This window comes from Meles meles, chromosome 1 (genome assembly GCF_922984935.1).
Source record: "Meles meles chromosome 1, mMelMel3.1 paternal haplotype, whole genome shotgun sequence".
NCBI lineage: Eukaryota > Metazoa > Chordata > Mammalia > Carnivora > Mustelidae > Meles > Meles meles.
In genome coordinates, this window is record NC_060066.1 from 131,017,543 (window position 1) to 131,161,721 (window position 144,179).

At 37.4% G+C, this 144,179-nt stretch overlaps 2 protein-coding genes across 3 annotated transcripts; both read right to left on the bottom strand.

The window, feature by feature from the left end:
- Nucleotides 1-1,858: 1,858 nt before the first annotated feature.
- Nucleotides 1,859-86,570, bottom strand: AGL (amylo-alpha-1, 6-glucosidase, 4-alpha-glucanotransferase). Of its 2 annotated transcripts, none has more exons than XM_046008695.1 (34): nucleotides 86,226-86,570; nucleotides 85,525-85,671; nucleotides 71,722-71,932; nucleotides 70,999-71,165; nucleotides 69,936-70,139; nucleotides 61,542-61,723; nucleotides 61,264-61,375; nucleotides 57,895-58,021; nucleotides 57,445-57,547; nucleotides 57,257-57,354; nucleotides 56,472-56,611; nucleotides 55,009-55,196; nucleotides 53,071-53,194; nucleotides 52,325-52,488; nucleotides 51,675-51,776; nucleotides 51,404-51,559; nucleotides 51,157-51,307; nucleotides 48,584-48,708; nucleotides 48,382-48,494; nucleotides 48,136-48,270; nucleotides 45,835-45,965; nucleotides 42,481-42,617; nucleotides 41,381-41,514; nucleotides 40,136-40,311; nucleotides 36,161-36,263; nucleotides 32,623-32,848; nucleotides 31,313-31,424; nucleotides 22,593-22,728; nucleotides 18,144-18,256; nucleotides 17,074-17,285; nucleotides 15,757-15,854; nucleotides 12,943-13,030; nucleotides 12,699-12,832; nucleotides 1,859-4,363 (listed from the first exon to the last, which is right to left on the bottom strand). In XM_046008695.1, the coding sequence occupies exons 2-34, from the start codon at nucleotides 85,604-85,606 to the stop codon at nucleotides 4,246-4,248; spliced, it is 4,602 nt and encodes a 1,533-aa protein (XP_045864651.1). In that variant the 5' UTR covers nucleotides 85,607-85,671; nucleotides 86,226-86,570; the 3' UTR covers nucleotides 1,859-4,245. The 2 variants fall into 2 exon arrangements, with proteins under 2 accessions (XP_045864651.1, XP_045864660.1); XM_046008704.1 differs by lacking the exon at nucleotides 86,226-86,570 and adding an exon at nucleotides 86,024-86,128.
- Nucleotides 86,571-93,713: 7,143 nt separating this feature from the next.
- Nucleotides 93,714-94,655, bottom strand: LOC123941441 (40S ribosomal protein S2-like). Its single transcript, XM_046004634.1, has one exon. It carries the CDS (start codon nucleotides 94,641-94,643, stop codon nucleotides 93,762-93,764), a length of 882 nt encoding a protein of 293 aa, XP_045860590.1. The 5' UTR covers nucleotides 94,644-94,655; the 3' UTR covers nucleotides 93,714-93,761.
- Nucleotides 94,656-144,179: the final 49,524 nt, after the last annotated feature.

Genomic DNA, 144,179 nt, shown 5'->3' on the forward strand with positions numbered 1-144,179 from the left:
CGTTTATAAAATGGGTATAAACATTTGGTGTAAAATTGACTTACATGGTAGGGGCTCATAAATATTTATTAAGTCTGAATTTTTTTATTCCAACTAATTGGCTATTAAGTTGGACCAAAATGGAGTATATACATAATAGCAACCAAAAACATAAGAATTAGGAAGAATTTCAGCAAGCTAAAAACTTTAAATAAATTGAGACAGCCTACATTCCTAGATGAGATTAAATATGGTTAATGTCAGTTCTTACACATTAACTTACAGTGTGAATAAAAGTTTAGTAAAAACGGTTAAGGGAATACTTTTTGGATATGTAAAAGTACTTAAGAAGAACAAAGGGGGGATATATAAAACAGGATTCCAAAGAAGGAGAGTAGGACATTGGTAAGAAATAGCTCCAGGGACACCTGGGTGGCTCAGTGGGTTAAAGCCTCTGCCTTCGGCTCGGGTCGTGGTCCCAGGGTCCTGGGATGGAGCCCCGCATCGGGCTCTCTGCTTGGTGGGGAGCCTGCTTCCTCCTCTCTCTCTGCCTGCCTCTCTGCCTACTTGTGACCTTTGTCGGTCAAATAAATAAATAAAATCTTAAAAAAAAAAGAAATAGCTCCGAAAATATTGAAACAAAATATTATAATGGTTAAATGAGTAACTTCAACAGTATAGCACGGAAATTAGATAATTAAAAAATGTAATCACTATAAGTCATATTCAGTTCATGGGTTTTGAATGTAACAGTTTAGAAAAAACCTAAGTAATATCTCACCTCATTGCTGGATACTGCTATAAAAAACAACAATTAAATCAGAAAAAAAATTTTATTAAGTTATTGAATGAGGTTGATTAAATTTTGAGGAGATAGAAGAGTTCACAAAGATAAACATGAACAGATTTGATTGAAGAAAAATTAAAAGCTTTTGTAAGCTAAAAAAAAAAGCCTCTGACCAAAATAACAAGGCAAATATTAGGGGAAAAACAGTAGCCAAAAGGCTATAGTATCAGTATTAATAATTCAAGGCCTGTACAAATGGAAAAAACAAACAATTTGCTTGACTTTATTATTTTGGCACATTGAGGATCTATATAAATAAGTTTGTCAAGTTTAACAAATAAAAACTGATAAAAGTTTGGATTTCTAGGTAATTCTTATCTGAAGATAGAGATAATTATCTGCAGTAAAAATGAACGAACAGTAATTAAAGGCAAAGACAAAATGGATTAACTTTGGTCATTTGATGTTATTTTATTCTATATTATAATTGAAAACAATAACAAAGAAAGTGGAATGGAGCATGTGGGTGGCTTAGTCAGTTAAGCATCCAGCTCAGGACATGATCTCAGGGTCCTGGGATCAACCCCCACTTTGGGCTCCATGTTCAGTGGGACATCTGCTTGAATTTTCTCTCTCCCTCTCCCTTTGCCCTTCCCCCAGCTCACTCACACTCAAGTAAATAAATGTTCTTTCAAAAAAAAAAAAAAAAAAAAGACACATGAAACAATCTTTATGGCCACTTTTAGGAGGTACACATCTATATTATATCTGTTCTGGCCTCGAGTATTAGCCTTTAGCAAGTTGATAAAAGGCAAAGGAAAAATTTATGGAGGAGTAAAAGGTTTCAAGAAATACTAGCGGAATGTATACTTGCTAACAGAGCTAATAATATAGCAAAAGTTTATTTTGCTCCTAATTTCAATATGGCTATTAAATAAATTACCAAACAGCCTAAAATTCTTCCTTTTCTTTTTGCCCTCCCACATCCCACAAAAAAAAAAAAATAAGTACTCCAAATAAACAAGCCCTAAATAAATGGTGGTGATCAACAGATTAGTTAATTGTTAAATAATGGAATTAAATAAAATATGGTCCTTTAGAAAAGATTTTTATTTTCTTGGCACACAGACATAAAAATGACATTTTTTTTTTACTAGATATAGCAGTTGAAGACATATTGGAAATGAATGACAATTCACTAGGTTATAATGTCCACAGATATGATGACAGGTCTCATGTTTCCTCAAATATCTTTGAAACTTATTAAATTATCACAGCATACTGGTTATACCGGTAAACTTACTTCTCATGTTAAAGAGTAAGGTTGATCTGGATTATTGAAAAACCAAGGCACAGAACCATCACCAAAATGTAATATAATGGTACCTCATCCAACATCACTCAGGAATGAAGCATTTTATTTAGGTGTTCTTCAAATGACATTTACCCCTCTAAAGTCTAAAACTGTTATTTTAACTACTTTTGATGAAATAATGTCTAACATGCTTTCTTAAACTTTAAAATAGACCATGCACAATGTTCTTTCCCTAATAGTCCTTATTGGAGTATCAACCACTTAATTTTCTAGTACAACATGATACCCTTAAAAATTACTGAGGTGGGTAATTGCCCTTCAACCCAATATGGCTATATTTTAGAAATTATCAACTTTTTATCTATCTCTCTGTTTATCTATCCATCCATCCATCCATCCCATTTAACTATCAGCTATTACTTAATTTCATTAAATACATTGGTTTTCAGTTATTTTTCTTACCACCTTTAATATAAGAGGTTAAGGTAGAGCAACATAACTGCAAAAAACCTTTGATGACTAATGGTTCACTCTCTCAAGGTAGGTCATTCCTTGTAACTGCAAAGCTTAGAAAATTTATACATTGAACAATGAAGAAGGAAGGGACATTTGGAAACTGATGCGTTTATAGATAGTGACCAGATGACTAAATTTGTAGGATTTAATCTGCTTTAGGTTGGGAAACCAAAAAAGTAAGCTGTTAAAACTATTTCTAAAGTAGGGTCAGCTTTGAAGAAGGGTGTGCAGGACACATTAAGTTGCAAGAGCTTTTGAATGTGGGAATTTGACATCTTAAAATATTCATATATTTTTGCTACCTAGAAGTTTAAGTTACTTGCTTTTCTTATTTTTATTTCTTAGTCATACTGACAATGGTTGGGTATGTGACCTTTATCTGAGAAAAGTGTTACAGTACCATTATTTTATTAACTATAAATATACCACTGAATAATATTAAATACAGTAATGAAAGGATTTTTGCAACTATTTTCTTTCAACTAAAAGTACAGTGGTCTTATTTAACTGTTTTCTTGAGACAAAAACAGTAAAACGATAAAAATTCCATCTGGAGAATAAAGTATTATTCAAAAATATCAACTCATATAAATGTTAAAAACCTATTTCCTTCTATGACTTCAGAATTATGGTCATGAAAACTTTTTAAATGATTCTACTGAATTCAAGATAACTACTAAATTCATATATTTTTACTGTATTAAGATTGTTCTCAATGCTAAGCTTGTCAATGTAGCTTTCAGTTAATAGGAAACTAGCATCTACTCTGACCCATCAATACACTTTTACACACAAACCAAAAATAAGTTTTAGAAAAATTAATTTAGCATGTTTTTCTTTAAAGTTCTCATAAATATGACCAACAAATGCATTTTGAGAATGTAAACCATTTCATAGTAGGAAACAGGAACTCAAGATTAATTTTATAAAACTTTTTGGGAAATAAATTCTTAAATGTTTGTTTTTTTCCATACGTCCTGTGTATGCATCATTAACATAAAATTATGGCATTCATTATATTAAAAACATATTAATATATTAGTGAAATAAAAGCACACAGTGAACAACTGTGCTCCATTTCTGAATATAACATTGTAGACAGATACTTTCGTGATTCAATATTTGGTTACTATTTATCAAATGCAGTGTGGAAGGTGCTAGGAATAATACAGTAAAAGGTGAGAGAACATTAGTTAACTATAGCATATTCTGCATGAATTATTACTAAAGAAAATATAATACCACAGTTTGAAGATACTTTTCCATTTTTTTCATTATTACATTCTCATATTTCATTTTTACTTATGTACAGTAAATTACATGATTTTTCTTTTTCAAACTCTGGATCAAACTCTTTATTCCTAGGCATTTCAAGAATTCTTTCTGAATTCAAAAGAAAAACATCCTTTTGGTTATGACAGTTTTTGTTTCTGACTCAAATCAAAAGCTACCTCTGTACATTAAAAAACAAAACAAAACAAAAGAAAGACCAATGCTTTTGAAGTCTTACCTAACTGGGTATCAATATCCTGTGAATAAGATTTTTTAAAATGATTCAAGCCTGTGCATATAAAACATTTACATTGTATTTTGACCTTGCACTCCATGATATAAATGATTGTATATTTAATACATATCCATGAAGCAACTATAAGTCATAAAGTGTTTCAAGAACAGTAGCAATTGACCAGGCTTGTGTTTCACAGCTGAACGGACAGTACTGGCCGTTCTCATTGGTCAGTTCAGGAAGTCCTTTCCAAGGGGATCTTAAAAAAAGAAAAGACATTTCATAAGATATAATGTAACACATAAATTGTTTATATTAACGAAATAGGCAATACACTTGGTGCTTTTTCCTTCTAGTATAGTGAAAAAATCATATATAGTCATTTGCTACAAAATAAAACAGATATCCTTACAGTCTATGTATAAAGAATTTAGATTGAAATTATTCTTTGAAGGATACCTGAGTGGTTCAGTCACCTAAGCATATGCCTTTGGCTCAGGTCATGATCCTAGGACTGACTCCCACATCAGGCTCCCTGCTCAGCAGGAAGTCTGCTTCTCCTTCTCCCTCTGCCTGTCACTCCCCTTGCTTGTGATCTCTCTCTGGCTATCTCTCTCTCTGTGTCAAATTAAAAAAAAAATAAAATAAAAAATATTATTTTTTTTAAAGTAATCTCTATATCCAGTGTGGGGCTTAGACTCAACCCCAAGATTAACTCTATGGACCGAGCCAGCCAAGTGCCCCTGGATCTGGGCTTTTAAATAACATTCTTCATAAACACAACAAACAAATAAGTCAACAAACCAAGGATAGAGAATTGCCCAACTAGGCTGGGGCAGGGAAAGTAAAAGATGAGCTTAAAACATTTTATTGGGCCAGAAAGCAAAGGTCTTCTACTTCTGACAAACAGGGAATAGCACAGACAGTATTTCCCTCCTGCCTGAAACAATCAAAATACTGGACAAGGAATATGAAGCAATAATCTTCAAGATACTGGATTTTAGGCAACAAAGAACAGTGATCCCTAAGAAATGAGAAAAAAAATGAAGGAAGCCCTATGACTACCATACCTTATAGCCTGGAGGGAGTTTCCAGGACTTGGCAAAGGGAAGGGAACACAGGTAGAGCCTGGCAGACTCCTTGAGTTGAAATGGAATTGACAGTCCAGGAAAAACACTAGAATTTTCAGGGCAGAGTACTAAAAATGAGAGAACTCTGGAGATATGTAGAGGATCCCACTCAAGTATTCACCTACCAATTAGTCAACACACATGAGGAAACTAATGAAAGACGGGGAAGGAAACTAACAAAAGATGGGGAAAGAACTTCCTTAAAGAATTAAAGTAGTACCTGACATTTACACAGGGTCAGCAACAGTGCTTATTTCCACCAGCCAGGTTTGAAAACTTAATAATTTTAGGGATATGGTATAGAGAACTCAGATGGGCCATGACTCATTAGTGGAGAATAATTAGCCCTCGACTAAATGCTGCTCTAGCCAGGCCCAACAAAGCTTAAAATCAGGGGTGCCTGGGTGGTTCAGTCAGTCATGCATCTGCCCTTGGCTCAGGTCATGATCCCAGATTCCTGGGATAAGGCCCTGCATGGGGCTTCCTACTAAGCTGAGAGCTGCTTCTTCCTCTCCCTTTGCCACTGCCCCTGCTTGTGTGCTCTTTCTCTCCCTCTGTTGAATAAATGAAATTAAAAAAAAAAAAAAAGTTTAAAAAAAGCTTAAAATCAAAACCTGAAAGGATCAAACTGTTCCCAAATAATTTAATTGTATTCCAAAACAAAGTTAAGATTATTTATAGAAATACAAAAAAATCTAATACCAAGCAAGATAAAATTCATCACTGGAATCCAATAAAACACCAGCAGGTGATAAGTAGGATAATACAACCCATAAGAAGAGAATAATCATAAGTGAAACTAACCCAGATATCAATTAGCAGACAAAGACATTAAAATAGTTATTGGAACTGTATTCTATATGTTAAAAATATTCAGCAGAGACATGGAAGATATAAAAAAGACTAAAATCAAACTTCAAAAGATAAAACTACAATGTATAAAATAAAAAATATACTTAATGGAAATAGTGGCAGATTATATATAAGGATGATAGTAGATTACCAGTCAAAACAATGCAAGACTTCAATGCACTGAAAGAAAAAAAAACTTGTCAACCTTTAATTCTAAGCACAACAAAAATATCTTTCAAAAATAAAGGCAAGGGGCGCCCGGGTGGCTCAGTGGGTTAAAGCCTCTGCCTTTCGCTCAGGTCATGATCCCGGGGTCCTGGGATTGAGCCCCACATCGGGCTCTCTGCTTGGCAGGGAGCCTGCTTCCTCCTCTCTCTCTCTCTCTCTGCCTGCCTCTCTGCCTACTTGTGATCTCTGTCTGTCAAATGTATAAATAAAAATCTTAAAAAAAAAAAATAAAGGCAAGGGGTGCCCGGGTGGTTCAGTGGGTTAAAGCCTCTGCCTTCAGCTCGGTTCATGATGCCAGGGTCCTGGGATCAAGCCCCACATCAGACTCTGTACTCGGTAGAGAGACTGCTTCCTCCTCTCTCTCTCTCTCTCTCTGCTTACTTGTGATCTCTATCGTTGAATAAATAAATAAATAAATAATCTTTAAAAAATAAAGACATTTCTGGCAATATAAGAGCTTAAAGAATTTATCATGAGCAGGCTTGCACTATAAGACATGACAGAGGAATTCCTTAGGCAAAAGAAAATTATACCAGATGGAAACAGAGATATTCACAAATAGATGAACACTGGAAATGGCAACTATGTGAGTAGTTGTATAAGATCTTTTTCTGTGTTATTTAAAGATCTTTAAAAAATAACTGATGGCGGGGCGCCTGGGTGGCTCAGTGGGTTAAGCCTCTGCCTTCGGCTCAGGTCATGATCTCAGGGTTCTGGGATCGAGCCCTGCATCAGGCTCTCTGCTCAGCAGGGAGCCTGCTTCCTCCTCTCTCTCTTTGCCTGCCTCTCTGCTGCTTGTGATCTGTCAAATAAATAAATAAAATCTTAAAAAAAAAATAACTGATGGCATAAACAAAAAGTAGTAACATTGTTGTGGGGGAACTATAACATATGCAAAGCAAAATAGATTACAATAATAGCACACACACACACACACACAAACAATAATAGCACAAAAGCCTGAAAGGGAGAAGTGAAACTATACTATTTTAAGATTCTTATACTATACCTGAAGATAAACCATGATAAGTTAAAGATGTATATATAAACCTAAAGCAACCATTTAAAAAAGTAGCAAATTAGCCAACAAAGGAGATAAAATAGAATAAATATATACTGAATAATAAGTATCCAGTCCAAAAGAAGCAGAAAAGAGGAAAAAGCTAACAAAAACGAAAATAAACAGAAAAAAATAGATTTATACTTAACCATATAAATAATCACATTAAGTGTAAAGGGTCTAAACTTTCCAACTAAAAGTCAGAGATTATCAAGCTGCATTAAAAAAAGCAAGACTGCCATTATATGCTGTTATGTACAAGGAACCTACCTTAAACATAAAGACACAAATAGGTCAAAGTAAAGAATGAAAAAATATATATCATGGTAACAATCAAAAGAAATCTGAAGTGCTTATATTAATATCAAACAAAGTAAATTCTTTTTTTTTTTTTAAGATTTTATTTATTTATTTGACAGACAGAGATCACAAGTAGACAGAGAGGCAGGCAGAGAGAGAGAGGAGGAAGAAGGCTGTCCGCAGAGCAGAGAGTCCGATGTGGGGCTCGATCTCAGAACCCTGGTATCAAGACCTGAGCCAAAGGTAGAGGCTTTAACCCACTGAGCCACCCAGGCGCCCCCAAACAAAGTAAATTCTGAAGCAAAGATATATTGCCAGTGATAAAGATGGTCATTTCATAATAAGAAGGTCAACTCATGAAAAGAACAAAATAATCCTAAACACTTACGCATCTAATAATAAGTTTTCAAAATACATGAAGCAAAATATGATACAGCTGCAAGGAGAAACAGACATCTGTAATTATAGTAGGAGATGTCAATACTATTCTCTAGGTAATTCATAGAACAAGTAGATGGAAATTCATAAGTATATTGTACAACACTATCAAACAACTTGACCTAGTTGACATTTATAGAACATTCCACCCAAGGACAGCAGAATACACAGCCTTCCCCCTCACCCACTGGAAATGGATTGTAACCTAGACAGAACATATTCTGAGCCTTAGAACAAGTATCAGTAAGTTTAGAAGGATTAGCATCATATAAAGTATATACTCTGACTACAATGGAATTAACATTGAAACCAGTAACAGAAACATCTCTGGAAAATTCCTTAATATTTGAGAGCTAAATAACACCATTCTAAATACCTGTGAGTCAAAGAAGAATCAAAGGGGAAAGTAGAAAGTATTTTCAACTGAATGAAAATAAAAACAGACCAAACCAGAATTTGTGGGATACTGTTGATTTAGTATTTAATGGGAAATTTATAGCATTAAGTCCCTTATTAGATAAGAAGAAAGGTCTTTAAGTCAATGACCTCAACTTTTACCTTACATTAGAGAAAGACAAACAAATTAAACTTAAAGTAAGCAGAAGAAGAGAATAATAAACAGCAGGGTAGAAATCAATAAAACAAAACCCAGAAACATTGAAAAAAATCAATAAAGCCAAAAATGTTCTGTTCTGCCTGGCTAGAAGAGCAATAAAATGGATAAACTTTCTAGCCAGGCAGAACAGGAGAAAAAGAGAGAAAATACAACTTACCAGTATCAAGAATGAGAATGTTGACATTGCTACAGATTCCATAGATAATTAAAACAGTAATAATTCACTTTAGATAAAACCATTTCTTAAATTGTAACAAGTATTTTTGAACTATCTTTTTGAACTATCTATTTAATCATGACAGCAAATAATGAGATATTACCATAATACAGAGGGAGAAATTTATTTCAGAGTAGTTAAGTAATTCTCTCCAAGCTATATATAAAATAAGTAACAAGGACAAATTTGAAATCCAGTCTGGACCCAAAGCTCACACCTGAAGCTAGTATGCTATCAAAAGTAGCTATTAGGAAATGGTAAGATATAAAAAAGCAAAGGTAGTTTGAGAAAAAACTGTAGAAAGTAAGGAATTTGCATTTCATTTTGTAGGCAATAGGGAATTACTGAATAAACATAAGACTAAAATTGTGAGAGTTATATTTCAAGCAAATTAATCTTGTTTGAGGTAATATGACACGAAGAAGAAAGGGGAGACCGGAAGTATGGAGGCTATTGCCTAGTTCAGAGAAAAGGTTCTGAGTTACAAGTTAGGCAGCAGCAAGAGCAAAGAAGATGGGCTGTTAGAAGGCAGTATACAGCAGAATCAAGTCTTGGCAACTAACTGGATGTTCTGGAGAAATAATGAGGTAAAATTCAAAAGTAACTGGGATGTTTGAGCTTGCAGAGCATGCACAATGGTAATACTGTAACACAGTGGGAAGAAAATCATGTGTGTGGGAGAAGATGAGTGAGGGCAGAAAGACATCCAAGGTAAGAAGTGTATCAGGTAGTTTAAAAGTAGTCGTGAACCTTATGAGTGAATTCAAAATTTGCTAAAGAATGAAGACATGGGATAGATGAAATATAACAGGAAAAAATGTATATTAAAAAAAAGGAAGATTAAGGACAGATTTTTGGAGAGTGATAGGTGCCAGGAAGAAAAGCCAAAACAGTAAATCGAGATAATAGTGTAGTAGTTAAGGGCACAGCCTATGAAGCAGGTTGCTTAGAGTTTAGTAACAGCTCTAGCAGATTACTTGCCATTTGACTTTGTAGAAATTATTTAACTTTCTTATCTTCATTTATAAAATGGAGATAACTAATAATAGCTCATAGCTAAGTTAGTATCCTGTCCACATGACATGTACTAACTAACATATTAATCCTCAAAACAATCATGATACATCCATTATATGAGAAGTCAGGCCCAGAGAAGTCAAGTAACCTTCCCACGGTGACACACCTAGAGAGTGGAGAAGTGAATAATAATAATAATAATAATAGGATAATCATAATGATAATAGCTATTTTGTATAGTTTCTGGATTAAATGAGTGGTGTCATATAAATGCATTTAGAACAATGCCTGGAACACAGTAAGTACTCAATAAGTATTATTTCCTATTATTATAATTGTTATTAGCGTAAGGTAAACAAGGGAAACCTAATACGGATGCATAAGGTTTTTTATGAAAAGAAGAAAGCAACAACTTCAATACTATAGGCAGGTCAAAGAAGAGAACTGAAAGGAAGTCATGGGATATGGGAACAAGAAAGGATCTTGTTGAAGGGGCGCCTTCACGGCTCAGTCCGTTAAGCATCCATTAAGTATCTAACTCATGGTTTTGGCTCAGGTCAAGATCCTAGAGTTGTGAGATCGAGGCCCGCTTTGAGCTCTGGGGAGTCTGCTTGTCACTCTCTGACCCCCCCACTCTTCCCCTACCTAATATAAATAGAATCTTTAAAAAAAAAAAAAAACAAGAAGAAGAAAAGCAAAGGAAGGTTCTTGTTGAGTGGTCGGAAAGCAAAAGGAATGAGGCTACTCCTGTAGGAAGTGTGCTGAGAAGAAAACAGAATGCTAGGGCACAGCTACAGGTAGGAACGGTATATATGGACTTTATTTTAGGATGGGCTGACAAATTTCTTTCTAGCTTAAGAAGATAGAATCAAGGGAATACCAAGAAAGGATAATTAGTAGAGCAAGATAATGGAACAGGTGGGAGGGATGGGATCATGGGTAAAGTAGAAGAGTGATCCCTGTAGTGTAAGATGTTTTTACTTCTCACGGACAAAAGAAAGAGAAAATAAATGCAAATAATGATAAATACTGTGGGGAAATAAAGGATAGGATATAAGAATGCTCACATCACACACAATCAGACTCAATTTCTAGATGAGGAACAAGAATTATGGAATGGGGGCGCCTGGGTGGCTCGTGGGTTAAAGCCTCTGCTTTCAGCTCAGGTCATGATCCCAGGTTCTGGGATTGAGCCCCGCATCTGGCTCTCTGCTCGGTGGGGAGCCTGCTTCCTCCTCTCTCTCTCTGCCTGCCTCTCTGCCTACTTGTGATCTCTGTCTGTCAAATAAATAAATAAAATCTTTAAAAAAAAAAAAGAATTATGGAATGGTTGGGTTTTCTGTGACTACATTCAAGTGAATAAAATCAAATTTTGAAAAAAAAAAGAAAACAATATTCATGGTGATAGATGGCAGCCCTTTGTGTTCGTATAATCAAGGAGATAAAATTTATGCTGTTTATGCATAATTATTCTGAGCAATAAGCTGTACATATACAGGCATACCTTGTTTTATTGTGCTTTACTTTACCGCACTTTGTAGACACTGTGTTTTTTACAAACTAAAGGTCTGTGGCAACCCAGCATCAAGCAAGTCTATTATAGGCACCATTTTTCCAACAGCATTTGCTCACTTTGTGTCTATTTAATATTTTGGTATTCTCACAGTATTTCAAACTTCATTATTATTATATTTGTTATGGTGATCTGTGGTCAGTGATTATGATTTGTTGAAAGCTCAGATGATAGCAGTTTTTAGCAATAAAACACTTTTAAATTAAGGTATATACATTGGTTTCCTTAGACATAATGCTATGGCATATTAAATAGACCACAGTACAGTGTTAATGTAATTTTGACATGCACTGGGAAACCGAATAGTTTATTTGACTCACTTTACTGTGATTTTTGCTATACTGTGGTGGTCCGGAACTGAACCACACTATCTCCAAGGCATGCCTATTTTTAGGTTTAATCTAGAATTTGGGAAATTAGGATAGCTTTATATAAATATATATATAATATATATATATATTATATATATATATAATCTTACAAACACACACAACTCTGACACTATCTCTAATAATTATGACAAGGGAGATGACAAATGGGTTTGCAATAATAGTAAAAACCAATCCTGATATTTTAATTGTAGTAAAACATTTCTAAAAATTATTCATTGATATATCTTTATTTTTAATTTATTTTTAAATTAGTCTAAATAAAAAATTAACATACAGTATTATATTAGTTTCAGTTATACAATAGAATGATCCAGCAATTCTATACATTACTCAGTGCTTATTAAAGTAAGTGTATTTCTAATCCTTTACACCTATTTCACTCATCCTTCCCCTACACCTCACCCCTGATGACCACATATGTCTTTAAATCATTTAACTCAAAGGGCCAGGCCTGAATACTTTTAGTTTTTGTACTTATTCTGTTTTAGTCATACCCCCAAATATCCACTGTATTTAAAAAATCAGACTATTCCACATTTATAAATCATGCAATATCATCTTCAAATTAAAATAAATAGCAACCTAAAATAATTAAAGGAAGGTGACAATTATATCATTGAACTTGTCATACTAAATAAGAGTAAAGTTTTCAAATTTCACTGGAATACCTAGAGTATACAGAAATGAATTTTAAGGAGTTGTTATTTACCTAATATCTAATAAACTGACTAAACATTAGTTATGGAAATTACATGACCCCTGATGACTTACCTCTCAAGATGAACGTAGTGTCGGGAAAGAATGTTTTTAACCAAAAACACAGTCTTGGCATTAGCCTCAGGACCCATCAATTTGGAAAAATATAATTTTGCACGAAGAAAATACCCAACGGGCCACAGCCACTCCTAAAAAAGGATGATTTAAAAGTAAAGAAAAAAAAGAGCTGTGAATACCTTTAAAGCTATTTGAAAAATAACTTCAACTGAAAACTCTGAAAAGAGAATGAAATTCTTACAGGTCCTTGGTGATAATTGAAACCTTTAGCAAGATTGTAGTTGTCATTGTCTAAGGCATTGTCATAAATTCCACAGTAAACCATATCACTGAAAAATGATTGAAATTTAGGTTAGAAAAAGATCAGCTATTACATAAGAAGCATTAGAAAGATTTTTCAATAGCAAAAGAGAAATGATAAAATTATTTTGTCTTCCAAATCTATAGAATAAGCTAGCTCATCATCTATCTAACCTTAAATTAGTATATACTGGGTTTAGAATACTTTGGTTTTTTATTTACGACCCATTTTAAAAGTAATTAATTAGCTAATTAACTAATTTCTAAGTAAGCTCTACACCCAATGTGGGGCTTAAACTCATGACCCTGAAATCAAGAGTCACATGCCCTACTGACTGAGCCAGCCCAGCACCTCTAGAATACTTTAACAATGTGTTAGGAAATGATTAACAAATAGTTACTGGCTAATAAAAAAAAGATATATATATATAAAATAAAATTTAAAAAATATAAATTATATATAGTATTCAGGTATCTTGCCTTCAAGGAGTTAGTCTGACACTAAATATTGGTTAAAGTCAATTATTTTACTAAGCTTCTCATATACTGATGATGACTAAAATACACACAAAATAATTTGAATTAGTAAACATTAAAGATACAGTTTCATTAATTATTATATATAAGAAAGGTTTTCTGGGGGGGGCGGCGCCTGGGTGGCTCAGTGGGTTAAAGCCTCTGCTTTCAGCTCAGGTCATGATCCCAGGGTCCTGGGATCCAGCCCTGCATCGGGCTCTCTGCTCAGCAGGAGGCCTGCTTCTCTTCCTTTCTCTCACTGCCTGCCTCTCTGCCTACGTGTGATCTCTGTCTGTCAAATAAATAAATAAAATCTTAAAAAAAAAAACAACTTAAAAAAAGTTGTTTTTTTTTTTTTAAAGATTTTATTTATTTATTTGATAGAGAAAGAGAGATCACACGTAGGCAGAGAGGCAGGCAGAGAGAGGGAAGCGGGCTCCCCACTAAGCAGAGAGCCTGATGTGGAACTCAATCCCAGAACCCTAAGATCACGACCTGAGTCGAAGGCTGAGGCTTAATCCACTGAGCCACCCAGATGCCCAGAAATGTTGTTTTTTAAACTTGTCCATGAAGTTATTTTTAAAAACCTAATTAAAATCGATACTTATCAAATTACAAATAGCAACCAAATAGAAATAGAAAATTTATATACTTACAAACTTAAACTATTACAAACTTACAAAGACACAAAATACAGATATGTTTTTGTAGACATAAAGACAGATAATACAAGATAGTTATCTGTAGTCAGTTTAATAAATTATAATTTATATTTAAATCATTTATTTATATATTTATATATATTTAAATTATTTATTTATATATTTAAATATTTAAAAATTAAATATTTAATAAATTTTTTTCTTTTAGTGAGAGGCAGAACTTATTACATGAGTAAGTTTTAACTGTGGGTTCCAGTGATTCCTAACACCCCTGAAATTATGAAGAACACCTCAGAATGTAGATACACACAAAAAGTTTGCATCTCAAGACTGAAATGAGTACACAGTAAATTAGGAAAATTCTACAAAGGTAAAGATACTATATAGAAAAGGGGCTCTGTCATATATTGATACAGAAAGCAAATTAATGTTGGGTATCACGCTTTAAAGTAAAACAACAAAAGACAAACAGGAAGGTCATTAGAAACTCAAGAAAAAACAAAAGTTGGAAAAGAAAAGAAATATAAAATGGCATAAACACATAATCAAAATAAAAACAAAGTCAGTTAATGGTTTAAATAAAAACAGTGGGGTAACTATATGGAAAGGATGGAAATGGTTGGTAGTAAGGTGAGGAGAGAGTTACACCTTCATCTGTCATCATAAGAAGTAATCAATTAATGTCTAATATTTTTTAAAAACTCAAGAAACATCTGTACACACATAGTATTTAGAAATATGGAGGGAACTTCTGGGAGTTAACAACTTGGAAAATAAAGACTGTCTCTAAGGAGACAATATGTCTATACTTCCAATGTCCATAATAATCATGTATTACTTTTACAACCAGAAAACAATAGGTATTAGGAAATATTCATAATGTATTAGTTTTATAAGCTTAAAACTCTTATTGATTACTCAATATAGGACAAGCATTATGAACACTGATATTTAATGAAGATATAGCTGGTATTTTTAAAAACTCTGTTTGAACACAATTTTAGAGAGTGTACTGACAACCAAAAAAATTAGGGCTGACGCAATATAATATCAACAACATTCTTAATACTTATACTCCAATTTACTCTGGGTCAAAAGTTTTCATGCCAAGATTAATATAATTATATAATTAAATACATAATTAAATACAATCATTAATTAATTATATAATTAATTAAATATATTAATATAATTAAATATATAATTAATTAAATATAACGATTTATATAATTAAGCTAAATTAATTTAATATAATTATAATTAAATATAATTAATTTAATTATAATTAATTAATTAAATATAATTATTATATGCCATATGAACATTCTTTCTTTCTTTCTTTCTTTCTTTCTTTATTTTTAAAGATTTTATTTATTTATTTGACAGAGATCACAAGTAGGCAGAGAGGCAGGCAGAGAGAGGGGGAAGCAGGCTCCCCACTGAGCAGGGAGCCCGATGTGGTGATTGATCCCAGGATCCCGGGATCATGACCTGAGCTGAAGGCAGAGGCTTCAGCCCACTGAGCCACCCAGGTGCCCCGCCATATGAACATTCTTAAGACTTATATTTTAACTTACTCTGGATCCAAAGTTTTCATGCCAAGGGGACCAAGCAATTTTTTTTCTGCAATCTCCAGAGCTTTCCATGCTTTTTCTGCAGTAAAGAGCTCAGGGGCCTAATGAATGTCAAAAACAAATATTCAGACTTTCGAAGCTCACAAAAGAATTAGTTTTCACCCACAGTGGAACATAAACTATTCATAAACTTGGAAGTGAAAACTATTTAAAAATTTAGTGTGGGTCGAATTGGTTTCGAGCACAGATGCCTAACCAGATCTAATGCTATGGGGCTGACCCAGAAGCACTGTTCTTGGCCTTAGAAGGTAGGAAAGCTGTTAGAGGTGATTATTTCCTTGTGTCATTTTAAGAAAGCATAGAAGCTCCAAAAGCAAGTTGCCACGGCTACAATGAAGGCAGAGCACACTTAAAAGCATCTAATTCATTTTTCAGATTTATAATAGCTTCCTTTAAGTGTATCTGGTAATTGTTTTTGCTTTTGGGGTTATAGTGAAATTCAGAATGACTTGCATTCTAACAGCATGAGTGAATTTACTTGTGATACAGAGAAGGAGAGAAAGCACTGGTGGCTAAGAAGGTGCGTTAATTTTAATGGTTAAGTGAAATCAAATGCATACCAAACAGAAGCTAACTTTACGTACCTTTGGATTTTTTATTCTACTATAATTTATAGCGCCATATTTAGTACTCTTTTCGATAAGGTAGAAACAGCTAAGCAGGCACAGAAGGGCACACACCTTCTCTATTTTACTGTCCTTATAGTTTATTTTTAGACTAAGTAGAGATAAAATAAAGGGAGTCTAGAATTCCTGGCTAGATAGAACACATTACAGCAATACAATGAAGGAAACAGAGTACGAGTTGAAGCTACTCACATTAGTTCACCAGTCTAGAGCTTCCCAACTAGGTGTTGAGGTGCTGGTCATTGCACAGGTGTGCTGAAATACCCAGGCCTTTGGCTTTCCAGGCAGGGGGTGGGCCTGTGGCTAATTGAAGCAGTTGGACCTGGCACAACTAACCTAATCCATTTTGCCCAGTATTTGCTGTACAAATACCATTATTTTCTATGTGTGCTATCATACGAAAAACACTGGGAAGCACTTTATTGTTGTCATTTGTTATTTTCTGTTTTTTAATGCCAGATGTAGGTTAAGTGTGGTATGCATAATGCTTTGTTAATTTAGAAAGATTGTATTGAACTAGCTAGTAAACAGTATGCTTTTTGGCAAGTAAATGAATTTGAAAACAAATAGGAATAAAAAACTAAATATACTCCATCACAACATTTCTGAAATTTGAAAGTAACAATTCACTTACTACAACCATTGCTATGGTAAAATTAGGCCTGAGCTGATAGTCACACCAAGGGCTTGAAGCTCCATAACTATCTTTGTATATGCCACGTTTGTGAACCAGATTAGGATGCTTTTCATTAGAATCTGAAGGGTCTTCTGACACATGAAACAGCTTTTCGAAGTTGGCTTGTATTTTTCTGTTCCACTCTTCATATGGGACTGTCACAACCTTTCCTGGACATGAGAAAAGACTTGGCAGTTTTAAGCATTCAAAGAAAGCCATGTATTTAGTTACAGCCGAAGAGTAATATTTAGGCAATAAATTATCCATTTTTTAAAAGTATCAGGGTCTTTTGAAGGACACTAGCCTGAAATTAAAAATTATCTTTTATTGTATTACCAGAAAGGATTAGACTCCGTCAAATGAACCCTGATTTGTCTTCGCATCATTCTTAACATGTTTGATAAAGTTACGTGTGTTGTGCACTTGAAATGAGGCTAGTCTAGATTGAGAAGTGCCAGAAGTGTAAAATATACACTGGACTTCAAAGAAAACACTCCCACAAAAGAATGTAAAGCAGCTCATGAATAATTTCATGCTGATTAAATGCTGAAATAACATTTAGCATATACTGAATAAATAAAATATATTATCATAATTGATCTCACCTATTTCTGTCTACTTTTTAAAATGAGAGTACTAGAAAATTTAAAATTATATATGTGGCTGAAAAAGATCATATATATGGCTCAAATTATATTTCTATTACATAGCACAGTTCTATTAAAAGAGATGTAAAGATTTCATAAGTGTTCACAAAAATGCAACTTGCTCACAGTCACATTAAGGAAAAGAAAAACACAATAAGGCAATAACTATGATGCTTTTCATATCTCAAGTCAAAGCTGCTGCAAAAATATGGTTAGTCACCAGGGTTGTTACAATTTTATACTAGTAAGTTAACATTTTTTTCTTTCTTCTTAATCTTAAGGGTTTCTAATATTAGTTCATAGACTCAAATGATGATTACACAGATTAAGAGTACAGACAGTATATTCAAAGTTTCTTTTTAAATAAAATAAACAGCTTACCATGTTTTTTTACTGTGACTTCATGATAAGGGAAAATTCTTTTTTTGGATAATTCCAGCAACCAACGGACAGCAGATTTACTCAGGCCCACAATTTCCACAGCAGACCCATCTCTAAAATTAAAATAAATTTTTTTCCTGTGACTTGGAGTCATTTAAGCACTACTTAAAGGGCATTCAATAAACAATTTTGATGAATTATATACTATAAAAATAATTATAAAAAAACCTCACTTTATTGAAATGTGTACTACATATATAAGAAATCACTCCTCTTACTATTTTGCCATTGCTTACCTTCTTAACAATTAAAAAAATTTCTATGAAGTGGAATGGTGATTATGGAGTTAAAGGAGATGGCAGCTGGAAAAGGTAGGGGTAAGGAACCAGTGAATACTGAAATACAGCACCAGAGAAAAGACAGCAAACATGGGATATAGGACTAGATAAAGCCAGGGAAGATACACATAATAATCTGAAAGTACATTTTTAAGAAAAATGAAAGGAATTATAAAGAAGATCTAATAATGTACCAAAATAAACATGTTTTAAAAACAGTTTGCAAAGCATGTAATGACACCTAAAATTAAATGATTTTTTTTAAATATTTTATTTATTTGACAGAGGGAAATCACAAGTAGGCAGAGGCAGGCAGAGAGAGGAGGAAGCAGGCTCCCCGCGGAGCAGAGAGCCCAATGCGGGGCTCGATCCCAGGACCCTGAGCCGAAGGCAGAGGCTTTAACCCACTGAGCCACCCAGGCGCCCCAAATTAAATGACTTTTTTCACAATTCTGCCTGCAGATAAAATTTGGAACAAGAGAATAGTTTCTCAGACTTGATGCTTTTTTTTTTTACTTAATGAATTTTTTAAAAGTAGGCTCCACGCTAGGCATGGAGCCCAACAAAGGGCTTAAACTCATGATCCTGAGATCAAGACCTGAGCTAATATCAAGAGCCAAATCCTTAACCAACTGAGCCCTCTGGGCACCCCTAGTATGTAGTATTAAGCATTTGAAACCATAAAAAGAAATGATGGGATACAAGATAAAAAAAAATTAGGGGGGGAAGTTTCAGAAATTAAAAGTATTTCATAAAGAACAGGATAATTGGGCATTTTCTACATTTATAAAAGATGGGCATAATGAAATATTTACAATGAAAGCAGTTCAGGTTAAGATAAGATCTTAATGACAGTGATAATGAATCACAAAACTTTCCTTTGAGGTGCTGGTAGAGAATTACCCATGAGAACTTCCAGAAAAGAACAAACAGCTTTACTTGATGACTTGTAACAAGAGAGTTACATTGTAGGAGAGGAAGGAGTGAGTGGAAGAGGAAGTAGGAGGGAGGAAGGGAGATTTTGACTGATTGACTTTTTATAAAGATCATTTATTTATTTATTTATTTGAGAGAGAGAGAGAGCGCGAGAGCGAGAGCATACACTTGTGTGTGAGTCCATGAGTGGTGGAGGAGAGACAGAATCTCAAGCAGACTGTGCACTGAGTGCAGGGCCCAGCGTGGTGGTGGTGGGGGGCAATGCGGGGCTTGATCCCACAACCCATGAGATCATAACCTGAGCCGAAACCAAGAGTTGGACGTTTAACGTACTGAACAACTCAGGTGCCCCACATTTTGACTGATTTAATATGAAGACTTCATGGTTAATAGAATAAAAGACTCCACAAGTAAGTGGTTTAAAAAAGGCTTTTATTCATCCATTTGGAGTCTATTTTCGTGTGTGGTGTAAGGAAGTGGTCCAATTTCATTTTTCTGCATGTGGCTGTCCAATTTTCCCAGCACCATTTATTGAAGAGGCTGTCTTTTTTCCATTGGACATTCTTTCCTGCTTTGTCAAAGATGAGTTGACCATAGAGTTGAGGGTCGATTTCTGGGCTCTCTATTCTGTTCCACTGGTCTATGTGTCTGTTTTTGTGCCAGTACCATGCTGTCTTGATGATGACAGCTTTGTAATAGAGCTTGAAGTCCGGAATTGTGATGCCACCAACTTTGACTTTGTTCTTCAATATTCCTTTGGCTATTCGAGGTCTTTTCTGGTTCCATATAAATTTTAGGATTATTTGTTCCATTTCTTTGAAAAAAATGGATGGTATTTTGATAGGGATTGCATTAAATGTGTAGATTGCTTTAGGTAGCATAGACATTTTCACAATATTTATTCTTCCAATCCAGGAGCATGGAACATTTTTCCATTTTTTTGTGTCTTCCTCAATTTCTTTCATGAGTACTTTATAATTTTCTGTGTATAGATTCTTCGTCTCTTTGGTTAGGTTTATTCCTAGGTATCTTATAGTTTTGGGTACAATTGTAAATGGGATTGACTCCTTAATTTCTCTTTCTTCAGTCTTGTTGTTGGTGTACAGAAATGCAACTGATTTCTGTGCATTGATTTTATATCCTGACACTTTACTGAATTCCTGTACAAGTTCTAGCAGTTTTGGAGTGGAGTCTTTTGGGTTTTCCACATATAGTATCATATCATCTGCGAAGAGTGATAGTTTGACTTCTTCTTTACCAATTTGGATGCCTTTAATTTCTTTTTGTTGTCTGATTGCTGAGGCTAGGACTTCTAGTACTATGTTGAATAGCAGTGGTGATAATGGACATCCCTGCCGTGTTCCTGACCTTAACGGAAAAGCTTTCAGTTTTTCTCCATTGAGAATGATATTTGCGGTGGGTTTTTCATAGATGGCTTTGATAATATTGAGGTATGTGCCCTCTATCCCCACACTTTGAAGAGTTTTGATCAGGAAGGGATGCTGTACTTTGTCAAATGCTTTTTCAGCATCTATTGAGAGTATCATATGGTTCTTGTTCTTTCTTTTATTAATGTGTTGTATCACATTGATTGATTTGCGGATGTTGAACCAACCCTGCAGCCCTGGAATAAATCCCACTTGATCGTGGTGAATAATCCTTTTAATGTACTGTTGAATCCTATTGGCTAGTATTTTGGTGAGAATTTTTGCGTCTGTGTTCATCAAGGATATTGGTCTGTAGTTCTCTTTTTTGGTGGGATTCTTGTCTGGTTTTGGGATCAAGGTGATGCTGGCCTCATAAAATGAGTTTGGAAGTTTTCCTTCCGTTTCTATTTTTTGGAACATCAAAATCCTTGAGGAGAATGCAGGCAGCAACCTCTTCGACCTCAGCCGCAGCAACATCTTCCTAGGAACAACGGCAAAGGCAAGGGAAGCAAGGGCAAAAATGAACTATTGGGATTTCATCAAGATCAAAAGCTTTTGCACAGCAAAGGAAACAGTTAACAAAACCAAAAGACAGCTGACAGAATGGGAGAAGATATTTGCAAACGACATATCAGATAAAGGGCTAGTATCCAAAATCTATAAGGAACTTAGCAAACTCAACACCCAAAGAACAAACAATCCAATCAAGAAATGGGCAGAGGACATGAACAGACATTTCTGCAAAGAAGACATCCAGATGGCCAACAGACACATGAAAAAGTGCTCCACGTCACTCGGCATCAGGGAAATACAAATCAAAACCACAATGAGATATCACCTCACACCAGTCAGAATGGCTAAAATTAACAAGTCAGGAAATGACAGATGCTGGCGAGGATGTGGAGAAAGGGGAACCCTCCTCCACTGTTGGTGGGAATGCAAGCTGGTGCAACCACTCTGGAAAACAGCATGGAGGTTCCTCAAAATGTTGAAAATAGAACTACCCTATGACCCAGCAATTGCACTACTGGGTATTTACCCTAAAGATACAAACATAGTGATCCGAAGGGGCACGTGTACCCGAATGTTTATAGCAGCAATGTCTACAATAGCCAGACTATGGAAAGAACCTAGATGTCCATCAACAGATGAATGGATCAAGAAGATGTGGTATATATACACAATGGAATACTATGCAGCCATCAAAAGAAATGAAATCTTGCCATTTGCGACGACGTGGATGGAACTAGAGCGTATCATGCTTAGTGAAATAAGTCAATCGGAGAAAGACAACTATCATATGATCTCCCTGATATGAGGACATGGAGAAGCAACATGGGGGGGTAGGGGGATAGGAGAAGAATAAATGAAACAAGATGGGATTGGGAGGGAGACAAACCATAAATGACTCTTAATCTCACAAAACAAACTGGGGGTTGCTGGGGGGAGGTGGGATTGGGAGAGGGGGAGGGGGCTATGGACATTGGGGAGGGGAGGCGAACCATAAGAGACTATGGACTCTGAAAAACAACCTGAGGGTTTTGAAGGGTCAGGGGTGGGAGGTTGGGGGAACAGGTGGTGGGTGATGGGGAGGGCACGTTTTGCATGGAGCACTGGGTGTTGTGCAAAAAGAATGAATACTGTTACGCTGAAAAAAAAATAAATAAATAGAAAACATAAACTAAAAAAAAAAAAAAAAAAAAAAAAAAAGGCTTTTATTATACAATTACCATACAAATAAATACTACCTTGGAGTGGCAGGGATTCCTCTGTTTCTAGCTCTGTCACTTTCTCCCATTTTATCCATCCAGGTGCCACAATTTAAGCGATTTCCTCCATAAACAAATCCTGTTTCTTCGTCAACCCCTGCGGTTATATTAAAGCCTGAAAAAGCAAAATAGAACATTTATAAAATCTTATAGGGAAATAATAAACTAGGAATACTACTCTGGAGAGCAATGTGGTAATAGCTTAAAAGTTGAAGATGCGCATATTCTAAGTACTTTCATTTCTAGATATGTACTTTAGAGAAATCCTTACCTGTGTGCATATGAAGATATGTACATGGATATCCAATGCAATGTGTTTGTATTACCAAGAAAATAATCACTGAGCAGAGGAGTGAATAAACACCGTGGTTTATTCATATGTGGAAAACTCACTATACCATTTAAAATTAATGAACTGGATTTACAGTGCATCATAACAGATAAGACCCCAAAATAAAATGATCAAGCAAACAAGTTGCAAAAGGATATGCATAATAAGATATCTTTTCTTAAATGTTTAAGATATAGATAATACTTATACAACCATGTATGTTGATATGACTATGTCTAATATGATAATACTTGATAAAATTTAAAAACATAAAAGTTATAGTATATATTATAGTGTACTTATAATATACTGGCTACATACTATATAATATACTGAATAAATACTACATGATACAAATCATATGTAATTTACACATACTAAAACACAAACTCATAAAATACAAACACATACATGGCAAAAAAACCCTGATTATAGCATAGTCATTAATTCTAGAGAGGGAGGAAAGAGAGAAAGATAAAGATGAAGCTTCAGATACATCTAGATCTGAAGAAAATATGACCAAATGTTAAATATCTGTCTAATTTTATTTCTAGGCTTAAAGGTGTAATTTATATTATTATTTTCTCTTACTGAAATGTTTCAGTAAAACCTACAATCTTAGTATATGTGCTGCCGAAGCGAGCACTCAGTAAAACCTACAATCTTATTTAAAAACTACAATTATTCACAGATATCACAAAAATGTTCTTTTAAGTATAAAATCAATTTCTATTTCGTTCCCTAAGTGAAGGATAAAAAAAGTATCAGTGATTCCGACTAATTCAATCATGTACACAATTTGTATGTTACCACTACAAACACTAAATTAAATAAATGAGGCTAACTACTGTTTAAAATATAATTTAGAACATGTAAGAAGGAATTTAAGTTCTTTTTTTTTTTTTTTAAGATTTTATTTATTTATCAGGGAGACAGAGTGAGAGAGAGCCCAAGCAACAGGGAGAGGGAGAAGCAGGTTACTTACTGAGCAGGGGAGCCTGAAGCTGGGCTCAATCTCAGGACCCCAGGATCATGACCTGAGCTGAAGGCAGATGATTAACCAACTGAGCCACCCAGGCACCCTAGAATTTAAGTTCTTCAGTCTAACATCAAAAATTGCCAATAAGGTGGCGCCTGGGTGGCTCAGTGGGTTAAAGCCTCTGCCTTTCGCTCAGGTCATGATCCTAGAGTCCTGGGATCGTGCCCCCCATCAGGCTCTCTGCTTGGCAGGGAGCCTGCTTCCTCCTCTCTCTCTCTCTGCCTGCCTCTCTCCCTACGTGTGATTTCTATCTGTCAAATAAATAAATAAAATCTTTAAAAAAAAATTGCCAATGAGTTATGAGTTATGTGAAATATCTGAAATAGATCACTTAAAATGATTATCATTTTACATTAAAACCAATCGTGTTTACAAAAAAAAGTCCACGATCCTATTACCCTAACAAAACTATTACATTTATGTCTTCCTTTCTAGCCTTTTCACATAATAATATTTTCATAAATATTTCATACCCAACTATTTTTCATGTATTACATTCAACACCTAAAAGTCCTTAATATTTTATAGTCCTTAATATTTACATTATATTATTATACAAATTATAAAAATTATGATTTGTAGGAATTACAGAATTTTTCATTCAAGTCAATGTAAACATTTCCTGTTTAACATAAAGACTGTTCATCCTTTTATGTGATTATAAACAATGTTATGATCAATATCATGTAATATCACTTTTTTGTGTATTTTAGATTACTTCATGGACTAAAGTCCCAGGAGTGGAATAAATTCATGAACAAAAACATGAATATTTTATATCTCATAAAACATATTTGGGTATCTATCTATCTATCTATCTATCTCCAAGTTGCTTTCCAAGAAGAATGAGTCAATTTATAATGTCATCAGTAGTATCTGAATACCTCTCAAAACTAAAAACAGTTATTTGTTACTGTTTGTTATGGACTGAATTGTGTAAACACCCAAATTCATAGCCGAAGTCCTAAATCCAGTATATAAGAATGTGACTTTATTTGAAGATAGTAATCTAAAAAGTTAATCACATTAAAATAAGGTCATCAGCCTGGGCTCTAATCCAATTTACTGGTATCCTTATAAGATAAGGAAATTTGGGCACCGACAATGCACAGAAGGAAGCTGATGTGACGATACAGGGAGAACACCATGTGAACATGAACATGGCCATCTACCAGCCTGGGAGAGGGACCTGGAAGAGATCTTTCTCTCACAGCCCTAGGGCCGAATCAACCCTGCCAAGACTTTAATTTTGGACCCCTCACCTCCAGAACTGACAGACCATATATTTCTGTCATTTAAACCACCCAGTGTGTGGTACTTTGTTACAGCAGTCCCAGCAAACGAATACATTGTTTTTTGCTAATAGCAGACTTACAGCACTATGTGCCATGCACTGTACTAAGTGCTTTAACATACATATATCATTGAATCCTCATGTCAACCTTAGGAGGTAGGTGCTATTATTATCTTTCTTTCACAAATACATATGAGAGAGGCAAAGAGAAGTTAAAACTTATGCAACAGAACACAGCTAGAAAATGAGTGGAGGGGAATTTTAAGATAGCAAGTCTGCATATGTTGGTAAAAAAAAAAAACGATAGCAAGTCGACTTCTAGCATTGGTGCTTTCATTTTATGCTATGCTGTCTCTTATTATAATTTAGTGGGGGAAAATGGTGACCCACTTTAATATTAATTTGTTTGAGTACTGGTAAGATTGAATGCCTCTCTTGTGTTTATCCCAGGACCCTGGGATCATGGCCTGAGCCGGAGGCAGATGCTTAATGACTGAGCCACCCAGGCACCCCAGGTCCAAATTTTTTAGTAGCTGAAATAAAGAAAACAATAAAGGGACTAAATTGTAGATGGATATGGCTGAAGAATGAATTACTGAGATGGAAGATCAGACTAAAAAATTTCCAGATGCAGCAGGAATGGATAAGAAAAAAATAGATAGAAAAAATATGTATATTTTTTCTTAAAAACATAAGAGAGGAGCTAAAAGCTGTGTGGATAGACACAAACAAGAAGCTATCCAAATAATAGCACTCCCAGAAAGCATAAAGAGAAGAAATACCTGAAGAAATAAAATGACAACTATTCCAGAAATAAGAGAAGATATCATATTGAAAGGGCTCATAGAATGCCAAATGAAACAGATAAGAAAAGTTAGAATAAAATCCTGAATGAAAACAAAGAGATGGTTCTGAAAGCTTCAAGAAAGAAAGAGTAGATCACTACTAATGGAACAAGATAAAGGTCAACAGAAAATAATTGGATGCAAGAAGGCAATGGAATAATACTTTTAAAATATTGAAGGAAAAGAACTTAAACTCAAGTGTATTATGTCATTTAAATGTGAGAACATAACAAAAAAATTTCCAGTCATACAAGGCCTCAGAAGGTCTGACACATAAATTCCAACTTTAAAAACACTTGGGAAGCCTGGGTGGTTCAGTTGTTAGGTGTCTGCCTTCAGCTCAGATCACGATCCCAGTGTCCTGGGATGGAGCCCTCCATCGGGCTCCCATCCACTCCCCCTGCTTATGTTCCCTCTCTCACTCTCTCTGTGAAATAAATAGATAAAATCTTAAAAAAAAAGTAAAAATACTTTTTCATGTGTCTGTTGGCCATCTGGATGTCTTCTTTGCAGAAATGTCTGTTCATGTCCTCTGCCCATTTCTTGAGATTGTTTGTTCTTTGGGTGTTGAGTTTGCTAAGTTCCTTATAGATTTTGGATACTAGCCCTTTGTCTGATATGTCGTTTGCAAATATCTTCTCCCATTCTGTCAGTTGTCTTTTGGTTTTGTGAACTGTTTCCTTTGCTGTGCAAAAGCTTTTGATCTTGATGAAATCCCAATAGTTCATTTTTGCCCTTGCTTCCCTTGCCTTTGCCGTTGTTCCTAGGAAGATGTTGCTACGGCTGAGGTCGAAGAGGTTGCTGCCTGCATTCTCCTCAAGGATTTTGATGGATTCCTTTTTCACATTGAGGTCCTTCATCCATTTGGAGTCTATTTTCGTGTGTGGTGTAAGGAAGTGGTCCAATTTCATTTTTCTGCATGTGGCTGTCCAATTTTCCCAGCACCATTTATTGAAGAGGCTGTCTTTTTTTTTTTAAATGATTTTAGATTTTTTTAATTTGATATATAGAGATAGATCACAAGTAGATAGAGAGGCAAGTAGAGAGAGAGGGGGAAGCAGGCTCCCCGCTGAGCAGAGAGCCCGATGTGGGGCTCGATCCCAGGACCCTGAGATCATGACCTGAGCTGAAGGCAGAGGTTTAACCCACTGAGCCACCCAGGCACCCCAAGGCTGTCTTTTTTCCATTGGACATTCTTTCCTGCTTTGTCGAAGATTAGTTGACCATAGAGTTGAGGGTCGATTTCTGGGCTCTCTATTCTGTTCCACTGATCTATGTGTCTGTTTTTGTGCCAGTACCATGTTGTCTTGATGATGACAGCTTTGTAATAGAGCTTGAAGTCCGGAATTGTGATGCCACCAACTTTGGCTTTCTTTTTCAATATTCCTTTGGCTATTCGAGGTCTTTTCTGGTTCCATATAAATTTTAGGACTCTTAATCTCACAAAACAAACTGGGGGTTGCTGGGGGGAGGTGGGATTGGGAGAGGGGGAGGGGGCTATGGACATTGTGGAGGGGAGGCGAACCATAAGAGACTATGGACTCTGAAAAACAACCTGAGGGTTTTGAAGGGTCAGGGGTGGAAGGTTGGGGGAACAGGTGGTGGGTAATAGGGAGGGCACGTTTTGCATGGAGCACTGGGTGTTGTGCAAAAACAATGAATACTGTTATGCTGAAAAAAATAAATAAAATGGGAAAAAAAAAGTAAAAATAAAAACCCTCTTGAAGATAGTGCTCGTAACACAACAATAGAAACAACTATAGCACCTTAGAGATCACATGCTTTTTTACTGGGCACCGTTCTGAGAGGTTTCATAAGTAACAAATAAATGAGATTAATTCATTGAATTAACCCAAATAAATAAATCTTGGAGGATGTTGTAAGAGAGATGGAAAGAAAAAATGATCAAAGTACACATAAAAGTTTATTGCTACCTAAAAAAAGAAATAACAAAAGAAAAGAGAAAGAAAAAGTCGAGTCAAAAACAATTCATTAAAATACAGATGGGGCACATGCTAAATTACTTGTTTTGTTAGGAATCAGTCGGTATAGTTATATAGATATAGGTCTTAGGAACAAAAATCACAAGGACAAGATGAGTGGATTAAAATGGAATGTGTTGGTTCTTCTTTATTTGTAAAAGGCAAGCCTACAAAGTTAATAAATGTGAGACATTATCTTTGTGACATGAGGGTGGGGTAGGATTTCTGAAATAAATTACGGTGAAGGACATCATAGATAAGGTTAATTTGGCTTTTAGTGGGAATATAGACTAGTGTAATCATTACGGAAAGAAATTTGGTAGTGTTTAATCAAAGAGCATATGAATATAGATATGAGCTCTGATACACTAATACCAAGTGAAAGAAGCCAAACACAAAGTACAAATACTGTATGATTTCGTGTATATGAGGTACATAGAACAACAGTTAAATCTTTAGAGGCAGAAAATAGAATAGTGGTTACTAGAGGTTAGGGGATGAGAGAATGGGAGTTATTGTTTACTGGGCACAGAATTTCAGTGTGGGATGATGAAAAATTTTGGAGATGGATAGCACTGATGGTTATGCAACAATGTACTTAAAGCCCCTGTGTACTTAAAATGGTTAAAATGGGGGCACTTGGGTGGCTCAGTGGGTTAAGCCACTGCCTTCGGCTCAGGTCATGATCCCAGGGTCCTGGGATCAGCCCCACATCCGGCTCTTTGCTCAGCGGGGAGCCTGCTTCTCTTTCTCTCTCTGCCTGCCTCTCTGCCTACTTGTGATATTTCTGTCAAATAAATAAATAAAATCTTTGAAAAAAATGGTTAAAACGATATATTTTATGGTAAAATTATAAATGTGCATTTTGCCTCACACATAACAAACATCAATAGTTAAAAAAAAAACAAAACCAATAATCCAATTAGAAAATGGGTAAAAGACACAGACATTTCATCAAAAAGAGATGCAGATGACAAATAAGCACATGACTAGATAGATGTTCAATACCATTAGTCATTAGGGAAATGCAACTTAAAACCACAACATATAGTGGTGTACCCAACCACAAGAACAGCTTAAAAAATGATTAACATCAAATGCTGCTGCGGATGTGGAGAAGGTGGGTCTCTTCAGTTTGTTTGTGGGAATGTAAAAAGATACAGCTACTTTGGAAAAAGGTTCAGCAGTTTCTTATAAAACAGAATCCATACTTACCATATGACCCAGTCACATTCCTGGGCATTTGTCCCAGAGAAATAAAAATTTATGTTCACACAAACACCTGTATATAAATGTTTATATTAGCCTTATTTATATTAACCAAAAATTGGAAAAAACTAAAATGTCCTTCAACAGATGAATGTTACATCCATGAAAGAGAATACTGCAGAGCAATACAATGGAATAAACTATTGATACATGCAACAGCTTGGAGGCATCTCAAAGGGAATTATGCTTAGTGAAAGAATCAATATCAAAAGGTGTATACTATATAATTCAATTTATATATATTCTTTTTTTTAAAGATTTATTTATTTATTTATTTATTTATTTGACAGGGAGAGAAATCACAAGTAGGGAGAGAGGCAGACAGAGAAAGACAGGGAAGCAGGCTCCCCCTGCTGAGCAGAGAGCCCAGGACCCTGAGACCATGACCTGAGCTGAAGGCAGAGGCTTAACTCACTGAGCTACCCAGGCACCCCTCATTTATATATATTCTTAAAATGATAAAACCATAGAGATACAGAACAGACTAGCAGTTTCCGAAGACCAGGGGTTGTTGGTGTGACTCTAAAGGGGTAGCACAAGGAAGACCTCTGTGCTGATGTAACAGTTTGGTATCTTGACTGTGCTAGTGGTTACATGAATTTATACACAGGGCAAAATTACACAGAACCACATACACATATGCTCACACACAAATGAATAATATAAAAATAGTTAAAACTGAATATGGTCTAAAGTCTACTTAACTAATGTCAGTTTCCTGATTTTGATATTGTACTACAGTAAGATATACAGTAAGGTAAGATATCCTCATTGGGGAAGCTAGATGAAGGCTTCAGAATACTCTTATCTATAATTTTTGCAACTTTTTTCTCTTTTATTTCTTTTTTTCTAACTAGGCTCCACACCCAACCTGGAGCCCAAATTCATGACCTTGAGATGAAGACCTGAGCTGAGATCAAGAGTCAGGCACTTAACTGACGAGCCACCCAGGTGCCCCATTTTTTTGCAACGTTCTATCAGTCTCCAATTCTTTCAACATTAAGAAGTTAAAAAAAATCTACATGCATATAAAACAGTATATGTTTTGCAGAACATAAGTAAATACACAAAAATGTATATGTACTGTATGCTCTGCATATGTCTGTGCATTACTTCCTGTCTCTAAAGGATAATAAAATAAATTATCATTAGCCTTGCACTGGCTGGTGATGATAGTATGCCATAAAAATAAGAATATGATGAACTTCTAAGAGGTTAAAAAAGTGTATCTATTTTATTTTTATTTATTTATTTATTTTAAAAGATTTATTTATTTATTTGACAGACAGAGATTACAAGTAGGCAGAGAGGCAGGCAGAGAGAGAGGAGGAAGCAGGCTCCCTGCCGAGCAGAGAGCCCGATGTGGGGCTCGATCCCAGAACCCTGGGATCATGACCTGAGCCGAAGGCAGAGGCATTAACCCACTGAGCCACCCAGGCGCCCCAAAAGTGTATCTATTTTAACTCTGTAAATGAAACTTTTTACAAAAAGAATTTTCTAACAGCCCAAATTAGGGAGATTGTAGATGAAATCTTAGCTCTGCCACTTAGTACCTGTGTGACTCTAGGCAAGCTCCCTGCGTCAGTCATCTCATCAGTACAAATGGGAACACTACAACCCACCCCCAATGTTCTTGGGAGTGTAAATGGGAATAACAGAGGTAAAGAAGTTAGCATAATGCCTAGCACATAGTAAGCACTTATTATTATAATTATAAATGCAACCACAAATTGCCTTTCAAATTAGCTGACAAAATATATCAAATTTTATTTTTCCTCTAGAAGCTCAAACTAAACCGGTGATATCAGGACTGTGTTAATCTTTCTCACTGTTATATTCTGAAGTTTTATACACAAATAAAATATTAGTCAAATATACGAACAATTAGAGGGTTTAATTCCACCTCATCAGTAAATCTTTACTATGTAAAGTTATGTACCTTCATCCTTCATGTTTCGATCTATCTGTGGACCAGCATTCCTTTCTCGGAATTGTATGCCCTGCATGTGTCTCTGCATTACTTCCTGTATTACTTCAAACAATGGTTGATCCTGTTTGAGACATAATGGATATTAATTCTGTTAGAAATTACATTTTTCTTACCTTCTCTCAAATCCCACAACTGATTTTCTGAAACATATATTGTCTTTTGGGGAAGAAATGGGGATCACGGGCAAGACTGGGGAAAGAAGGAGCTCTTACACACCAAATTGTAGAGTCAGCCTTTGGCATATGAATATTTAACATATTGTAGTTTTGACTATTCATGTCTGTGACATGAAATAGTTTGTAATTTTGCTGACACACAAAAATGATTCTTGTGTATTTGTATAATTTCTATTAGAGTGAATTGTGTAGCTAATAAATGTATCTATCTTATAGAGATCTAAACTTTAAATCAGCATCGCTGTTCTTACTCATTCATATATATAGTAATGGGGATAAATTACACACTAAAGTGATACTTTAGATAAAAACTTTTTTTGAAAAATGTTCTTTGAATATTTCATGGTAGAAACATCATGGGGACACAGACCTCTGCTAACTCTAAGGTGGTTTAGAAGTCCTCCACAGTCACATACCAAACTATAATATAAAGGTAGATCAGAAGTGGCAAAAGTATAGTATCATTGTACATTATTGACTGGGAAGAAAACCACTCAAAATGTTTATTTATTCTGCACTGTTCATAACATAACCTCTGGACTCCCTGGATTGGTGATCAGGCTCTCCACAATTTGGTTCACCCTTTCCCACCTACTCTTACTACCCAGAAGGTACCCTCCATAAAAAGCCAAATTAGACCAAGTAGTATGTCCTAAACTGTGCTTCGGTCCACCCTGCTCTTTATCTTTCCTTTCATCTCTGAAGTCTTCCCACACCTTCCCTCATTTCTGCTGAAATCCCACTTACCTTTTAAGGTTCAGTTTAGGTGAAATTCTAGCTACTTAATGAAGTCCTCCCTGAGAACCACCTACTAATTACCTCTCTCCCTTTTATGCACAGCATTTCCCATGCACTTCCTTTTATAATGGCCATATTAGGTACATATCATATCTTTTACCATGTTGCAAGTTCTTTAAGCAAGAAGGAAGTCTTATCTCTGCAACTGCTCAGAGAACTAGCAGGTGCTAAACATATACCAATGCTTGAAGAATTTTTCAGATTTGGATTCGTTATTACATACATTTTTATATTAGAGGCTAAGTTATTTTTCAGGAAAAAAAATTGTTTGAAGAGGATTTTTACCAGTGTGCCGGCAGACAAAGGAACAGAATCATCTGTAGGATACATTCTGGAAACTGGGCACTTGAGAATGTCTAGGCCATTTGGAACCATTTTACAGTAATCCTGAATACACTGTAGCCACCACCACACAGCATCCCGGCAATTGTATCTGGCATAAGTTCCTTCACCCAGGAGATTAGGAATGAGACCGTGTCTCAGGGTACCAGCAAATGCTAAAATAATATTCCTAAAACAACAGAATTAAGTGGGTCATTTGACATGAAAACAATCACTTAAAAGATTTAAGTCCCTTTTTGTGACTATTATTTCAGATGCATTTTCTCTCTTGTCCTTATTTCTTTGAATTTTCATGTAGAAAGCGGTCATAAAGGAGAGATTAAGCACTGAATTAAAAGCCTGAAACCTTGATCCTAGCCCTGGCTTTTTCTCTGACAATCTGTGTGGCTTACCCTCTCTGGGATAGTTTTTTCATCTGTGGATTTAGGTATTAGACTGGGTGGCTTTTAGGGTCAATTACAGCTCTAGAGTCTACTTCTGAAATCTGTGGTATTTCAAAATCAAAGTAAATGCAACATGAACTGTATTATTTTAAATACCAAAGTAAATACATAAGAAAATAAATGGGTAAAAGCTGACCTTGGAAACCATGATTTATTTTCAAAAACTGGTAGAGAATACTTAATCTTTTAAAGTATTATTGTACCATCCTATACCAAATGACAACTTCATAAGATGGAACAGCATTTCTAAAAGGGGCATGAAAGTAAGTAAGACAAGGGTTTAAAACCTAGCATTGCCATCTGTATGATCTAGGAAAAGTCATTTAAAATGTCTAGGCTTCAGTGCTTTTTGGTTAAACCATTTAGAAATTTAATTAATTTTGTGTCTCAGTTTAATGCCCATCTCTTCAGTAACAGTGTGGTTATTTGTATTCTGCAGTACAAGTGTTAATAAGGATAGTGACACTTCAATTAAGAAAAGGTCACAATGCAGCAATCGTAACCCTCCAGAACAATGTCATATGTTTGAAACTTGAATAAAAAAATAAACTCTGTCCATGAATATCTTTGTAGAAGGAGGAAGTAGAACTCTCTGTGGTACAGATAGCCCTGTGCCCACCAAAAATGGCTTTCCTACGTGCTTCAACCTACTTTTTAGGTGGCTGTGGCCAGATTACTAGATTCTAAGGCAAGAAGGTGAATGGAACTGATGTATGTTAAGCGCATGAAACAGGTGTATTTCCCCCACTCTCTTTCCCTCTCTGCCAGCTGGCTGGAGAGTAGTACTCAGAAATCCTAGGAGATATTTGATTCCCAAGAAGAAGGAGCCTATATCCTTGAATCATTATGTGGAAGTCGGCTCCTGAACACCCACATTGAACCAGAAGCAAGAAATAAATTTCATTTGTGAAAAACCATTGAAATGTAAGAATTTATAATTTATAAATTGTAAGAATTTATATTTTATAAATTTATATTTTTTAAATTATATATTTTATAAATTTATAATTTATAAAATGTAAGAATTTATCATTTATAGCACCTAGCACTACCTTAACAAATACATTATCCTCTCAGAATCATCCAAGTCGGGTTGGCAAACTCTTTCTGCAAAGGACCAGACAGTAAATATTTTAGGCTTTGTTGGCCATATATACGGTCCCAGTCATGCATCCTTATTCTTTTTAAATGACTCTTTAAAATGTTAAAAACTGTTCTTTGCTCCCAGGTCATACAAAATAGGTGATAGGCCATATTCCTCTGATCCCTGATCTAGATAGTTATATGTAAAATTAAAAAGCAGAAATTGTTGATGGTATACAGAAGTGATAATTGGGAGCCAAGATAACAAGGAAAATAATAATAATGATTTACATTATTATGATTTACATTGATTACATATGATTACATATGATGATTTATACATAATTTATATATAATGATTTACATTTATGTAATGCTTAGCATGTGACAGACGTTGTTCTAGACAACATAACTGTATTAGTTCATTTAATCCTCACTAGGGATGCCTGGCTGACTCAGTTTGTGGAGCATGTGACTCTTGATCTCAGAGAGGTAGATTTGAGCCCCACGTTGGGTGAAGAGATTACTTAAAAAAATAAAATCTTTTCTTAGAAAAGATTTTATTTATTTTATTTATTTGAGAGAGACAGCACACATACATTTGTGAGTGAGCATAAACAGGGGAGGGGCAGAGGGATAAGAAAACTCCCCACTGAGCATGAAGCCCTACACAGGGCTTGATCCCAGGACTAAATGGACTGAGCCACCCAGGCATCACCCAAAAATAAAATCTTAAAAGAAATCCTTAGAAAAACCCTGTAATTTAAGTACTATCACCATTTTACAGAGTACAAAGAGGATAAATAATGTATCAGTTGGTAGTTTGGAACCAGGATTAGAATGTGGCAGTGCCCAAACCCAAGTTCTTAACCACTATACTGTGCTGAATCCTGATGTTCCATGTTCTACTTCTTAATCATAGTTATTTGGGAACATTTAAGGAAGAAGCAAACAGCCTCCCAAATTTCTATAACCCCACAATGGTCTCTTAAGTGAATAAGAAAAGATCTTATTATATTAGGTAATAGGGAAGAATATAATATATTTCAGACGTCCACTTAGAAATCTTCAATCTAAAAAAGAAATTTTCAATTTTAAAAAGACCCAAACCAGAACTTTTGTCATTTGAAGAGGCAAACTTCAGGTTTTTCGAATGACATCAAAACAAGTATCATTTAAATGCTTTTCTGCTGAAAGTTTTAACTTGTAGAGCAGTGCTGTCAAACTTTTACCTTGGGCTGCTGAAGATCACCTGAAGCCCTTGTAGAAACACAAATTTCCATCTGCTATTCTACCCTCCCCATCCCCACATTCAGAGCTCCACCATAAGGACCAAAAATTTGCATTTCTAGCAAGTTCTCAGGTGATGGTGACTGCTGCTCTGTGGTACTGATTTGTGCTGATTTGAGTGGCACTGCTGTACAGCCTCTCTTTTCTACCTTTGACAATTTCAGTTATATTACTGTGACATAAGAAAACATTATTTTAAGACTAAAAGACACAACTGGAGGTTACAAGGCCTGACAACATATAGAGGAAAACCTGATACTATAATTCTTTCTACAGGACCCAGCCTTCATTAGAGAAGAAAAAAATGATAGAATTCAAATTTTACCCAAAAGTTCATCTGAGTTCTTATACTTAATTCGGGCATAGAAATTTAACTCTTTTGTTAATAACATGATTACACATTTTTTATTTTTACTGAGATCAATTAGCAAATGCTGAAGATAATCTGACCCATAAATGAAGGACTAGAACTTAATAACATCAAAGATATCCACTCGTTTGAAATTCTACGATCTTATTAAATAAACATGTTAAAAAAAAAAAAACTACTTAAGGAAAACATACCTCCTAAATGTTATGAATAGATGGCAAGAAGGAAAGTTTGAAGAGCATGTGAAAAACGTTTAGACATAAACTTGCTTTTCAACTTTTTAGAGATCTCCTACCTGGCCTCTACATAGCGTCCAGTAATCAGCAGTAGACCTCTCAGTGCAATGAAAGTATCCCTTCCCCAGCAGCGGAAAATACCAGAAGAAAAATGAGGTAAGCCTAATAGAAAATACAACAAAGTAATACATTAATCTTAATAATACACACAGGCCTATGAACTCCATTACTGTAGGCCAGTCCCCCTAAGGCAGGGGGACAAGAATGAGGGAGTCTGCACGGCCTCTAAAATTATCTGTAAAATGTATGACTATATCTATGTCAACATTTCTGTGATGAGTTTCCATGTTCTTTTTTTTTTTTTTTTAAGATTTTATGTCTTTATTTTTGAGAGAGAGAGAGAGCAAGAGCAGAGGGGATGGGCAGAGTGAAAGGGAAAAGCAGACTCCCTGTTGAGGAGGAAGCCAGAGGCAGGGCTTGATCCAAGGACCCCCCAGGATCATGACCTGAGCAGAAGCCAGATGCTTAGCCCACTGAGCCACCCAGGCGCCCAGAGGTTCCTTATTCTTATTTTTTTTCTTTTTATTCTTATTACATTCTTAAAGGAATCTGTGACCTCAAAGAAATTAAGAGTCAGGGGCAGAGAGGGGTCCTTATCTAAACTGATTAGAATGTGAGTCTTTAAACACAGATAAACTTTCTTTTGATAAATTAAGGGTTGAAATCAGAGATCTAATATTTAACATATAAACAAACACTTAATACAATATTAATGGTATATATATTTTTAGTAACACAAGTGGGAACAGTTACTAAAGCATAAAGTACACTCTCCAGATATGAGAGTGGAAGAGCTCAAGAGAGAGAGAGCTGTGCCATGTAATACTAATGATATATTTGAAAAGATTCTACCTGCAATTAGAGGCAACAAATTAAATTTGAAATGATGATCTTAATGATATATAACTGAACATGTTTATTAATTTATCAGTCTAGATTCAAACTTTAATACCAAATTTCTCATTAATTCAAAACTACTTAAACGTGTTACAGGGGTGCCTGGGTGGTTCAGTCAGTGAAGCATTTGCCTTTGGCTCAGGTCATAATCTTGGGGTCCTAGGATTGGGCCCCCATCAGGCTCCTTACTCAGTGGGGCATCTGTTTCTCCCTCTCCCTCTGCCCTGCCCCCTACTTGTGCTCACGCTCTCTCCCTCACTCTCTCTCAAAAAAAAAAAAAGTGTTACAGTTTGTTGGCCAGGTTTTACAAAAGAAAATAGAGATTTCAGGTACCAAATAACTTGAACATTCTACGTAAATGTAGCCATTATGCACAAGATCAAATAGGGTGATTGATGGATAAAATCTAAAATTTTTATTTATTTATTTATTTATTTATTTATTTATTTGACAGAGAGAGATCAGAAGTAGACAGAGAGGCAGGCAGAGACAGAGAGAGGGAAGCAGGATCGCTGCTGAGCAGAGAGCCCCATGCGGGACTTGATCCCAGGACTCTGAGATCATGACCTGAGCCGAAGGCAGCGGCCCAACCCACTGAGCCACCCAGGCGCCCCAAAAATCTAAAATTTTTTTATTAACATATACTATATTATTTGCTTCAGGGGTGCAAGTCTGTGAATCATCAGTCTTACACAATTCATAGCACTCACCATAGCATATACCTTCCCCAATGTCTATAACCCAGCCACCCTATCCTTTTCCCTCCATTCCCTCAGCAACCCTGTTTGTTTCCTGAGATTAAGAGTCTCTTATGGTTGTCTCCCTCTCCAGCCCCATCTTGTTTCATAAAATCTAAAATTTTACTTCTATACTGAGTTTAGTTTCTTATAAAACATGTCAAGAATACACTGTTACCCTTATTTGTACTAAAAACAATAATCAGTAGGAAAGTAAAGGAAATCAGCGTTCTACTCAAAAAAGAAATATGCAAAAGCAAAAATATAACACATATTTCAGGAAGGGAAAACTAAGGTCTTAAGTAAAACGTATACAGTATCCATTCATAACTATCTTCTAAGCATTTAACACTATCTGACATTATCTTGTTTGCTTGTTTTCTGGTTTGTTGCATGAGTAACTGTCTTTCCCTAGAAGAAAATAGGATTCACAGTTACAGAAACCTTATCTGGCTTGTTTACTAATCTATCACTGACAATTGTAACTGGTATATAATATATATATAAATTTACTGAATGAATGAAATAAAAGGCTAATTATAAAAGGTAAATTGAGAGGCAAAAGAATTTGACTACGACAAAAGAAAATTTTGGCCATTTAAGTTTCTGCTAATTGGGTCTTTACCTTTTTTGGAGCAGACATTTTTTCTAAGAAGGATCAGAATTAAAGGTAACATCAGACACTTCTTTCCTAAACTGTCTCCAAAATAACGGTATAAAACTTCCCTAAACACTTTGTGTATTATTTACACATGGTTGATTATTGATAAATGGTTTATATATGGTTGATGGTTATAACTTTGATGACGATGAGGACAGCAGTTGACATATACACGACTCTATGCCATGCAGACTTCCTAGTACTTTAACCCATTTAACACCTTGTATGAAATATGAGTATAGATAGATATAAGGGCAATTTTGAGTTGGTATATCCCAAAGTACAGTCAGTTTGTCTTTGTTAAAATTTCAAAACTATAAAATCTCTAGCACTGGTATGTGGAAATGTTTGCATTAACTTTTGACCTCTAAGAGTATATGACTTACAGATCACATATTTTGTGAGTGATTTTTACCTTGTCATTTATTATATAAGTTTATAATTATAATTTTTTATGCTACTATTACCAAAGGCTTGGTATTCATTTTAAAATGAACCCCCAAAAACCTGTCTGCAAATATGTGCAGTTTTATACTTTGTTGGTATGGAGTGTACAGAACACTCCCTTGGGATACTGGAAGAAAATATAAAAACTTCTATTTATATTTATCAATTTATCCTTATAGTTTCTATTTTTGTTTTAGACTGTACCTGATTATAAGCATATTGAGTATCATATCTTCTATCAGTATATCATTTATGATATCAGTATATTTATTTTGGGAGTGCTTAACAATAGCAGTGAATAATCAAGAATGTTGAGATCACTATTTTGTATAATAGGCTTCTAAGCAGCAGGCTTTAAAACCAAATTCTGCACATCAATTTTTTTTCCACAATGACCCAGTTCAGTTTCATGAGAATCTTCATGGATTCATAGGCGAAATATAAATACCAGGAGAAGATGAATAGTTGAATGAAAATCTAAAACATAATTATGTAATGAAATATAATCATTCTAAATGAAAAGTTAATTTCTTTTTTAATTGTCAGATCTGACTAAGTCTTTTTTCTTGATATGGGTAGATGCAAATTTAAGAGGAAATCACATAAATACTATTACTTTCATCTTGCAATTTGGTAATTTTCAGTTTAGTTTGGAAAGTTCTAAATTCAGTGGCCTTAAATGTCAAGGAATTTATGAAATCTAAGGAATGCTAAGAAATCTATTCTTAGATTTGTTACCTGATTCAAGTTTTAACATTACTTGCAGGAAAGGATGCCAAAAAATATAGTTGAAAGCATTTGACTGCAATTAGACACTAAAAAATTATTTGACACTTGTTTTGTGTTTCGTAACTTCAGAGGATCTTTCTCTTATCTCTTGGTAATTTACAAGTTTGAGTTCATTTTTTAAATTGGGAAAAAAGTATAATATAATAGGGTAGTAAAACAAATCTGATAAAAAAATACAAAATGTCAAGAGTCAGAAAACAAAAATGTGCAGAAGGATTGACCAGCCACAGTGAAAAACACACATAAATAAATACCTGTTGTACAGTATTAATTAAATAGTAAGCACAAATATTAGTTCTACAAGTGGATATGAAATTTTATTAAGCAGTCACATAAAATCTTGGATAACATCATGCCTTTTTCTAAAAATAGTGATTTCCCCATAACTTTTCCTCCTTGAATAATACTGACTGACACATTTTAACCTGTATGTAATTTCTTACCTGCAGCTAGAGACACACAACACTGCTCCTTTTCTTTTGTGATCTCATTTAGCCTGTATGGTACATCAGTAAGTGAAGGTGAAAGAAGTGGCAGAGAAGGGCACTTTCCTACTCCACACATCTGCACTGATCCCAGTGAAAGGTGTTTCACAAAGGTAGAGCCATTCTGAACAAAGCTGTAACAAAGTGACTGAATTTAAAATATAATTTGTAAAAATACAAAATTTTTTATTATTTATTTACTTTAAAAGTTTTATTGTGGTAAGAACACTTAACTTGAAATCTACTCTCTTAATAGATTTTTAATTGCACAGTTCAATAATGATACTGTTATTTACAAGCACAATGTTACACAGCAGATCTCTAGAACTTACTCATCTTGCACACCCATTGTTTCAAAAATTTTTAGTAGTATCATTTTAATTTGATTCTTTCCTTCAACTAGCCTCTCTATCAGATGTGTAACAATGGTAATACTGGATGAAAATATTTCGGTTTGGTTAGATTTCAGAACTGCTTTCATTTCACCCAATGTTATGGCTCATTTTAAGTCCAAGGCCTATTGTGCAACAAATGGAAGGGCTGAAACTTTTTTTCAAATATTTTATTTATTTATCTGGGAGAGAAAGAAAACACAAGCTGGGTGAGAGGCAGAGGGAGAAGCAGACTTCCTGCCAAACAGGGAGCTCGATTTGGGGCTAGATCCTGGGACTTGGGGATCATGACCTGAGCCAAAGGCAGACATTTAACTGACTGAGCCACCCAGGCACCCTTGAAGTTTTGTTCTTTCTGAAATTATTCCCAAATCAGTTTAGTGGCTCTTCAGCGGTACATTCTGATCTGTAATTTCATTTTAGGGAAATTTATCACTAAAGGCAAATTTCACTCATAGTAATAGCAGAATAATTTTTCTCTTAATGAAAAATTAGGAAAAATCTGTACGCATAGTCTAAAAATTATATCTGTTAACAAATCAAAGAATAAATAGAAGCAAATAATATGAAACAATTAAATTTTCCCAAGAACATGAGTTCTTAGCTTTACTGAACAGATTTTAATACCTATGTTTGTTTCTGTATGCTCCAAATAAAAGGATGCAAATACATATACTATCCACTTACAAACTTTCTCAACTCTATGAATCTATAACAGTTCTTTATGTTTTGGTCTTTAAAGAGTATATGAACTGACTATATATGGTTTCTACACAAACATGCCTATTTACTCCAGCTTTGTTGGATATACCTTGACATCTGCTTCCATGCTATATCCAGAAGAGTGGTATATGCACCAATTAATATAGCATCGAAGTAACATGGGATGAGATAACGTGGGATCTGCTTCAGGTAGAAGAACATAGCCTGCAACCATTTACCAACCTATTGTAAAAATAATTTTAAAAGTTATTTTGGTGTGAATAGCCAAACTATGAAAAGAACCTAGATGTCCATGAACAGATGAATGGATAAAGAAGAGGTGGTATATATATATACAATGGAATACTATGCAGTCATCAAAACCCCCGAAATCTTGTCATTTGCAATAACATGGGTGGAACTAGAGGGTATTATGTTAAGCGAAATAAGTCAATCAGAGAAAGACAATTATCATATGATCTCTCTGATATGAGGAATTTGCGAGGCAGGGTTGGGGGGTTGTAGGGGCAGGGAGGGAAAAAAATGAAACAAGATGGGATTGGGAGGGAGATAAACCATAAAAGACTCTATCTCAGGAAACAAACTGAGGGTTGCTGGGGGGTTGGTGGGGAGGGATAGGGTGGCTGGGTTATGGACATTGGGGAAGGTATGTGCTATGGTGAAGTGCTGTGAATTGTGTAAGACTGATGATTCACAGACCTGTAGCCCTGAAGCAAATAATACACTACATGTTAATTTAAAAAAAAGTTAATTTGGTGTGTTTACAGGCTAGGTGCATTTTTTTTTTTAAAGATTTTATTTATTTATTTGACAGATAGAGATCACAAGTAGGGAGAGAGGCAGGCATAGAGAGAGAGAGAGAGAGGAGGAAGCAGGCTCCCTGCCAAGCAGAGAGCCCGATGCGGTGCTTGATCCCAGGACGCTGGGATCATGACCTGAGCGAAAGGCAGAGGCTTAACCCACTGAGCCACCCAGGTGCCCCAGGCTAGGTGCATTTTAAGAGGTAAATCCAAACATGCAGTTCTACTATTTAGTAATCTATCAACCAGATTTCCATTTGTTAAAATGGGAAGATGATGAAGAAAGGAGGAGTTTTCAGGTTAAAAAACGACGTTAATTTTATATACACCATAGTAATTAGTTTTTATTGTTTCCTTGTTTTATGAAGTAGAGTAGACTTTTACTTACTTCAGCAATAGTTCCTGATCGTGAAATAAGTCGGTTACTGACATAATCAATCATCCAATCTCCAGATCTCAAATTATCACAAAAGGGATGTCCCAAGTCATTCTTTGGTCTTATTTCTGCCAAGACGGACATTAATCCTGAAAATTCATAGAAATATGTTATTGGCAGAGGCAATTTATTCCCATAGCCTGGGCTACTGTTGTCTCTTAGTGATAGGGGGTGAACACATATAGAGGTAGACACAAGGGCTGCAAAGACCACAGTCGCATTTCCTATGATTGGAGATATGTGTGGCCACACTGGCTTGCCCTGAGATATAAAGACATACTGAAGGAGACTACTGTCGCAGGAGCTATGTAGAGCTTTCCAAGATTCCTAACTTCTGAGACTTGTCTTGTTCTTCTGAATTTAAATATTATAATATTCAAAGGCAACTAACTGGCATAGTTTCCCTGCCCTAAGGCATTGGGGGGAAATTGATTAAGTCTGTATCTTCTCATGTTAAAAAGTGGTGGAATCATTAATATTCAGGCAATCACAGGAATGGTTTCAGAGAGCGCAAGAGCATCTCTAGTGATAATAGGCCTGCTTTGGAAAGGATCTTTGAATTATAACAAGAGGGAGTTGGAACTAAACAAGCTACCAAGGTGAAATATATGAGCATATCCTTAAGTAATACTCAAGCAGAAACATTAGAATTTTGGGGCGCCTGGGTGGCTCAGTGGGTTAAAGCCTCTGCCTTTGGCTCAGGTCATGATCCCAGAGTCCTGGGATCGAGCCCCGCATCGGGCTCTCTGCTCAGTGGGGAGCCTGCTTCCTCCTCTCTCTCTCTGCCTACTGTGATATCTGTCTGTCAAATAAATAAATAAAATCTTAAAAAAAAGAAACATTAGAATTTCTATGCATACACATCAGCTTCTGTTATTTCAATGACAGAACAATAGTACTTCTTTCATTACCCAATAATGTAATAATTTCCATATTAAAAATATTATATTAATAGCCTCACCAAGTTCATTTTGACTAAATTAATTTATATATTTAGGATTTAATTTTACTTCGTATATAGCATGTCTTGAGAAATAATAAATACATAAATTTAAGATGTAGTTCTTTCTCTCAAGGGGCTTACAACCTTCTTTGGGAAACAAAGCATAAAACATAAAAAAAACTAGAAACAAGACAGTATAAAAAATAATGCTCCACTTTTGCTCTAGCATTTTTTTCTAACTTATAAAAAAATATTTTATTTATTTATTTGACAGGTGGAAATCACAAGTAGGAGATCACAAGTAGACAGATGGAGATCAGAAGCAGGCAGAGAAAGGGTGGAAGCAGGCTCCCTGCTGAGCAGAGAGCCCGACGTGGGGCTTGATCCCAGGACCCAGGGATCATGACCTGAGCCAAAGGCAGAGGCTTTAACCCACTGAGCCATCCAGGCACCCCTGCTCTAGCATTTTTTAAGAAGGCAAATATTGCTCAGTAAATATAAGTTTCACTTGTTGAATAATGGTGACATGATGAAGAAGCATTTTAGAAAAAGAGATCTGATCAATGGAATGGAATGTTCTGTGGAAGAGGTAACAAGAAATTTGAAAACTGGTTACTTGGTTTTGCAGACAGGACTTAGTCTTTGAATAGGGTGTTAACTACGAAAATAAAAGAATATGGTATACTATAGAGAACACAGAAAAAATTCAGTCACAATCACTGACTGAATACAGAAGATAAAAGGGACAGATCCAAAAACAGATTCTTGGATTCCAACATGACTTATTATTATAAAAAGTAGAGAAGAAGAGAAGGGGGATTTTGTTTAGGGGAGAGAAAGTTAATGAAGTTAAGTCTGACTTAATTGGATGTTGCTGTTAAGAGTCTGCTAGAAATATCCAGTGGAATACTGGGAATACTAAACTGTCAGAGAAAAAAAGGGATTGATACAAAGTAAAAAGTAGATCAGGAGAGAGTTAGTAAAGAACTAGACTTAACTTTAAGAAAGAAAAAGGCCAGAAAAGAAGTTCAGAATAGAAGGAATTCAACAGCTCAGGGTGAAAATGGAGTAAGCAGCTGTCTAGGACTGGTAACATATACACTTCTCTATTTCGCACACCACAAAACATTTTTTATTGAAAATGAGACTGTTTTAGAAAAAAAATGTCAAAAGCACCAAAGTCTAGAAGAAAGTTACTGGGAGCTTTCTTACGTGCTTGGTTTTGTAGAAAGTACAAAAGCTAAAAAATAAGAATGCAAAAAAGGCAAACAGTGTTCTTTCTCAAGGTACAATCTAGTTAGTGGAGTCTTAAGGCTAACAATTATCAAGTACTAACTATGAACTGAGCATTGTCTAAATGCTTTGCATGTATTAATAACTTAGTCCTTGTGGTAGGCACTATTACTGTTTCCCTTTTACAGATGAGAAAATTGGGCCATGTAGAGTTTACTCCAAGCTTATAAAGCTAGTGAGTGTAACTCAGGGAATCCAGAGCCCATTCTTAACCACAACAATAAATATTCACAAAACACTGTACTAGTTAGTAAAATATCTTCCAAGTAAGATGGTATAGCAAGTAAGAGGCATAGTAAATTAATGCAATGGGTATCCAGGGGACAAAGATCTTACCGTGAAAAATAATAGTTAAGGAATGCTTTGTGGAAGATGTAAGAGTCAAACTCATCCTTAAAGATGGGTTAGATGGACAAAGAAAATAAGTTGCAAAGGAGGCATGATATGTGGAATACTACATGAACTAGGAATACATGTGTGATCAGCCACATTTCCTAGATAAAAATCCAAGAAAATATTTCCAACTAGGTAAGTTAAACTGATAATTAAATATTTAGATCCTATGTCCTGCCTCACAACTACTCTAAATACATGTTTTACTGTAAGTTCTCTTTTTGGATAAAACAAATACACAATGAACCAAGTTTTTGATTAGATGAAAAAGGAAGATGAATGTATTATATTTACAACCTGTACCATTTGGGGCCCAAATAAATTTTCTCATTTAGTCTTCAAAAAAGCCTATGTGAGGTTCATTTTGTATTTCATTACTGAATACAAATCAACAAATTCACTATTTCTATAAACCAAATAAAAATACATCTCTTAAGCCTAAAAAAAAAAGCCTATGAATTACACAATACTATTCACATTTTATAAAGGCAGAAATGGGCACAGAGAGGTTAAGTTACTGGCTGGAGGTCAATGAATGAGTGGGTGGCAGGGCCACAATCTGAACCCAAGCCAGTTGGATTCTAAGCCCAAACTTTAATTCCATAAAGAAGATACCATATGACCCTAAAAACCACCCACCCAAATCCAAAGGCTTAACTATCCTTGTATTTGCTTACCTTGAAGACCTGCATATTTAAGAGATGACCAGTTTGGTATGTCATAACAGCCTCCACCATCCTCTTGTTCTTCGGCTTCACATCGGTAAAGTACCTGATTCAGCTCAGCCAAAGTTAATTTTGAGGCAATGCTAAGAAGTAGAAAATAAAGAGAACAGGTAAATACAGTAAAATGTTGTCAATAAAGAAGAAAATCTGAATCATAACCATAAAATACCTTAACAATATATGTTTTAGTACCTCAGCACTATAATATACATTACAAACAATATATGTTATAAATAATAATTGAAGGATAAAACATGCTAAAGATTCAGTTAGAAGTAACATTTCTTCCAAGCCAAGAAAAACAAATCAATTGACAAATTTTATTACTTGCAAGTATCCTGGAAAAATATTTTGGTTGCTACAACCTTTTTCTCACAAATTTTCTTTTTCTTTTTTTTTTTTTTTAAGGATTTTATTTATTTATTTGACAGAGAGAGAGATCACAAGTAGGCAGAGAGGTGGGCAGAGAGAGGGGGAAAGCAGGCTCTCTGCTGAGCAGAGAGCCCGATGCAGGGCTTGATCCCAGGACCCTGAGATCATGACCTGAGCCGAAGGCAGAGGCTTAACACACTGAGCCACCCAGGCACCCCACAAATTTGCTTTTTTATTCTTTCTTGATGGGCTTGGTTTTTTCCTCTTCTTTATATCCTCTTAAGTAGGACATCAATAACATTTTTTATGCTAATTATTCTAAAATTGAAATACTTGTCAAGGACCAGCAAAGGGATAATAAAAATTCATAGTTAATCACCTTAGAAATCATGTAGTATTTCTCTCCTCTCTTAAGGTGGCACTGCCCTTTAGCTGGGTTATTCAAGAAACCAAGATTTTCTTAGCTAAGGATGCTTCTTGATAATAGTCAGAAGGAGGTGTCTGTTATGGCCTTGGTTTCCTCTTGGTCCAGGTAGCAGTGAGACTGCATAACTGACCACACTTGAATACAATAAATCCTACTTTTTTTTTTTTTTTTTTTAATAATTCTAACTGTTCCGGTCATTTCATTCTACGGAACTGAATACATATTCTCTTGAATTTTATGTGAAAATATAACCTCTTAAATGTACTTCCTTCTTTCTCTTTTAGTTCTGTCTCAACAGAGAAAATTATGGTTGGCTGGGCTTTGTTCCCTGTTTCTGCCAGACTCTGTCCTCATAGTTGGGACCGACTTTTCCTTCACCCACTGTTTGTGAGTCAAGTTTGATCAAATCAGTCAGCAATCTCAGTACCAACTCCATTCTAGGCAAATGCTTTCTGACACATAGCCAGTGAACTTGCATACGAATTACCTGGGGACCTTATTAAGATACAGATTTCTTGGTCTTACCCCGATAATCTGAGTAGGTCCGAGGATGAATATGCATTTTATAAGCATGCCTCAGAAACATAAAACAGCTTCATCATGGATATTTTTATTTTCATTTCATTGCATTTTATTTTTTTGAAGATTTTATTTATTGATTTGACAGAGAGAGACACAGCAAGAGAGGGAATACGAGCAGGAGGAGTGGGAGAAGTAGACTCCCTGCTGAGCAGGACCGGATGTGGGGCTCCATCCCAGGACCCTGGGATCAGGGCTTGAGCCAAAGACAGACGCTTAATGACTGAGCCACCCAGGCGCCCCACCACAGATATTTTTAGAATGCAAATACTTTTCTAATAGCTTGAGTTGAGCTGATATCCTTAATGATAAAAGCTCTTATAAAAACAAAAAGTTGAACACAATAAAAAAATGGGTCAGTACATAAACTGCTATTTCACTGTATAAATACACAGCCAATGAACCACAAAAAATTTAGATTGGGGCACCTGGCTGGCTCAGTGGGAAGAATATGTGACTCATGACTTCAGAGTCATGAGTTTAGGCCCCACGTTGGGTGTGCAGCTTACTTCAAAAAAATAAATATTTAAAAAATGATGTGGAAGGAATATGGTGTATGCAACTTAGCCTCAGATAGTTCAGAAAAATTGTGTGCACCTGTGTGTATAGAGATGCATGTGTGCATGTGTGTGTTTGCTCGTATCTATAGCTACATATAGAGAGTGCATGAGTGTGAGAGTGCACATGCAAGCACACATACAAATGATAAAGCAATAGGCCATATGAACAATAGATGATGCTAATATGACTACTGGTTCTTGGACCACTGTCTGAGTAGCATGGACATGGAAGACCCTTAAAACTGTTTAAATCAGGCTTGCAGTAACTTATCAGTTATTAAATTGGCAAATCTCCATAAACTAAGGCCTACTTACAAAGCAAAAGGAGTTTTTAATATAGGATCTGAGTTGTCAACAGCAAGGCTCCCAGATTTAAAGTGAGGACTGAATTGCGTCAGATGATTTCGAAGAATTCCAACAGCAACTTGTGCATGTGGATCAAGACTAACTCTGAAAATATTAATTTAAAAAATGGTTACTTTTTAGGAATGATTCATTCAAAATTAACAGAATATGTCATCTATTTTACAAGCAAAGTCATCAGTTTGAACTCCAACATACCTGAATATAATAACACTTCCTGGAGACAAGTTTTCAAATTCTATTTCTTGAATAAATTCATTGGGTCCTTTTGTGGCAACTCCAGCTTGTTTAACAATTTTACTTTCACTAAGCTTGAAAAAAAATGTATAAAACCATTCAATCAATAATTCTAATGTCCTTAAGATGTTAAACATGGTAGTAAGATGAGAGTCCCAAATACCTGAATATGTTCTCTAATTTCTACTGTGATGTTTGGCATTCCATTGATCGCATGCTCATCCTTCTGATAAGGTTTCGTATTTCTCTCAACAGTTCTGGCTTCAAGAACTACTTCTTCAATTTTGCCTATGAATAAGTAAAAATATTAATGAAATTTCATATTAAACCATCTGGAATTAGGAAGTGCCAATTCAATTTAATTCATTAAACTTAGAGTTGAATATGAAATAGCAGTCTGAGAGTAGATCATTCTACCCAAGATGCATTTTTCACTCAATGCTTTGTTTTTAAAATTATAAATTAACAAAGACCTATCTGAAAAAAGATCTTATCAAGTAATAATGGCTTAGCTCTTAGGAACAATATATAACCTTCCTAACTTTGAGCAGAGAGAAAATAAATCCCTTGAAAATTTTATTTAAAAAAATGAAAAATTTCAGAAATACAAAAAGTAGGGAAAAATTTTAAAAAGCCAGATCCTACTTCCTAGCTGAAGAAAACATTACAAATGTGCACCCTTTCTTTCCCTTCAGAGGTAACTGTCACCTGCAATTTGGCATTCCTAAATCCTGTGCATTTTACTACATATATCTATTTCCCAAAACAATATATATTGTTTTCCATATTTCCAAGTTTTATTAGAGTAGATCCAAATTATATATATATATATTTCTGCAACTTGCTTTCTATTAAACAACACTATTTTTTAGATTTGTTCACATTGCTACATAAGCTGCAGCTCACGCTGCAGCTCATTTTTTTCAAATGCCAAATAGTATTCCATTGTGTGAATATACCAAATATATTCTTGTTTTCCTGTCTTCTAACGGAACATATGAGAGTTTTTCAAAGATATACCTAGGAGTAGAACTGCTGAGTCAAAGGATATATAAAACTTGAACTTTACTATTTATGTAATTTGAGCCATTAATCTGACAATAAGTAATAGTACCTTTTGATCTAGAAATTCTACTTCTCAAAATAATTACTAAGAAATTATTCGAAAGAAAAAATTATTCCTAGTGTATATTCACTGTTAAACATACTAAAGAATATTAAAGATGGGATACTAACATAATAAAACATGAAATATTTAACATAATGAAAATCACAATTTTGTTACAAAATGGAAATGTTTTAATAAAGACCAATGACCAAAACAAAACCCGAGATAATATTGTTCACAATGATTGCAACCATGTGAAACTGTACACATACATTAGCAATAATCAGACAAGACAAGATTACTGACTATACACTTGCAAGCAGTTAAAAATAACTAATGAACATTTAACCTTAAAACTATTCAAGTTGAGGGGCGTCTGGGTGGCTCAGTGGGTTAAAGCCTCTGCCTTCGGCTCAGGTCATGATTTCAGGGTCCTGGGATTGAGCCCCGCATCGGGCTCTCTGCTCAGCAGGGAGCCTGCTTCCTCCTCTCTCTCTGCTTGCCTCTCTACCTATTTGTGGTCTCTGTCAAATAAATAAATAAAATCTTAAAAAAAAAAACTATGCAAGTTGATAATCTTTAAAAACTGGAGTTTATATATTTAATAACTAGCAACCAATATAGAATATGATGATTTTTATGGGAATCTTCATCTCCTCTTATTTAAAGATTTTATTTATTTATTTGAGACAGAGACAGAGATAATGAGAGAGAGCAGAGAGGGAGCACAAGCAAGGAGAGGGAGAAGCAGACTCCCCACTGAGCAGGGAGCCTGATGCAGGGCTTCCCAGGACCATGGGGAATTAATTTGGAGTAACTTACATTTTTACTACAAGGACAATACCTGTTATGGAAATATACTCAAATATTAACATTCTCTGAGTTGTGAAATAGCTTTATTTTCCTCTTAATTTATTCCCTATTTCCCATTTTGTATAAAACAATCATGTATTTCCTTTATACCCGGGAAATATGTATGTATAGTCATGTGTTTATATATATGTATACGTATGTATATTTATAGTGTGTCTAACTATGTACTTGTGTATGAACATGTACACACACACACACATACACACACAGACACACATATAAATCAAAGTAGAATATAGTTTAATATTTAAGGCTTTTCATAATCCATCCTCAACTACCTTCCTAGCCCTCTGTCACTCCACTATTTTAACCAAATAGATATTTTCACTAGTCCCCAGATAGTCTTACTAACACCTATTAATATGAATTTTCTTTTTTACATCTTTCAAAAACTAAAATTCCTTTTCTAAATACTCAGTGATTTCTCTCTTTTGTGAACATAAAGCAATTATAGTCTCTCCATATCTCTTCTTTGACAATTATAAAACACATCCCAGAGTGCCTGGCTGGCTCAGTTGCTTGAGTATCTGCCTTCAGCTCAGGTTGTCATCCCAGTCTTAATTTCTTTCTTTCTTTAAAGTACACTCTATACCCAACATGGGGCTTGAACTCATGACCCCAAGATCAAGAGTCACATGCTCTACTAACTGAGCAGGCTGGGTGCCCCAAGTTATGCAAAATTTTGAACTCTTTTTCTCAACTACAACCACACCAGTACTGTGTATAATCACAGTAACATTTTTAGGTTGCATTACCAGGGATGCACATCTGAGGCACTTCCTTGCTGTAAAATGAAGTCTTAGGATTCCTGAAAGCAGTTCTAGACACAGACACAACAGACTGATGAATGCTGGGTGAATGTCTTGTTACTGCCACTATGTCTTCATCAACCTGATCCACATACACCTGAGAAACAGAAAGAGAAAGCACATTAGCGCTCAAACCGGAAAAACTTACTCTGAAACTGAACCTTAAGAAACTTACAAAAAGTTCGTTTCTTGCCTGAATGAAACCCTTGGCCCCAAGTTCTTGATGAAGTTTATTGATAGCACATCTGGCTGCAATAATTCCACTTTGGAAATTAACTTCACCTTTATCTGATGGAGATGCTCCAGGATTCCACTTAGTATAAAATCGTTCTTCAGAAACCACTGAAATCTGAACAAAGTTAAAACTCAGCCATATGTACATTTTAATTATAATAAGATCTTTTAGTAAAAATGCTCAAAGTTGTTGGCCATGTGGATTTAAAAAAAACACCACCAAGACATACCTGATGAGGCACTAATTCATCATAGCCTTTAGTACTTCCACTAGCACAACACGCCATGGAAACAATCGTGGTACTTGGCAGAGCATCATATTCTGACCTATGCTAGAAAACAATTTAAAAAACCCCAGGTTTATTTTCTTTCAAATGCAAAGTGCCATCCTATTGCATAATGAAGTCATTAATTGGCTTTATTTCATTATTTTTGACATTAATTTGTTTTAGAATTTAACAAAACATTCAAAAACTATGTACCACAATCACGTATAAATCTAAGACATGGTTCTGAAGCATGTGGATATTGTCACTAAATATCAGATAAAAACATTTATTTTTTTCCTTTTTCAAGTTTTATTTAAATTTCAGTCAGTTAACATAGAGCGTAATATTAGTTTCCGGTGTAGAAATTGCGTGATTCATCACTTACATACCACACCTAATGCTCACAAGTGCCCTCCTTAATCCGCCTCACTCATTTAGCCCATCCCCTGCCCTCCTCGCCTCCAGCAACCCTCAGTTTGTTCTCTTTAGTTGAGTCTGTTTTATTGTTTGCCTCTCTTTTTTTCTCCACTATGTTCATCTGTTATGTTTCTTAAATTCCACATATGAGTTTAGCAAAATAAGTAAATACAAGAAACAGAATAGATGCTTACCACAATGGGACACTCATTATCGTGGGTAATATCCATAAACAGGGCATGTGCAATCGCTGGCATTAACGGCCTCAAACAGGGCTGAACAAAGGATCCAACAGGTTCTCCTCCGTATCTGTAAACCAGTCTGCCCTCTTCATGGCTATTATATGCACTCATTGCCTCTGCAAAGCATTACAGAATATTTTAACTATCTTCGTTATTCTGGTCAAGAAGAGGTTAGGTTTCTTATCATGACTGAGTTTCCAAAAAAAGACCATAAAATATTATCAAAAATAAAACTGCTTTAAACATTTAAACAAATGTCTATTAGTTTAAGTGACCAAAATTTCTTCTCTATAATTGGCCACAGAAATGGCTCATGTAGGTAAAAGGGAACATACGCTGTTTATTAGGATGTTAGCTATATAGGATCTATGGGAAATAATCTAAGATTCTATCATCTATCCAAGTAGGAGATGAAAACTAGATTTGTATATTTTCAAAAACAAAAAAAATGCTGTTGTTCATGAGTCATCAATTCATCCTACTCATCTTTCAATTTAAGAGCAGATGTTTTACCCCAAAGTGGAAACTTTTCCTGATAAAAACAGACTGAGATAGAGAAAAGTTGGTGTAGAGTATTTAAGAGAACATTAACGGTGTTGAAAATTATTAAACATTATATATAATGCTATTAAATGCCTTTTAATCTACTTAAACAAAAACTAAAGTTTTATATGGGAAATACACATCAACAAGCCTACCTCTTATTAGGGAACTAATGCCCAGTCTAGTAACAAAGATATTGTCCACGTCTTCGCTTCCTGTGAACAGTTCGGCTACTACATACAAATTGGGTTGCAATTTCCTAGCAGCATCCAACATGTACTGCAAAAAGCACAGTCACAAATGTAACACAAAGAAAAAGCAAGTGGGGGGTAGGAAAGGAGACAAGACTAGGCACGGATTCAACATAGGAAAATGTCAAGGAACAAGACAAAATGGAAATCCAAGAAGAATTTCCAAATAAGTTTAATTGTGCATATGTAAAAAAACATAAAAGAGATCAATACACAGGCAGGAAACAAGAGAATTTATAAAGAGATTAAAACAGTTAAAAAGGAAGATTAGATTTTGCAAAGATACAGATACGCAAAGGGGAAAAAAGGAAGAAGAAAATGTTAGTGTCACATTAAAAAATGTAAACCATAACACTGTGATTCTGCTAGGCTTTCACCCTGTTTTATGTGTGTTTGTTTTTAATAACCTCTAACCACACTATTAATTTGCAGGCTTTTGACCAGGCCATTATTGGTAAATTCCTGCTGGTGAATCATTTAGCTAGTGCAAAGATTAGGTCTAACTACACTAAAAGCCAGATTTTCCTACAAATGGTAATCAGCTCTTAATCACAAACCAAATTGGTTCCAATTTTCTTAATATAATGTTTGCACAAAGGTTAATAAAATAATTGAAATTCTGTCAGCTAACAAGTAGAGTCCTAGAAGATTTTGTAACTTAAAAATAAACAAATCGAGTTTTAATTTTCTGTTTTGCTATAATGTTGCAATAGTCATATATATATATATATATGTATATATATATATATATATATATCTGTTGCTAAGAGCACAATAAGGAAAAACCTCTGCTAGTTTTTGGAACTAAAAAATATTCTACCGGGCGCCTGGGTGGCTCAGTGGGTTAAACCGCTGCCTTCCGCTCAGGTCATGATCTCGGGGTCCTGGGATCGAGTCCCGTATCGGGCTCTCTGCTCAGCAGGGAGCCTGCTTCCCTCTCTCTCTCTCTCTCTCTGCGTGCCTCTCTATCTACTTGTGATCTCTCTCTGTCAAATAAATAAATAAATCTTAAAAAAAAATATTCTACCACCTTAACTAATGTTCACTAAATTCTTCCATATCAAATCAATTTTTCATCATTGGACTCAAATCATATTCATTATAATACTGCATTAAAATAACAGAAATAGATATTTTCCAGATAAGCATACATTCCCAAAGAACACTAAGTTGTCACTAGGAAGCTATCAAAGATCTTATAAACAGGATGAAAATTGTGTTTATAAAGCTGTATTAGATAGAAGATACTGCTATACATTTTGGAACTGCCTCAGTTTCTATAAAAAGCCCAAAGAGGGATAAACAACATTTATGTTTACAATTACATTTTTATAAATAATCAATAAAGATGGAATCAACAGACAAAAACAAGCTTCAATATACTGTAATGTTAGTGCTTAAAGAATAACATGTAACAAGTGACTTCATTGTCTATCAATATATCAAGAGCAATCAGAAAATAACAATAAGATAGATACTTGCATATTATTAAAATGTTAATATTAATCCTTTAAAAGTTAATAATAAAATATTAGAAATATTTTAATAATAAACATGGCGATATGGGTATGTATATATCATCAAAGACAATATAATCTATTTCCCAAAATTGAAATAAAAATATTAATGCATTAAACATTTTATAGCCCAGATATCCATAACTACTGCATCAAAAGATTTTGTTAGAATTGTGAAGTTAAGTGTAAGTATTAAATACTACCACCAAATCAATGCTGGTGTCCAGCTAGAAAAGAAAACACATACTTGTGTATTTTATTTAAGGAAAGCAAGGAAAGAGTACTACATTTCTTTGCTTAATGCAAATGAATTGTTTTTCTGTACCTCAGCTACATGAAGAGGTGTTGAGTGGCAGTTATCAAGACGCACTCCTTGGAAATAGGTTGCAGTTATTTCAGTGTATTTTTTCATGTATGCCCAGAGAAAAGGGCAGTCCTCTGGTTTATTCCCATAGCGTAATTTAACACTGTCTCCCCAGCAAATAAGTTCTCTCCTTAGATAAACTTCTGAGCCTGTTAAGAAAGGAGCTTGCTTTCAACAGTTCAAGAAATAACATGAAAAGATTTACTTCAAGGAAACATTGTTTTTTAAAAAATCATATTGACTATTTCTATCACAAACCATACATTGGTTAAAATTATGTCTAAAATGGTACGGTTATTTAAATCTATAAAGTTAAAAAATTAGTATGAATTTATATCTCATACCGATTTTGTTAAAATTTGACCTAGAGGCTCTTCTAAAAATGTGTACTTAGTGTAAAAAGAATCAAGTTGCTTCTTTTAAAGAAAATCAGTAATAGTAATATCACAGGCCCTTTGAAGACAGAGTTCTACCAAAAACATTTCTTCTTCAAAGATTTATTTATTTATTTGAGAGAGAGAAAGCATGAGCAAGAGAGGCAGAGGGAGAGGGAGAGAGAGAATCTCAAGTAGACTCCCTGCAGAAAGCAGAGCCTGACGTGGAGCTCAAACCCACAACCTCGAGATCAGGACCCACACTGAAATCAATGGTTGGACACCTAACCAACTGAGCCACCAAGGTGCACCTCTACCAAAAAGACCTCTACCATTTAAAGCTGTGTTTCTACCTTGTTACGCATTTTGGCAATAGGTTACATTAAATCCACGGCATGCAGTAGAATGCCTTTTTGCATTTAGAATGACCACAAAGGAGAAGGCAGAGATACTTAAACCCAAAGTATATTCTTTAAGAAAAATGAGATTTTGAATTAAAAAACTTCTCATTCACAAAGATTTCTAAGTGTTGAAAAACATATTGATGGGTGCCCAGCAAAATTCTTTCTGGCAAAGAAATAGCTGTAGAAAAATAAAATGCTGGGAGTGAAAGGGAAACCTAAAATTAGTTTCTAGTGTAATTGCTATTCAAATACCTTAATACTCCTCTGGCTAGTGAATGAAATATCTCTTATGGAAATATAATTGTAATAGCATGGTCTCAGATGTATTTTTAAAAATGCAATAGATCAAATTTTTAACCATATAAGATCTTATTCAGAACCATAATATAAAATAGATAAAAGCCATTCTGGTTGAGCATATAAAGATTAGGAGGGGAAAAGGGGGGAAAGGAAAAGATGAATCCTACTCTTCCTGTCCATTCCTTCTCTTCTCTCTCAAACTGTATGCACTCTGGCATCTCTGTGATGAAACAGTTTAAGAACTATTACCTTGGTGGGGGAAAAAGTCAATGAAACAGTTTATATTTTGAGTTTGCTGTAAACTTTTCTCTCCCTATCCACAGAGAAGTTAACAAAAATGACGTACCTGGTTCAGCAAAGTTTCGAAGGGGATCATCTCCCATTACCCATCCATTATGTGCCATCAGAAAACAAGCTTTATTTGGGTTATGAATCATAGATTCTTCTGCGGAGAGGGTAATTTCTTCATATGGGAACGTAAAATACCTATGGAGATACAATTAAATATTAAATCCATATAGAGAGATTCTTTGGAGAGAATTTAAATTAGTAATATTAAAATTAAACCTCCTCCTTAACAAAGAGAATAAAGATTAGTCTTACACTACAGGAAATAAACTTTTTTACAGGTCAAAAATCTTCAGAAGACTTTCTGAGTAAATCTATTAAGATTTGAGAAATGGGAAGTCAGCATTACAGCATTATCTGGTTAACATTTTAAATAATAAATTAAAAATTTAATAAAATTACTAAGAAAATCATTGAAGTATTGGTGTTACTTTTGCAAAAGCTTTTACGATACTTTAGTTGCCTAATCTGTGCTGCACATTACCTACAAGATAAGGATCTAAATGCTGGCTCAATCTGATTAACTTTGAATTTACTTATAAGTATATAGTCCTCCAGAAACATTAATGTGATGTTTATAAACTGATTCATACTGATGATAGTTTCTTTAAGGACTGGCCTAACAAAGTTAATATTAACCCTAGTTACCAAATCAAAACTTTTATTTCAGTTTAAAAATGTACTGAAGTCACACACGGAAGGAAAACATTCAGATTAATTTAAAAAGTTAAATGCAATTTTCAATTTTTAACCTTTAATGAGAGGAAAATGAAAATGAAATACCTGGTAACTAGAGGATGTTTTCTAGTGACAGGTCCTAATTTAGGGCCATGGCCAGCCAGTCGTTCATAAAACACATTTCCCAAAAGGCAATTAACTACCTGAAACACATTAAATTATGTATCTCAGTAAAAACAACAAAAAACAGTATGAAGACTCAAAGAAAAACAGCAGTTCAAAGTAGGTGAAACCTGTTCCTGATGATAGTTCATGAGTTGATGCTTCTCTGAATTTAACTCCTCAATTCTCTTACGGAACCAATTACAGCATTCATCAATTGCAGCTGGGCCCTTGCTAGAGCAGAGAGAGCAATACATGCTGAATATTGAATGGTTTTAAAATTCTACATTTAAAACTTTTCTAGCAGGGGTCATAGAAACTTTATTTACTTATTTGAAACTTTAAACATATTCATCAGGATCTTTAATGGCTGAAGAAGTTTTCCAATTGTAAAAAATATTATATACACATATAGGAACATGGGCCACCACACAGAAAAAAGAGGAAAACATCATGCATTTGAACTAGCAGAATTATGGTGAATTACTTTTTTTGATTTTCTATTCAGGATTTTAATACTAGCTGTAAAGATTTGTAAGTAATATTATCATTTATCTCATAGGAAAAAATTCATAACATACTCATGTGGTATGAAAGTTGCTAGTGCAATGTTCATATCTACAGTACAGCCAAGCCTTCTGTATTCAGGATCCTGAATAATCTTAAGGTGTTCCTTTGGATCAGCCTTGGTTGTTATTTTCCTATTTCCTAAAAGAAAGAAGAGATGATATCTTAAATGCAAATATCCACAGGGAGATTTTAACTGTTACTGCTATTCAGATTTTTAGTATACAATATTTTTTTACAGAATATAAAACAAATGTTTATTTCACAAACATCCTTCCTACTTCCCCCCATCTTCTTGCACACCACCTAACACACACACACACACACACACACACACACACACACACACACACACAGACAAGTATACACATAGGGAAGGAGGGGAAGAGAGAGATTGGAAGGGAGAAGAACATTATAGAAGAAAAACACAGGGATTCCTATCACTTCAAACCCTGCCCCACTTCTCTGCCTTAGTCAGCTTTCTCTTACTACAATTTTTAGGGCATTAAGGATGTTGGTAGTACAAATTTTCCTTCTAGGTGTTACCAAATACACTAATATCAGGAGTTCCTTTTCTTCAAAGATTGCTTTCTATTCAGAAGTCAGTCTTATTAATGACTTTCTTTGCATTCTCTGAAAGAAACACACTGGCTAGTTTTTATACTTTTTTCCCTTTTTACCCATAAGCATATTCCTTATATAATAATAAATAATGCAAATGTAAATAAATGTTTTGTGGGAAGAATTTTTATCCCTTTACTGGAACTTGTTCCTGATAAATTAGATGTTGTGCAGGATTGCCTCCACTGGGTTTGATTTTATTAATTTTTTATTATTATTCTTTTTAACATTTCTTTTTTAATTTAAAATCAATTAATTAACATATAGCGTATTATTAGTTTCAGAGGTAGAGTTTGGTCATTCACCAATTGTACATAACACCCAGTGCTCATGACATTAAGTGCACTCCTTAACTGGGCTTGCTTTTATATTAACTAACTAACATCTGACTTACTCTAAAGAGACCTTGAAGTGGCTTATAAAAGCACAAACAAAATAAATAAAATATAAATAGATTCTCAAGATTTAGTTTCTGAGGTTCATTTGGAAGAGTATATATACTACACCTACCAGTGGAGCACCTAGGTTGCTCAGTGGGTTAAGCATCTGCCTTTAGCTCAGGTCATGATCCCAGGGTCCTGGGACTCAGCCCTGCACTGGGCTCCCTGCTCAGGAGGGAGTCTCTCTCTCCCTTTGCCCCTCCTCCTGCTCATTCTTTCTCTCAAATAAATAAATGAAATCATTTAAAAAAGCAAAGAAAAAGGAAAAAAAAACTGCCAGGAAGTGTTTGAAAAAAAAAGAAGCTTATACAATCAGTGTAAGGGATAAAACAGTCTTTAGTATTGATAGAATGGAATAGTACACATAACAAATCCACATACATTTAGTATATGACTACACTATGAAGTCTTTATGGTGTACCACAAATCAGTAAAAAAGGACAGATTATCAACTCAATGCCATTTTTTGAATAAAAATATTTATATAATACAAAAAATAAATTCTAGGTGTGTTGAACATTTATTTACTTATTTTTAAAGATTTATTTATTTGAGAGAGAAAATGTGTGTTTGTGGGAGGGAGGTGCAGATGGAGTGGGAGAGAGAGAATCCTCAAGCAGACTCCCTGCTGAGTTTAGTTAAGCCCGATGCTGGGCTTGATCCCGTGACCCTGAGACCACGACATGAGCCAAAATCAAGAGCCAGATGCTTAACTGACTGAGCTACCCATGTACCCCTTGAACATTTAAATATAAAAAAAAAAATAAGATTATTAGAAGACAGAATATTTTTAAGAAAACAGAATGTTGATGGAAGATTTTTTGTAAGCATGATGTGAAATTAGAATCTATAAAAGACTAACATTTTTGAGTACACTGAAAAAAAAACCCATAATCAAGAATTAAAAGATCAACAGCATACTAGGAGGACATATTTGAGGCCAGGATAACAAGGAATTACCAATATAATAAATCAATGTGAAAAAGTCAAACAGCCCAACAAAAAATAGGGAAATAGGGAAAGAACATTAATAGACAATTAATTCAAGATCTATAAGTGGCAAAGCAACATGTGAAAAGGTAATTCACTAATGAGCAAAGAACTACAAATTAAAATAATGTTTTGCCTGATTGACAAATGTTATAAAGATTAATGGTATCTAATGCTAATGAGGGTATAGTTAATGATAATTTAAACTGGTAGAACTCATTTTGAAAAGCAACTGGATAATACTTCTTGTAAATTTATCATTAAATTTGTATACTCTTTGACCAGGAAATTCTACATCGAACAATTTATAATTTATCTTAATTTATCCTGCAGATTTATTCACCTAAGTAAAGATATATAGAAGGATATATCCTTATAAGGATAACACATATAAGGATATATACATATATATAAAATATATATCATAAACATATATATCTACATGTAAGGATATATATAATAGAGTTTATAAGGATATAAGTTCTACAAAAGTAAGGGCTTGCTATGTTCACCACCGAATCCCCATGCCTGGAAGACTGCCTAATATGTACTAGGTGGTTTAAAAGGTATGTATTGAATGAATGAAAGAATGAATGATGAAAAAAAACTGGAAATAATCAAGAGGGCTAAAGAGAGATGCCTAACTGGCTTGGTTAGTAGAGCATGTGTCGGGGTTGTGAGTTTGAGCCCCACCTGGGTGAATAGATTATTTAAAAATAAAATCTTAAAAATTAAAAAAAAAAAAAAAAGGGTTAAGAGCACCTGGGAGGCTCAGTCAGTTGAGTGTCCGACTATTGCTTTTGGCTTGGGTCATGATCTCTGGGTCATGGAATAAAGCCCCAAATCGGGCTCTATATTCAACAGGGAGTCTGCTTGAGATTCTCTCTCTCTCCCTTTCCCTCTGCCTCTCCCCCTGCCCCAATGCTCCCCATCTCTCTCTCAAAATAAATAAATCTTAAATAAAATAAAAACAGTGTATAGCTCTCTAGAGGTTAAAAGCTGCCTTTGGCAGCTGCAGTAATCTGCTCACTTACCTTGCATTCATGCACTTAATGAACATATATTGAGCTCTACTATATTCTGAGTATTGTGCTAAGGAACCAATAGTAAGAAACAGTCCCTGAGAGAAATAATTATGTATTATTATGACATGCCCTTTAGATATCTCTGCTAACTCTCAGATAGCTTCTAGGACTATAGTTTATAATAACACAAATATATAATAATAACAGATTTAACAATGTCTTAGCCAGAGAAAAGAAGGGTTATCCCTTTAAGAGTAATAATAAATTCCTTAAAATTGCTAGAAACATTCTAATGTATATCCTTTACCTTGTGTAAGAAGTCCTCTAAATTGCTCAACTGCTTTGTAAACATCTACTTGGAAAAATTCCCAGAGCTGAGTCTTTGGAAAAATCTCTTCCCAAATTACTTTTCGAATGCACTGAAAAATTTCAATAGTTAAAAAAAGACATATTTAAAATATTTTCACTAAACATTATTTTTCAAATTAAATATAGACTCTAAATAATTTTCAACCATACATTTACTTTGTATTTTAGAAATTTTGTTATTCTGTTTTAGTGTGGTACTCCTCTATACATACTGACATTCATTTGATGATCATTTTCAATCAAAGCTGGTACTCCTTTTTCTTTGTATTTCCCTTCTGCAACGTCACAGGATAAATGCCATAGTGCTCTGTCTAAGACCCAGGCAGGCTTTAAGTGTGGAGAATTTACAAGATTATATGCACATTCTGGATGTTCTTGGATCCATCTACTATTAGCAGCTTAAATAAAAAGGAAAAATAAAGGAATATCTTGTAATTAAAGTGAAGTTAGTATCTATGTTAAGTTTAAAGATGAAATAAAATATCAACATCCACCACTCATTGTCTTATATATTAGACAATATTTAAATGTCATAGTATATTATATAACTATATATTACATTTCTTCATCAAATATTTAATATTTATTTAATTTTTTATTATAATTTATAACATTATAATGTGAAAAACACTTTTTTGGTTGTGATATCCTGTCATCCACTTCACCATACCTTTTTCTTTTCTGTTGCAGGAATTTTTAATTGTTGTAATATGTAATTCTGACTTATTAACACCTCTGTAAAAACAAGTTTATTATTGTGGGAGTTAAGAATGGCCTTGTCCTTGGCCCATTTTGATGGTCCTTGAGTCAACTACTTTTTAGAACATTCCTTCTAAGCCTGAAAAACATCTTTCCCTGAAAGCCAGACAAAGCTTCTGCCCCAATCTTCAGAACTCAAAATGTCATCTACATATTTTTTCCTACGTAATCATTTCTTCCTGTATTTTGAGAGGAGGAAGGAAGGTGAGGTTCTTTCCTCTGGATCTTTAAATACAATTATATCTCCCTAAGGCTAAGAATACAAACAAATATACATCCTATTGAAACACAGTTATTTCTCTGCCTCCTATAGTCTGTTAGTTTCAAGACCAAATGTCTAGAAAATCCAACCTGTATCTGCCGCTTCCACTTTCTCCCCACAGTCTTGTTCCTTTTCCAGTTGCATCCAGCACTCCACTGAGGTTACTCTAGTCATGAAATTTAGTGCGACTTTCTTAACTTTATCCATTTAACCTCTATCACATTTGCCATTACTGATTATTCCCTCACTGATTTGTAAAATACTTCTTCCTTGATGTACAAAAGGTATCATTATCTTGGTGGATTTTTTATTCTTCCTTCTCTCTTTTGGTCCTTCCTTTCTCATTTCCACTAAAACTTTGAGGGAGGTTTGGTACATCTTAGTCCTTCTCTTTCTTTGAACATGTCCTTTTTCATCTCACCACCTCTTCTAGTACCCACATCTCAAACCAGTTCCAGTTCCAACAAGGCCCAGGCACATCTACCCAAGCATTTGATGGGTAGCACTGCCTGAGGACACCATATTAACTCAAAATCCATTCACATGTTTACATCTATCTACACTCAGAATGTGATCTATTCCAGGCACGGTTCTGGCAGATGGATATTCTGCAGCAAAAGTGAACAAGGCTCCTGTCTTCATGGAGCTTTTTCATTCTACAGAGGTGGGTTGGTTGGCTTTCTTTTGTTGTGCTTAGACAATTCTGATGGAAGAAAACTCTCTCACAGGCAACTTCTTTGTATAGCTAAATTTGAATGGTGAATGAGATACATTGTTTTAGTAAGACTGATAAAAGTGAGGCCAAGAAATTACATCTTATCCATTTGTATCAGTAAGTTCAGAATCAGAATCAGAGGAGTTCTGCAAGGTATTCCAACTATTTAAAATATTAAAGAATATTTGTTTTAATTTTTAAATAAACAAAAGTTATACATATTCTGTTTCATCTTTAAAATAGAATAATGGGGGCACCTGGGTGGCTCAGTCGTTAAGTGTGTGCCTTCGGCTTAGATCATGATCCCAGGGTCCTGGGATTGAGCCCCACATGGGGCTCCCTGCTCAGCAGGAAGCCTGCTTTTCCTCTCCCACTCCCCCTGCTTGTGTTCTTGTTCTCGCTGTCTCTCACTCTCTGTCAAATAAATAAATAAAATCTTTTAAAAAATAAATAAAATAAAATAGAATAATGCCCCTGAATTCATACTGAGGAGCATGAGTGGTTAATGTACATGAAACAAAAAGTAATAACAACTATCGAATACCTGCCATATGCCAGGTAAATACACTACTTTATCAATCCTCATGTCCTACCACATGATATGGGACTTACTGTTATGTTCCTTTAACAGATGAGGAACTGAGGCACAGAGAGATAAGTAACTCAGCCAAAGTCATATAGCTAGGAATGAATTTAGGAAAGTTTCTTCAGAAAGTTTCTTCAGATTCGTCTGTAATCTTAACCAGATGAATGTGTTCATGACTCAGTCAGCTGAGCATCATTACAATTCTTATAGAGTTTAAAAATCATTATTATTTTTAGTTTCAGTCATTTATTTAACAAGTAATATAGTACATAATTTATTTTTTATTATTTATTTATATCCATAATAAACACTTGAAGACAGGATATATAAGAAACAGAGATGTTGTAATTACAGTTAAATTAATAATTCTCAAAAATCAATTTAAGCTGGTTTTCCCTAGATTCATCATCAGTTATTAGAATTCAAGATGTAAGAGAAAAATGTAATGATAATTATATCATTTGGATTTTCATTTATTAAGAACACTAAAGCTATCCTAATTTTTAAATGGTAAAATCCTGAAACTTTGTTACTTATTTTTTTAAAAGAACATCAAGTATAAAATGAAGGAATTCGGGGCGCCTGGGTGGCTCAGTGGATTAAGCCGCTGCCTTCGGCTCAGGTCATGATCTCAGGGTCCTGGGATCGAGCCCCGCATCGGGCTCTCTGCTCTGCAGGGAGCCTGCTTCCTCCTCTCTCTCTGCCTGCCTCTCTGCCTACTTGTGGCCTCTCTCTCTGTCAAATAAATAAATAAAATCTTTAAAAAAAAATGAAGGAATTCTAAACATTAGCTAATAAAGTATTATTTCTAATTCTGCAATAAAGAGAAGCCCACCCAAACTATATCTTAATATACACCAAAATTAAAAATGAAACATGGATTTATAAAGTGGTGCTGTGAGGAACTTAGCAGATATTCTCCCCAGCAAAACCACAATTTAAATAGCAAAAATTTTAAGTGTAATCATTTAAAGTCTCTGGAAATTGTCTTAAGGGCATTCAGCACATGGAGAAACACTTATTCAAGAAAATCTACTAACTTTCAGCAAGAAAGCAAGAGTCTGTGGCATTTGAACTACAGTCTGCTCCCTTAACCCTCCCAACCAGCTATGTGTTAATGGAAGCTCTGTGCCAGGTGCTCTATTCCAGGCAGGCATGGCCAACATGGAGACTTCCTCTTCCTACCATTCCCAGTCTGGGGTTAAAGTTTCATACTGGGAGAGGCAGGCTGCCCATGTTCTCACACTCCCTTTAGCCCCATTTTGTAGAAGCTCTATTCCAAGTAGGCAGGAAAAGAAAATCTAGTCTCCTTTCCTCCACTTTGGCCACCCCTCCCTCTGCCCCCTGGTAGGGTGGACATCCTACCTAGCTATGGGAGGCCAAGAATACTGGGACTCCAATTGCCCCTGAAAGCTGGAGCTTACTTGTAGGGTGAAGGTCCCATGTGGGAGGGCAACTGAAAAGACCAGGGATTGCTACCTCCTGCCCCCAGAATGAGATGGTACCTGGGGAAAAGTGATCTCATCCCCAGCTCTGGAGCAGCAGCACAGGTGTTCTGCTCAGGGAGAAAGACAGGCCATGAAGAGGAAGGGCTCTGTCTGAAAGGACTGAATTTGTTTGGAAGAGTGAGTGAATAACTCCATGCGTAAGGGAGTTATTGAAAATAATGAAGACCTTGGTGCAGAGCAGTTGAAAGAATGCTGGTAGCTCCATGATATAAGAAAAACATCAGAGCAAACAAACAGAAGTTTAACAGCACTAGGGAAAGAGAAAGCAGAGGACAGCCCTCCTGGGGCTTCATCCACTCAGAAGCGATTCTAATAGGACATGGGAAAGACTTGAAAAACGTTCCTCATATCCTATACAGACCTATCAACAGAGGACAACTTACTAGCAAAGGGGCTTAAAGACAACCTCTACCCAAACATTAAATGAACACTAACCTACAGTGACCCAGGGTGAATCCTAGGAGGCCAGGCTTAAAAATAAAGTCCCATACACCTCTGGCAGTCTGGAAGACCATATATATATGCCCAAGGCTGTATGGTCTCCAGAGCAACCAGAGACGGAACCTCCAGGGTTTTGGTCCTTGATAAATCTTTATCCATCCTTTTACTGTCAACCTATGGGTATCTTTGAATCTAGAGTGTGTTGCCTGTAGACAGCATATAGTTGGCTCTTGTTTTTCGAATTAACTCTGACAGCCTCTGCCCTTCAAGATACAAGCACATATTGGAGATATTGTGGATTTGGATCCAGACCATTGAAACAAAATGAAAATGGCAATAAAGCAAGTCAAACAATTTTTTTGGTTTACCGGTGTATATAAAAGTTATGTTTATATTATATTGTAGTCTATTAAGTATACAATAGCATTATATCTAAAAAACAATGTATATACCTTAAATAAAAAATACTTTAATGTTAAAAAATGCTGTTATTTGAGCTTTCAGCAGGTCATAATCACAAATCCCTGACCACCATAACAAATATAATGATGAAGAAGTCTGAATGATGAAAAGTTTGGCAAAAAGTACCAAAATGTGACACAGAGACATGAGGTCATGAGGTCAGCAAATGCTGTTGGAAAAATGGCATCAATAGACTTGTTTGATGCAGGTTGCCACAAACCTTCAGTTTGTTAAAAAAAAAAAAAATCAAGCAGTAACTGAGAAATGCAAAAAAAATGAAGCACAATTAAACAAGGTATGCATTACTTTACAAATTCCCTGGATCTTTGGCTTACAAATTTTTTTACTATGCTGAGTGAGGCTATCTTTGTTAAATTACTTAAAATACACTGAGCTTTAGGACATGTAGATTAATTAATTAAACACTTCTTCAAGTGTTTTTTGGTTCTTTCCTTTCCTCTCCTTCAGATATTTCCATGACGCATGTTGGTATGCTTCAAGATGTCCCACCTTTCATTGGAACTCTATTCATTTTTATCTTCTTTCTTCTGCTCTCCAAAATGTATAATCTCTCTTCCCTGATCCTTTATTCTGTCAACTCAAATATACTGCTGAATACCTCTAGTGAATTTTTAATTTTGGTTATTTACTTTTCAACTCCAGAATTCTCATTTGGTTATTTTTTTAAATTTCCATTTACTGATACTCTCTATTTGATGAGATAGAATGATCATATCCTCCCCTTTACTGCTATAACCTGTTTTCTTTTAATTCTTTAAATATATTTATAACAGTTGCTTTGAAGTCTATATTGGCTAAGTATGACATCTAGGACTTTTTATTTTATTTTATTTTATTTTTTTAAAGATTTTATTTATTTATTTGACAGACAGAGATCACAAGTAGTCAGAGACAGGCAGAGAGAGAGAGGGAAGCAGGCCTCCTGCTGAGCAGGGAGCCCGATGCGGGGCTCGATCCCAGGACCCTGAGATCATGACCTGAGCTGAAGGCAGAGGCTTTAACCCACTGAGCCACCCAGACGCCCCCATCTAGGACTTTTTAAAGGCAATTTCTGTCACCCGCTTTTTTCTTGTGTATATGGGTCACACTTGCTCTTTCTTTGCATTTCTCAATTTTTTATTGCAAATTGGGCAATTTAGATAGTGTACTGTAACAACTCTGGATATTGAGCCCATTCCTTCCAGGAATTAGAAGGAATTGGCTGCCTGTTTGTAACTTGGTTAGACTGTTTCAGTGAAGTCTATTTCCCCTACAGTGTGCAGTCACTGATGTTGCCACTCAGAGGACGCAGCTGGGGCCACGGGCAGTCAGCCTGGGATGACAGTGGTTTTTAGCACGGTTGTCTTAACTGTCTCTTTCCCTGAACTTTATTAAGCTGCTTGCCTCTGCTGGAATCACACTATGCTGTTGCTCTCTTGTGCTATTATTTTTGATAATAGGCTGGAGCATAAATTGCTCTACAATCTGATCCAATTAAATTTGGACCCTTTGGCAGGGATAATCCCTGAGGCCAGTCTTTGAGACTTGTCTGACCCCAGGGAGGCTGTTCTTAGCTGTCTCTTTCCCTGGTTCTTTTGGTTAAACTACTGGCTGGCCTGTGATTTAGTATGTTGCTCTCATGGTGATACCAGCCTCCCCTTGTTTACCACCAGTCTCCACTATTTACAAAAGTGTCCCATGACAGGTACCAAATAACATCAATTTCACTCTTAGTCTGTTCTTACTGCACATCTCCTCCTCCAGGCAGAATGCTTATGTCACTGCTCTAAAGCTGGTGGCAGGGATTGGTTTTTTTGGCTTACCTCTCTAGGTATGGAACTCTATCCCATGAGCAAGCTGAGGCAAGGGCAACTGGGGCCCAGTATTCTTGCCCTGCCATGCACGGGGTAAAGTTTTTCCCCTCTGAGTGGAGTGGGGTTGGATGAAGGAAGAGAGACCTCTTCAGCTGTTCTTGCCCAGAATAGAGTTTATGCAACAGAGTGCTGGAGTTGGGAGGGGCATGAGAAATGCTGGAAGCCTGCCCATTTCAACGGTCGCATGAGAAATGCTGGAAGCCTGCCCATTTCAACGGTCGCCCTATGCTGGGAGTTGAGGAGAAAAGGAGCCTTGTGTTCCCAGCTGTACCTGTCAGGAGTAGACCGATCATCATTCTGAGCTGGGGCAGGGAGAAGCAGGTCCTGGTTCAAATGTCACAGACTATCACTGCTCCTGCTGAGAGTTAGTAGATTTTCTTATATGCTTCTCCATATACTGAAACCCATTAGAACAATTTCCAAAGACTTTAAACAGTTTTTTAAAAAATAATTTTTATCAGTTGTTTGGCTGGATAGAGGGTCTGTGAAGCCCTCACACTCCCAATCTGGAAGTTGACTCCCCCGGACAGTAACTTTACAATAAAAACCTGTTTTTACAGAAAGGTCATTATGATTTGTAACACTTTCCAATTTAAGGCTAAAGCAAAGTTCACTTTTTTATATTGCACAGACTCTCTCAAATTCCTTAGAAATACAGTCTCTGATACAGACTGTACTGTACCCCAATTTTTTTCTCCCCTTGTTTCTTTAGTAACAGAATTCCCAAGGTTCAGCTGTACATACGGCTTATAGGCTACACTGCAAGACTCCTTTGCAGCTAGGTGTGACAAGAGAAAAAAACCCTATCTGATAAAATGTAAGTATGTGTATGTGTGTGTGTGTGAGTGTGTATGTGTGTGCATTTATATATAATATGTTATATATAATATATCTATATTAATATAATATATATATCAGATCATGCCCTTAAAAGGTATGACTTCTCTTCCTCATTTCCATTGGTTGAGGGTGATATTGGGAACTGACGGCCATATTTGATTAAGAATTGGAAGCAAAGTGTTGGAGCAATGTGAGAGAAAGAACCTCGTTCCCTATTACCATTGAGCTACTATATCAGTCTTGGGATGCCTAGCTCATCTTTTATAAGAAATAAATAGAGTTTCAGTCTTATATCAGTATATATTTATCAGTATATTATATCAGTATATTTTTGTCTCTTTGTTAAAGCTGCATATGCCATATCCTAACTATATATAATGCCATTATGTAGCTTGATAAGAATAATATTATAGATGTTAAAGTAATTATCAATAATGTCAACTTTTCAAGTGAAGAACACGGAGTTCTTACATATTAGGAAGTTTTCACTGGGGCATTGAGAGAAGATAATATTTGCAAGGCATGCTAGGTTAAACTGAAAGCTGATCATGGCCAGAAGCTTCTCCAGGCCCAGCTGTTCTGACAGGTGTTTGGACCAATCATCTCCCTGAGGATCACCAGTTGGGAAGCTCTGATACATTTTATAGAACTGTATATTGGTAAAGAATCTTGGGATCAAAATGACTTAACTTTAATAAGCCCTTTTAGCATGTAAGGGGTATTATTTTTAGATTTAACTTCTAAGAGTTGACCAATAACTTTCTGTTTGAATAACAGTCATTCAGTTCTTTCAAATATATACTGTAGTACCAGAGCTGTTGCTATATGGGATTCACATATTTGTCTGCAAATATTAATACTGCAAGTTGAAATATGTGATCCTATGTCTCTTCTATGATCACTCTCTTATTTTTTAATTATCACATTGAAAATACATGCTGATTTTATCTTCAATAACACTGTTTTCTTTGAAAGAAAAAAAGTGGTACTATATAAAGTGATTTTTAAATTGAAGAACACCAAAAAAAAAAAAAAAAAAAATTGAAGAACACCTGTGCATCATTTGTATTTTCAAAATTTGCTATATAAAACCATAAGAAATAAAATAACCAGACTATAATATTTCCATCAAAATTAATGGAAGTAGTTACTGAAGCTCATACCAGTATGGTTGTAGACAACATCAGTAATACAAAGAATATTCCATTCCTTTTTCAATTTTTCCACTAGTTGTCCAACATCATTCCAGGTATACTTTTTATTAGGTCTTGAAAAGTCAGGATTTAATTCTAACTGGTTGGCAAGGGAGTAGCATGATCTAGATAGTCCAAGAGTCTGTAATGGGGTAAAGTGAATCATGTTGTAACCTGCAACACAAGAAAATAAACAAAGACCACTGTAAGAAAAAAAAAAAAAAAAGACAAACTAAAACTAAGCAATATATAAGTTTAAACTTCCTTAAGTAATTCTACCTAGCAAGGCAATCATGAAACTAGAAAAGGAGTCAAAGACTAGGGTTCAAATTCTACCTGTACCCCAAGTGACTTCAAGCAAGTCTACTTAAATCTTTCAGAATACCAGTGTCCTCATATATAAGACAGATATAGTGAGAAAATGCATTTGAAAAAAATCATGGTACACAGTGCTTAGTTATTATTAGGGGTTCGATTTATATTTGTTGGATGTATATATAATACATGTAGAAAATATATTTTATATAAGTATATCAGCATGTCTTACTCCTACTTTTAATCCTCCACTATACTTGTGTTCTGTTTCAATTATGTCAGTGAATGTATCTCTTTCCTCATATCATATTCAACTTGAAAGTAGAAAATTAATATTACCCTTTGCATACATCCTTTGTATATGGGGTAGCACATAGCTTCTATATGGAAGATAGTTACTCAATGTTGAATTAAAGTTTTATATAATAATAATACATTTTCTAAAACATTTTAAGAGTTTACTACTAATTTTTATATGTCAAAGTAAAGTCTTACAGACAATAATGATCTCATTTTATTATTAGAGTTCCTTAATTTACTGAGTTGAACCATATAATTTAATATTTTTGTAGGTAAAAAGTGGTTGTCTACGATTCTATTTACATTACTAAATATACTAAGAAACAAAATTCAAAGGGGAATCAAAGCTTTTGAAATCTGTATCACAGAGGATAATTATATTTATTTTAAAAAAGAAAAGAAAGATAGCTGACATTACCTGATTCTTTTGCAACCCTAAGTCTGCTTTCCCATTCATCAAAAGGTCCCAGACATTTGGCTAAAAATGTCTGGAGCGTAACACAGTCCAAGGGTAACACATGATTATCAGCACCAACATGTAAAACAGGATCCACAACTATGTAACCCCCACCACTTTTCTCATTTCTAAGGAGAAAACAAAACAAAAACTTCTCAATTAATGATAGAAAAAAAAATCCTCTTCTGATAGTCTGATTTTTCTAATGAGAAGTGGAATTGTCCCATTTAAAAATATATTTCTAAGAACATAAAATCATTTACAAAGTTGCAATGAAACTCAATGGAAAAGCCTCATTTTATCTTCTAATCTCTACATAATGATATAATACATATAACATCTAATAATGCTGCTTTAAGGAAAAATAAGTGTACTAAAATCTGTCAGTAATATCAACAGCACTCAAGCAAATGGCATCTTGTAATGAAGTTATATGAAAAGACTAGAATATTCAAGTGTTTACTTAAAAAAATACTCTGAATCTGCAATGAGTTTTATAATTACTTCCTAGGAACCAAAGAATCAAATTCTATTTGCATCTCAAAAAATCCTGTAAAAATTGCACTGCCATAGTTTATATAGTAACTTTTTACAAGCTAGATAGTTTAACTAGATAAAATAAATTAACTTTTATCACATTTCCCACCTTAACTTTTATACCCACATACAGAACACCTGACTTACCCTTGAAGGAAGTAATACTGAAATGATCCAGCTTGCTGAAGATTAAGTTTACAGTATTTATCAGAATCATCTTCTCTCTCTGTTGGATTTTCCCATTCCAGGGAACGGAATTTTTCTCGATTAAATGCTTCTCCAGGAAATGGGTAATTTGTATACACAGTAACTGCTTTTCCCTGTAAAGTGGGGCCTAATCGGAACTGTAGTTCAAACCCTAAACAAAAAGCACATTTCAATAAACTTGTTGTAGGAACTTAAATTACCACATTAAAAAAATAGATGTTTTATTTAAAGTATTACATAAACTGATTTCTCAACTATATTTAAATAACTCCTAGGGACGCCTGTGTGGCTCCTTCACTTAAGTATCTGCCTTTGGCTCAGGTTGTGATCCTGGAGTTCTGGGATAGAGTTTCACATTGGGCTCCTTGCTCAGTGGGGAGCCTGCGTCTCCCTTTGCCTGCTGTGTGCCTTTGCTCTCTGGCTCTCTCTCTCTCTGACAAATAAGTAAATAAAATATTTTTTTAAAAGATTTTATATATTTATTTGAGAGAGAGAGAGCAAGCATGAGCAGGGAAGAGGCAAAGGGAGGGGAAAGGGAGAAGTAAGCTCCCCACTGAGCAGGGAGCTCAACAGGGGGCTTGATCCCAGGAACCTGGGATCATGACCTGAGTTGAAGACAGATGTGTAACTGACTGAGCCACACAGGAGCCCCACATAAATAAATCTTCAATAAAATAAAACAACTCCTAATAAATAATGCTGGTTTGGAACTATTTTGCATTCTAATTTGGCTGAATTTTATATTTTAACAAACACTCTACATCATGGAACTGCTTGCTCTATACTGTCCTTCTCTTCTCCTGGAAACTGATTACTATTTGCATGGCTATTTTGGAATATGCAAATGATTGTTCTTCTTCTTCTTTTTTTTTTTTTTTAAAGATTTTTATTTATTTATTTGACACAGAGAGAGAGACTGCACAAGCAGGGAGATCAGCAGGCAGAGGGAGAAGCAGACTCCCCCTGAGCAGGCAGCCCAATGCGGGGCTCAATCCCAGGACCCTGGAATCATGACCTGAGCTGAAAGCAGACGTTTAATTGGCTGAGCCACCCAGGCACCCCTCTTTTTTCTTTAATAACATGTCTTCAAGTTTATTGAGAGTACTTTTAGAAAACTAGGATAGCACTAAAATAAAAAAAAAATGAAATTTTACTGAACTTGAAATCTTTCTTTTTAAATTTTAATTCCAGCATAATTAACATATAGTGTTATATTATTCCCAGGTATAAAATATTGTGTTCAATAATTCTATATATTACTCAATGTTCATCATGATAAGTGTACTCTTTTTTTTTTTTTTTAACCTATTTAACCCATCCCTCCACCTGCCTCCTCTCTGGTAACCATAAGTTTGTTCTTTGTACTTAAGAGTCTATTTTTTTGGTTTGTCTCTTTTTTCTTCATTTGTTTCTTAAATGCCACATATGCGTGAAATTATATGGTATTTGTCTTTCTCTGACTGACTTATTTCATTTCGGATTTATTCTCTAGATCCACCCATGTTGTTGCAAATGGCAAGATTTTATTCTTTTTTATGATTAACACCACATCTTCCTTATCAATTCATCTATGGATGGACACTTGGGTTTCTTCCATTTGGCTATTGTAGATAATGTTGCAATGAACATATGGGTGCATTTATCTTTTCAAATTAGTATTTTGATGTTCTTTGGGTAAATACTCAGTACAGGAAATACTGGATCATATGGTAGTTCTATTTCTAACTTTTAAAGGAATCTCCATACTGTTTTCCTCAATGGCTATACTAGTTTACATTCCCATCAACAATACACATGGGTTTCTTTTTCTCCGGGATGTGCAAAGTTCTTACATTACCTCATTTCCCATAACCCCTCAACCTTTCCAACCCCTTGCCCCCACATCTGAATTGATTGCCCAAGATGGGCATCTAAGTACTTAGAGACCTTTTCTAGTCTTTTTCCAAACAGCAACAGAAAAAGTGAGTTTCTCTCTGGTGTCAGAGTATGTGATAGTATGCAAAACTTGGGAAGTACCATGGAACAACCCTCTCACCACAGAGAGAAAGCCAGTCTTTCTAAGAGAAGACAACCTTTAGAAAGGCAGTTTTCAGATTTCTAACAGGAGTTCCAGAGGCATTTGAGCCCCTAATACTGTTCTGGATATCTGCTTAAATCCAGAAGTGTGGTAATAAAGGGTTAACAAGTGGCTGTGTGAGGCTGGGGTTGGGGGTTGGGAGTGCTGAGCCCTGACTGAGCAGTGTTTGCTGACTTTCTGGGGGAAATAATCTTGCTGTGGTCAACCTTAAGCTACCAATATGATATCACTGAGCATGGAACTGGGAAGACATACACACAATCAGCTCTTGTGAGTCAACACAAGTGATTCCAGCAAACTACTGCCTCTATCCCTACTTCTCATGGTTTAGTATTTAATATTTAAGCCTTTCTTCAAATTCTGAGGGCCAAAACATTCCTGCTTTTACCTGTTAGGCTATTTATACCTGAGACTTCTATAATGTGTTACAAGTATTTTGCCACGGGATGAAAAAAATCAACACATTATAGTTATAATTTTACTGTGAAATAAAAAATTGTGGTTGGTTCAGGGCAGTTTTAAATCTTGAATATAATTATTAGAATGTGAAAATTCTGATTTTATATATATATATTCTGACTATATATATATTCTGTCTGTTAGAAATCTAAGGAATGTAAGAGTATATTTATCATGATGAGCACCGAGTAATGTACAGAAATGTTGAATCACTATACGTACACCTGAAACTAATATAACACCGTTATATTAGTTAACACTGTTAACTATACTGGAATTAAAACAAAAGCCTAATAAAAAAAGAAATAGAAGGATTATAAATTTTAATCATGAATGTAACATTTTAATTAGTAAAGGGTAATAATCAATGAAAGCAGGAAAATTTAGTTTTGCTGATTATAATCTTTAAGCTTAAGGGAAAATTTTTTTTTTAAGATTTTATTTATTTATTTGACAGACAGAGATCACAAGTAGGCAGAGAGGCAGGCAGAGAGAGAGAGGAGGAAGCAGGCTCCCCACTGAGCAGAGAGCCCAATGTGTGGCTCAATCCCAAGACCCAGGGATCATGACCTGAGCTAAAGGCAGACGCTTAACCCACTGAGCCACTCAGTTGCCCCAAGTTTAAGGAAATTTTAAAAATTTATTTTTTTATTATTTATTATTGAAGCATATTTGACATGTTATATTACTTTCAAGTGTATAACATAATGATTCAACAACTCTACACACTACACAATGCTCACCGCAATAAGGGTAGTCATCATACCAAGTTATTACAATATTATTGACTATATTCCCTATGCTATACTTTTCATCTCTGGGACTTACTTATTTTACAACTGGAAATGTCTACTTCTGAAGAAACTTTTTGAGAAGAAAGAAGCACGCTAATATCTATACTTTTAATGTTCAATTTATTAAACATCTAACAAAGTATAGAAAATTATATGTAAGGAGTGCCCATCATATACTGGAAACAAAATAGACAATGATCTCTGCCCTTGTGGAGCTTGAGTTCTAAAGAGGGAAGGCAGCCATTAAACAATGAACATGACAAATAAGTAAGAAAAAACAGTACCCCAGGGAGGGATAAATGCTAAGAGAAAAAAGAAAAAAAATCAGAGCAGTGTAAGGAGAATGGGGGGAAAGAAGAGATGGCGGGGAGGTGGTAGCAATTTTAAATAGATTGGTTGGTTAAGAAGTTGAAAAGCTTGAGAGAAGCAAGGGAGTTAGCCTCATGGCTATTCATGGCCATCTATGGAAAGTATTGACCAAGCAAAGGAAACAGAGAAGACTTAGGATGGAAGCATGCCTGGTGGTTCCAGAAATAACAAAAAGCTCAGTATGTCTGTATTGGAATAAGCTAGGAGAGAAGCAGTAGGATATAAGGAAAGAAAGGTAACAGGGAAGTCAGATCATGAGTTTGTAGGCCATTGGAAGTATTCTGGCTTCTTCTCTGACCAAAATGAGGAGCCAATGAACAGTTTTGAGCAGAGATATCACCTGACCTAACTTGTGTATTAAATCACTCTGTATATCCCTCTGAGTATGTCTGTTTCTGGCCTTAATGGAGTAACTGGTATTAGATTTGCCCTTTGCTGAGAAATGAGAAGAAATATATAAGACAACTGTTTTCAGAAATAAGTAGTAAAGCACTGTGATACCCGAGAGAAGGGTGATTCCTATGAACCCTCTACATTTTAGACTGGGTAAACTTCCTGGGCTGTGACACAGGGAGCAGGAACAGTAGTCTGAGTTGAGGAGACAGAGATTAGAGTTTGGGGAGGATGAAGAAACTTCAATTTTCAGAGCAGAGTATGATACAGAAGAAAGCTATGTAAAGAAAGAGCTCCAGAAAATTACCTAGGGTCATCTTGAATCTGCCTGAATACCAGGCTGACATGGGAAGTGTTTGACTACAGGAGGCTGGGCAAAGAATAACTACCAGAAACTACGAGAAACTATCAATTGTCCAGTTCTCAGAGCTTACTCAGGCCGGGGAGATGTTGTAACTTTCAAGCAGCCAGAGTTAAGAGACATTGTTGAACACCTGTTGTATTCAAGAGTCATGTCTTATGTAAAAGGGCTAACATAGCCCCCAGAGTAAGAACTACTATACACTTACCCTATCAAAGCTTAAAATGGCCTCAAAAGGATAAGCTGACCCACAGATAATGTATATGGCAGCTAAAACAAAAGGCATCACTCCTTTAAAGGAAGACAAAAAAATCCAGAGATACAATAACAAAACATTCACAATGTCTACCATCCAATAAAAAACTGCTAAACAGAAAGAGGAGGTGAGAGCGTCAATGACACAGATATCTGGGGGTAGGGCATTCCGCTCAGAGGAAACAGAATACGTAAAGGACCTGAGACTCCTGCTTCTGGCAAAGAAGGAATGAATAACAGGGATTGGATTTACGCTCTTCCTTGAAACTTAAAGGAAAGAAACCAGGAAAAAACAGACAAAATACATGAAATGATAGTTTTCAAGTCTGGACATCAGGCAACAAAGGGCAGTGATCCCTAAGAGACAGAAAATAAGCAATGTGAACCTTACAAATGCCCCTTCTTACTAACTTGGAAGAAGTTCCAGGTTGAGGCACAAAGAGGAAAATGAGGCAGAGCTCAACTAACTTTCTGAGCTGAGAAGATGAAGCTAAGAATCTGTAGAGACCAAAGCAGCTAGTTTGCAGAAGAGAACAGTTAGTGAGGAGGAGAAAGCTGCACAGAGACAGAACTCCAGAGATTTGCTGAAGTCTCCCTTCAGTATTCAGCAGAGTACTGATCAGCACATGTCTGAGACCAGGAAGAGCACTTGTTTGCACCAGCCAGATTGGAAAAATTAATAATTCATGAGGAACTGGGGAGAGAGTTCAGAGGCTTTTGTTTCAGTGGTGGAGAATAATGAGCCCTAGACCAGGCACAGACTAGACTAGCTTCACAAATCATAAGAGTAAAGCTCAAAAGTATTAAAATATTTCCAAGTAACTTAACTTCATTACAAAACAAAGACAAAAAAACATTTATAAGAATCCAAAACTGCCCAGCATCCAACAAGGTAAAATTCATAATAGTCTGGCATCCAATCAACCCAGGAATGACACAGATGTTTAACTAGAAGATAGGGAAGGACATCAGTTATCATAACTGTATTCCATATGTTCAAAAGGTTATTTCAAGACATGGAAAATATTGAAACACAGAACAAAAGATCCAAATAAAACTTTAAAAATGAAAACTCTAAGGTCTGAGATGAAAAATTTGCAGCATGGAATTAATGGATGGTGAGACATGGCACAAAAAAAAATTAGCGACTTTCAAGACACGGGAATAGAAATATGCAAAACAAAACAGAGAAAAAAGAATCCAAAAATTGAAAAAGCATCAGTTATCTGTGGAACAAGTCAAGTGGCCTAATATACAGGAGAGTCCTAAAAGAAGAGGAAAGAGAGGGGGGATATCAAGTGTTTAAAGAAATAATGGGTAGAAAAATCCCCAAATTTGATAAAAACAACAAATTAACAGATCAAAGAAGTTAAAAAAAACCCCGTCAAGAAACATGAAGGAAATCACACCAAGAAACATCAAAATCAAATTGCTCAAAACCAGTGATAAAGAGAATATCTTACAAGTAGCCAGAGGGAAGGAAAATGTCACAATAAGTTCAGAGGAAGAATGATAAAGATGACAGATCCTCCTGGGACACAATAAAAGCAAGAAGACAGTGGCGCAGTATCTTTAAAGGTACAATAGATTCTTGGACAATATGGGTTTGAACTGTCCAGGTCTGCTTACACATTTTTTTTTAACAATACAGTACTATATGTTTTCTTTTCCTCATGATTTTTTAAAATATTTTATTTATTTGAGAGAAAGAGAATGAGTGATGGTGAAGCACAGAGGAGGGGGAGAAGCAGACTCCCCATGGAGCAGAGAGCTCTAATCGGGGCTGGATTCTAGGACGTGGAGATCATGACCCCAGCTGAAGGCAGAGGCTTAACCGACTGAGCCACCCGGATGCACCTCCTTATGACTGTCTTAATAACATTATCTTTTCTATAGCTTACTCACTATTAGATTAGAGCATATAATATATATAACATACAAAACACGTGTTATCTGTAAGGTTTCTGGTCAACAGTATGCTATTAATAGTTAAGTTTGGGGGGAGTTTAAAGTTACACTTGGATTTTTGGAGGGAGGTGGGTCAGTGCCCCTAACCTCTGTACTGTTTAAGGGTCAACTGTACTGAAAGATTAAAACAGTTAGCCTGGAATTCTATACCTGGTGAAAATATCTTTCAGCAATAAAGGTGATTTTTCAATGTCAGAAAAGACGTTACAGAGGTGCTTGGGTGGCTCAGTGGGTTAAAGCCTCTACCTTCGTCTCAGGTCATGATTCTGGAGTCCTGGGATCGAGCCCCACATCGGGCTCTCTGCTCAGTAGGGAGCCAGCTTCCCTTTCTCTCTCTCTCTGCCTGCCTCTCTGCCTACTTGTGATATCTATCTGTCAAATACATAAAATCTTAAAAAAAAAAAAGAAAAGAAAACATGTTACAAATAAGCAAGGCTGAAGCTACAATGAACCCTACTGTGGTGGATATGAATTAGAGACGGCAGTGTCCGTATCAGCATCAGTTTGATTCAAAGCAAATCCTGAAATGCAGAACATGTAGACGTTTCAGTCATGTTTAAAATTGCTCTTTAGTAGAAGTAAACCCCTCCCAATGGTGTTTGACAGATGGTAAATTCTACATCACAACATTAAATACCAGGTAAGCTATTCTTTGTGAACACAAAATTTCAATAAAAGACATTAAGAGAATGCTGGACTCTTTCAATTTACTGTAATCCAATCAAATACCTCTATTTTGCCTAAAGAAATACAAATACTGTTTTGCATAATGCAGACAATGTGAGGAATGGAAGTTCTAGGCATTCCTTGAAAAAAGTTATAATTTAGTGGTAAGTACTGCTAACCATACTCTTGGATTGCACTAAATTATGAATATAATTTTTTTAAAGCAAATGGCTTTAGCAAGTAAGAAACAAATTATCCAAATGGCATTATTAAGTAACTGCAAAAATCTAGGGAATGGCTTTTACTTCTTACATTGTACAGGGAAACTTACAATTTCTTTTCCAAGTAGCTATATACACAAATTCTTTTATATGTAATTTGGCATAAATATACTAAGAGTTAATAAGGCTTATGTTTGACTCAATAATTTCATAGACATGTATATTTTGTGAGGAATTAATCAATGATGTAAACACATAGTATATTCATAACAGCTTTATTTATTACAATTAAGTAAACTGAAAACAAACTAAATATCTAATGATTGGGAATGATTAAATAAATTATGGTATGAATTATGGTCTTATCCAAGCTAGAATATTGTAAGCCATTATAAGTCATGTCATCTAAAGATATTTAATAACATGGCTATTTTTATTCTGTTTTGTTCATTTTACGCATCTACATAGATCTTTTGAAATCCTTTCTGGATAAAAGCATGGCTGAAATGTGTAAGCCAGGAGGTGGAATTCATACACCATTATACTTTAAGCAGGTTTCAATTTGCTTGTATAGTATAAACCCAATTTTGTTTGGAAACAATGACCATAGAGAAAAGGCTTTTAATATGCTGTATAATTTTATAATTGGGGAAACATCATTTTAAAGTTAGAGGCACAACTATGAAGAGATAGTTGGAGAAATAATTGCTGAAGGAATTAAAACACAAAATTTTAATGCTTGGTGACTGTGAGAATCGTAAGTATCTACATCTTTACAATAATGATTACATTTATTACAAAATAAGTGGTATCATTTTGAACAGGTACAAACATCAGAGATTAGTTGTCTGAGCATATTTAAACAACCTGTCCCCTGTTCAGTTTATACAAATATTGTTTTTATCATTACACAAGGATTCAGAGAACTTGTAGTACAAAGGTTAAAACTCATCCAAAATCTCAAAACAGTATTTGGATCAGAAATATACCTGATATACTCTCAGGAAAAAACTGATAGCATTCTCTAAATATGAATATTTATTTATAGAATACACATGTATGATGATTTAACAGATTATATAAATTATAAAATAAAATTGGGATAAGATAAATAAAATAAGCAATATTTTAAATAACTAATTCTATTTATTAATGGACAGAAAAAATTTTTTTAGCTCTCAAATATTGATAATATCTGTCAGTGACAGCAATGTGATTAAATGAATTTCATTAATTTTAAGTCTTGGTTTAATATTTTATGATAAAGTAATTTAAAGATTTCAACATCTGTTTATTGATATTTGGCTCAGTGTCCTCAGACTTGAAAAAACACCACAAAAAGATACTCAAATTCAAATGGAAGAAGCTCTTGGTGGCTATGTTTACTAATCCATGACATTAACTTTTCAATCCCATTCACCAATTATGTAAAGATTTTTGTTGAAATGTCAGAAACTATATGCAGCCTGTTTCTGTAAATAAAGTTTTATTGGAACACAGCCACACCCATTCACTTATGTGTTGTCTATGGTTGCTTTCATGATACAATGGCAGAGTTGAGTAGTTGCAACAGAAAGTATATGGCCTGCAAAGCTGACATATTTGCTATATTTGCTATCTGAAGCTTTACAGGAAAAAATGAGCTCGACTCTGTTCTATAGTATTAATTTTCATCAAAAAGGAGTTAACTTTCTCACTCATGTTTACCTCACAAATTGTGTTTATTTTTTTAGAATTTTTTTTTTAGAAAATATTTTCTAAGTATTGTACTATTGAAAGCTCCATGTCATCCCTGAAAAAGACAAATCTCAAACACTTTCTAGCTCATCTTCAAGTTTGACAACCTCTTGAGGTAAAAGAGGAATTTATGGTTATCCTACCTTTTTTATACAAAGTATTGTACAGACTCTATTATTTAAGATAATATTATTTGTATATGTACTTAACCTGGTTTAGCTAAGAATGTAACCCGTGGCAACATACTGCAAGCAAACCAGATGTGGTGTGATTATAAAACCCTTCCAGACCTGCAACCTCTACTCTTTTCTCAGAAAATGTCCTTTTTGTTTATAACTCATCTAACACACAAACAAAAAGCATCGATGTCAATTTATGGATTACCAAAATGTAACTGCTTTTTTAAAAGTCTTTTTAAGAAAGTTATTTATTTATTTTTTAGTGATCTCTATACCCAACGTGGGGCTCGAACTCATGACCCTGAGATGGAGTTGCATGCTCTGCCTGAACCAGGCAGGTGTCCCCAGATTTAATATCTTTTTTAAAAACAAAAACAGATGAAACAAAAAAGGGAAAAGAAAGGAAAAATCATGTACTTTTTTCTTATATTCCAGTAGATAGATCAGTGCTTTACCCTCAAGGGCACATAGCCATTCTGTAGACCTCTAGTACAACTCCCTGAAACTAAAATTTTTATATACAGTACATGAAACATTAGAATACCTAGAGTACGCCAGATTCCATAATTACTCAGTTTACTAAAATTAGCTTAGGTCATAGCAGTACATGGTGTGGCTATCTTACGCCTCATAGAAACTAGGAATACTTTACTCAGATTAGCCATTCCCTCCCATAGGCAACTAGTAAAGTGAGTGATTAAACTATTAATATAAACTAAATTTTTCCATCTTGTTTCCTCCACTAAATTTATATAAGCTCAAGCTCCTAATCAAGAAACCTTTATAAGCATTTTCTTTAAAAAAAATTGTAAGTTGAAATTTGACCAACCAATATAAAAATGGAAGAACTCCAGGTTTGGGGAAAACTGATTTTGTTCATTATTCTGCCACTGAATGAAACAGGAAATATAGGGGAAGGCTATGATTTGGCTAGAAAAAAATCATTATTTGGTCTTGTACTTGTTGAATTAGAAGAATCTATAGAGATATTAGCCTTGAAAATGAGGAGGAATCCTTTCTCAGGGAAAAGTGAAAAGAAAAGAAAAATGAAGAAAGACTTGGTGACCAATTAAATATGAAAGAACCAAAAACTGGCAATTTCTTCACACCTAATTGGTCACCAAGTCCTATGAATTTAAAAATGTCTCATACTCTATTCCCTTTTTTCTGTAGTTAAACCCTTATCTTTAACCAGACATCTTTTCAAAATAGCCTTCTTGATTTGTCTCCAACGTCCCTTCATCTTTCACATTATAATTACCTTTTATAACAACATGATCACCTTATTACTGTACCCAAAAAACTGACATGTTCCCATTTATATCATTTGGTTAAATTTACTGGTTTTAACTAGAGTTATAGACTGAACCACATCATTTTTATTTTATAAACCCTTCATAGTTCCCTCTTCAAATAAATTGGTTGAATTTACACTTTTTGCTAGCTTTGACTTGTGTTTTGGTAATTAATTAGCAAGGATTTACTGACTGTTGTACATTGTACCAGGTTTACAATACTTACCCTATCCTCACAGATCTTAAACTCTATCTGGACACTGTAAGACCGATAAGCTTTTAGAAACTGCTACGTTGTTCAGTACTTAATTGTTCTGTGACTACTGTGTGATCGGAAATCAACGAAAGGAGATAACAAAAAGTTAAGGAAAGACCTCATGGAGGAGGCGGAATTTTAGCTGAAAGTTGAGAGGCAGGGTACACACAGAATGATAGGAAAGGGATTCAATAGATATAGAGGAATCTGACAAGGTGAGGGTGTCAGGAAAGCTATGAGAAAAGCCAGGGGTGAGGAATTAACAAGGGAACTATAAGGATGTAGGACACTAGTAATGGGGAGCAATGAGATAACCACCTTGGCTGGGGAAGATGGATTCCATTACAGAATGTCCTGGAAGCCAGCCAGAGGCATTTAAATTTGACTTTATATACAAACATCAATAAATGAAAAGGGAAGAGATGGCATAAGAAGATTATTTTTTTTCTTTTTTAAGATTTTATTTATTGGTCAGAGAGAGAGAGCGCGTGTATAAGCATTGGGAGTGGCAGGCAGAGGGAGAAGCAGGTTCCCCACTGAGCAAGGAACCTGATGCAGAGCTAGATCTGGGGGCCCTGGGATCATGGCCTGAGATGAAAGCAGCCACTTAATCAACTAAGCCATGCAGGGCCCCAAGATGATTATTCTAGAAGCCATATTCAGGCATATGAAAGAGAGAGATAGGCAAAGAGACATTTGGAAAGAAATTAATAGTGCTTAAAGAGACTGCAGTTAAAGAGAAAAAATTGTCAAAGAAGAGTACAAAGTTTCAAAGGCCTTGAAACTATGAAAATGGAGATATCGGGGCGCCTGGGTGGCTCAGTGGTTTAAGCTGCTGCCTTCAGCTCAGGTCATGATCTCAGGGTCCTGGGATTGAGTCCCGCATCGGGCTCTCTGCTTGGCAGGGAGCCTGCTTCCTCCTCTCTCTCTCTCTCTGCCTGCCTCTCTCCCTGCCTCTCTCCCTACTTGTGATCTCTATCTGTCAAATAAATAAATAAAATCTTTAAAAAAAAAAAAAAAGAAAATGGAGATATCACTAAAATGAACAGGATGGGAAATAAACAAGGTTTGAGAATGGGGAGGAGATGGGTTTGGATGTTAGACTTAAGCATCTCCAAAGCTATCCTGAGTCTATTCTATAGTGTAGTACCTGGATGAAGCCAAGAAACCAGGGCAAAACAGATAGGTATAGTGATCTATCAATGCCTTTTACCAGTTTAGGACTTTAAAACCATATATTAGGGGCGCCTGGGTGGCTCAGTTGGTTGGGCAGCTGCCTTCGGCTTGGTCATGATCCTGGAGTCCTGGGATCTAGTACTGCATCGGGATCCCAGCTCCACAGGGAGTCTGCTTCTCCCTCTGACCTTCTCCCCTCTTGTGCTCTCTCTCTCTCTCACTCTCTTTCTCTCTCAATTAGAAGAATGCAATCTTGAAAAAAAAAATAAAACCATATATTATTAATTTTGAGGTTCAAAATCCAGGAATGTAGAGGAGCAGAAATTAACATCTTTACTTTACAAATAAATGTAAATAATTCATGGGTTTTCCCAAAGTCAAAAGAGCTGTTAGCAGCAGAGCCAAGAAAATTCTAGTTTTGTACTCTTGCCATTATACTCCTGGCTTTCAAGAAGCAAGCAAAATTCAAGGCTCTTCTTCCAAAAAGAGCCGTTAGCATAAAAGCAACAAATGAGGCTATGAGAATATGTAATTCTTTGAGAGCATTACAAGAGAAAAAGAAAGGAAAATGTGGAAGGAAGAGAGCTCAGCAAGAGACCACGAAGTTGACAAGAGTACTCAAGAGGGTAGGAAAAAAATCAAAACCAGGAAAGTGCAGAGTCAGGAAAGCCAAAAATGGAGTAAGTACTCAGTGATCTTAAATGCCAAAATTGGAAGAAGGTGATTTGGCAAGGAAATAACACATTTGATGGCTGAATTTTTTTTTTTCTTCAAATATTTAACTCAAGATATTGGGGGGAAAATCCTTCAATGTTTACTATCAACGTCTGTTATCCTATTAAAAGGGGCTTCATTTTGTATTTCATATTATATTTCTACTTCACAAGTTATATTAACATAAATGAGTGTGGAATGTTTTTCAATCTTGAAAAAGTATAAAGTCTAAAAAAAAAAGCTCAAATATATTTCAATGTAACCTGATCAATTTTTTCACTTTTTATTTGGCAAAAAATATTTTCAGCTTTTTCTTCGCCATTATTTGAGAGGCTCTTGAGAAACCTAAGTAATAGTTTGCCTTTTGCTGTGATCCATTTTACTAAATCAAAGTTCCAGTAAAGGAAAAGAATGAGGGCTATAAAAAGCAAAACTATACATATACTCCAAGTAAAATTACAGATGAAGTAATTTACCAATTTTTATAGTAATTGTTAAAAGAAATAATATAGTCAATGTCTTGATCCTATACACAACTTCTGTTGTAAGTGGAAATTACCAAGGAAACAAAGTGAGCTACTTTATCCTTGTTCTAACATGACAAACACAAAATATTTTCAATTTTATAACTAAAATTAACTCTCATTAGTGATATTTTTAGAATACAGCACCATCTTTGCACTGATCAAATTTAGAAAGGTCCTTGGCAATTGTACCTATCTTGAAGTTTAAAAAAATTTAATATGACATTTAATTAAAAATTTAAAAGACACATTAAAAAAATTTAAAAGGCACAGAGCTAACTAAACAACTTGCTACTGACCTTGTTCAAGTCTGAAGAGGGTCTTTTCCAGCTTTTCCATTTCGTTCAGAAGTAAAATTCTAACCTGTTTACTGTGTCCCATTTTGGCTTCTAGAAGACTTGAAATCTTTCAGAATTAAAAGAACTCCGAAATCGAATGAGTTACCCCTATGAAACAAAAAGGAATTAAGATAAAGAAAATAACTATCATCTTAAATTCTTTAAGGCTGACAGCCGCACTTACATGTTCTAAACGTGTTTTAACCCTAGCAAAGAGAAAGAATGAATTTTATAAAGAAGACCTGAGAAGGCAAATGAATAGTTGTTTCCTCCCTTCGAGCACAATAGGACCGAAGCAAAACTACTGTATTAGAGATTCTTACAATTAAAACAAAACACAAAACTAAATCATTCTCAGAGAAAAGCAATACGTTTTGGAAAGCCTGGATTTGGGCTGGGGGGAAAATTCCCGGTCCCAAGCCAAAAGGCTCTGAAGACCACAAATGGCACTTCTGCTTACAAGAGATTAGTCTGCTCAAAGATAACAGGTGGGAGCGCTCCCCATTCCCAAATTCGGGTTGGAAGCCACCAATGGGGAGATGAGACAGAGGGAAGCAGTTGTTGCCTCTGGAATAGCTGCTGCAGACATACGATGTACAGACAGAGCTATAGATAGAAAGAACGCATTTCCCAGAGAGGCCAGCAGCATTCCTAGCACTTACACTGAGCAAGTTATACGTGCAGCTTCTGGGACACTGCAGGACCCGCCACTCTGGTGTTGGAGTCGGGGGAGGAGACGTGAAGGAAAGCAAAAAGGGAAGGGCAGGCTGCCCAGGCGCAGAAAGCAGCCCCAGACTAGGAGGGCCGGGCGCGGTGAAGGGCAAAGGGCGGGGCGGCAGCCGCGGGGCCAGGGCCGAGGCAGCTGTATGAATGGCAGAGAGCTTCTCCGTGACTCCGCCTCGCGATGGTCCTTTAGGAGACCCTCGACCCCACCCGGCCTCGAGTGCACAAGCCGGGGTGGGAGCTGTCAGATCCCCTCGCCCACTTCCGGGAGGCTCCGCACACGCTCGTCGCTACCGCTAGTCTCGCGAGACTGTGGTCAGCCGGGCCGGGGTCCGGGAAGCAGATGCGGCCGAGGCAGGGAGCTTTTTTTTTTTTTTCCTCGCAGCTAGGGAGGTGCGAGGTCCGGCTCGTGTACTCCCTTTACCCACCCGCGAGCTCGCGTTTGAACGTCAAAATGGTGCGGTAGAAGGCTGCCGCTAGGTTGAGCTGCATAACAGGGTCTTTTTTTGGAACGGCTGAATGGTGGGAGGCAAGCGACCTGGCTTCTGGTGCTGCTTCTACCACGATGTGTTTTGTGTTTTTGTTTTCATTTTTAAAATTTAAAAAATGTCCATTATTTATTTATTATTATTATTTTTTTATGTGGCTCAAGTTTGCTTGGCCCCAGTTCTCTGAATCTTGATTACCCCATGTCTAAAATAAGGGGCCTGGCTACCGTCTCTGACATTGCATCCTTCAAGAGTCTACCAACTCTAGTGCTAACACAGGGCTCACCTTGAATGCAGACACGCAACTACTAAGTAGGTGAAATGTGGCCAGTTTACGAACAATTGAGGGTGCAAATACCACTTGTACAACGTCTGGTTGTATCTGAGGTACACTGCATAGACCTGAAGGTTTTATGGGATTAAGGATAAGGAGGGCAACTGTGGAGATGAACGCTGGGTGTTATATGCAACTATGAGTCCTTGAACGCTACATCAAAAACTACGGATGTGCATATGCTGGCAAATTGAACGTGATAATTTAAAAAAAAAAAGACAGGAGAGCAGTTGTTATACAGTATGGGCTCAATAAATATAACTACAGTTGCTTAAAAAAAAGATCTATACTGACTATTGCTGCACATATTTTAGGCCAGAAATTTAAGATGTGGTACAGATGCCTATGGAGATTTAATGCAAAAACCTGTCTTTTAGAGTGTTTTGAGGACACCTAAGGATCATGAGAAAACGGACAAAGGTCTCAAGCGTGGAGAAAAATCTTGCTTCCCTTATTGTGGAAATACTGTAGGTCTAAAAACAACAATGGGTTAAAAACTAAAGATCCTGAAGTACTTGTTTCAGTAGATTTATGAGAACGGTTAGTTGCAAGTAGCCCAAAACGGAGTTTGGGAACCTGTAGTTCACTTATTCATTCAACCAGTATTTATTGAGCAACTAGGATTTGCCAGGCATGGAAGTGAAACAAATTCACTGCCCTCATGGAACTCCTACATTTTATTTGTGGGAGGCCGATAAACAAATTAAATAAGTAAATTATATAAGATAATGAAAGGTTGTAAGAAAAAGAGAAGTGGGAAGTGTGGAAGAGTCAGGAGAGGGAGGTTTGCAATTGTAAATACAACAGTCAGTAAAGGACTTGCTGGTAAATTGACATTTGATCCCCATAAGAGTAAGAGGAAGGAGGATATGCAGGGTAGAGGGTTACACACAGAGGTACCGAAGTGGAAAGGCCATGAGGTAGGAGCATATTTGCTGGATTCAAGGAGTCTGCCATAACTGATTGCAGAGAGTTGTAAAAAATTAGGACAGATAATGGGGGTGGGGGAGGTGGGCAGCCAGATCTTATAAGACTTTGTAGGCTATGGCAATGGTTTGGGCTTTTAATCTGGGCAAAAGAGACATTGGAGGATTTTGAACAGAGGAGTAACATAATCGGATAGAACTTTTAAAGGGATTACTCTGCAACTTTATAGAGAATAACTGGAGGGTGTGGTGAGGAAGGAAGCAAGACCAGTTATTTCAGTTAACCAAGAGAGCGGTGTGTGTGTGTGTGTGTGTGTGTGTGTGTGTGTGTAAAAAGAAAGTTCAGTGAAGGTGATGGAAGTCATTAAATTACGGATCTATTTTGAAAGTACAGATTATACTGATGGAGAGAAAAGAGTCATGGGTGATTTTAAGGTTTTTAGCCCGAGCAAGCAGAAGATTATTGTCCAACAGAAATACAATGAAAAAAGAAAAGAAAAGAAATATAATGTGCCATATATGTTAAAAAAAATCAAGTAGCCCCCAAAAGTAAAAAGAAACAAGTGAAAATAATTTTAATAATATATTTTAATATATTTATATTCAATTTAACATACAAATTTATATATACAAACATATATAAATTTAATAATATATTTTTTCCTACCAAGTCTTCAAAATTTGGTGTGTATTTTGCAGTTCTAGCATGTCTCAGTTACAATAGTTACATCTCAAGCACTCCATATCTTTGTGGCTAGTGGCTACCATATGGACAGTGCAGAAGAAGCTGCCATTTAATGAGAGAGGAGTAAAAGGGAAGAAGCAGAACTGGAGGATGAAATTCAGGAGTTTGGTTGAAGACTGTCAGTAACCAAGTGAAGGTAACGATTCATTTGTTTGACATAATTGTCAAACATCCAAGTGGAGATATTGAATGATCACTCGTATCCCTGGTCTCTGCAGTAGTGTTTTTCAAATTGTAAATAATAACCCACTGAAGGTTGTAAAAGTAATTTATCAGTTGCAACCAATGATTTTTTAAAAATAAAATTGGAAAGATCTGAATGCAATGCACCTGGTAAGTCTATTATTTCAAAAAACTTCTGTTTCTATTATGTTTTATTGTACTGGGTCATGTATTCCTCCTGGGAGTCATGGTCAAAAACATGTTTGAGAGCCACTGCTCTAGGATATATGCTGTATAAAAGCATAATAATTCATGATTATGAAATGTTCCTGGGTTTTCATCCCAGCTCTGCCACTAACTAGCTGTGAAGCTTTGGAAGATACTCAACCTTTTTGTGCTTTGGTTTTTGCAACTATAATATAGGGATAAAAAATAGAAGCCACTATTAATTAAATGAGGATTTAAAACTGTGCCCGAGACATACTAAGTACTGTGGCAATACAGATATTAGATTGGGACCCTAAGTGATGGGAAACACAGTTCATGTTCATGTCAGGCTTTCCCATTCATACCTGCTTCTCCTTCCAGTCTGTCCCATGACCCTCTCATTGCACTGCCCTCCTGTTCATCACTCTTTTCCAAGGCTCCAAAATTAGCCTTTCTTGCTGTCCCTCTGCCAGCAAAACTGTTGCGTTAATGCCCATTATTTCAGCAAGAAATAAGGAATAAAACAGACTGACGAAATGAATTCCTTTAGCAGGGAATTATTCTGACACAAATGTTTGAAATTTAAAAGATCTGTCAACCCGAATGATCTTGATTTTGGAGTTTTCATATTGTGAAAGAAAGTGAGGAATGTTAAGTAATGAAAACCTTATGATTCAAAGTGCTGTGTCTCCAAGATTACATTTACAAGCCACATACATAGTGCCCTTTTTAAAAAAGAAAAGTCACGCTAATGTACTATTTGTGACCTTGGAATGCCAGTGAATTTACATTCTAGGGCTTCAGTGGTGCCATGTGCTGCTTTCATTCTGGCGAACATTTGTTGTGAGCCTATCCTCTGCATAGCAGCGATCTATATATACACAATAATCTCATGATGGAGTTGTCAGAAGAATCTCCTTGAGGAATATCTGATGGATAATCTCAGCTATTTGGCAGTGACTCTAGTGTTTTCTAAAACACTGATATTAACGTATTTGGAGAGTGGGAGAAGGGTTGTGGTCAGAAGGGTCAGAAAACACTACAGTGTTTCTTAAGGTCTGTGTATGTGTCTGTCTGTTTTTAGAAAAGAAAGGAGTTATTTGGGGTATTATGTATAGTATGGTCCCAATCCTGTGATAATTTGTGTCTGAAGTGGACAAGCCTGCCTCATTTGGTTTTTATATCTATCAGCATTTTCTGGTATATTTTATTTTATAGCAATAATATAGTGACATTATTAATAATTTTATTTTGCAAAATTTGGAATTGTGTTTCCAAAATCTCTTCTAAATTGAATAATTTATTCTGCACTTTTTTGAAATATCCAGATTTAGCCAGTGAAGAGAAGAGAGGAAGATAAGAAAGGAAATAGAGTTGACGTCAGACAAATATAAGGACCTAATATAATGATATAGAGATATGGAAGCCAGAGAGAGATTTTTTGAAAAGGGGATAGTACAATATAAAGAAAAAGGACTCTGGAAATAAACCAGGGATTAGTTTTAACCTCTCTGAATTACAGTTGATTCATCTGTAAAATGGAGAGAATAACATTTCACTTGAAGGGTCATTATGAGAATTAGATGAAATAATGAAAGCATTTATCAAAAATCAGCCTTTTAATAAATGTTAGTCTAAAAAGAGAAGGGCTGATGGCTAGTTGTCTTTGCTGGGTGAGAGATGGCAGTTAGACAAAGCAGATGAAGAAGAGGCTCCCAGAGCATGGGAATCAAAGGACATAATAAAAAGGTATCTTGTTCAGTGAAGAGGGAGGATAAAAATGAATTCATAGAGTGAAGTCAGAGCCCAAGGTTTTAGATTAAATTATAGAAAACAGAGGAAGGATATTAAGAATGAAATAAAGTTTAGTTGCTGTATAATTAGTATTTGTTAGAAAAATTATTGGGATGCACATATACAGAAGTATAGTTGTATTTATTTTTTAAAGTGATTATGTACAATTCTTTTTTTTTTCTTTAAGATTTTATTTATTTGTCAGAGCGAGAGCACAAGCAAGGAAGTGGCAGGCAGAGGGAGAAGCTGGCTCTCCACTGAGCAAGGAGCCTGAAGAGAGACCCAGTCCCAGGACCTTGGGATCGTGACCTGAGCCAAAGGTAGACACTTAACTGACTGAACCACAACTGAGCCCTGATAGTTGTATTTTATTAAAAAAAGAAAAAGAAATTAAAACTTGGGATCTTAGAGCTTGCATAGGAAAAAAGTCCTAAGCATTAGGGCACCTAGGTGGCTGAGTTGGTGAAGTGCCTGCCTTTGGCTCAGGTCATGATCCCAGGGTCTTGGGATGGAGCCTTGCATGGGGTTCTGTTCTCAGCACGGGGTCTCCTCCCCCCTTTTCTTCTGCCCCTTCCCTTGCTCTCTTTCTGTCTCTTTCTCCCTCTCTCTCTTTTTTAAAGGTTTTTATTTATTTGACAGAGAGAGAGAGAGAGAGAGAGAGAGAAAGAGCACAAGTAGGCAGAGCAGCAGGCAGAGGGAGAGAGAGAAGCGGGCTGTCCACTGAGCAGGGAGCCCAATGCGGGGCTCATCCCGGGACCCTGAAGGCAGCCGCTTAACTGACTGCACCAGCCAGGCGCCCCTCTCGTCGTCTCTTAAATAAATAAATAAATAAATAAATAAATAAATAAATAAATAAGTCTTTAAAAAAAAACTCCTAAGCATTGATGTAACAAATTAACCAATAACAGTTTATGGAATGCTTGGAAACCATGATAGGAGGAAACTCGAGATGTTTTTTTTTTTTTTTTTTAATAAAATTTTTTTTTAAAGATTTTATTTATTTATTTGAAAGAGAGAGATCACAGGTAGATAGAGAGGCAGGCAGAGAGAGAGAGAGGGAAGCAAGCTCCCTGCTGAGCAGAGAGCCCGATGCGGGACTCGATCCTAGGACCCTGAGATCATGACCTGAGCCGAAGGCAGCGGCTTAACCCACTGAGCCACCCAGGCGCCCGAGATGGTTTTTTAATGGTGACTTTTTTTTTCCCCTAATGATAGGTCTTTTAAAATGTTCTTTGGCTCCAAATTTAAAGCTAAATCATTTTACTTTTATCCTTGCAAATAAATTTAACTTCCTGTTGAAATCCTGACTCCAGAGTTTCCCTATAGTAAGGTTTAGAGTTGGGAGTCTAGTTGGGGAGAAAGGATGAGAGGAGGGCATGAGCTGATTTTCTGTATTTGTAAGGACTACTTCAGCTGCATATGACAGAAAAAAAAATACAAAGCAACAGTGGCTTAAAAAGGAGATAAATTTGTTTCTCCCATAACAGTTTAGAGATGAGCAATTCAAAGCTGGTGTGGCAGCTCTATAAAGTCATCAGGAACCCAGGCTCTCTCCAGCTCACAGCTTCCTCCCTCTTATTATGTGTGTGGACGTTATCATAGTACGAGAAGGCTGCCAGAACTCCAGCTATCATATCCAAGTTCGGACAACATGATGGAGGAAGAGGAAAAGAAGGATACACCGCCTTCCTTTAAGTATTTCTGGAGATACCAGACAACATTTCTGCTTCTATTTCATTCACCAAAACTTGGTCATGTGCATCTAGGCAGCAGTGAAATGAGTCCAAACCTAGATTTTGTTATTAGGGAAAGAGAATGAATAAATAGTGTCTGCTACAGTTTGCATGGTACTTTATTTTTTTATTTTAATTGTTTTTAAAGCAAAAGCGTTTGGAGTAGGAGGATAAAAAGTCTCAGGAGCAATGTTTCCAAGAAAAAAAAAAAAAAAAAGGAGGGAGGGGGCACCTGGCTGCCTCAGTTGGTAGAGTGCCTTGATCTCAGAGTTGTGAGTTTGAGCCCCATGTGTGGCAAAGAGATTACTTAAGAAAAAGAAAAAAAAAACAAAAAAACAAAAAACGGAACTGATTGTTTAGTGTGCTTAACCACACTGAGAGATGTTTCACAAAAACCTTAGTTTTCTCTCAGAAAGCTTAGGGATGATGAAGCAATCAAACTTGCCAAAAATTGAAAAAGTCCAGTTGGAGACTGCACTTAGAGATCTGTCAGCCAAATGAACTTGCTACAACTAAACTCCAGAGCCAGCCAGTTACCCTCCCCATCACGGACAGACTGGGGAAATCATGCTCACTGCATGTTTACTCCCAAGAAAGAAGGACAGAGGTGAGCCAAGTTCACCACTTATTTTCCTCAAATTTACCAACCAGGTAAATCACTCCCCCTCCCCAGGAATGGAGTAAATTAACTAGAGCAAAGAGAAGCCAAAGGTTTTTAGGGAAGCTCTGTCTTCAAAAAAAAAAAAAAAAAAAAGAAAGAAAGAAAAAGAAAAAAGAATTAGGGAAAAGCATTCATCTTCAGGCATTTTGCACGTCTCTTAACCTTTTTTATGCTCTAATTCCTAAGCTGTAATTTATTTTCCAAGGATATGCAAAAATAAAATGTCTGAAAAGTTTCAAAAATTAATATATACCCTATAAATACTTAATAACAGTTAATATTTAAAGAGCATCTAAGAGGTGCCAGGCACTGTTCTAAGCCTGTTATGCGTACTAAACTGAATTCCCAAAACAACATTATTAATTACCCCTAGTTTGTTTTTTTTTTTAACAAGCATTAGTTCACTTTATTTTTCTTGTATAAAACTATGTGGTAGCCACAGCTGGAGCCTGGGTCCTCTGCACAGAGACTCTGGTGTGGGTCTTCACAAGGTGGTCCGTGAACTCCTGATAGGGAGACTTGGTGAACACCGTCTCCTTCCAGAGGTCAGGGGTGAGATAGCTGTAGGTCTTGGAGATGGCATTGAAAGTAGCCTTGGCAAAGTTCCCCAGGGTGGCAGTGCAGCCCCTGGCCGAGGTGTAGCAGTCGTCGATACCGGCCATCATCAGCAGTTTCTTGGGCACAGGGGCCGAGACAATGCCAGTGCCTCTGGGCGCGGGGATGAGACGCACCAGCACAGAGCCACAGCGGCCAGTCACCTTGCACGGGACAGTGTGGGGCTTGCCAATCTTGTTCCCCCAGTAGCCTCGCCGCACAGGGACGATGGAAAGCTTGGCCAGAATGATGGCCCCGCGGATGGCAGTGGCTACCTCCTTGGAGCACTTGACCCCCAGACCGACGTGTCCATTGTAATCTCCGATGGCGACAAATGCCTTGAACCTGGTCCGCTGGCCAGCGCGCGTCTGCTTTTGCACAGGCATGATCTTCAAGACCTCGTCCTTGAGGGAGGCTCCCAGGAAGAAGTCGATGATCTCAGACTCCTTGATGGGCAGAGAGAAGAGATAGATCTCCTCCAGGGACTTGATCTTCATGTCCTTGACCAGACGGCCCAGCTTGGTGACGGGGATCCACTCTTTGTCCTCGGCCTTGCCCCCGCGAGCTCCGCGGCCTCGGCCCCTGCCCCGACCACGGCCACGGCCCCGGCCCCGGATGCCGCTGCCGAAGCCTCTGCGGAATCCGCCGCGGCCTCCCATTCCAGGGCCCCCGGGCCCTCCGGGCCCTCCCGCAGCACCGGCGTCATCCGCCATTTGGTGTTCTCTCGGAGAACCCCCCTAGTTTTAAGATATGGAAACTGAGTACCCCCAAGCTTAAGTAACTTGTTTAAGGTCACGTAGTGGTCAAGTGGAAGAATGTGATTTCAACTGCATTCTCAGTGATTCTGTTCAGTAAACTCTAAATCTGAGGGCACTGATGTTATCCCATGGCCTGGAAATCAATAAAGGCTTTATAAATTGAACTTGGATGTTGCTGACTTTATACATGTCCGTGTCAACAGTGAGTGTGTTTTCTTTTAGGAATATTCTGGCTAATCTAATACTCAGTGATCTCAGGACAGCTCCTTCAGGAAATCTTTCCACCATGGGTCTGGGTTAGGTGTGCCTCGTTCATGTCCTCTATTGTATGATATATCATGTGAAATGATGACTTTTTTTCTCCCTTTCTTACTAGAATTTTTGAGGTGGGGATTGTGTTTTCTGCTCTGGATGATAGAGTTATAAAATTATTTACGCTTCTTAGATTATACTATGAAAATGATCTTCTTTCAAAATAATTTAAATAAGCACTCTATTTTAGAATAATTTTAGAGTTAAGAAAATAGTTGCAAAGAGAGTATAGAAAGAGTCCCATTTCTTTAAGCCCAGGTTCCCCTGTTGTTAACATCTTAAATAGTATGATGCATTTGTTACGATTAGTGAACTGATACTGACATATTATTACAGTCCCTAGTTTATTCAGATTTCCTCAGTTTTTACCTACTATCCTTTTTCTCTTCTGGGTTCCCATCAGGATACCATGTTACTTTTAGTTGTCATGTTTCCTTAAACAGATTTTGGCTGTGACAGTTTCTTATACTTTCCTTTTTAAATTTTTATTTTGTATATTTATTTATATATTTTTTAGATTATTTATTTATTTGAGAGAGAGAGAGAGCATGAGCGGAGGGGAATAGGGGTGGAGAGAGAGGGAGAAACAGACTCCCCGCAGAGCATGGAGCCTGATGCAGGGCTTGATCCCAGGACCCTGAAATCATGACCTGAGCTGAAGGCAAATGCTTAAGTAACTGAGCAACCCAGGCACCCCAGACTTTCCTTTAAAAAAAAAATTTTTTTAAAGACTTTATTTATTTATCTGACATAGATCACAAGTAGGCAGAGAGAGAGAGAGGGGGAAGCAGGTTCCCCGCTGAGCGGAGAGCCCGACATGGGGCTTGATCCCAGGACCCCGGGATCATGACACGAGCTGAAGGCAGAGGCTCCAACCCACTGAGCCACCCAGGTGCCCCTAAACAAAAATTTTTATTGATATATGCCATTGTGTAAGTTCAAGATGTAGGATGTGTTGATCTGATACATTTATATATTGCAAATATGATTGCCACAGTAGAGTTAGCTAACACTCTGCCACATCACATAATTATTTCTTTTTGGGGATGAAAACCTTTTAAGACCTAGTCTCTTTGAAGTTTGTAACATAGTATTGTTGTCTATAACCACTGTGCTGTACATTAGATCTCCAGGACTTACTTATCCACTGGTTATAAGTTTTTAATCCAAACAACATCTCCCTAGTTCTCCAATCCTCTAGTTCCCCTATCCCCTATATCCTCTTTATCCGTTCATCCACTGATGGACACTTAGGTTGTTGCCATATATATATTTTATTCTTAAAAGCTGTTCTCATCTCCTTTAACTGCTCCTCATCTGCTAGATTGGTGTGGGAAAACAGAAGGAACTTTAGTCTATTTGAAAACTAAATCAGATCCAATTATTTAAATAATCTCTTTAGCCCTATTTCTATGAAATAATTGTTTTATTGCTTTCATCCCCATTCCTCTCCCTACTTCTAAATTGTTTCTGGCACTCAGAATAGGGTCTCACGTGAAATCATCGCGTTGGAGGGGTTGAACTCTGTGATCTTGGACTGGGAGATGCCCTGAACCTCTCTGACTTGTTTCCTTCAGGACATATCAAACTAATTGTCTCACCTCCCTCTCTCTTTAGATGGTCTCATTTTCACAATTACTCAAACCCAGAAGGAATGGATTTCCCTTTTTTTCCCTACCAGGAGCTAGTCCATTAGTCTCCACCTCTAATGTGTTAAATGAGAGATAAAAGAACTTAGAGGGACTCCTAGGTGGCTCAGTTGATTAAGCATCTGCCTTTGGCTCAGGTCATGATCTCAAATCCTGTCCACCTCCTTGCTCAGTGGGGAGCCTGCTTCTCCCTCTGCCTGCTGCTCTCCCTGCTTGTATTCTCTCTGTGTCTCTAATAAAGAATTTTTCTTTATTAAAAAATGCCTGTGGTCTTGCTGCAAAATCATGTTTTGGATGTCAGGTGTTTAACATTAGCTTGTCTTTTTCTTTGCATTAATTTTTTAAGAATCCAAGTGCCCTACGTGTCTTAGGCCTCATGGGAGAAAGTCTTGTATGTGGCAAAGGCAAATGAGAAAGACACAATGATATCTTTGATTAATTCAAAATGGATCGAAGACTTAAAACATAAAAGTAAATAACTATAAATATGTATATATATAATCTATAAATATAGTTTATAGGGCTATAAACTACAGAACCATAAAACTATTAGAAGAAAACACAGGGCAAAAGTCATGATACTGGGGGCGCCGGGGTGGCTCAGTGGGTTAAAGCCTCTGCCTTCGGCTCGGGTCATGATCCCAGAGTCCTGGGATCGAGCCCTGCATCGGGCTCTCTGCTCTGCAGGGAGCCTGCTTCCTGCTCTCTCTCTGTCTGCCTCTCTGCCTAGTTGTGATTTCTCTCTGTCAAATAAATAAAATATTAAAAAAAAAATTTAAAAAAAAGTCATGATACTGGATTTGAAAATGATTTCTTGAATATGACATAAAGGCATGGACAGTAAAAGAAAAAGTAAACGTATTGCATTTCATGAAAATTAAAAACACTTGTGCAAGAAAAGGCACAATCAACAGAGTGAAAATATAGCCCACGGAATTGGAGAAAATATTTGCATAACTGTATTTGATAAAGAATTAATATCCAGAATATATGGGGGAAATCAACAACAAAAAACTGAACAACTCAATTCAATAATTGGCAAAGGACTTGAATAGACAGTTCTCCAAAGAAGACACACAAATGGTCAACAAGGACATGAAAAGATGTTCAATATCACTAATCATTAGGAAAACGCAAATCAAAACCACTGTGAGGTACCACTTCATACCCACAGATGGCTACTATAAGAAAGAAAGAAAGGTTTTCTACTGTAAGATAATATACTCTGTGAACAGAGATAATTTTACTTCCTTTTAAATTTGGATGTTCATTCATTCTTTTCTTTTTCCTTCCTTCCTTCCTACCTTCCTTCCTTCCTTCCTTCCTTCCTTTCTTTCCATAATTGCTCTAGCTAAGACTTCTAGACTCTATTGAATAAAAGTGGTGAAAATGGGCACTTATGCCTGTTCTTTTTTTTTTTTTTTCTGTTCTTCATCTTAGAGGAAAAACTTCCAGGCTTTCACCATTGAGTATAATGTTTGCTGTGGATTTCCCAAACAAATATTTTGTTAAGGTTGTTTCTTTTTTTTTTTAAATTTAATATAATTTTATTTAAATTCAATTACATAACATATAATGTATTATTAGTTTCAGAGGTATAGTTGAGTGATTCATCAGTTGGATATAACACTTAGTGCTCATTATATCACATACCTTCCTTAATGCCCATCACCCAGTTACCTGAGCTCCCCCTCCAGCAACACTGCTTGTTTCCCATAGTTAGGAGTCTCTTAAGGTTTGTCTCACTCTCTGATTTTGTCTTATTTTATTTTCCCCTCCCTTCCTGTATGAGTCCCTGTTTAATTTCTTAAGTTCCACATATGAATGTTGAGTGTTTTTTCATAAAAGGGGGTTAAATTTTGCCAAATGCTTTTTTCTGCACCTACTGAGATATTTTCTTTCTTTGAAAAAAACGTGCATTCCCCCCACCAAATAAATAAAAACATGCATTTCCTTTTCTTTTTGAAATGTCACAGGGTTTGAATTTGTAGTATCTTACGATAGTATGATAAGTCCATAACTAGCATGGTGCTAACAATGTTGCATTTGATGCCTTTTCAAAAGTAGCACTCTTATTAATTTGTTTAGGTTTTTAAATTTTCTCAGACATGAATAGGAGAGCTGGTTTTGTGGGTCTTTTGCCTAACTCGAAAGGATGGAAAACAAACAAACCTCTTAAAGCAAAGGTTTCAAAATGGAAGAATGCATACGATATCCTGACAATAACAGTTATAGGTCCATCTCTCCAGAGATGTTATAACCTATAACAGTTATAGGTCCTCCTCCAGAGAGGAGGGTGGGAAGTATCCTTTCTCCTAACTCTCCGTGCCCAGAATTGGAGATTGTTGCCTGAGGTATATAAAAAACTCTTCATAAAATATCCTGGGAGGAAATCAAAGAACAATGGCGTATCCTTTGCCCTTTCTCCCACTCCTTTCTCCAACAGAGATTGCATTAAACTCAGAAACTTTCATGTAGTTAATCTACTGTGAAGTATAAGTCTGAAAGAATCCACGGTCTGTAAATGGGGCTACAGTGAGCAGTTTTGCCATTTGAGTCAGAATTGTTGAATTGAAATGTTTAGATTTGGCATTAAGAGAGAACCGTACTCCTTTTGTCATGTTATTATTGATTGATTTCTCATTTTAAAGCTCTATAGACTCATGCATTATTCAATTCTCAGAGGCTAAGTTGATAGACTATCTAAGGGTAGATGGCCAAACAGTAATGTCAAGTCGGAACTGGGAAATGGAGGCACTTCGACTGACCCATCAACGTAGGTCTTTATTTAATACAGAGCACCACGTAGTACATTGGGTAAAAATAAAATTAGATGAAGTATAAACTGTGAGTGATATCTGCTATACAGATTCTCAGTTTGTTGATCAACACAACCCAATTTACCAGAACACTCGACCTTAGTATTTCACTGCCAATCAAGTAAACTCAGAGGAAAGGTCAACAGTATAAGACAGAGGCCAATCTATTTTAACTGCCCAAGGGTTTAAAAAAAGCCCTCTTCTCAATTTACAGTGACTGTGGGAGTCGTTTTCCTGCTTACACAGTGATTAAAAGCGTTGTATATCATGAATGCTACACAGTGGATAATCAGCAAAACTTTAAGGTTAAATTAAATTAATTAGCACTTTGGAACGTTGATTGCATGACCATAGGTTACATGTCCTGTTGACACAAGTGATTGCTTCTTTGAGAAATACTAATAAACTTTCATTTTCTGGTTTTTAAAAAGTATTTTATCAGGAAGAATTTATTTAGAGATTCAAACATAGTGAAGTTACATTTAAAAAATATACATGGCTTAAATTTGACAATAATAGTATTTTTGAAGTATAAATATATGTGATGTACACTAAATTTAAAGAAGATTCGGTATTTTAGTCTGAACTGATTTTGCAAATCATGCTGTATTCATTTAACATATTCTCTGGGATCAATCTTGACTTCTTTTTCTTTCCTTCTCAGGGTTCATTGAATCTTTGATATTTTAAAATAAGTTTTTAAAAAGTAATGAAAATTTGAGGTGATTTCTAATTCCTTTATGTTATATCTTAATAGTGATTTTTTTTTAAAAGATTTTGTATATTGATTTGACAGAGAGAGACACAGCAAGAGAGGGAACACAAGCAGGGGGAGTGGGAGAGGGAGAAGGAGGATTCCCTCTGAGCAGGGAGCCCGATGTAGGGCTTGATCCCAAGACCGTGGGATCATGACCCAAGTCAAAGGCAGATGCTTACCAACTGAGCCACCTAGGCATCCCCCCAATAGTGATCTTAAAATCAAGATGCCAAACAGTATTCTTATGTTCATAATTCTAGACTTTTTAGGAGACAAGTTGGCATAAAAGGTGATTTGTAAGCATATTCAAGTTTGAGAAGTGCCAGTCATACCTTTGTGCTTCAAGTTCATGTCTTCCTAAACTCCATTTTCAAAGACTCTCTACCTACTACTTTTCTGAAATCTGTAGGCCATCAACTAGCCAATTCAGCTGGATGAGCTTGGACTAAAAGAATTTCTCAGAAATACTGAGAAATATTTAGAGAAATAAGGGATGATTTTCTATGTAAATACTGTGGAATCAATGTATGCTTTTTAAAAAAAAATTTTTTTTAAGATTTTATTTATTTATTTGACAGACAGAGATCACAAGTAGTCAGAGAGGCAAGCGGAGAGAGAGAGGAGGAAGCAGGCCTCCTGCTGAGCAGAGAGCCCGATGTGGGGCTCCATCCCAGGACCCTGGGATCATGACCTGAGCTGAAGGCAGAGGCTTTAACCCACTGAGCCACCCAGGCACCCCCAATGTATGCTTTTTATTTGTATTTTTTTAAAGATTCATTCACTTATTTGAGAGAGAAAGAGAGAACATTTGGGGGAGGGAAGGGCGATGGAGAGGGAGAGTCAGACTGTGCCGAGCACATAACTTGACTCAGTGCTTGATCCCATGACCACAAGACCATGACCCAAGCTGAAACCCAGAGTCAGATGCTTAATGGACTATACCACTCAGGCACCCCTTTTATTTGTGTTTCAAAATTTTTCTATGTTGAAAAATGAATATAGACTATATGAATAATGTATAGCTAGTTTTACCATAGGTCGCATCATCTCTGGGTTGATAAAGTTCTTTGGCACTTTAATTATTTAGTATAATATGTATCATGTACCTACAGTGCATTGTCTTGCAATATATTGATCTAATTGGTTTATGATATCAAAATTAGAAAAAATCAAAATTATATTAGTATACAATTAGTTTTCCTACAATGAATAAGTGAACCACAGAATGTTGTGATAACAAGCTCAGTGTCACGTTTTATTAGCTGGTGCCTAGAGTACTTAAACCTAAGCAAGATAGTTGCATTTTATTTGGTAGCATAACGACGGATAAAGTTGTCTGCTTAATCCCTGAGGTTAGCTTAAGAGGCAGAATGTGATGTTATTTGTCACTTCATTACTCTAGGTTTGCAGAATTTGCTTCTAAAAGTTTTTTATTCATCTGCTAAACTAAACTTGCAACATCAGTGATAATATTTGAGGCTTATGCAGTACTTTACAGATTTTCAAAGTGTTACAATATTCATAATTCCATTTAATCTTCACAATAAGCTTGTGAAGAAGGCAAGATAGTTATTAACTCCACATCCCTGTGTTATAGATAAGAAAAATGAGGTCCTAGTCGATAAAGTGATTTCGGTAGTAGAATCTGGCTAGTGTATGGTTTCTAGGGTTTTTTTAAAATTTCTAAGTGTGGCCGCAAGGTATTAGGGGTTCCACAGAGACAAAGTAAACAGATTAGTCATACAAATAATTCGGTGTTTTTTATTTTTGTTTTTGTTTTGTAAAATAAAACAGCCCAGTTTCAGAAATGACATGGATTCTATCCAGGCTGGTGTAAGTAGGAAAGGATTCAGTCTGATTGGGTGAGATATGGTAACAATCATTTCATTAATACTTTTAGTCAAACAACAATGTCTTCATTCTTGGGAATGGAATTGGACAGGTCGTAGAGGACTACAAGGACTGAGCATGATACCAGGGCTCCAGAAGCCATATTGTCTAGGATTCTTTGCCAAGCTCCAGTCTTAATCGTAGAAGTGGAACATAAATCAGGACAGGGTAGCTGCTCAGTCTAAAAGATTGGGGAGAGGCACCTGGGTGGCTCAGTGGGTTAAAGCCTCTGCCTTCGGCTCAGGTCATGATCCCAGGGTCCTGGGATCGAGCCCCACATTGGGCTCTCTGCTCCATGGGGAGCCTGGTTCCTCCTCTCTCTCTGCCTGCCTCTCTGCCTAGTTGTGATTTCTCTCTGTCAAATAAATAAAATATTAAAAAAAAATTTTTTTTAAAAGATTGGGAAAACACAGTATGAATTGGGTGAGGAGTTTGGGGAGGAGACCTGGGCTACTTAACAGGCTGAAGAATGTCACCCCGGAAGTGAAACATAAGGAAAGCTGGCTAATTCTAGACCATTTGACATATTCCAGGTATGGTTCTCGTTGGCCAGGCTCAGTCTGCTGAGTAGGTGTCATTAGTCCTCTCTGCTGGGCAGAGCACAAGTGGGCAGGGGCAAGAAGCCCTGCTCTTTGGGCACTTGAGCACATCGTTCAACTTCTAGGGCATGTGCTTACCCGAGGCTTGTGTGAGCTGCTCTGCTCATTGAAGGCCACAGAATTACAACTTTGAAGTTTGCATACATCACCTGTGTAAAATGGGTGCCACTGGAATTTTGTAGTAATCCTCCTATGTATTCATGGAATGTTGCCCAGGTGAGCATATATGGCTTTATCAGTGCTTCTGGAACTGTCTGAAAAATAGCACAATTTTTTTTTTTTTAAGATTTATTTATTTTAGAGAGAGCAAGTGAGAGTAGGGGGCAGGACAGAGGGAGAGAGAGAGAGAAAAATCTTAAGCAGACTCCCTGCTGAGTTGGGTCGGACATGGGTCTGATCTCATGACCCCGAGATCATAACCTGAGCCAAAACCAAGAGTCAGTCCCACAACTCACTGAGCCATCCAGGTGCCCCAGAACAGGCATTTTTGTGATAGAGTTATGTTCATAAGTTTGATTAGTATAAAGTAAAAATTAATTCAGTGACTCATAAAGGGAATAAAACCTGTTTCCCCATGCCACCAATTTCCTTATCTTGTGATTAGGCCACCACAAAAGGGCCAATCTCTGCACATTTCTATGACCGAATGAATATTTGGAGAATTTTTATTTGGATTTCTTGGATGCTACATTAAGTTGGGAGTCATTAGTACTCTGCTGTTCAGAGTGTAAGCCCAGGACCAGCAGCATTCACATCACTTGGGAGCTTATTAGAAGTGCACTATCCCAGGTTGAGTACCAGACCAATGATATCAGAGTGTATGTGAACAAGTTCTCCAGGTAATTTGTAAGCACATTCAAGTTCAAGTTTGAGAAGCACCAGTTATGCCTTTGTGTCTCAAGGGCATACTTTCGCAAACCTCCGTTTTTAACTTTTCTGAAATGTGTAAGCCATCAGGTAGCCAATTCATTTGGATGCTTTTTAAATTTTAAAACCTATAATTTTGTGTGCTCTAAGTTGTTCTTCCCTTATTTGTCAGAAAAGGTGCACTTTTTTCTTTTGCATTTTTACGTTTTTTTCCTGCTTTCCTCTTGATGATTTTTGCTTTTGAAGGCAAAACGTCACCTCTGGCTTTTAGGAAATATTTTCTCTCTGATCAACTTGAAGATTTTTTTTTTAAATATTTTATTTATTTGACAGAGAGAAATCACAACTAGGCAGACAGGCAGGCAGAGAGAGAGGAGGAAGTAGGATCCCTGCGGAGCAGAGAGCCCGATGCGGGGCTCGATCCCAGGACTCCGGGATCATGACCTGAGCCGAAGGCAGAGGCTTTAACCCACTGAGCCACCCAGGCGCCCCAACTTGAAGATTTTTGTCCATGGCATTTCCCTGAACAACATTGAGGTCCTGTTTCTGTTTAATATGGAATTTTAGGGGCGCCTGGGTGGCTCAGTGGGTTAAAGCCTCTGCCTTTCGCTCAGGTCATGATCCCAGGGTCCTGGGATCGAGCTCCGCATCGGGCTCTCTGCTTGGCAGGGAGCCTGCTTCCTCCTCTCTCTCTGCCTGCCTCTCTGCCTACTTGTGATCTCTATCTGTCAAATAAATAAAATAAAAATCTTTAAAAAAATAATATGGAATTTTATCAGAAAGCTCAGCTGCCACGAATTCCAATATTGTGTATCTCTAAGTAGCTTTAGAGTACCTTTAAAAATAAAACTGCCGAGGATACTACTTGGCGACTTTCTCTGCCATGTTTGGCTCTTTTTGTTTGTTTTGTTTGCCTTTTCACCACATTATAGAAATCTTTTATGATCCAGTAATTCTGCTATTAGGTATTTACCCACGGAAAATGAAAATACTAACTCAAAAAGACATAAGTACCCCTGTTTTTTGCAACATTATTTACAATAGCCAAGACATGGATGGAAGCAACCTAAGTGTCCATCAATAGATGAATGGATAAGGAAAGTGTGGGGGATGTCTATATCTATTTATCATGGAACATTACACAGCTATAAAAAAGGTTGAGAATGTGCCATTTGAGACAACATGGATGAACCTAAAAGGGATTATGCTAAGTGAAATACGTCAGACTGAAAAAGACAAAACTGTATGATTCCACTCATAAATGGAATCTGAGTTTCCATTTTCTAGTCTTGGTATCAGTTAAAGGTTCAGACAAGGCCCACAGAAGACTTTCCATGCATTTTCAAATCTCAGCGAGTCATATGTACATTATTATTATTTTTTTTTACATCTACTTGCATCCTGTTAATGCCATTACTTTTTCATCATTCCTCAACTACTGTTCACATTCATTTAATGGTTTCTGTAAACTTTTTTTTAAAAACAGTTGGGATGTCACTTAACATTTTTTGAATTAGAGTCAGGGAAGCAAGCCATGCTCAATATTTAACAATCACTTGTATGTGGATGTGTGTGGAAGAGTGTGTTTTATTTGTCATGTATTGGTACAAGCAGAGCAGTATAAACTCACAAACACAGATTTGAAAATAATGCACACACAGTGTTCAAATTTGAGCCTTTCTCAAATTTTTGTGGTGTGGGCCACAAAACAAAAAGCAGAATCAGAAGTAAGAATGCAGAGAAAAAAACTGACGGTTGCCAGTGGGAGTGGGGCAAAATTAGTGAAAGGGAGAGGGAGACACAGACCTCCAGTTATGGAATTAGTAGGTCATGGGAATAAAAAGCAGAACCTAAGGAATAAAGTCAGTGGTATTGTAATAGGGATGCAGTGGGACAGAGGGTGGGTATACTTGTGGTGAACATAGCATAATATATGAACTTGTCAAATCACTAATTGTACACCTGAAACTAATGTAGCATTGTGTGCCAACTATACTCAAAGGAAAAAAAAAAAGAAAAGAAAAGAAAAAGAAAAATCTTGGACTGATAAATTTCATCTCTCCCAGTAGTGGTTATATTTTGTGTATCGTAGCTATAAGTCTTCTGTTATTTTATTTCAGAATTTAGAACCAATTAAGGGAAAATTTGTATTGGACATTTTCTCCTCTCTGATCTCTTAGCTTTGTTTCCCTTTTTTCTCCCCATTTTTGTTATAAAAGGATAAAAATCCTCATGAGACGTTGCCATTTTGGAGTTATGTATGCATTTATATACTATTTTTGTGTGTGTATCAGAAGTCAAATACAGAAATATTCTCTGTAAGTTACACTTAAACCTTTTTAGTTGCTGAATGCCAACAACATTATGGTTTGTTTCATAAGACTGCTCTTTACTTTGAAACCATATCCTCTGTTTCTTCATTTTTCTCTCAAACCACACAGGATGATGAGGAAATAAAGTGAGAAAAGTATGCTGAATTATACATACAATGAACTATGCTAAATATCATTTATTAAGTGATATGTAGAATTTCATAGTACAAAGTGTAGGGTTTTCTGAAGTTGACCCTGAGAGTTCATTCTTGGTTACCTGAACCACTGGGCTATTTGGAACCAGGAATAACTTTCAGTCAGTGTGAGAAGGCACACTTGAACCCAGTGTCCTCTAAGTCTATGGCATTATTTTACTTTCTTGCAAGAATTACAACTTTGTGTGGTCTCCACTGTCGTTGGGTGCTGACCAACTAGCATTCACAGTCACTTCCTCTAAATAGATAGCATTCAATCCAGACTGCCTAACATTTAAGTTCTCTGCTTATGTCTTCTGAGAAGGTTGCTATCATGCTTGCCCTATAAGAAAGAAGAACAGCAGTGGGGAGGGGGTCTTTTTCCTGGAATACTGGACTGAGTGTCCTTCAGATGGCTTGGGGCCCGCATATTTCTTCATGGGAAAAGTGGTAGGATCAAAGGACCTGTGACTTTTGTTGCTGATTGCTTGAGTTTTCTCAATAAAACCTATTTTTTAAACCCTTACAGTATGATATTGTAAGATTTACCCTGAGCTCTGGTGAACTTCAGGTGGCCACCCCAAAAAGGACCCAGCACATCAAAGCTTTGCTCTGCATACCTTGCTTTGGGCAGTTCCTATCTCAGTTTGCATATTTGTAACAGGGATTGAAGTCACTGGCCCCTTTCATATTTTGCCTTGGACAAAATGTCCTCTTACTTGTGTCTGTTAACTCATGCATTTTCTTCTCAGCCATTTACCTCCCTTATTCACGTATCTCCTTGCCCAGCTAAGATGCCATGATGTATTGTTCGTTAATACTTATGCTAGTTCCCTATATTCCCTTCCCCTCTGTCTTCTTTGTGGCATCTGCCAAGGCTGCAATCATCGATAAACCAACTGCTTTCTCTGCATCTGTGCCTGAGCAGCTAAGCGCTGCTGGAGAGAGTTACACAATAGAGCATGTTGATTTTACAGAAAATTAACTAAAATCACTTCAAACTGTATACTAACCCTGAAATGATTCTCAGTCAATCTCTCTCCCACTTTCCATAAGGATTATTTCAAGCCTGCTCAAACCTTCTTCCTCTCATCTGCTATGAGTCTCAGAAGGTGGTCTTGACTTTCATTTTATAGAGAGGATAGAAGCCATTAAATGGGAACCCCATCCCCTGTCCCACACAAGGACACCTGTGTGTACCATTTCCAGGACACACAACCCTGACTGCATCTCTATTCATACTATTCCATTCCCCTTCTGTTGCAATATGGGTATAATTATTTCTCTCAGGCTAAATCCTCCTCTCCTGCTTTTGCTTTACCTCCTCTCACCTTCCAAGGTATCTGAAGTTATAAATTATCTTTTCTCTAATCTGAATATTCATACTCTCTCTCAGTTGAAGCTTTTAAAAGGGCTCAAGTTTTTTCCCAACTAAGAGAAAGAAAGAGAGATGCAGCCATAAAAAAAAAAAAAATAAAAAGAAGAAGAAGAAGGAAGGAAGGAAGGAAGAAAGAAAGAAACCTTGTCTTTTGCAATGACATAGATGGAACTAGAGGGTATTATGCTAAGCGAAATAAGTCAATCAGAGAAAGACAATTATCATATGATCTCACTGATACGAGGAATTTGAGAAAAAAGACAGAGGATCATAGGGGAAGGGAGCGAAAATAAAACAAGATGAAACCAGAGAGGGAGACAAACCATAAGACACTCTTAATCTCAGGAAACAAACAGGGTTGCTGGAGTGCATGCGGGTAGGAGGGATGGGGTGGCTGGGTGATGGACACTGGGGAGGGTATGTGCTACGATGAATGCTATGAATTGTGTAAGACTGATAAGTCACATTTCTGTACCCCTGAAACAAACAATATATGTCAATAAAAAAAAAAGAAAAAAATTTTTTTAAATCCTAAGAAAAAGAAAAAGAAAGAGAAAGAGAGAGCGAAGAAAGAAAATCCTCACTTGATTCCTTCATTCTCTTTGAGCTACTGCCCTAGTTCCTCTTTCCAGAAAAATTTTTGAAAAATTGTCTCTATGTACTATTTCTGTTCCTCTCCCACCAGCAATCTCTAAACCATCTTCAAGCTAATTTTGTCCTATGTTACTCTATCTCAGGATTTCTTAACCTTCGCACTATTGGCATCTTAGTCTGAGTCATTCATTCCTTTGTGGTGCCATTCTGTACATTTAGGATGTTTAGTTACCAACATCCCTGTCTTCATTCACTAGATGCCAGGAGCAGCCCTGTCCCTCCAGCTTCAACAACCAAAAATGTCTGTCGACGTTGCCAAATGACTTCTGTGGAGCAAAATCACTTCTGGTTAGGAATCAGTACTCTAGCCCCATGGCACCTGTAAATGTTACTGATGATTTTCATGATGCTACCTTTCATTTTTTATCTGACTTGAAATTGTAATGGCATCGGACATTGTTAACCTCTCCTTTCTTGAGACAACGTTCTTCTCTCACCTCCAATGACTTAGTATTTTTTTATTTTCTTTTTACCTCTCAAATTGTTTGTTCATTCTCTGTCTCTCTCTTTCTGTCTCTCTCCCCCTTCCTTCTTTCTCTCTCTCTTTCTTTAAATCTCCTTTGCAGTTCATCCTTTGCCAATTGATAATTAAATGTTGGCATTCTCTTCTTACTCAGCTCTCTTTCTGGGGAATCGCATCCCCATCCGAGGCTTTAGTTTCCATATTTATACTTCTGCTTCCACCTACAAGGAACTAGCCTCCGTATGGCAAACAGGCCAACCTTCCCACCAAAGCAACAAAAAAGCTGGGTACAATAGTTTATCCATAGCTTGTGAGTCTTATCTCTCTGTGGTAGCCTTGTCCTCTAGAGAAGAAAAAATCTCCTAGGTCTACCTTTTGAAAGGTAAGAAAATTAGTTCTTTTTTTAAAAAAAGGATTTTATTTATTTACTTATTTGAGAGAATGAGAGAAAGAGAGAGAACAAAGGGAGAGGGAGAAGCAGGCTCTCTCCTGAGCAGAGAACCCAACATGGGGCTCAATCCCAGGACTCCAAGGTCACCACCTGAGCCGAAGGCAGACACCTAACCCACTGAGCCACCCAGGTGTCCCAAAACATTATTAGTTCTTAATGAGAATAATACAGATAAAGATGGAAGTGCTATTTCTTAAACTGGCCTAGAAGGGCTTACATAATCTGCCTCCGCCCCTGCCTCTCGCCCCTGTACCCTCCCTAACCTCATCCTCCATCTCTGTCCCCCTTGTGTTCCTACTCCAGGCTGCTGGCCATTGTTTAGTCCTTGCTCATGCTCCAGCACAGGACTCGTTTGCCTAGAATGCTCCTCTTGCCCACCTCAGCCTACTTAACTCATCCTTTTGGTTTCGCCTCAAGCAGACTTCCTCAGGCAGCCTACTCTGGCCTTCTTGACCAGTGGTAGGCCCCCACGATGGAGGCTTTTAATGGTCGGTCTCCAGACATCTCCTCATGGTGTGGCACAGGAGCAGTTTTCCATTTACTCGTGTGGGTAATGAGGCAGCAGAATACAATTGAGTGGTTAAAAGCAGGGATTTGGGGACACCAAGAGATTGCTCATCTTTAAAATGGGGATAGCAAAAGAACCTACCTGTAGGGTTATTGTAAGTCTTAAATGATTTAATGTGTATACAATGCTTAGAATGATGCCTGGAGCATAGTAAGCATATGTAAATGTCTGCTGTAGTTTTAAAAAACTTAGAATTTTCATCTGTCTCTTCCACTATTTTTGTTCATCATTTTTTACTCAGTGCCAACATAGTTTATGACACATGGCAGGCATGTGGTAACTGCCAGAGTAATGTGTAAATTAAAGTTTGGAAAAAGAAATGCTATATAAATGCACAGCAAGTTTGTAGAGATGAAAAAAATAGAGATGCTGCATTGTCTTTTAAAAAATGATTCTACTATAGTCATTCATTGTCTTCATTTGCACAATCTAAGCTAAGAGGAAAAGTCATGATTTCTTTAGGAGAATTTAAATAATATTTTGTGCTTGTTGAGTTCATTATAACAAAATGAGTGAAGTCAAAGTCTTTGAATTAAAATATAAATTTGTTGGGGTGCCTGGGTGGCTCAGTTGTGGATAGAGCTAAGGGTATTATGCTAAGCAAAGTAAGAGCTCTTCTCCTAGTTTTTAGGTCACCTTCTCAACTGTGTCATCACATGGCAGAGAGAGGGCGAGCTCAGGGCTCTCTTCTTGTAAGGGTACCAGTCCCATCAGATTAGGGCCCTACCCATATGACTTTATTTAACTTTTACCACCTTCTCACAGGCGTTCTCCTTAAGTACAGTCACATTGGGGGTTAGGGCTCAGCATATAAATTTTGAGGGGACACAAACATTGAGTCCATAACACCATTCAAAAGAAGCATAGAATATGATTTGGGCGACTATGCCAAAAACTTTTAGAGAAAGAGGCTTTTAGGATTGACTTCAAAGGATTTGGACTTGTAGAGTTGGAAATGAAATTATACCATGATCTAAATATTATTTGTGGAAAGCAGAAGGAATATAAGATTTGTGTGTGGCTAGTGAGAGAATTTGTTTGATTGGTCTCCTAGTGTGTGAGAGGGAAATGAATGGAAAGTAGGTGAATTTTAAGTCATTGAAAAATTCAAATGATGAGCTGTGGAGTTTGCACTTTAATTCATGAGTAATAGGAACCCATACTTTTAAAAAGGAGTGATATGATCAGAGTTGTTCTCCCAGAATATTAATCTGAGAGAGACTTTAAGGGGCTGAAATTGATAGCTTAGTACTGATCTGTATTAATAGGAAGGAGGTAATTGTTAGGGCCAATTTAATGTTAAAACCTGTTTAACTTTTAGGGCCTGCTTAGCCTGAGCAACTCCATATTGCCTCGGTAGCTATATTGTTGTTTACATCCATGGACTTCATTCCGGGAATAAATGCCCCAGTATTCCTGGTATGGTTCCGGGTATCGATTCCGGGAGTAAATGCCTTAACAATAGAAGTCACGTACCTTGGGTCTGCGGTTATGCCCTATAAAACCAGCCTGTGAGATCGGGAGGGGGTCGCTCTCTTTGGCCCTGGCCGGTCAGTCTGACTTCTAATGCTTGGCATAGAATAAGGCTTTGTGTAACTTTCACTTTGTCTCAGTCTCATTCCTTTGATAACGGACCCCAACAGTAATGAGAGCTGAATCTATAATAGTGGTATCAGGTACTCAACCGTGAGTCAAACATTGACTCTTCCTCAATAAGGCAGCTTTGTAGTGGGGAAACATACAAAGAAACTAATAATTAAAACATAATGGGATAAGTGCTAGGATAAGATTCAATTCACTAGTAATATTTAACAATTCTAAACTTGTATATACCTGATTAAAATGCTCAATACGGGGGAGCCTGGTGGCTCAGTGGGTTAAAGCCTCTGCCTTCGGCTCTGGTCATGATCCCAGGGTTCTGAGATTGAGCCCCACATCCGGCTCCCTGCTCAGCGGGGAACCTGCTTCCTCCTCTCTCTGCCTGCCTCTCTGCCTACTTGCGATCTCTATCTGTCAAATAAATAAATAAAATCTTAAAAAAAAAAAAATACTCAATACTTACGGAGCAAAAATGTATAGAACTACAGGGAGAGATTGACAAGTCCTCAGTGAAATATTCACAGTGGAATATTTCAACTCATATCTCAAAATTAATGACAGGCTGAACAGACAAAATGGTACTAAAGATACAGAAACAGTAACTATATTGACATTGGCCCAAATCAGAAAATAGTATAGGCCCAGAGAATAATGTATGCAACAACTAGAGAATATATCTTGATGCTGTTTCTCCTTTCCCCAAATTCCATTTCCATCACCGTTTTTCTGCTTTTCAAAAGAAGGGAACACCTCTTGTCCATCCCAGGTCTCCCATGATGTATCATCTCGGGACATACAACTTCAGAGGTCCAATATTGGCGTTGGAAAATTCTCTTTTAATCATAAACCTTTCATAGGTCATTGTCTTTTCCTGTCTTATATGAATGTCTGCTAAGGGTGAGTCATGTCTTTAGGAAAGCAGTAATTTGACCAACAGTAAGTGTTGGGATATTCCAAATTCAGTAGGATGGCACCGTGGGAGCCATGACCATTTTTCTTTAACTGCCTCACGTCTTCCATATTCATATTTTGTCAAATAGTGAGCTACTGCTGAGGGAGTCACATCAGAAGGACACACTCATTCTGGTGGGTCAGAGAGGCAAGCAGCAAGACCAGGGGTGCTCTAGCCCCAGTGCTGTGCCTGTTGCCTTGTCAGTCAAAGGGCTGGAGTCTCCAAGGGCTTTGCCTGGTGAGAAGGACCTCCTGAGCAACAAACTTGGAGGAAATGATAGATACCAATTATTACCAATAATGAAACAGAAAGAAATTTTTCTGAACTATTAATAATAAAAAGAAAATGTATCAACTATGTTGAAGAAAAGTCTCAGTTATCTTTCTGTTTTCCCTAGGGAAAATGATACAAAAAGGCATTGCCATTTGAAGGGGTGATTCATAGTATTAGCCCAAAACTGTAGATATAACAAAACAGATATATATATATACTTTTCAACAGGGTGGTGGTGACAGTCAGCCTTGCCTGTTGTGCCTTTATTTATTTATTTTTAATATTTTATTTATTTATTTGACAGACAGAGATTACAAGTAGGCCGAGAGGCAGGCAGAGAGAGAGGAGGAAGCAGGTTCCGTGCTGAGCAGAGAGCCCGACGTGGGTCTTGATCCCAGGACTCTGGGATCATGACCTGAGCTGAAGGCAGAGGCTTTAACCCACTGAGCCACCCAGGCACCCCTATTTTTTTTTTTTTTAAGATTTTATTTATTTGACAGAGAGAGAGATCACAAGTAGGCAGAGAGGCAGGCAGAGAGAGAGGGGAAAGCAGGCTGTCTGCTGAACAGAGAACCCAATGTGGGGCTCGATCCCAGGGCCCTGAGATCATGACCTGAGCGGAAGGCAGAAGCTTAACCCACTGAGCCACCCAGGTGCCCCTGTTACAGAGATATTTTAAGAATGACGTTTTCTGTTCTTCTAGGTCGTATGATGTTTGTAGACTTCATCATCCTTTTAAAATTTATAATTTGTTATGATTTTATTCCTGTATTACATAAATGTTTACTTTTATACCTATATTTTAAAGTAATAATATTGTATTCTCTTTTTTTAAAGAGGTCTGCACCTCAAGTTATATTGGAACAAAACCTGAATCCATCCCTAGACCTGATATCTTTTCTCTATCTTTCTCTTTCTGTCTCTGTTTCTCTCATATTGCTTTTCATGTTCTTAAAAGTAGGACCTACACTAATATATATGGGATGTAAGCAAAGTATTCCAAAAATATCACCTAGGGTATAGTGCCCTAAATTTTAGAGAAATGCCTTTATTAAGTTAAGATTAATTCCTCCTTTTCTAATGTTAATATATTGTTCCAATTATATACAATATATACAAATTATATACAATTACATAATTATATACAAAATAAATACTTCATATATTTAAATACTTAAAATAAATACTTCATATACTTTAAGTTTTACAATAAAGTACTATTAACCCATGGATAAATAAACCTTCAAACATATTTTAAAATATTAGGTGGTCAGCTTAAACATCCTTGGAGGATACCCAGCTTTTTGTGTTACTTTTAAGGGCATGCAAGCACAAACATTTGGAGACAACTGATCTGGACAGATAACTATGGAAGGCTATATAAATCAATCATGCAAGTCCTTGAAGGGAGCCACCATCTATTTTTAACCGTCCTGTTGGCAGATTTCAGCAGACAGCTGTATCAGACGGAGTGAGGCTGCCTGACAGTGTGGAGGGACGCTGTGTTGGCCCACCTATTTTCAGCTGTGAAACCTGCTTTCCAAATCCCAATATTTAAAAGATGTCTTTGAGACTAACTTTTTTTGTAGTTTGGGAAATGGAAATATCTCCCATTAGTGTTATTTAATAGATAACATGGGGATTTATGGGAGTCTGCTGACAGCAGTTCGGGTCAATTTCCTCAAGGCCCACCCTCCTTTGACCTGTCCAGGAATCCTGTACTTATTATTATCACTCGTTGGGTGCAAGTGACCATGAGGGTGGATTGATCCAGATCGCTCTGACGCTGTATCCTTGAGAAGTCCACACTGGAGGGTGGTTTTCGGTTCAGAATTTTCACCAGATAATGGGGGTTAAGTCTCCAGCTTTGGGGTGCCCTGGGGGGCCGGAGCACTCAGCAATAGCTGACTTTGGAGGATAGGCAGTCTCACTTCCTTCTTGTTATTCTTAGAGGAAAAGGGTCCATGTAAACTGGCTGTCACTCCAGAACCATCGCTCTTTTTTTTTTTTTAATTTTATTTATTTATTTGACAGAGAGAGAGGTCACAATTAGGCAGAGAGGCAGGCAGAGAGAGAGAGGAGGAAGCAGGCTCCCTGCAGAGCAGAGAGCTCAATGCGGGGCTCGATCCCAGGACCCTGAGATCATGACCTGAGCCGAAGGCAGCGGCTTAATCCACTGAGCCACCCAGGCGCCCCCCATCGTTCTTTTCATTTCTTCTGAAACTATCCTTCCAGGGTTCGAATCAATCAGTTCTATATGGAGAGCAGGTTCAGTTTGGATTCTGCTACTTCACGAACTTTCTGTTGCAGTAAGACTGGGTCCCTAATATTAGGCTTCAGTAACAAGATCTTTGAAATACCCACAGTCATGTCTCATGAGTGCATATATGCCCCCAGGTGGGCTGGATTAAGGCATAGACTGCCTCATGGACACAAAAAAAGCACCATTTTCCCTTTCTTGGCCCAGCGCTGTGCACTAGTCCTTCCTTTATGTTTTTACGATACCTTTATTTCATAAAACTCATTGAGTTTGTCTGTGACTGCCTTGATTCCATACAATCCAGGTTCCCTATTTCAGGGAAAAGGCAGTAGGTGCAGGATTACCCCTTGTTTATCGGAAGGTCACATTATACCACTTTGCTTTTGCAGAAGAACTACACTAGTATCTGTTTTTGATAAGTGGAAGAAATTCAAAGAGAATTTTTGCTTTTATGAAAGAACGCAAAAAATAAATATAGCATTTGGTGTTTGTTTTGCAGCGAACCATTATACAGAGGCAGTGTGCACCCGCAAGCAATGAGAGTGACCCGCCAGCCTCCTTCCTTGGGAAGTAAAGTCAGCATCTCAATGTCAAGCTGCTGGAGCTTTGAACTGTGTGAGCACTGTGCTTTATCTCCATTTATTTTGTGCATTCATCAGCAAGATGTGTCCTAAGGCATCAGAAAATCTGAAGAGAAATTATTTTGGGATCTCGGAATACTTAAAACATTTTCCACATAAATGAATGATAATTGCTCCTTTGCTTCATGCCATTCTGGCTTATAAAAGGTTTCATAGGAATACTCTACTTTTGAATAGCAGAGGAAGCCTGTAGAAGGTCTCAAGTTACCTTAAGCAAAATTTCCTTCCCTATGGGTTTGCTAAGAGGATAATGAATTCTCACATACCTGTTGTCCAAAGCTGAGGGTGTGTTGGCTTTACAGGTGTGTAAGTAAAAAGGGATATTCAGTTGACTTTGCAGAGCAAAACCAACCATCCCCTCCAAAAAAATTCCAGTTATGTTCTGTTTTTTTCCTATTCTGGGATCAGAGGGCAGCCAAAATAATAATGCTAGTGGTAAGAAAACTGAGCTATCCATAGCGCAGTGCTCTCTTATCCAGATAAAACTGGAAACATTCTGAGGGAGGAATGAAAGGCTTGAGTTCCACCTGCGTATTTGGCCTCTCCCTTTGCTTACCAAAGCCCCCTTCCTCCCCATCGTATCTGATGGCAAATTTCTTTTTGAAAGTTTGTAGAGTCAGGCACCTGGGTGGCTCAGTCAGTTAGGCATCTGCCTTCTGCTCGGGTCATGATTCTGGGGTCCTGGGATCCAGCCACGCGTCAGGCTCCCTGCTCAGTGGGAAGCCTGCTTCTCCTTCTGCCTCTGCCGGCCCTGCTTGTACTCTCTCTTTCAGTGTCAAGTAAATAAATAAAATCTTAAAAAAAAGAAAGAAAGAAAGAAAGAAATTTTGTAGAATCAGTTTGAAACATCTATTTCTCTGCCCCCCAGATATGCTGCATCATATTCGACAAACTTACCCTGAAATAATTCCAGCACCTCACCTGTTTCCATTTTGTTCCCAAAGAGCTCCCTCCCAGAACTCTCTTTCCTCTACTCCCTTCAGGATGGATCACTGTCTAGGCTGCTGATGGGGGTCATGGTCCTGGGGGGTCCTGGGGATCTTCACCTGCCTAGTCTCCTAGAGGGTCTATATTCAGCATGACAGGATATCAGGTGTAACAAGATATTAAGTGAGATTTTATTTCCCCCTCTTGTCCCAGAATTATAAAGTACACATGTGAAGAACAGAGACATTTAGCTTTCCACATTCCAAAGAGAAACACCAACTAAGCCTCATACCTGCTTTCCAGGGCTTGAAGGAAGACTGGAGGGGTAGAATTTTGTCAGAGACAAAAATCCAGCCGAGATAATGGTACATTTGATTGTGCTAGTGACCGTAGAAGTGGTGAGAAGGGGTCAAATTCTGGTTATACTTTGAAGGGAGAGTCAATTGGATTGGATGTGAGAAAGAGAGGAGTCACGCACGCCTTCACATTTTTAGACTACTGAAAATTGAAATTGAAAGTATGAACTTGCCATTAAATGAAGTGAGGAAAATTATGGGTGAAGCAGGTCTGGAGAGGAAGACTGCGAGTTTAGTTTCGGACTTGTTGAATTTAAAATCTATATTCGAAATCCAAGTGGGGATGTCAAAAGGCAGTTGGTATAGGTATAGGAATCTGGTGTTCAGTGTGGAGATCTGGGGCACTGCTATCATCTTGGGAGTCCTGATTTTATAAATGGTAAAATCCCCGAGACTGGGTGTGAGCTCCACTGAAATGCAGGTAGAAAAGAGAAAAGGTTCATAATGTCAGCCCTAGGGGCACTCTGACATTGAGAGGTGGGGATTCAAAACAAAACAAAACAAAAGAGGAGAAGGGAACGGAGATGAAACAACCAGGGTAGAGTTTGAAGGAAACACAGAAGAGCACAGTATGCTGGATGAGAAGCAAAGGAAGGGTTTCTGGTAGGGGAGTGAGGGAGGTGCTGCTGATGGGTGCGCAAGAACAGAGATACACCTGGTGACCCAATGAGCCCAGTTCGTGGAGCTGAGTATCTGATAGGTGGAGGAAGAGAGGAACGGAGGATGCCAGTAAGACAGCCTTTTCAAGGAGGTTTGCCCTAAGAAGGAATAGAAAAAAGATGTGATAGCTGGCAGAGGAGTGTGACGTTAGGACCCTCTTTCTGGTTTTTAATATCAGAGGAAGAACAGCATGTCTATTTACCATCCATGGGACTCAGTGGAGAAGTTAAAAACTGATGATGTAGGAGAGAAAAGGGGGATGTATCAGTCTAGACTGGGGCAAAAAGCAGATGGTGTGCACAAGCTGGATAATTTGAAGTTTTAAAAGGGATTATTTACTATACAAATTATGGTCCAAGTATAAGGAAAACAAAGGGATAGTGCAGTACCCTGGGGTAAGTTACAGATTGGTATTAATTGGGGGAGGGGAAAAGTTACTGAAATCCAGAAAAAGGGCGCTGTGGAGACAGACCTATTTGAACATTTTGGTGGATGGACTGAGCCAGTTCATGGAGAGAGAGGTGGAAAAATAAATGCCCCACCTCCACCTTCCTCCCTCCTATACATTCCAAATCCTTTCCTGGGCACCCCCATCCTTCTCACTGGACAGAAAAGTCTGGAAGCTGGAGGGCAGGGGAACCTGTTGATTCAGGGTAGACTGGCAGAGAGTAGGACAAGGGAAGGAGGAAAATGGATCTGAAGGAGCCAACAAAAAGTTCTGCACAGGAAGAATTACAGAATTGAAATGGTGACCTTGAGTGAGAGAAGAAGAACCTGGTGTACAAGTGGAGGGATTAGCCATAGAGAGGGATACCTGCCGTTCATGCTCAAGACGGGCGAGAAGGCAGAGGGCCAGGGTGCAAATGCTGGTAGGTTGTGTAATGTGATGGTAGGAGGTTAAAAATGCTTTTCTGCTTTGATTCCTCCAGCTTTCTCAGGGAGATAAGACGCAAGGTCATCAGCTTCAGCATGAAGTCCTTCTAGGTGGGTGGTATTAAAGCAGGTGGGGAATGCTTCTAGTTATCAGTTGATTGCTAGCTGGGACCTGCTTATACTTCTGCTCTTCTGCCATTTATTTTTATTTTTTATAAAAGACTTTATGAGAGAGAGCGCACGTGTGCACACGCACAAGCATAGGTGGGGGCGGGGAGGGAGACAGACTTCCTGCTGCAAGAAGCATGACCTGCAGCTTGATCCAAGGACCCTGAGATCAGGAGCTGAGCCACTCCATCCCACACAGTCATTTCTCTTCAGTGCACACTACTTTAACCTGCAATGAATGCCACATACTTCTGGCTTTGTTTTTGAGTTGTTTCCTGTTGTTCTTGGACTCTGAACTTGATCATAAAACCGTCTATGGCAAGAATAATTTCCCTTTTGTCATCCTCCCACGGTGATGAGTATAGACTTGTAACAATTGCTCATTGAATAGTTATTATACTCAGTTCCTGCTCAGAGCCTGCTGCAAATGTGTGGTTTCTATGTTAACAATGAGTTTAATATAATATTTGTTTTTTAGCTATGTAATCCAAATGACATTGTGATGACCGCTTGAAAGGAAAAAAATGTCTTTTCCAATGGCATTTTAAAAAAATTAAATAAGAAATTATAGCTGAATATGAACCAGGTGCATTTGCTCAACGAATTATACTTATTTCAGGAAAATAGTTTTAAGTTTGTTACAATCTTGTAAACCAGAGATTCTCAATCCTGGTTGTATTGGTTGTGTACCTGAAGGCATTAGGAATTGAGCATCTGGAGCCAAACACAGGCAAGCTTAAGAGACATTTGACTGCGTATGTTTCCTGTCCTGGGTATGGCTTCCCTTCTTGCTAATTCCAGTGCAATTAGTCACCAAGTTCTGGTTCTAGGTGTAGACTCTTAATGCTCTGGGCATCTGACATTTAACCTGTCCCAAACCAAACCGTCATATTCTTCCTAACATGCCCCGCTCTCTTCTCATCTTCTTACACTTTGAAATAATTCAGGATTCTGTCTCTCATCTGCACAATCGATCCATTCATTTCTGTCAGCTCAACCTCCAAAACACATTGTCATTCAGACCTCATCATTTGTCTTGCTATCATGCTATTCCAGCCCTCTAGATAAATATGAATCATAGATTTCATGTGTATGAATTATATTATATTTAACAGAAAATGTCTTACAGCAATCATTTAAAACCATGAATTATATCGTTTCCCTACTCACAAGCCTCCACTGGCTTTCCATCACACCCAGAGTAAAATCCGGAGCCCTATCCTTGGCTTGCGAGGCTGGGTTCTCCCTCTGACCTCACCGCCCACCCCTTCTTCTCTTTCTCATCTCCCTCCAATTTTTCTTGAAAACACCAAGAGTGCTCTCGTGGCTTTCTCATACTGGAGTAAGCTTTTCTCCATATTTCTGTGGGGCTCACCTCTTCAGTTAACTGAAATCTTTGCTCACATTATTAACTCCTCAAACGATTACATGTGATTGTGGTTTGTGTGGGCATAAAACTGGCAGAGGACAATATTAGCATTCATCATTCCTCCAAGATTAGCTAACTATTTGTCATCTCCATGACTGTTCAGGTTTCATAAAGCACTTTCAACTTTCTACCTCTTCAGCTGTTTTTTTTTTTTAAATATTTTATTTATTTATTTGACAGACAGAGATCACAATTAGGCAGAGAGGCAGGCAGAGAAAGGGAAGAAGGCTCCCTGCTGAGCAGAGAGCCGGATGCAGGGGGGTGGGGGGGGTGGAGGGTGGGAGGGGGGGGTCGGGGCCTCGATCCCAGGACCCTGGGATCATGACCTGAGCTGAAGGCAGAGGCTTTAACCCACTGATCCACCCAGGCGCCCCTTGACTGTTCTTTTGACACAAAGAAACATTATATTGTTACATTATCTGGGGAAAAAACCCTAAAGATATCCCTGTGGGATATCCCAAGATCAAATAACTCTTAACAATGCCAGCTATTAGCCTCTCTGGGTGTGGACTGTTAAGACGTAGGACAATCGACAATCGGAATGAGTCTTATTTAGGTTTTTTAATTTATACATGTATTCAGGTAATAAAAATCCTCTGATAATAACACCATTTTGGAACAGCTATACAGTTATTTCTGTTTCGTTAGTGCCAGATCTGTCTACTCTTACTGGATAATGCTATGAATTTCTGTACAGTATGTGTGTAAATATATGGGTATGTTTGTGGGCATGTCCATATAGCACTAATTCTTTCTCGTTAATGTCTCTCATTTGTAGAAATAATATTCCCCATTTTATTTGATACTTTTTTTCCCTGGGATTTCTCAATAGTGTCAGTTCTGGGCTAGACTGGCTTTACATCAGACCAAGTATGATGCTTTTAATTAATGTTGTGCTGACTCGTTGGGCTGTTAGTACTTGAGAAGAGAAGTCTTTCTAAGTGTGTATCTCAGGACACCCTATTCCTTCTCCCTGAGACCCTTACCACTGTTCTAGGAACTGTGGGAAGAATACAGTGAACTGTGTGGGTCCTTACTCTTCAGGGTTAGTGCTTTATGGATAGTGCTTTGAGGGTGGGTGGATAGAAAGATACTAGTTACCTCCCTCTCCTTCCAATGATCAGACAGAAAGGAAAACATGGTTGTCACTGAGAGAGAGAAATGTGCTTTTCTGTACTCTCAGGTGCTGAGAATATTTCAAATTTCCTAGCAACTACTGCCACCATGTGGGTATTTATAATTATTGGATTTAAACTTGAGTGTTGCCCTGTTTAAGGCTGGTCCTAAGCTGAAATACACAGAATTTAAGTTTGTTTTAGTGTCCTTTGGCCTCAGACTGACTCCTGAGTCCCCTCTAGCTTCCCTGTACTCTCGGACTCACGATGAGTTTTCATTATTACTTTTCTCTTCCCTTACGCTGCACTTTGTTAAAGCAGTGCTAAAGTCAGGCTGATGATACTCTGAGGACTTTTAATTTTTGATATTCCAGTTTGAGACAGAGAGACCCCAAGATGGTCCCCAGTGATCTCCGTTTCCTGATATTCATGCCTGTGTATCCCTTTCATCTTGAGTATGCATGGGCCCCATGACAGAAGTGATGGGAATGGTCCTTCCACAATGACATTACATGGCATTGCAACTTCTGTATTGCTAGCAGACTCTAGAGTGCCTTCTGCACTGGCGTGCATGAAGCAAGATGCCATGTTGGGGAGGGTGCTCAGTGAAAATGGACTTAGGACCACTACTGGCTGTCAGCAGGTAAGAATTGGAGGTTCCAATCCCACAGGACATAGCCAGTTGAATCCTACCAATGACCACATGAACCTGGGAGCAGATGGCTTGCCAGTGGAGCTTTTGGATGAGATGCTAGCCCTGGGTGACACCTTGGTCGCAGCTTCAGGGGAGATCCTGAAACAGAGACAAGGTTAAGCTATGCCCAGATTCTATGTGATAATAAATGTGTGTTATCTTTATTTCCTAAGTGTGCGGCTATTTGTTCTGCAGCAGTAGCTAATAAATACACATTTCTTTGGTTTTACTTATGTGACTCCCCTCTTTACAGGACTGCAGTATAGGTCTTTAGAGACCATTCTTGGAAATAAATGGAATTGACAAACACCAAACTGTGGTATAATTGTCCGTCCCCTCCTACCAAGGTGCTGTTACTGAATCAGCTTGTGCCTGATTCCTTTAAGGTAAGTTTTCACTCAGAAAATACCTCAGCAATTCATACAGAGAGAGTGCTGTTAGGAGTGCATATACAGTTCCCTAAATAATCTTGGGCAGGCTTCAATCCAGCAATGGGCACAACTTAGCCAAAATCTAAGATTACATACCTTGTCGGATAATTATCCCCTTCCAGGTGCAGCTACAGTGATAATGACCTGCGTTAAAGGCAGATGCTTAACTGACTGAGCCACCCAGGTGACCCTAAAATGAAATTTCTTATGTCAAGAAAGCGAAGTCTCATCTTTCCTTCTCCAGGGACTGTTAGCGCACTTTCTTCTTCAAGTTTAACAAACAGTTAAAACCAAAAATAGACAAAACCACTTAACTTATGCTCTAACTAAAGCCCATTGTTCTTTTTTTTCTAATTTTTTTTTAAGATTTTATTTATTTATTTAATAGACAGAGATCGCAAGTAGGCCGAGAGGCAGGCAGAGAGAGAGAGGGGGGAAGCAGGCTCCCTGCTGAGCAGAGAGCCCAATGCAGGAGCTCAATCCCGGGACCCTGGGATCATGACCTGAGCCGAAGGCAGAAACTTTAACCCACTGAGCCACCCAGGCACCGCCAAAGCCGGTTATTCTTATTGCTTATGGCACTTTCTTGATGCATTGATGAAGATGTTAGGCAAAGGTCAGAAAATTCCAGTTGCCAAGCCAGAAAAGCCCAGATAGCAACAGAATGCTTAGAAGAGATCTCATTCTCTGCTAAATACATACCAACCCCCACCCATGATCACACACCCTCTGCCTGCTGTCTGCACGTACCCACCCCAACCTCTCCCTGTAAGACTCTACATATCCATCTTGTGGGTACAGAGATCAGTTGCTAAGGCCTGAAACAGCCACCTTCCCTGGCTATCAGCACTCAAAATAAAATTCTCCCTTTCTCTTTTCCAAACCCTGATCTCTTGAGTTATTGGCTTCTCTTGTGATGAGTTTATCTGAGTCCGTTCAGCAGCATGTTGGCAAACTCAGGAGCTGTTCTTTTGATTTGTCCCCCCTCCTGGGGAATCCCCATGACGGAGCAGGTGGTCATGGCAATGCCCCTGGGTTTACCTTTCATTTCCTGAGTTAGTGGCTAGGATAGATCAGCTGTGATAGATCTGTTGGTACCAGGACCCCTAATTCTTTCTGCTTACCATAGCGAACTGGAACTTGGGTCAGTTTTTAGAGCACTAAGACAGAAGTGTGAAGCCAAAATTGGTGGTGGAGGGGTACAAAGACTGACCTATCAGAAGACCCAGCATGTGCAAATTTATGTGCGGGAATAGTTGGGCTTAAGGGTTGGAAATTGGAGGAAGTGGTTAGACTATTTATTAATTAGTCATTTTATTAATCAATTAATTAAACAACCTTTTTGTTTTAGTTGTTTGCTAAGCAGAGGAGTCATAAGTCTAGTAAGATATAGATCAAGCCCACAGTGATTTTATAGTCTGCTATGGAAAAAAGGTGAGCATAATAAGTTAACTGAAGGTAAAAAAAAGTAAGTTAACTGAAGGGATAGTAGGAGGGCAGGAAGGAGGTGGTTAGAGGAAAATGAGGGGGGCAGGTGTTTGGAGATTGGGGAAATGGGTGAAGGGAATGTTGGGGAGAAAAAATTTTTCTTTGTCCTTCAAAGTTTTTTTTACTGGTCTAGGAATTAAATTGACAGGAGACACGTTAACAGCAGAAGGCCAAATTTAATTACACATGTACCCATTCTTAGGGGGGACTCCACAAGAATATGAGGCCCAAAGGCAGTCAGGTACTTGAAGCTTATGGGCCATCCAGAACTAAGGAGAGAGGGGTAGGGCTATGGGACCTCAAAGGGAAAGAAAGCAATTCACAGGAAGATAAAAATGAATAAATGTGTGACAAACAAATGTCTGCTGGGCCTACAAAAACAATGGGATACAGAGAGGAATTTTAACAAACAGACTTTTCTAGGTTCCTTGCAGTCTACCACACCAACTTTGCAACATACTGTATCTATCTATGGTGATAGTTCCTTTCCTAGAACAGTTCTAACCAAATTTTTCCAGGCAGTGATAGGGAAGTACAAAGGTTCTTCCTGATCCTTTTGTTTCTTGGGAAAAAAATCAGTTAAAAAATATCCATATGCCGGGGTGCCTGGGTAGCTCAGTCAGTTAAGTATCTGCCTTCAGCTCAGGTCATGATCTCTGGGTCCTGGGATAGAGCCCCGTGTTGGGCTCTTTGCTCAGCAGGGAGTCTGCCTCTCCCCCTGCTCATGTGCTTTCTCCCTGTCTCAAATAAATAAAATAAAATCTTAAAAAAAAAAAATCCACATGCCAAAAAGATATATTTTGGGGTGGCAAATTCTGCTCCCCTAGGGGTCAAAAGGTACAAACTTAATAAATAATAAATGTTATTGGGATATAATGTGTAGCATGGTGACTACAGCTAACTTGGAGGTTGCTAAGGGAGATCTTAAAAGTTCTCATTACAAGAAAATAAATTCTGTAACTTTGTGTGGTAATAGATGTTAATTAGACTTATTGTGGTGGTCCTTTCACAATATATACAAATATCAGATTATGTTGTATAGCTGAAATTTACATGTTATATGTCAGTTATATGTCAGTTACATCTCAGAAAAAAGAAATAATAGCATTGTTACTCAACAGAGAGTTTTTATTTTATTATATATTTATTTTATTTAAATTAAATTAATTAATATACAGTGTATTATTAGTTTCAGAGGTAGAGGTCAGTGATTCATCAGTTGTATATAACACCCAGTGCTCATTACATCATGTGCCTTCCTTAATGCCCATCACCCAGTGACCCCATCCTCCCACCTTCCTCCCCTCCGGCAACCCTCAGTTTGTTTCCTATAGTTAAGCGTCTTTTACGGATTGGCTTTCTTTTTGATTTTGTCTTATTTTATTTTTCCCTCCCTTCCTCTATGATCCTCTGTTTTGTTTCTTAAATTCTACATATGAGTGAAATCATATGATAATTGTCTTTCTCTGATTGACTAATTTCACTTAGCGTGATACTCTCTAGTTCCATCCATGTCATTGCAAATGAAAGATTTCGTTTTTTTTGATGACTGAGTACTATTCCATTGTGTGTGTACACACACACACACACACACACCCTACATCCTTTTTTTAAAAAAATTTAATTTAATTTTTTTCAGTGTTCCAAAATCCATTGTTTATGCACCACACCCAGTGCTCCATGCAATACGTGCCCTCCCTATTACCCACCACCTGTTTCCTGAACCTCCCAACCCCGCCCCTTCAAAACCCTCAGGTTGTTTTTCAGAGTCCATAGTCTCTCATGGTTCATCTCCCCTTCCAATTTCCCTCAACTCCCTTCTCCTCTCCATCTCCCAATGTCCTCCATGTTATTTGTTATTCTCCACAAATAAGTGAAACCATATGATACTTGACTCTTTCTGCTTGACTTATTTCACTCAGCATAATCTCTTCCATTCCCGTCTATGTTGCTACAAAAGTTGGGTATTCATCCTTTCTGATGGAGGCATAATACTCCATCGTGTATGTGGACCACATCTTCCTTATCCATTCGTCCGTTGAAGGGCATCTTGGTTCTTTCCACAGTTTGGCGACCATGGCCATTGCTGCTGTAAACATTGGGGTACAGATGGCTCTTCTTTTCACTACATCTGTATCTTTGGGGTAAATGCCCAGTAGTGCAATTGCAGGGTCATAGGGAAGCTCTATTTTTAATTTCTTGAGGAATCTCCACACTGTTCTCCAAAGTGGCTGTACCAACTTGCATTCCCACCAACAGTGGAAGAGGGTTCCCCGTTCTCCACATCCTCTCCAACACACATTGTTTCCTGTCTTGCTAATTTTGGCCATTCTAACTGGTGTAAGGTGATATCTCAATGTGGTTTTAATTTGATCTCCCTGATGGCTAGCGATGATGAGCATTTTTTCATGTGTCTGATAGCCATTTGTACTCCCACATCCTTTTTTAAGAAAAAAAATTAATTTATTCATTTGAAAGAGAGAGTGTGCAGGAAAGCATGAGCAGTGGGGAGGGTCAGAAGGAGAAGCAGCAGCACACCCCCCACTGAGCAGGAATACTACCTGCCTTCTCCCTCCTCCACCTTGGATGCAGGGCTCAATCCCAGGACCTCAGGATACCTGAGCCAAAGGCAGATGCTTAACTGACAGAGCCACCCAGGTGCCCCCATACCTTCTTTATCCATTAATCTGTCGATGGACATCTGTGCTCTTTCCACAGTTTGGCTACTGTAGACATTGCTCTTACAAATATTGGAGTGCAGGTGCCCCTTCAGATCACTAGATTTGTATCTTTGGGGTAAATAAATAGTAGTGCAGCTACTGGGTCATAAGGTAACTCTATTTTCAACTTTCTGAGGAATCTCCATAGTGTTTTCCAAAGTGGCTGCACCAGCTTGCATTCCCACCAACGGTGTAGGAGGGTTCCCCTTTCTCTGCATCCTTGCCAACATCTGTCATTTCCTGACTGTTTAATTTTAGCCATCTGTCAGGTGTGAAGTGGTATCTCATTGTGGTTTTGACTTGTATTTCCAGAGTGATGGTGAACATTTTTTCATCTGTATGTTGGCCATTTATTTGCCTGTCTTCTTTGGATAAATGTTTGTTCATGTCTTCTGCCCATTTCTTGGTTGGATTATTTTTTCTTTGGGTACTGAGTTTGGTAAGTTCTTTATAGATTTTGGATACTAGCCCTTTATCTGATAAGACATTTGCAAATATCTTCTCCCATTCACCCGACAGGCTGTCTTTACGTTTTGTCTACTGTTTCCTTTGCTGTGCAAAGGTTTTTATCTTGATGAAGTCCCAATATTTCCTTTTTGCCTTTGTTTCCCTTGCCTTTAGAGATGGTTCTAGCAAGAAGTTGCTGCAGCTGTCCAAGGTCAGAGAGGTTGCTGCCTGTGTTCTCTGCTAGGATTTTGATGGATTCCTGTCTCACATTTAAGTCCTTCATCCATTTCGAGTTTATTTTTGTCTATGGTGTAAGGAAAAAGTCCAGTTTCATTCTTTAGCATGTAGTTGTCCAATTTTCCCAGTACCATTTGTTGAAGAGATTGTCTTTTCTCCATCGGATATTTTTTCCTGCTTTGTCAAAGGTTAGTTGACCACAGAGTTGAGGGTCCATTTCTGGGTTCTCTATTCTGTTCCATTGATCTGTGTCTGTTTTTATGCCAGTACCATAGTGTCTTGATGTTTACAGCTTTTTAATAGAGCTTGAAGTCCAGAACTGTGATGTCACCAGCTTTGGTTTTTTTTTTTCAACCTTCATTTGGCTACTCAGGGTCTTTTTTGATTCCATAGAAATTTTAGGGTTATTTGTTACAGCTCTGTGAAAAATGTTGATGGTATTTTTATAGGGATTACACTGAATGTATAGATTTCTCTGGGTAGCAGAGACATTTTTATAATATTTGCTCTTCCAATCCACTCAATAGAAATTTTTGAGTTCAAGTATTTTTACTTAATTTTTCCTTTGTGTTGCCTTACTTTATTTATTTTTTAAACATTTATTTATTTGAGAGAGAGTGGGGGAGCGAGCAGGAGGGGCAGAGGAGAAGGAGAGAGAATCCCAATGGACTCCACACTGAGTGTGGAGCCCAGTGTGGGACTTGATCGCATGACCCTGAGATCACAACCTGAGCCTAAACCAAAAGTCGGATGCCCAAATGACTGCACCACCCTGGCACCCTTCCTTTGTGTTGTCTTATTGAGTTTGATTTCAACTTGATATTGACAGAGGAAAATAAGTACAAAAACAAAGAATATGTAACTTTGGCTAAGAGAAATATCTGAATTTATAATTAAACTGTTTTTCCAAAACTAAAAATATGTAAATATGTTCTTTATAGAGCTCAAAATCTGAGGAGAGGCATTTAGCTTATAGGTTGACTATAATAGTTATCAACCTAACTATTAGGTTGAAGCTTTATTTCCAACTAACTGTGAGACTTCAGGTCAGTCATATAACTTCCCGAATCTTTATAACTTTCCTGATCTTTAAAGTAGATGTGTATGGGGAGAAAGAAAAATAAGAAAAGAAAATGAGGGGAACACAGAAGAAACATGTGGTGGGACAGTCCAGAGACATGAACCTGCCTGAAACATCTGGATCACTGCAAAGCATTTTCAGTGGTAGGAGCCAGAGTGGCAAGCAGCAATCATATTCTCAAGGACTTTGAGTGATATGTATAGAGGTGGGAAAATAATTTTCCCTCTATCATATAAGGGTTAAGGACGGGCTGCCCCAAGATGGGATGAAGATTATTACTTGGCATGAAGATTATTTTGAGTTAAAAAGCAACCAAACCCAGTAGATTCAGGAAAAGCTCTCTACCTCCCCCTAAACTGCCTAAAAATAGTATAGATAATTTGATAGATTATCTTCATTATAATATGAAGATATCATAGATAACTTCATTATAATATGAACTAGGTACAGTAGCCAGTGAGGGACCTAGCTAGATCTCTTTGATCAAAGTCCTCCATGTCCCATTGTTACTGAGTGGTGCAGCAAACGTTTGTTTACCAAATATTTATTCTTTTTCATCTTTTTTAAAATTACATTCCTTCTTTTTGAAGTCCCAGACCCATATGCCCTTCTCCATAATTCAGGATGACCTGTATACCTATGTCATGTATACGCCTGTTTTTGAAATGTCCACATCTGTGTGGATTTCCTATATGTAAGAAATTAAGTTTGATTTTCTCCCATTATTCTGTCCTATGTATGTCAAGTTGATTTTTTGTCCAGCTAGAAGGGCCTTGAAATGGACAGGAAATTCTTGCTCTCCAACACCTGGTGTGGTTGGTGGCAAGATACTTTTAACTTGCTGGATGTCATTCGCCCCAGACACTGCTGTAGCTGAGAGATACCTGACAAATAGTTGGCAGAAGGTAAGATTTCTTACCATGTCAGTCTCCAGGAATCGCTGTCTGTGAATCTGAAGGAGAGAGGTGGTATCTTTTTTCTCTCTTTCTAAATTTAGATTAGCGGGAGAAAATGTTTTTGGAATCAGTTCCTTGATCTTAGTGATTCTTTGTTTGAAATTAGTAGAGTATTCTCGTTTTTGATCCATTTCCTCCCAGGGATGGTCTTTGTTTCCCTTTGTGTCTTTTATGTTTTATATCATAAAAAGGACAGAACTCGGGCATAGCCCTATAATCCTGCTGTTAGAGCTGAGCCCACAGACTGGTAAATTCACAGTTCTTATCAGACCAGAGTCTGCTTAGACAAACTTTGCTGTGACTTACAGGTTGTTGCTGAGGGACATCTTGGGAGCCAAAGCTGCAAAATTGGTGGGCATAGATTTTTTTTTTTTTTAAGATTTTATTTATTTATTTGACAGACAGAGATTACAAGTAGGCAGAGAGGCAGGCAGAGAGAGAGGAGGAAGCACGCTCCCTGCGGAGCAGAGAGCCCGATTCGGGGCTTGATCCCAGGACCCTGAGATCATGACCTGAGTGGAAGGCAGAGGCTTTAACCCACTGAGCCACCCAGGTGCCCCTGGTGGGCATAGATTTAACACATAAAAGCTGTTAGAACATTTGCCACCTCAAGAAGACTTGAGTCCAAAGGAATTGGACCTTTACTATCCTCTCCAAGAAGACTCCCCTGTTAGGATAAGTTGGTCATGGGTTAGATGGGTTGGGATTCCCATGGGTTGGGAATGGGTTAGACTGACACTAGGTCTCCTGCCAAACTCACGAAAACTTCCTTGCAAAGAGGAACACTGTAAAACAACACATAACCCTATGATACATCCCTCTGAAGTATGAGTTTGGCTGCAAGAGAACAAAGACTTAACTAAAGTTGTTAAAGTGCATATATTTTTCCTTTGGTCTTGTTCTGTGTCCTAAGGGCTTGGCTTTGTGACTAGTGAGAATAGTCTCTTTGGTCTCTCCCATCTGGAGGGTGTACTTACTGGGGTGCACGGTGGTGGCCTCTTGCATAGACTGGGGACCTGAGTTTCTTTCTCTCTCCACTTGTGCCATCTCACAGGAGTGTTTGCCATGAGAGATTCTAGCCCACAGTGGCCTTTGTTGTCTGAATGTTTGTTGTTTGCTAGTGCTGGAAAGTCTCATTCCAGAAATGCCCAGTGTCACAGGTCAAGGGGTCTGTGACTGGACGGGTCTCATGATTTCATGGGAGACTGGAAACCGTTTTCACCACGGCATCCTCACCTACGGTACAGCAAAGGCGTTTGCTTACTTAGATAAATTTCAGGAGTAAACTTTTGGATCATGGGGACTACATCATCTCTGCTCTCTCTGAATGCCTTTACATCTTTGGTTAAGCCATTGAAAGTCTGATTGGTTTGAGTTGCTATTAATAGATCCTGCTCATCAATGACTAAGTGATGGATCCTTTAAATTGGCTATGTTTTTAAAGAATTACATATTTTATGGAGAGCTTTCAATTGTCTTATTAGTATAATAGCTAGCCTCAGGGACTCCCTTAACAAATGACAAGAACAATAAAAATCAGACTTAAGATATAAATATAAATGTCTGCATCTAATGTAAATTCCTCTTCTTAAAATCCAGCCTTATCTACCTGTTTTAACTTTTCTTCCCCTCCAAGATTTACAGGGGGCACTCCAGCCTAATCTCTGTGTTTGAAGAATACAGGTTGTTCATGTAGCTGCTGGACGCCAGGAAATGAATTTAACAAAAGCATCTAAGACTGGCATCAAGGCTCACTTTACTCCTATATTCCAGGACTCTGTGATCAGGCACTGCCAGGCTCAGGCATTCCTATGCAATGTCCTTTGCTGGTGTATTGTAGATCCCCCACTGTATCTCCTGGAGAGTAGCAGGTCTTTAAAATTATAAGGCCTTTTACCTCTACTTTCAAAAGATCTTACCAAATTTAGAGAGTAATGCAAAAGATTATCTGACTGTATTCACACTTCCCCTTCATAGAGGAAAAAGATGACCAAAATTTCTCTTAGGCCTTCCTTCAAATGATCTGCAAAAGGCTAATATTCAGGGGCTAATAGAAACCAAGGTTAAAATAGTGCACCCAGAACAAAGGCTTTTGTTAAAATGCTTCACACAGATTTTACAAAGGTAAATCTTTTGATTCCCACGTTAGTCAAAAACTCTCTCATATAAAAAAGAAGAGTGAATTCAGTTTAAAAAGGAGCAGGGCCAATTCCTTCATATTACAGCTGTAATTTCAGTTATTTGGGGAATTAGAAACAACTGTCCCTGCCTTACAAATTTCTACAAAACCAAAAATGCAGCTCTAGAAACAAGTCAAAGCCCACCTCTTTTTACCAATCCCCAAACCTTGCCTGTTCTTCTCAAAATGTTTGTGGATATTATAAAAGATCAAGATACTGGAATAAAATTGTCCTATACTTGCAAAAAAGAAAGATTTTACATTATTCTTCTATCCCTTGAAATTATAAATCTTATCTTGTCTTTAAAATGTAAACATAGTCCATAATCTCCTGAAACTGAAGGGGAAAAAAAAAAAGGAGATGGGAGTGGTGGTGGAGGGATGGTTGGAGAGACCTTTTAAAAATACAAATTGCCCAGACTCTAGCACCTCCAAAAGACAGACATGCTCTAAATATCCACCTTGGAGAAAACTTAGACACTCCATCTGTGCCTTTGTCATGTAAATTTTCTACCCTAGCTTCGCTAGGACCAAAGAGCCATTCTTTGAAACACAAATTTTAGGGAGAAGTGTTTCATTGAGGGGGAAAAAAAAGAGTCTTTGGAAATTGGAAATTGGACTATCCTCTCCACTAATATTAGTAAAACCAGTATGAGATTTTGGTTGCATCTTGTTTGTGTATTTGTATGTGTGTCCAGATATGTTGTAGATGTGAAATATTTCCTCTACATCTGGCATTGCTAAAATTAATTTGTAAAAGAGTTCTGCTTGATTAAAGACAAGCACTTGTAAGAATTTGGTATTCTAAAACTAACTGTTGGGTTCCCCCCAAAATTGGGTACCCCAATAATGGGTCCGTGATTAAAGGAGCGAGACTGATACAAAGCGAAAGTCAAGCAAAGCTTTATTTCGCGCCAAGCATCAAGAATCAAACCGACCGTCAAACAGACCGTCAGGGCCGCCCCTTACAGAGGGAACGACCCCTCCCTGCTTTCCAGACTAACTTTTATAGAGCAAAGGCCATGTGGTTGGGCCTGGCCATACACAGGTGGCTAATGAAGTTGTAACACACAGAGAAAGCTGCACAGTCATGCTAGGTGACCAACTGAATTACAGTTTACCCTAGTAGACATTTAATTTAGCCTATCACACCTTGGTTAGGACTGGCACCAAAAGGCTCCCAAAGGGTGGGGCCCATACTCCTTGGTAACTAGGAGACAGTATGCGCCCCCACTGATTGAATACCTCCACCAGGCCTGACCCACCCTTGTCCTTGGACTTTGTTACCTGGGACTGGTTTCTGGGACTTGGTTTTTTTTTTTTTGTTTTTTTTTTAAAGATTTTATTTATTTATTTGACAGACAGAGATCACAAGTAGGCAGAGAGGCAGGCAGAGAGAGAGAGGAAGGGAAGCAGGCTCTCCACTGAGCAGAGAGCCTGATGCGGTGCTCGATCCCAGGACGCTGGGATCATGACCTGAGCCGAAGGCAGAGGCTTTAACCCACTGAGCCACCCAGGTGCCCCTCTGGGACTTGTTTTTAAGTAAGTTCCCCTGGAGGGGGGCAAAGCCAATTTAAGCTTTACAACAAAATGGCAGTTCAACCAGGGTGGGGCTGCTCTGGCTGAATAGGCCCTTACACCAACCTAAATGTTTTCCAAGTTCATATGATCAAGGGAAAATATTCAGTATCTAAGCTAATTTAAGGTTGTTGGTTTAATTAAAATAGATAAGTCTTTATAGTTATCAGCATTAAATATAAAACTTTTATTCTGCTTATATTATAAAAGTCAAATAAGTTTATGTTATTTCTGTTGTAAAATTTGTCCGAAAAAAAGAATAATGATTGACATTGTCTAATGTCTCATGAAGTTTTATGGGTAGTCTAAATAAACATTATTGTAAATAAAATAGACATTTAATAAGATAAAAAGATCTGTAGGCAAGGGTGCCTGGGTGGCTCAGTGGGTTAAAGCCTCTGCCTTCAGCTCAGGTCATGATCCCAGGTCATGATCCCAGGATCCCGCATCGGGCTCTCTGCTCAGTGGGGAGCCTGCTTCCTTCTCTCTCTGCCTGCCTCTCTGCCTACTTGTGATCTCTCTCTGTCAAATAAATAAATAAAATCTTACAAAAAAGAAAAAAAAAGATTTGTAGGCAAAACTTTTTTTTTTTTTTTTTTTTTTTTTTTGAGTAGGCAAACCTTTAAATGGTTCCCAAAATCTTTGGTAACCTGACACTTAAAAGTTTTGCTGACGTAAATGATGAGTTAAGTTATATTCCTTAAATATCTAGATCATTTCCAAATAAGCAAGTAATGAAACATTAGGTACTGAACGTAGGTTTATCTACTTTTATTACAGAGAAATTAAAGATAAATTTATGTCTGTTAGTAAACATGTCTTAATGCTTTATAAAAAGATCACACTATGAAAAAGCACATTTCTAGAAAGTATGAAATATATTCATATATATATATATGAACCCAAAGAATTCTGGTGTGAGAGTTCACAATTGGTTATGTAGGGGCACTCCAAGGGCAGGCCACCCCAAGATGGGTCACTTTGGTGGCATCGATGAAGTTTTAGAATGTAGGTGAGGTCTGGAGCTGACCACCAAGAACCACTTCTTAAGACGTCTCTGGTGCAAAAAGGTGATTTTATTAAAGCACCGGACAGGACCCATGGGCAGAAGGAGCTGCTGCTCTGAACTTGTGAGGAGCGGTCACTTACATACTTGCAAGTTGGGAGGGGGTCAGGGATAGTGTAAGTCTCTAAGGAATTTTGGAAGCAAGGTTTCCAGGCCCTTCAGGAGCTAGCTGTTGTTGGGAAAGGTCACTTATTACCATCTAATAAGCCTCAGTCATGAGTCCCTTCAGATGTATATCCCCATATGCTTGGGGATGATTGCCAAAACAGATCTTGGGCAGTTGAGAAATAAAGGAGGTTTCCAAAGGAATTTTTATATGTTAAAGTAGACTTACAGGATCCTGGTTGTGGTGGGAGAGGCGGTCTGGCTAGGATTGCCTTTTGCCTTTAGCAAAATACTAAGGTGGAGGCAGTGAAGTCCCTAGGGGAATGTCACTCTGCCTGTTTCAAGGACTTGTCAGGGGGCTCTAGATAGTAAGGAAATTTAATAACTTTTCTTCTGCCTCTGTTTCCCACATCAGCATGAGTATTAGTTTGAGTCAAAAGTCAGAAGATTCAGGAAAAGCTCTTTATATCCTCCTCAACTACCTGCCTGTACCAAGAAGAGAGCTATTAACAGAGATTCCTCTTTACCTGAGAAATTTATCTGCATAATAGGGGAACCTTTGTTTTCTACACATCTCCTCTGACCTTCCTGGCAACGGTCCTTCTCCCCTCTGCATCCTCAAACCCCTTACCCTTCTCCTTAGCTCACATAAGCTTCCTATTGCTTCACTGCCTTTGGACTTTGCTGTCCGTTGTGGATTCCCTGTACGTATAAAATGAAATGTGATTTTCTCCTATTACTCTGTCTCATGTCAATTTGATTCTTAGTCCAACTAGAAGGGCCTTGAAGTGCACAGGAAATATTTCCACCCTTCCTTTCCTCATAAAAAACCCTTACTTTCACTCTACAAGTGGGACACAACTTGGATTACTCCCTGTATCTGTGCTCCCTAAATTGCAATTCTCTGACTGCAAATGAAACACTTGTTTGCCTCATTGTGGCTCTTTAGGATGCAGTTTTTGAATGTAGGTGAGGTTCGGTGGGGTGAGGTCTGGAGCCGACGACTAAGGAAAAATTCTTGGGACATCTTTGGTGCAAAATGGTGGTTTATTAAAGCATGAGGACAGGACCTGTTGGCAGAAAGAGCTGCTGCACTGGGGTTGTGAGGGATGGCTGATTATAAGTGATCGGTTTTGGGGAGGGAGGTCTGGAAAAACGGAAGTTTTCAAAAGAACTTTCATATGCTAGGGGCGCCTGGGTGGCTCAGTGGGTTGAAGCCTCTGCCTTCGGCTCAGGTCATGATCCCAGAGTCCTGGGATCGAGCCCCGCGTCGGGCTCTCTGCTCTGCAGGGAGCCTGCTTCCTCCTCTCTCTCTGCCTGCCTCTCTGCCTAGTTGTGATTTCTCTCTGTCAAATAAATAAAAAAAAATATTAAAAAAAAAAAAAAAGAACTTTCATATGCTAAAGAGAACCTTCAAGGTACCAGAGGACTCGCCAGCATCAAATTAAGGTTGTTTTTCCCTCTGGTAAGGCATTAACATTAAGACAATGGGGAGCTTCCTTCTGGAAGTTAGGTTATTGAGAAGAATGGGTATTAAGGAGAGCACAGATTGCATGGAGCACTGGGTGTTATACGCAAACAATGAATCATGGAACACTACATCAAAAACTAAAGATGTACTATATGGTGACTAACATAACATAATAAAAAATAATAAGCATAGTAAGAAAAAAAGATTGCTTTTTTCTTGTAAATCACTAAGGCACTTGTAAACTGAGGGAGGCCCCTGTCCAGCAGGAGTAATTTCTATAAGTTAATCATTTGTTTTTTCCTTCCCTTAGTCTTAGGGTAAGCAGGAGTGCCTGAGGAATGTCACATATATCCCACCTTGGAAGGTGCGGGCATTTGTGGGGTTTCAGCTCGTGTTTCGTCCGCAGCTTGCCCTCTGCTCCCTCATTTATTTTCAGGTTAAATAGTCCACACAGGCTGAGTAACATACCAGAGCCATTGGAAGAAACTAGAGAAGGTGGAGTTACAGATGCTAAGAAAATAATATCAAGAAACTTGGGAGTGACCAACGGTATCCAGTGCCACAAGAAAAGCAAGATGAGAGAAAATTATCTTTTGAGGTGGAGAAGGCTTACATTTTTTTTTTTAAGATTTTATTTATTTATTTGACAGATAGAGATCACAAGTAGGGAGAGAGGCAGGCAGAGACAGAGAGAGGAGGAAACAGGCTCCCTGCCAAGCAGAGAGCCTGATGCGGGGCTCGATGATCCCAGGACCCCGGGATCATGACCTGAGTGAAAGGCAGAGGCTTTAACCCACTGAGCCACCCAGGCGCCCTGAGAAGGCTTAATTAATTGAATTAATTAATTGAATTGATTTAATTCAATTCAATTAATTAATTTCAATTCAATTCAATTAATTGAATTAATTAATTGAAGCATGGTGTTATTACCGATGCTCAGTAAGCCTGTGTCTGAGACACCGGTTTTGAAACAAAGGAAGCAGCCCTCGTGGGTGCCTTGGTGGCTCAGTCAGTTAAGTGTCTGCTTTCCTCTGAGGTCATGGTCTCAGGGTCCTGGGATAGAGCCCTGCGTCAGGCTCCCTGCTCGGTGGGGAGTCTGCTTCTCCCTCTTCCTCTGCTGCTCTCTCCCTCAAGTAAATAAATTAAAAAATCTTAAAAAAAAAAAAAAAGAAAAAAGAAAGGCAGCCCAACAAGAAGGCAGAGGATTTATTCCCAAAGCTGCCTTGCTTGTGTTGAGACTAGGGACAGGTTATATATGTTTGGGGAAGGAAATGAGTTCGTGAGAGGAAGGTGCAGGGTTTCTTGAAAGCTTTAGGGAGGGTGACTTGAAACAGTTTGGAGGTATGCATTCTTTCAGACAATGAGGTGCCATTTGGTTCCTGTACCTTTAGGTATGTCAGATAATTTCAAGACAAATGTTACTGGTTGGTCCCCTTTAGGTTTCTACAATCAGTGGGTGAGCAGGAAGTTGCGGGAAGTTGGTGTGGAAAAAGTGAAGTTAATGATTAATAAGATGTGCATAAAACTGTAATTAAGTAGGGAAAAAACAGAACGTGGAGGGAAGTTAATAACGCAACTAATACAACTATAGTTGTACTTATGCTTTGAAAACAGGTCTAGGAACCAAGCGTCTGGCCTCACCTCCTGCTTATATTCTTCAACCTGATCTAGTGGCTCTACTGGAAATTTCTACATGTTTACTTTGTGCCTTCAGAGACTCAAAGTTCATGTGTACCTGCATATTTAGATCTATTGATTAACTTGGCGGTATTTGGTAACGAGCAGCATGACTGGGCTGATTCTCCAACAGGTCACCCACTTTAATGCAAAGCTAGTTTGATAATAAGCACAGTCCTCTCACTCAGAGGTAGGAGATAATAGAAAATATGCACAGATCTTTCTCGACTTACTGTTACTGATCTATCATAGCTGCTAACCTAGGACATGAATAGGGAAGCCCTGGCCAGCTGCTGTGACCAGCCCCTCAGTCCTAGCGAATCCCCAGGGGGCTGGAAAGCTTAGCTCCTGGGTGGGATTGCCAACACTCTTGCTGAAAAACTTGAACAAACTAACTGGTCATGAAAAGCTGATCACTCGAGAGGCTGGGGTTTAGAAAAGAGAAAGGGAGAAATTTATTTCAGGTGCTGGCAACCTGACAGGTGGCAGGCTCAAGCCTTAATAATCAACTTTTTTGCCTTCAAGATGGACACCTTAAGTTCTACAGGAAGAGGGTTCGGGGGTACACGCAAGAGAGCAAAGAGCCTATGATCGTGGGTGGGGGTCAAGATGTGCTCAGCATGTGATCATGGGCAGGGAAAGGGAGGTGGTCTTCCAGGCATTCTCTTGCTACTGGGGCTTTTCTGGCCTGGGGACTGGAATGTCATAGTCATTGCAAAACATCCTTATTCATGCCTCAATAAAGTGCCATGAGAAATAAGAACAATGGGTTTTAGTTAGAGCAAGAGTTGAGTGGTCTTGTCTGTTTCTGATTTTAACTGTTGGGGTCTACAGTTGAGCGAGAGGACTCACTGACCTTACGATGGGTTATGCGCCGATAAAGTCATTGTAAGTTGAAAATATTGTAAATCAAAAATGCATTTAATACCCCGAACCTACTAAACTTTATCACTTAGCCTACCCTACTTTAAATGTGCTCAGAACGCTTACATTAAGCTACAGTTGAGCAAAATCATCTCACCCAAAGCCCATTATAGAACAAAGTGGTGAATATCTCATGTAATTTATTGAATACTGTCCTGAATGTGAAAACAGAATGGCTGCATGGATGCCGAGTGGTCTAAGTATACTGGTTGTTGGCCCTCATGATTGCGAGGCTGATTAGGAGCTGTGGCCAGGTGCTGCCCAGCATCACAAGAGTGTTGTACCGTATATCGCTCGCCTGGGAAAAGACTAAAATTTAGAATTTGAAACAGTTTCTACTGACTGTGCATTGCTTTTGCACCAAAGTGAAGTTGAAAAGTCATAAAAAGGCAAACGATTGTTATTTCAGGGACTGTCTATATATTGGTCTCTGTCCCTAGTTCCTGGCACGCTCATAAAACCCTTGCAGTTTCCTAAATGATAACATCACTTGAACCACCTTTGTTCCACTGAGCTCCTAAATCCCTTGGAATTTCCTGGTGTCTTTTGATAGGAGTATCTTTTTTCCTAAGAGGTGGCTCTTGGTGGGCTCCCGGCTGGTGGTATGTCACTAGAAGAGATTAAGACATGATTGTTTGGGGCGCCTGGGTGGCTCAGTGGGTTAAAACCTCTGCCTTCGGCTCAGGTCATGATCTCAGGTTCCTGGGATCGAGCCCCGCATGGGGCTCTCTGCCACGCAGGGAGCCTGCTTCTTCCTCTCTCTCTGCCTACCTCTCTGCTTAATTGTGATTTCTCTCTGTCAAGTAAATAAAATATTAAAAAAAAAAAAAGAAAAAAAAAGACATGATTGCTTGGGACTTTTAGCACCCCCCTCTCCCCCCATCACCACCATTCTCTGGAGAGGTGCTGGAAATTGAGTTAATGATCCAGCCTATGTGATGAAGCCTCCATAAACATCCCCCAAGTACAGTGTTTAGGGAGGTTCTGGGTTGAGGAGCACAGGCAGTGGTATGGAGAGAGTGGTATGCTGGAAGGGCACATGGAAACTCTGTGCTCCTTCCCACATACCTTGTCCTGCACATCTCTCCCATCTGGCTGTTCTTGAGTTCTATCCTCTTACAGTGAACCAGTAATCTAGTTGGTAAACTATTTTCCTGAGTTCTGTGAGCCGCTTCAGCAAATCAATTGAACTGGAGGAGGAGATCGTGGGAAATTCTGATACATAGCAAGTTGAGAAGGACAGGTCACAACATGGACTAATCATTGGCATCCGAAGTGGGGGGCAGTCCTGCAGGACTAAGTAAACCCTTAACCCGTAGGATCTGACGCTATCTCCAGGTAGATAGTGTCGGAATTAAGTCGTAGGGTACCCAGCTGGTGCCGCAGAGAATTGTTTGGTGTGGGGACAAACCCCCACACGTCTGGTATCAGAGTGTTTTGAGTGTGGTAGTTGTGTCAGATTAAAGAAGAGACCCCCTAAGGGGAAGAGTAAGGTTTTTTGTTTGTTTGTTTTTACAGAGGCTTTGTCAAACTTTCAATTGCTGCATTCTTTTTTTATTAAGATTTTATTTACTTATTTGAGAGAGAGATAGAGTGATAGAGAGAGAGCACAAGCAGGAGGGAGAGAGAGAAGCCGGCTCCCCGCTGAGTAGGGAACCTGAAGCAGAACTCGATCCCAGGACGCTGGGATCATGATCCAAGCCGAAGGCAGATACTTAAATCAACTGAGCCACCCAGGCACCTCTAGTTGCTGCATTCTTAACCTAAAACAGGCAGCTAAGTTGCCTGACATTTGCAGTAAACCTACAATATGAACAAGAAGAACTAAAATAAAGTGAAAAAAACTGACTCATGAGGAAATAGGTAGGTATCTCAGAGAACAGAAACTATGTAATAACAAAATTCCAAAAAATTTAAGAAACTCCCGAATCCATTAAACAGAAATAGTACAAACTTTAGGCTATGGCAAAGAGCACACAATCCATTTTTTTTATGAGACTGACACGCTACCTACTGCATTAAGGTACCATAATGCATGTTTGTTTGTTTGTTTGTTTTTTAAGGAAAGGCAATTTAAAATCTTTAAGAAAAAAATATACAAGAAATTCATGGTCTAAATAGATCCAACCTAAAATAGGAAATCCATGGACATAAACTAGAATGGAATCAATTCTAAGCAATAGATGGAATGAGGAAGAAGCTGGATGACATTAAGGATATTGTCTGGAATGTGTCTATTTCTTCATGTCATAAGAAAATAAAGATTATAAGGGGCGCCTGGGTGGCTCAGTGGGTTAAAGCTTCTGCGTTCTGCTCAGGTCATGATCCCAGGGTTCTGGGATTGAGCCCCACGTCGGGCTCTCTGCTCAGCAGGGAGCCTCCTTCCTCCAGTCTCTCTCTCTGCCTGCCTCTCTGCCTACTTGTGATCTCTGTCTGTCAAATAAATAAGTAAAAATCTTAAAAAAAAAAAAAAAAGAAGGGCGCCTGGGTGGCTCAGTGGGTTAAGCCGCTGCCTTCGGCTCAGGTCATGATCTCAGGGTCCTGGGATCGAGTCCCACATCGGGCTCTCTGCTCGGCGGGGAGCCTGCTTCCCTCTCTCTCTCTCTGCCTGCCTCTCTGCCTACTTGTGATCTCCTGTCTCTCGCTGTCAAATAAATAAAAAAAAATAAAAAAAAAAATCTTTAAAAAAAAGAAAAGAAAGATTATAAGAAACCTCAAGGCAAAACAAACAAATGTTCAACAGCATAGAAAAGGCACATTCTAAATAGGAAGCAACCTGAAATATGGCCCAATTTCTAATAACTGGTGGGAATGTAAGAGAACCCATTGTGCACATAGTTCTGTTGAGTGGCAGTTGGATTGAGACTTCGGAGACATAGATTAGGAATTTATCTTGCCTCTTTAGTATTAAACTGAATAATATTGAAAGAATTAATAATCATAATGTAAATTCTCTTTATAGTTTTCAACTTTGAAATCCATTTACAAGCAAAACAGGGAAGACCTAATTATGGTTACAGAATAGATTATGAGTGTTATCCACCTTGACCATGTGGGAGGTAGTGACAGAAGATGGGAAGGGATGGGAAGGAATGTAAATAGAATAGTAGGGTCCTATTATCCTCATTCAGGAGAAATTCAAAGGATAATATCTATATGTGAGATAGAACTCTGAGTATATCACAAAAGTAGTCAATAGAGGAACTCCAAACAGCAATATGATAATGTAGAGGGTGACGGTGGGCAGAGGAAAGTAGCAGGAAATAAATAAAAATATCTCAATGTATTATATTAAGAAATAGTAAGAAGAATATAGTAAGAGAAATAGAAGTAACCACCAGAAGAACCAAAAGAGATATATGTGAAAGAGTTTGCTTCTGGGTTCAGGAATTAGTGGACAATCAAACAGAGAATGATTACTTTTCACTATATGGCTTTTGTACTATTTGCTTTTTTTTTTTTAAAGATTTATTTGTTTGAGAAGTGACCCAAGATGTATGTATATTAACATTGATCATAATAACAACACAGCAGAAGAAAACACTATGTCCCAATATTAGATTCTTTGAACATAAGAGTTAAAAACCCCCCAAAACAAGAATCTTTCCCTGATGGACCTTACATTTTAGCAGATGAGACAACCATTATATAAATAGAGAAGCATAAATTTATATATATGCATATATATTTTTATTATAGTGAAAAAATATATATTTATATATCTTTTTATATTTATAAAATGTCAGGTAGTGATAAGTTCTGTGAAGAACATAAAACAGAAAAAGGGGTATAGAGAATTAAAGGAGTTCTTATTTTAAAGATTTATTTATTTACTTTTAGAGAGAGAGAGAGTGGGTGGGAGAGAGGGTCAAAGGGAGAGGGAGAGAGAGAATCTTGAGCAGACTCCCCACTGAATGCAGAGCCCAATGCCTGACCCTGAGAGCACGACCTGAGCTGAAACTAAGACTTGGGTGCTTAGCCGACTGAGCCACCCAGGTACCCCAGGAACTCTACTTCAGATACAGTAGTGTGGTGGTCAGTTCTGTGTGTCAGCTTTGCTAAGTTGTAATCCCCAGTTACTAAACCAAATCTTAGTCTGGGTGTTGCTGGGAAGATATTTCTTAGACATGATTCAAGTCCCAAATCAGTTGACTTTCAGCAAGGGAGGGTGGACCTGATTTGCTCAGCAGAAAATCGTTAAAAAGAAAGGCTTCCCTGAAGAAGGGGAAATTCCAGCTGTGTTGGGAGATAGAAAACTTGAGAGAAAATGTATTATCTTAAATGAGTTAACCATGTTATCTTAGAATTTTACTAACCAAGGAAGGGGCCACATTTTTGAATAAGATGTGCTTATATTCTACTTTTAAGGAGTCTGTTTCAAAAAGGTTTGGTGCAGGGGTTCTTGAAGTGTAGTCCACAGACAACAACATCAGCATTTTTCAGGCTCACCTGTCTTCCTGAATCAGAAACTCTGGAGGTGGGACTTAGTAATCTGTATTTAAGGAATTTACCAGGATGCTGATGAGCACTAAAACCTGAGAACCACTGGCCTAGAGCAAAGATAGGTATAATTCCACCAATAAAGACTCCAGGACAGCAACTCTTGGGTTCTTGAGAATCATCAGGTGCTCATTTAAGAGCAGAATTCTGGGCTTTTCTCCAGAGTCTGATCCAGTAGGTCTGAGATGGCCCCAAGAATCCATTTATTATTTATTAATAATCCCCAAGAATATTTATTTATTTATTATTTGTTTGTTTTAAAAAAATATTTTATTTATTTGAGAGAGAGAGAGCGCACGCTCATGCATGAGAGAGAGTATGAGCAGGGGGAGGGGCAGAGGGAGAAGCAGAATCCTTAAGCTGACTCTGCACTAGGCACCCAGCTAGACTCAGGGCTCAGTCCCAGGACTCTGAGATGGTGACCTGAACTGAAACCAAGAGTCAGCCGCTTAACCAACTGAGCTACCTAGATGCCCCTAAACTACATTACATTTGTATATATTAAAGACACTGACTTAACACAATAAAACTTAAGCCATCTTGTAAATGAATGGCATTTTAAAAAGTCACATAGCCGAAAAGTTGCTAAAACAAAATTCTGCAGTAAATCATACTATTACTTCATTGTTAAAACTTGGGAATTAAAAAAAAAACCCCTAGGTTATTACTGAGTAGAACCAGATGTTACTAAATAAATGCTATATTCTTCCTTTTCTTGATTCTTTTTTAGTTTCTTTTCTAATTTACTTTAATTAATTTAATAACAGATGTGGTAAAAATTTGAATGTAGTATAACTTCTAACTGATAGAAAATATTAGAAGCAGGGATTCCTGGGTGGCTCAGTGGGGTAAACTTCTGCCTTCAGCCCATGTCATGATCTCAGGATCCTGGGATTGAGCCCCACATCCAGGCTCTCTGCTCAGTGGGGAGCCTGCTTTCCCTCCTCTCTGCCTGCTGCTCTACCTACTTGCGATCTCTCTCCCTCTGTCATATAAATTAATAAAATCCTTAAAAAAAGAGAAAATATTAGAAACCACTGATTATGAGGCGCCTGGGTGGCTCAGGGGTTAAAGCCTCTGCCTTCGGCGCAGGTCATGATCCCAGAGTCCTGGGATCAAGCCCCACATCGGGCTCTCTACTCAGCGGGAAGCCTGCTTCCTCCTCTCTCTCTGCCTGCCTCTCTGTCTACTTGTGATCTTTGTCTGTCAAGTAAATAAATAAAATCTTAAAAAAAAAAAAAGAAGCCACCGATTATAATTACCAAGACTTTTAACTTTATATCATGTATTTAGATGATCAGCAGAGATTTTATTAATGATTTGGTAAAGCTGAATCAAACTTTTAACATTTTACTTTGATCAGTGTTGCCATCTCCGTCACGTAATTAGAGTATTAATATTGTCTTGTACTAAATTAAAATGTTACAAAAGAAGATAATGTAATTCAAGAGGACAAAGAATGTCTGCCATGCTTTCATTATCATCAGTAAACTTGTCTTAAAATGAATTGAAATTCAAGGGGTGCCTGTGGCTCAGTTGGTTAAGTGTCTTTCTTCAGTTCAGATCATGATCTCAGGGTCCTGGGATCAAGCCCTACACCGGGCTCTCTGCTAAGTGGAGTCTGCTCCTCCCTTTCTCCTCCATCTCCCCACTGCTTGTGTTCTGTCTCTCAAATAAATACATAAATTCTTTAAAAAAAAATGAACTGAAAATCAAGTCGAGGTTGAAAAGGGGTGAAACAGAAGCAGGGACTTTCTAATATCTTATCTTT

Coding starts and splice junctions, on each gene's coding strand:
- AGL (XM_046008695.1), bottom strand. CDS start 85,606: ATGGGACACAGTAAACAGGTTAGAATTTTACTTCTGAACGAAATGGAA. Junction 42,618..45,834: donor TAAATATGCAGGTCTTCAAG/GTAAGCAAATAC, acceptor ATGAATTTTCAG/GATTAATGTCCGTCTTGGCA. Junction 18,257..22,592: donor GGAATCCCTGCCACTCCAAG/GTAGTATTTATT, acceptor TTTTAATTTTAG/AGATGGGTCTGCTGTGGAAA.
- LOC123941441 (XM_046004634.1), bottom strand. CDS start 94,643: ATGGCGGATGACGCCGGTGCTGCGGGAGGGCCCGGAGGGCCCGGGGGC.